This window comes from Gossypium arboreum, chromosome 7, assembly GCF_025698485.1.
Source record: "Gossypium arboreum isolate Shixiya-1 chromosome 7, ASM2569848v2, whole genome shotgun sequence".
NCBI classification, from domain to species: Eukaryota; Viridiplantae; Streptophyta; class Magnoliopsida; order Malvales; family Malvaceae; genus Gossypium; species Gossypium arboreum.
The window spans coordinates 104,818,384-104,932,091 of record NC_069076.1 but is presented as its reverse complement, the minus strand read 5'-3'; the positions used below and the strand labels follow the sequence as shown (position 1 = coordinate 104,932,091).

Genomic DNA, 113,708 nt, shown 5'->3' with positions numbered 1-113,708 from the left:
CAGTTTTCTTAGGCACAATTCGCCTGAGATTTGAGAAACAAGCATTCAGATAATCCGGTCCCCGAGGATTCGACCCTACTTCCCTTTCTTGTTCTTTTTCTATTTTTATTATTTTACAGGAATAGGTTATTTTTGTGCTCTCAATGACCGCATCAAATTTTGGCGCCAGTTCGGGACCTAACAACATACTAATCTTGTTTTTCTTTGTTTTCTATGACCAGATCTGCTCTAGGTACTCTTGCGTTCGACTCGAAATCGAAAAGATTGCAAAAGCTAATCGAAGGAAACAAAACTAAGGAAAAGCGATCGATGGTGGTTGGAACTCAAAGCAATCCACCGCCGAAATTAGAATCGACGACGAAGTAGAGTCTAGGGTTAACGAAAACCCTACTCAAACGTTAGAAAGTAAAGAAGAAGAAGTCGATTCCCCGAAGAAGTCTTTGAACACTAGGGTTGACGAAAACCCTAATTTAACACCTCAACCTATGGCTCGAGACAATTCGACAATGGCGGCGGTTAGCGACGAACAATCGCCACTATGCATCGCGTATCCTACTATAGATATTGATTTTGAATTAAAGTCGCTTGATTCACTATCGCCAACTTTCCATGGTTACAAAATGAAAACCCCACAAGCATTTAAAAGAATTCCATATGGTTTGTTTGAGTATGAAACCTCGGGGGTGGCGAGGATCAAATTAAATTTGCGCTTTCCTTTTTCCCTAGCAGATTCACCGTGGAATGATTATTTTATTTACCTCCGGATCCATTACAACTTGGGTGATCTATCTCGTTTATTCCTTAATGTGTTTTCCCGCATCACGAGCGGTGAGTTAAGAAGAGAAATCGTGGGCATAAGGCAAAAGATGCAGAGACTCTATCGACTATTGGGAGCGATTTAAGAAGTTGTGTGCAAGTTGCCCACAACACAAGATAAATGAATGATCTTTGCTCCAAGACTTTTATGAAGGCTTGAAACCCATGGAGATGAATATGGTGGATGCCGCGAGTGGAGGAGTATTAGTCAACATGACTCCACAACAAGCAAGAGACTTAATCTCCACAATGGTGCAAATTCCCAGCAATTTCGAGCCAATCCTGAACCCCCTAGAAAGGTTCACCAGCTAAGTAATTCTACCATTGAAGATAGACTTGATAGACTTACTAATATTGTGAATTCCCTTGTTACAGAAAAATCGAAACCAGCCCGAGCTTGTGGAATATGTGCTACACCTGAACATATGACTGATGCGTGCCCTAGTCTGTGTGACGATTCTATGGCCCATTTAGATCTTGTGGGAAATTTTCCGGCCACCACAAAGACGATCGACCCTTACGCCAATACCTACAACCCGAATGGAGGACCACCTAATTTTAGTTATGGGGCTAATCCACGATATAACCAGCCATACCAAAATCGGACCCCACAACAGTCGCAAGATTCAGGTAATTCTTTAGAAATTTTGGTCAATAAATTAGCAACTAATGTCCTTGATTTTCAACATCAAACTCTCAATTTCCAAAGAGAAATGAAGGGTTTTCAGCAGAAAACTGAAGCATCCATAAGGGAGTTAACCACATCAATTGAGAAATTAAACTCTTAAGGGAAACTGCCATCACAAACAGAACCAAACTCGAGGCAGAATGCGAATGCAGTAACGTTGCGAAGTGGAAAGGTGCTGGAACCAATTCCTGGCAAAAATCTTGGTCAAGAAATCGCCCAGGAAACTCCAGAAAATGACGAACAGATCCGAGCGAAACCCCCACTGCCGAAAATCCAACGTCCATTCCCAGGACGATTAAATCAGTGTCGAAAAAGTAAGGAAGACAAGGAGATCCTCGAAACATTCAGGAATGTTGAGATCAACTTACCACTGTTAGATGCCATTAGACAGATTCCGCGGTATACCAAGTTCCTTAAAGAACTTTGCACCAACAAACGAAAACTAACAGGTAATGAAAAGGTAAGTGTTAGTGAGAATGTTTCCGCAGTTCTACAGTGGAAAATGCCGGTTAAATGCAAAGATAGGGGTATGTTCGCTATTCCATGCAAAATTGGCTATTTGGGAATTAAGAAGGCTATGTGTAATCTAGGGGCCTTCATAAATGTAATACCTTATTCTATTTATGAATCACTTAATGCGAGTTTTTTGATAAAGACAGGTGTTACCATTCAGTTTGCAGACAGGTCTATTGTGCATCCCGAAGGGGTCCTCTCGAGGACGTATTAGTCAAAGTCAATGGGCTTATCTTCCCTACAGATTTTTATGTGATAAAAATAGAGGAGGATAACACTCCTGGGTCTTCAGACATCTTGTTGGGGCGATCTTTCCTTAGTACTGCGAATACTAAGATTGATGTACGAAGTGGAACCCTCACGATGGAGTTTGACGGGGAGATTGTGAAGTTTAACGTTTATGGCACTATTAGTCACCCAAGTGAAGTCTTGGACGTAAACCGTGTCGACATAATTGACTCATCAGTAGAAAAAACTTTTGAGTCATCTTATGGAGATAAACCAAAAATGATGTTTGATGATTTTGAATCTGTTAATAAATTATTGGCTCTCATGAATACTAAACTTCTACCTCCTGTTGTGCAGGCACCAGATCTGAAATTAAATCCACTTCCTGAACATCTCAAATGCACATTTTTGGAGAATGATGAGACCATTGCCAACTTAAAAGGGATCAGCCCCTTGGAGGAAAATACGGAAACAAAGAAAGAGGCACAAGAACAATTAAATCCAAATATGGTGGACGTGTTAAAAAATGAGAATTTCCAAGCTCATAAGAACAAAAGAATTCAGCTGGAACAGCCCCAATACTAGTTGAGGCGTCAAGCTAGTGACGTTAAACAAGCGCTTGTTGGGAGGCAACCCAATCTTTATTTTTATTTATTATTTTCTTTTCTTTTCTTTTATTTTATTATTTATTATTTATTATTTTATTTTATTTTATTTTAGTTAAATATTAATAAATTTCTCTTCTTCCATCTAGGTGAAATGGAGCGAAAATACGAAGAAAAAAAAAGACAGAAAGTGTGCACCAAAACAACCCTATCCATGGTACCAAACAGTTCTATTCCAGCCCAAAATGCCATATCCCTGCTGCCAAACAGTTCTATTCCAGCCCAGAATGTCATATCTCTGTAGCCAAACAATCCTATTTCAGCCTTAGAATCCCCAAAACCTGTAGCCAAACACCCCTTTTCAGCAAATAAAACCCCCAAACCTTACATTTTTTTTTCCCCAAATTTCTCCATAACCGCCGACTCCTTTCTCCTTCACCACCCACCGCCGATTTATTAGCCACCATGGTGAGAACCCGAAGCTGAACCGCCGTTGCCACGTCACCCATCCCGTCTCCACCTCTTGCCGTTTCGCCATCTTTTTCTCCACCGTGTGCGCCTACTGACGGTAACTACATGGGGAGTTTTTCTAAACTTTTTTTTTCTCCACCTATTTGTTTTCCTTTTACTTTCACATCGAGGACTATGTGTTTTAAGTGGGGGGAGGCATTCTTCGTTGTTATTATCTGCTATTTTTGCTGTCACATTGTTGTTGTTGCTGTTTTGTGCTCGTTTCTGCCCATTTATTTTAAGAATATCCTGCCACTTTTCATGCCCAAGATTTTACCAAGAATTGCCTACTGTTTGACCTACAAGCATGATTCTTACCTTCTAAGGAAGTTATGATTTTTCTCATAATTAATGCCATCTCCACTGTTTTATTTTTATTAGGCTAAAAATAATTGTGATTAATAGGGTTAATTCTATCTTGCTTTTCGTAAAATTGATCAAGTTTAATATAAAGTGAACACTTAAAATGATTGCATGCTTAATTATTGTTCATGGCTATTAGGTGATTATTGAAACTTATTTTTGACACTTACATTTTTTTCTTTCCTGAGTTCTCAATAATTTTAAATATCGTTTAATTTTTAATAAATGTTTTCCATGGTTATGAGTACAGCTTAGATCGTGACTGACTGAGTAACCGGGGTAGGGTGCTTGGGTTGTCATTCTACTTCGCGTCAAAAGGTTGTGTGACATGACAAGTAAAACTCCGTTAGCCGAGGTTATGAGTATGGCTCAAATCGTGGTGATCGAGTAACCGGGTAGGGTGCTTGGGTTGTCATTCTACTTTGCGTCAAAAGGTTGTGTGACGTGTTGGGTAAAATTCGCTAACCGAAATAAATAATTTTAGGAGTATGTTGAAATGAGTAAGGGGTGGGGTGCTTGGGTTGTCATCTCTCTTCGCGTCAAAAGGTTTAATATATTCCTAAGTAAATAAATAATAATAAAATTTAAAAAATCAAAAAAATCAAAAAAGGAAAAAAAAAGAAGAAAAAAAATAAGTACTAATAAAGTCGCACTTCAGGGACTAAAGGAGGAAATAATTAAGGTGTCTTAGTAGGTTTGGTAATTTACCTAAAAGGCATAACTCAAGTCGATCTTAATTTTTGTGTGAAATAATTGGAATACTTTTTCTGTTTTACTTAAAGCAAGCTTAGAGGTCTCTTTATTTTTCATATGCGTTTTTAACTAATTTTTATGAAACTTTGGAGTGGTATTTCTTTTATGGCAGAATCTAGCTTTCACAGTCGATAGAAACCATACTTGAGGGCAAGCATGGGCTAAGTAGGGGGGAATTTGATAATACTCTAAAATGACGTGTTTTTATATATTAATCATGTGTTTATTTTGAGCTTGAGCCTACTAATTTGAGCTTGAGCCTACCAATTTGAGCTATTTATGTCTTTTTATCTTTTAGGGACTAAATTGGAGGTGAAAAGTAAATTCAAGGGAAAAAGCGTCAATTTGGAGATTAAATGGGCCAATATGCAACGTGGGACAAATATGGTGCCAAAAGTGCGAACATGGAAGGCACAAGGACTTAAAAGCAAATAGAAGAGATTTTATTTTGGAAGACTCTATTTTCTTTTATTCTATTAGTATAATTAATATTAAGATAATTATTAGGATTATTCAAATTTAGGATTTTATTTTAATTATCTTTGTTTATCTTTAATTAAATGTATTTATCTTTTTAGAATTTAAGTTCAATTAGACTATCTCCCTAGCACTATAAATAGGGGGTGAAGTGACTTTATTTGGGAGGATCTTTTTCTCTAAACACTCTCCCCCAAAAGTCTTTTATTCTTTCATATTTCTTTTCAATAAAATTTCTTTTTCCATATTTTTATTTATTTGCTTTCCCTCCATTATCATGAGCCACTAAAAAACCCTTCTAGCCAAAAGTTGTCAATATTTCCCCAAAAAGGGTTCTTGAGGCCTAGAATCCGTACTTAGCCTTCTCGCCAAGTATTCATCGTTTCTCCGCACTACGGGCTGACGCTTCCGTCCATAGCCCTTAAAAAGTAAGCTTTTCAGCATATGCAAAGGCGGCCACTTTGTATGTTTTGGAAGGATTGCATAGTCGGTTTGTTAATTTACTGCGTCAGAGGTTGGCGAGCCAAAGAGACAAAATGGCATGGGATTCGCCATTGAGAAGCGTTGATCTAGCATAGATTACTGGCTAGAGTCAGGTTCCCTAAAAATCGTAAGTCTAATCTTTGGAGTTGGTGGTCGTAGGCGTCCTCCTCCACTATAACTGGCTTACTCGAGTCGAGAAGGATCATCCAAAAGCCAAGGATTGAGCCCAAGGCGGAATGAGACAACCGGAGGCTGGAACTTTCCCATAAGAATTTCTTTTCACTTAAAACTCTCTTTATTATTTTTATTATTTTCGTAATCATAATTTCAGTAAACTTTAAAATCTGTTTTTATTTTATTTTCGCTTCCAAAACCAATTCTTAAAATCTATTTTTTTTTATTTTTTCCAGGAACGCAGGTTTTCTTGGGCACAATTCTGCCCAGGATTTCGAGAAACAAGCATTCGTATAATCCGGTCCCTGAGGATTCGACCCTACTTCCCCTTTACTATTCTTTTTCTATTTTTATTATTTTACAGGGAATAGGTTATTTTTGGTGCTCTCAACGACCGCATTAGTCCCAGATGTGTATGCATCAAATATATTTCGATTTGTAAGTCTTAAAGATTGAAGACTATATTCTTTAAAATCACATGATTATCACATCTTGATGCAAGATTTACTGCCAGTTGCTTTACGTTGTTGTATATCAAAAAAGGTGACGTCTAATAGATCATCCCCAAGTACTTTCGAATAGGAAATACCGTATGCTGCTTTCTATTTTTGCAATGTCGAAGAAAGAGAAAAAAATGTTCTGCATGGTATTGAAGGATATAAAGGTCCCAGATATGTATGCATCAAATATATCTCAATTTGTAAGTCTTAAAGATTTAGGACTATATTCCTTAAAATCACATGATTATCACATCTTGATGCAAGATTTACTGCCAGTTGCTTTACAGTGTTGTATGTTAAAAAAGGTGACGTCTAATATAATTGAACTATCCAATATAATGAAAGCTATTTGTGGCAAAATTTTGAATGTTGAAGAACTTGAAAAAGTAGAAGATCGAGCAGCTTTTTGACTTTATGCAAATTGGAGAAGATCTTTCCACATTTCTTCTTCACTATTATGGTACACTTGCTAATCCATCTCACTCGTGAAGCAATATTTGGTGGACCGGTTTTCTATCAATGGATGTATCTTATAGAAAAGTGCTAATTTATTTGTAAAGTATTTATTCATTCAACTTTATACCTTTAGTTACAACTTTTGATAATATTGTATATAGTGTTTAGGTTCCTATGCAAATTGAAGTCTTATTGTCGTAAGAAGCGTTATCTAGAAGGATCAATTGCTAAAGGTTACTTGGCAGAGGAGTGTATGACTTTCTGTTCTCGATATTTAGAAGATGTTGAAATAAGACTGAATAGACCAAGTAAAAATGTTGGGCTCACTGATCATAACTTAACTGAAACTTATTTATTTCAAAGTTATAGAGAACCAATCGATAAAGTTGAAATTGCAGAATTAGATAATATGTTCTTAGGTACAAGTACATCGGTATGTTCTTTTTCACCATGATTCAATTGAACCATTACGCAGGTAAGTTCTAGAATTCGATAAATATTCATCTTTTTTTAATTTGTTTGTCTTCTAACCAATTAAACCTCTTTTTAACATAGTGAGTACAAACAAATCATGAAATCTCGTTCACGCTCCCGAAGATTACAACATCAAGAGATTAATAAGTTATTCACAGAATCTTTTCATGAATATTTAAGCCAAAAAGTATGCAATTGAAGCCTTCATTGAAAAATAATAATGTATTCTCATAACATGTATAATTACTCAATTTACTTTCGATTCAATAGGTTTGGAGTGGGAAGGACGTCAATAACGAAGTTAAATGGCTTTTCGAGAATTCGAATAGAGTAGTAAAAAGATATAGTGCCTTCCTTATCAATTAATTCAGATTTTATACAAAATATCGGGAGAGATTGAGGAGAACTCAAAATTGTGGAATTGTTGTTAATTCTTTAATTACAAGTTATGCTAGTGCTAGGGACAGTAATCCTGTTGAGGAAAATGTGGAGTATTACGAGCTTCTTACTGACATTATTTAGTTGGATTCCTATGGCAAATGGAAGGTTGTCTTATTTCGATGTGATTGGGCTGATGTTAATACTGCTCGCGAAATTAAAAAAGATTAATTTGGTTTTACATTGGACAACAATTGATAGATGAGCCGTATGTATTTTCTTCTTAAGTGAAACAAGTTTTTTATTCGAAAGATCCAACTGATGAGGGTTGGTACGTTGTACTCCGAAACACCCCTAAAGACTTGTTTGACATGGGCAATGAAAGTAGACATGACATCGTCGAAAGATTAGAAACTTTGTCTTTTCCAGAACAAAACTTAAACGAAAATATCCCTAGTACTAGTACACAATTTCAATGGGTTCACCAGGATGTGGATGAAGATGTTTACAAATTATGATGTAGTAAGATTTTACTATTTTTTAATTATATGTAATATTATAATTTAAATCTTAGTCTTGTTAAATATTTCAACTATTTTATATGTAATATTATTGTTGTAATTAGTTACTAAAATTTCAACTATTTTATATGTATTACAGAAAAAATGCCTAGAAGAAGATTACGAAATCTAAGTATTGTTCAGAATACTCCAAATTTGGAAGAAACAAATAGTGAACAACTGACTGCTATTGGATCTTCGAATGTTCCTGAAACACCTGACGAGCCTGCAGAAATTCAAAGTAATGTTAAATTTAATTTACATGCATGTTGACTTTTATTATTAATTTCTTTTTTCAATTTATATATTATAATATACCATTTTTCAACTGAAAGCGGTGGGTTGTGCAGAACTCGAGGACGTACGCTATTAAAAGATTTATACGAGTTAAATCATGTTGAGCGTGTCAAAGTATCTAGAAACAATCTTGGTCAACCTGTTAGATCAAAAGCTTAACTTTTAGCAGGATATTTGGGCATTATAGCACGAAATGCCAATATGTTGCCTATCAACTACGAATCATTGCATCAAATGCCTGAAAGTAACAAAAAAGCTTTCGGTAATATTAAGGTAACAAAATATTAATGCAATTTATAATACTTTGGTTTAAGTTTCATTTATATTTATTTTCTAAACTTGTGTTCTTTTAAGAGAGATTTGCTTTAGAGGTCTCGGATGCTTATACCAAGAAGGCATTGGGAAAAAAATAGAGAGATCATAAAAGCACTTTAAAAAAAGAATATTTTAAGAACAATATAAGCCTCGAAGAGAAATTGCGAAATGTCTCACCGGGAATGCTGAAGTACCAATGAGAAGATGCGGTTAGATTCCGGAATTCAAATAAATGAGAGGTATTACGTACTTCTAAACTCTTATAATTATTTCAGTTTATATTATTGACTATGTACATAATAATAATTTCATAATGTAAGACCGTGAGCAAGTTGGAACAAGCAGCAGACAAAAACAAAAATTCACGCATACAGCAGGGTCGAAAAGTTTTGCTTGTGTAGCTGAGGCCGAGGTATTTTAAATTTATTAATTGTATCGGATATTAATTTTTTCTATTAAATAATATTTTTACTACTATATTGTAAGAACTCTCGTCTAGTCAAAAAGTTGGACGCCTTCAGCTTTTTGACATTACACATAGGAAGAAAGATGAATCTCCAATGACTTCTGAAGCTGGAGAAATTATCCTATATTTAATAAAATTTGATTTATTTTAAATATTTATAATGTTTAATCATAATGGTTTAATTATAATGGTATATTCATCATTAGTAGTTTTAAATAATGTTAAGTTATGTTGCATTTTTTTTTATTATATATTTCGTTTCTAACTCTTTGATTGATTTATTAGGATAAACTAAAAATAAAAAGGCGGAGTATGTAGCAATTGCTTGAGTGATAGTTTTGTTAATCTTGAGAACATTGATAACAGAATTATTACTGAAGTTTTGGGTTCTGAAAGGTATATTGGGTTCAATTTCAAGGATCTGGTGTTAACCCAACCCAATATTTTGGATCCAGCTCGCAGCAATACATGCCTACGGGGAGTCAAGCTCAAGCTGAAGTTCAGAGGTTAAGAGACTAGATGGCTCAGATGCAAGTGAGCACAGTTGAGCAAATTGCTCAACTTAAAGCGGAGCCAGCAGCGAGGGAAGCAGAGCAAAACAGAAAATACAACGAACTCTAACTACAGCTTCAGAATATGATGAAGATGTTTCAGTAGTCGCAGAATCCACCATCTTATACGTTTATTTTCTTATTGTAAGAATGTTTTAATAATATAACTTTTAACATTACTGTAAAAACATTTTGTTATTTCATTTATTAATTTAGATAATATATTTTTCGTTGGATTTTTGAAGTATCATTTAAATTTGTTGTTATTGGCTGGATTTTATGTTACAGGAAGGGTTGTATATGAATGAAAATAGGATATTAGAAGTCTGCTAAAATTAGTGGCGTTTTTGAGAAAAGTACCGCTAAAAGTCACGTTCTTTAGCGGCATTTGTATGAAAAGCGCCGCTATAAGTTAAGTTCTTTAGCGGCGTTTTTGAGAAAAGCGCCACTAAAGGTCATTTTCTTTAGCGGCGTTTGTATGAAATGCGCCGTTAAAAGTCATATTCTTTAACGGCATTTTTGAGAAAAGCGTCGCTAAAGGTCACGTTCTTTAGCAGCGTTTGTGTGAACAGCGCCGCTAGAGGTCATGTTCTTTAGCTAGGGGTGAGTATTCAATCGAGCCGAGTCGAATCGAGTCAAAAATTTTTCAGTTAGTCGAGTTGAAAAATCCTATTTTAGCAACCGAACTCAACTTGAAATTTTTTCAAATCAAATCGAATCGAGTCAAAAAATTTCTAGTCAAATCGAGTCGAGTTAACGAACCCAATTATTTATATTTAATGTTGTGTTTAGATGGACCGATTATTTAACTAGTAGATGAAGTACAAGATTATTTAACTACATGAACAATATAATGATTTAATCTTTTAACTTAATGAGTAAACATTTATCAAAACGACGTAGTTTTTCCTTTTAACTTAATTATTTTGAATTTTAACTTTTAATAAAGTAAACATTTATTAAAACTACGTAGTTTTGTCTTTTCTTATTCGGATTTTCAGATAACTCGAATTGTGTAATTTATATTCAAGTTAAACCGAAAAACTTAATTTTTTATTCGAGTTGATCCGAATAACTTGATTAATTCAAATAACTCGAACTATTTAATTCAAATTTTGAATTTTTTATCGAGTTTTTCAAATCAAATCGGATTTTGCTCATCTCTATCTTTAGCGGCGTTTTTTTACATAAACGCGACAAATTTTAGCGGCGTTGTCTTTAGCGGCGCTTGCCCAAAAATCGCCGCTAAAAACTTGTTTGGCTAACCTTGCTAGCACGCCAATCTGTCTAATAACTAATTTTAATTGTTTTGGTTAATCTTGCTAACATGCTGATCTGTCTAATAATTAGTTTGTTGGTTCATGCTTGTTAATTGTTTGGTTAATCTTGCTGGCCTGCTAACCTGTCTAATAATTGATTTATTAGTTTATGCTTATTAATTTCTCGGTTAACCTTGTTAGCAAGCTAGCCTGTAGATAGTGCATTGATTTATGTTTATTAATTGTTTGGTTAATTTTATTGGCATGCTGGTTTGTTTATTGGTTTAAGCATTAACTTGATTGCCGTGCTGTGTCTAGTAACAAGTAATTGATTGTTATTAATAGATGATAATGTTATGCACTTGGACCCTTATGAGTTTAAGCTTTCTCAAAACTATAATATGCCTTAATATTAGGCTGTGACCTACCTATATATTGGTATAACATATTTCCTCTCTTTTTTTTCAGATTTTTAGATATCTTTATCTTGGCCCAATTAACTATAAATTCAAAACCATTTCTCATAGACATAGGTGGGCTTAACCCACTTTTATTTTCTCTTTTTGTCGATTATATAGTTGAGCCTTTCACAGCATGGACTCTAGTCCTTAAGCAACATCCAAAAGGGCCTAATCTTAGTTTGGTAATTTTTTGGCAATAATATTTATGCATACCCTCATACTCATCACCCAAAATAAAAGAGAAAATTTACCCAATGCTTTTAACCATGACATGATTAACAAAAAAACGAAATGTATAACATGGATCACAATAGATTAATTTATGGAGACATCAAATAAGATATTTTATTTATAACCTTAAAAATATAGACCCTACTACAAACCATGGTACTTGACGGTTGGTATTTCTTCAACCTAGTAGCTTTTAGAATGGAATCAATTCTCTATTTAGCATATAATTATCTATATATATATATGAAAAAAGGTTACATTTGATTTAAGAGACAATTGGCTCAACAAAAGGCAATCATTCCCTTGAGTCTTTGTAGCTTTAAAATAAAGAATTGTGTAGTAGGTTCTACCCACTTTGTCGCCTCAAATCTTTAGAAAGAAGGCAACTTCAGAAAGATTCACACACAATTGCAAGTAAGGAATTATGTGTATGTATACTTCATAACTTCACCTGCATTTGTTCAGTGCTGAAGCAATATATGGAGTCACCCATTATATATTTTGCATATTTTTCCCATTCACTATTTCTTACATTAAAAGAAACTTAATTCATAAATTGGTTCCTAAGTATACCTTTTCTACCACTTTAGTATTAAAATATTATAAAAATTGGAGATTTTTAAACCCTATACTTGGGTGGCCAATAATGGGTCTTAGGGCTAATAAATCATAGGGTTTTAAAGTGCTCAGTGAAGTAGCGAGAAGCTTAGTCAATGAATGCAGCCAAACCTTTAAGTAGGGTTAGCAGTATAACAAACCATAATCTTGCTAGGCTGCTACCATTAAATTTCAATCAAAACCACTAATTAACTCTCCTTCTTGCTAGATAAGTATGGTAAGATAATCCGAATTCTTCATATTTATTTTTTTATAGAGCAGGTTTTTAATTTTTAGAAATCGGGTTGGAAATAGATGGCCGAGTTTTGATCAACCCTGACTGCTTTAAATAAATAATAGTGTTTTTGTCTTAAGCTTTTAAATAAAATCGAGTTCCAGACAAGATTGAGATCGAAGTGAGAAAATTTTATCTCGCTTCACTTTGCCTCTTTACTATCGTTAATTGATAAGACGGTAAAAAACTTGAAAAGTCAAAATTTTATCATATTAATTTATACAATCATGTTATAAGTAATATATTTAGCATTCCAATTATGTAAATGAAGGATAAAACTCGAAAATGAAGGATCAAAATTCAGAAAAAAGTCATTTTATTCTATTATGGTAAAACAAAATCAAGCAAAGCCAAACCTAGGAGATTCCAAAATAATATTGTCCAACAAGAAACAATATATATGCTGTGGGTTGACTATGACATGCAATGGTGGCAGATTGTCCTAAAATTAAATTGAAAATTTTATACTTTATTGTTTATTATAAAAATTAAAATATATCATAGGTGTCCGTAATTTTCATAAATTTAAAATTTAATTAATGTATTTTTATTTTCAGGAATTTAATTTTAATACTTTTTCATATTTTAAAATCTATGTCAAATCATTAACGTTGTTAAATTTATCAAATTGACATTTTGAAATAAAAATAATAATCAGTAACAATGTAACTAAATAAATGATAATTGTAATGAATTTAAATTTTAAAATCTAAAAAGTACAATAACTAAATAATATATTTATAAAAAGTACAGTGACCTATAGTATATTTTAAACTAATATAAAAATAAATTTAATATTTTTATTATATATAAATTTATCATTTTAATTTAATATACTTAATAAAAATTTATATTTACTTTTAAATTTTAATATATATTTCACTGCTAATTTTAATCATACTACAAAAATAATTAATTTTAATCTCACCAAAATCAATATCTCCAAATGATTCAATGGAACACCCCACTATTGAAGCAGTTGGGTTTGTGATGGGAGGCATCCATCATGATTTTGGGATCAATATTCAATAATTTCTTTTTTGAGCTCAAGCTATTCTTAATTCTCTTTGGCACTTTACGTCATCCTCCATTTCGTATCCTTGAAAATTTTATATTGTAAATAAGAAGTAGTTGCAACTTGAAAAATGGTCATTTCGTATCCTTTTAATACGGTTTCTTAGGTTAATGGATAAGTGTCACAACTTGTAACTTTCACATGAAATATCATTTATTTTCATTCATCTTATAAAAATAAAAATTATTTTTATTGGAACTTTAAAAGTTGTTATTCTGATTTAATAAATAAATAAATTCCACAAAAGATAATATATTCCTAGATCTCTTGTCTCTAAAAATCTTTTCCATGATTATTTTTCACCATTGTTTTTATATTTTATAATTAAATTTAAATATTTTTTAATTTATTTGATTTTCCAATTTTCCTTCATGTAATTCATTTTATTTTCAATATTAAAGTAAGATGTTCATGTTAAGTTTGTGAAGTGATGTCGAATCAACATAGCTCCACTACAAGGCCAAGAACAGACAAAAATCACCTCCATGAATCACGTGTTCCAACTGAGGATAAGCTTTTTGATTTTTTTTCGACAACATTTTCTATATGTGTTTTTGTTTAGAGTTAATAGATTTTTCATCATATTTGATATATTTTGGTAAAGATTTTGTCTCTTAATTTTATTAAAAGTCAAGCATGAGTCATAAAAAAATTTATTGAATGTTTGATAAAATAAATAATATATGTAAAATTTAAATGCATACTTTTATACAATATTATAACAATAATTTAGATCGATAAATTTAATTATAAATAGATTGATTCAAAAATTCATCAAATATTAAATAATCAATTAAAACCTATGAAAAATCAGAAATATATTTTTTAAGCTCATTTGACGTGGAAAGCAAAGTTTGTATGCTTCTATGTATAAATTAATTCATGTGTCTTTTATCCATTGATGAATCTGTTGAGTAATATTAATAATTGATTTTTGTGCTTCTTTTGGCCAAGAAAATCGTATAGAGAAATGGGAATCCTCTAAACACACAAACCAGCCCCATATTTGGAAAACTTTTACAAAATCTCCCTTTTTTTTTTAAATAAAAGGAAAAATCTTGTTATATTAAATTTAAGATAAAATATATTTAAGGTCGTTTTGGTAATTGAATTATTTAAAAGTTTTATTTAAGTCATGTGATTGACAAGCTTTTTATTATTTAAAAATATTTACTTAGCAGGTTCTAAACGACGATTCGATGATTGATACAGTAGATCAATACTAATCGACAAATAGAAAAATATAGATCCAAGTCAATCTAACTGTTAATGTTGGAAATCGGAGAAAAAACTGTTTGGATTTTAGCTTGTAGATGGTGACGTTCAAAATTATTTTATGGAAAAAATTGAATTGTAGAAGAGAATAGAAGAATTTTGATTGGTGCAGGTGATGTGAACAGATAATGTCATACAACAATTATTTTAACAACACAATAATTTAAATATAAACTCTTGAATGGTTCAATGGCTATTTTGTAACTCTTTGAAACTGAGTAATCAAAATATAAACATTCTAATAGTCTAGTGAACTTAGGTGTAGTTTATCCTTAAATTTAGTCCGTATTTTATAATCATATTAAGTTTTGACAAAATTTAAAGTCAAATCTATCATACCCTTCTTTATTAACAAAAGATGTTGAATTTTTACCACTCGATTCGATTTAACATGTATTTATAATTAACTTAATATATTTTTATTTAAAGATAATATCTTTTCTCTTCTTTTAGGAGACAAAAGTGTCTTTTCGTAGGTTTAAAATTATAAATTAGTGTCAATGTCTAAATGATGTATAATGTTTTCTTTAAGACGTAATTTTTATTACCAAACTGATTAGTTTTTGATAAATAAATAAAAAAAGCAAAAGTGATAACTTAAAATAACATCCAAGTGATATCGTTGCCAAACAGTTAAAATATTTGATAATTATGCTGCTTTACGGGCATCCATGAAATGAAAGCAAGACAAGAAAATTGTATTAGTTACATTTTAGAATTTATATTTTTTATTAAATTAAATTCATAGTTGATGAAGTTTTTTTATATTTAATTGTTAAATTTAGATAATTATTTAATCTATTAACAATATTGTTTTTAATTTGTAGTTATGTTTGATGTATATATGAGATTTGTCAATGTAAAGTTGCTACCAGATTTATTAAGAACTATTCACGAAGTGCTTTATCATGATATATTATAATGATGATGACAGATCTAAGTTGATGAAGAGGAAGATATGACATATAAGATTTGACTTTTTGTACATCATTAATACAGTGAATCTCTTAAAACTTTTTATAATTATTTTATTAGTTTATCAATATTCATCAATCAAACTTAGTAGTGCTCGATTTGACTTGATGTGATTAGTTAGGGTAGAGTTTTGTTCTAGAGAGTTGGTATTAGTAACTGATGAAAAGACAAGTGTAATTTTCCCAAGAATTTTGTTTGAGATTCAATGGGTCCTCCCTCTTTTTAAGTCATTCTCTTTGGCATGGTGACTATGCTAGTGATGGACTTTTGACAAAGTATTTATATGGGTATAACAATTGCCCTCCTACACAGACAAGGATGAGGTTAGGAAGTAGCCTTCTTCGAGGCTACCTTTTGGCAAAGTAGTTGTGGCGATGTATGATATGGTGATAAGTAAATTGTACGTTGAGACTCAAAGAGGGTGTCAAACTAAGCAAAAAGATATTTAAATTGCTTGAGAATAAGCTCTTCAAGAGGGGTACATACATGGTTTCTTGCTATTTTCTCATGGATGGCACTAATTGTTGATGCAAAGAATATAAATAGAAATTTCTCAGGAGTTTAGATGCAGTTCACACAGTATTACCTGGAGTTGCTAAAGGACTTTTATAATAGAAGGTTTTTGGTCAAAGGACTTTTATAGAAGGTTTTTGAGTCTCTTGAATAAAGATTCTACTGTTTAGGCCCAAGAGTAGAGTAATAGTTGGTCCGATTGAGTAGTGTCCAAGTTGACTTGATGTGTCAAGTTAGGGTAGAGTTTTGTTTTGTTTTGTGGAGTTGATATTGAGAAGTCATAAAAGGGCATGTGCTCATCTTCGCAAGAAGTTTACTTTGAGATCTGATGATTCCTCCCTCATTAACTCATTCTCTTTGGGAAGGTTTTTATGTGGTAATAATATTATCAATGTTTTTAAAATCAAACCAATAATCAAACATGCTAAACTACTAAATTTTAGTCTAATCAATTCAAGCAATTATACTATTGATTCAACCGCTTGAAAATAAAAATAAAAATAAAAATTATAAACAAAAATAAATAAAAAGGAGGACATAAACACTAATTAAACAATTTAAATTTAATTAAAACATTTACATTACTATTGGAATATTGGAAATTTAAAAAACATTAAAAATATAAATTCAAATAAACAACATAATTAATCTTTAGACTCGAATTAAGATACATACTAAAACCCATATCCGAGTTAATTTAGTACCTTAAGTCAAAGTATATCAAATGGTTCGAGCGATCAGCACCAGCTTCAAGCCTTTAAACGACAACAGGAGATGGTCTGATGAGTGCACTGAGCTGCTTTCGGCAGTCAGCAACCCTCACTTCACAATATCAAGCAAACGACAATAGTAGACTCCCTTCTTGACGTTTTCTGCATGATGCCATGCTCACTTCCCCTTTCACTAGGTAATAGGTGATTTTAATATAAATATGCTATGTGGTTGTTTTTTACCTCAGCTTTGAAATTTGATTGCAAATATACTTTGGAACCATGTGTATAAACAAAAGAGTATATTTAACACAGTTGCTATTAGGATGTAAATTCAAGAGCATTTTTCCTTGGATCTGAGAATTTAAAGGTTATAAATAAAAGTAAGTATTGTATGATATATATAAAAAATGTAAATATAGGGAAAAGGTAGATTAATTAATCTCAGTTTTCAGCCATTTCACTTTCAAATCAACGTACCCACCAGATCCTCTAAATCCCAGAAACGTTGACAGCCCCTTTCTTCTGCAGTAAAAGAAAATGCAAATATTTTCTTCCTTTCTTTTCAAAATTACTTTATTTTTAGATTTTGGTGGTTCTGATTTAACTCGGGCCAAATTAATTTGCTCGTCGACCCGTGGCATCAATTAGGGTTTTCATTCGTAGCCTCGCTTTCAGTCACTGTTTTGAAAAGTCTTCCATGAATTATCACACCACTTCCACCATTTAAAGCCAGCCTGTTGGAATCTGTTCAAACATCATTTTGAGTGGCTTTCAATTAGCCTAGGGATCAATTTCCCACACATAATTTTTCTTTTTGCTTTTTAAATTGTTCTTCATCATGGAGTTAGAATATATGTGGGGAGAGATTCATTTTACTATATAAAATTAAAATAGTTTTATATTATTTTAATAATTCGCTCATCAATTTTCATATTTTATTCATATAAATTGTATATTGAGTAAATTTTATGTGTAATGATAAATTTAATAATTAAATTGCTAAAATATTAATTTTATAAAAATTGTGAAAAGTACGTAAAACTACTATATTAGCTATAAAATATCTCAAGTTTTGGGAATTTAATTTAGATTTAGTGACTATACATATTAATATATGTTTCTAATTCTAATTTGTTCCCTAAACTCTAAAATGTTTCAATTAAATCTTCGAACTATAGTGTTGTTTGAATTAGATCGATCAACGAATAGATTAACGAAAACATTTAATTGAAACGATATTTCAGTTTTAGGCTTCATTTAAATTGTTATGGAGTTCTAGAAAACAATTTAAAATTTGACCCATAGTTTGGGGACATACATTGAATTAACCCTTACTTTATATATGGATAACCAACAAATGTATTATTCTTTAAAGACATAATACTAAATTTAGCCCTTACTATTTATATTTTTGTCAATTTGGCCTTTTATTCTTTTTTTTTTTAAGTTAAAGTTTGCCATTAAACTTTCAACAAGAGACAAATCTCTTTTTCTAAATAGAAATGTTGACTAAAATATTCATTTTTAACGATGTAATTGGTGTGACAACCCATGTGTATTTCATGTTGACATGGCATATTTGTAATATATGTCACGTCAACAAGTAATTTAAAAATTATAAGTAAATAATTCTAAAATCTAAAAGATATATAAAAATTCAAAAAAAAAACATGAAGTACGTGTGGATTGTCATGCAAACTACTATGTTTAATAATTTAACGTTGTAGTCAGTATTTCCTATAAAAAGGTAAATGTATTTTTTATATGTGTTTTTCACATATATCCTGTTATTTTTAAGGGTAAACTACACCTAAGTCACTAAACAATTAGTAAATTTACATTTTGGTCACTGAACTTTAAAAAGTTACAAAATGGTCACTAAACTATCCAAAATTTTCATTTAAGTCACTAAACCATTTGAATTTTTTTCTTTGAGTCACTGGGTTGTTAAGTTTTATTTTCTTAAAAGTCCAGCTAGCGAGTTTCAAACTATGATTCAATGACCAGTATGATGGATTGTAATACCCCTACTCGTATTCATTGCCGGAATAGGGTACGAGGCATTACCGGAGTTTACGAATTAATTTTTTTTTTTTCAATTCAACATATTTTCATGATAGATTCATGCATTTATATAAGATAACTTCATCACATATCTATAACCAGGTTTGTTAACCATACTAATGGCTAACTTTACATTCATTTCACGTTAACATTTACTTTGTTAGCTTATACATGCCATTGTTAGCTCATACATGCCATTGATTTCCAAAATAAAGTTTCTTTATATACCGAAATCCTGAGGTTGACAGTGTGATGTGTCTCTGACCAAATCCGACCTCCGAGCTCTTAACACTACAAAACAGGGAAAAAGGAAACGGGGTAAGCACTTTGTGCTTAGTAAGCTCATGTAACAATAATTATACTTACCTAATATTTTCAATACAATATAATAAACATTCATATATCCATTCAATGCATTATTACCCTAACATGCACAAACTCAACATTCAAGTTAGTACAATAATTTCCATGTATCAATAATATATATATATACCATGATTGATGTACTCATCAATACCATGATTTTCATTCCCTTATTATTTTTCATATTTATCCCATTGAATTTATCGGAATTTCGATGGATTTTCAGAGGTACACTTTTAGTGTACAATTCCGGGTCCGTCAATTCGTATTCATGTGCGCACATTTCCATTTCAGAGAGCACACTCCCGCGAACCTCAACCTTGTAGCGGGATTACCAGTCCAGGCTAAATCCCCTGCAATATAAACTCGTAGAGTATTGTCGGGATTAAGAGTCCAGGCTAAATCCCCTGCAACGACAATTACTCTAATGAGCTTGGATCGAATTACAGTCAAAGCTAAATTGAGACCTAATTCGGATTACCCGTCCGGCTAAATCCATTTTACACATATTCTTCGGAGGGCTATATCAGATAGGATCACCCGTCCGGCTAGATCCTTTTACCGTCAATTCCTTTTCGAGATCCATCAATTTTCCTTTCATTCAAACGAGATTTCTTCCCATTTTATTAAATATATCAATGTTTCAGAATTTCCATATAATGAATATTCAAATCATATTCATATAAAAACATGCATTTCAAGCATTTAAGAATATAATTCAAGTTACGAACTTACCTTGATACTTGTTTGAAAACAGTAAAATCTATTAATCCCGAACTTTTTCCTTTCCTCGATCTAGCTTCGTATTTTAATCTTCTGGATCTAAATAAATAAATTTAATTATCAATTTAATACATTTCATGTTCATATGCAACATTCTCTATAATTCAACTATTATTTATAGTTCATTCAAAGCTGTCTACTTGAGTCATAGTCACTAAATTATTTATAACTTGAGCTACGGAACTCCAAATTAAGATCCGTTAATTTTCCCTGAAACTAGACTCATATATATTTTTACCATAAAATTTTCAGAATTTTTGGTTTAGCCAATCAGTACAGTTTATTCTTCAAATTCACCCCTGTTCTGTTGTCTAACAGTCCTGACTCTTCTTCACTAAAAATAAATTATCTCTTTATACAGAATTCAAATGATGTTCTTGTTTGTTTCTATTAAAAATAGACTCATTCAGAATTCTAGACATCTAAATTTAAGTCCCTAATTATTTTTATTCAATTTTTTATAACTTTTCAAAGTCAGAACAGGGGAACCCGAATTCATTCTGACCTTGTCTCACAAAATTCATTATATCTCAAAATTTACAAATCCATTGCTTACAATATTTCTTCTATGAGAAACTAGACTCAATAAGCTTTAATTCCATATTTTGTTCATCTTCTAATTCGATTCCTACAATTTTTGGTGATTTTTCAAAGTTAGTCTACTGCTGCTGTCCAAACTGTTTTAGTGCAAGCTGTTTATTACCATTTTTCCCCTAAGCTTTTAATAAATGATAATTTCGTCCCTACTCAATTAGCCTCTCAATTGAGCTGATTTTTCTCAATTAAAATTTTATTCTATCACCTTAAACTATTTTACAACCTTTAGGAATCAGAATTTCAGCAATAGACTTTAATTCCAAACATTTTTACAATTAGGTCCCAAAAATCAATTTCCATTGAAATTGCCTAATAAAATCATCTCATAAACAAATTAAAGCTTTAATTTCATTCTATTTCATCATAAACTTACAGCACTCAACCATGGTGACTTTAAATTTCATCCATGAAATCAAAAACTAATGAATTTAATAGTAGGATCTAGTTGTAAAAGTCTTAGAAACACAAAATTACAAGAAAAGGCAAGGATTAACTCACTTGGTGCAAAATTATGAAATACCAGCTTAGAGAACCCTCCTATGGCGTTTTTAGCTGCTGGAATTGAAGAGAAATGAAGAGAAATCTAGATATTTCCTATTTAGTCCTAGTTTTATTTAGTTAATTTTACAAAATTCCAATTTTAGCCTTAATTTATCAATTTTTCTGCTGATTTCATACCCTTGCCGTCCAGCCCAAATAACTTTTGGGTCTAATTCCTTTTATATCCTTTCTCATTAGACTAATAAGCTATTTAATCACTCTAGCAACTTTTACACCTATTACAATTCAGTCCTTTTCATTTAATTGACTACCCAAACATTAAAATTTCCTAACGAAATTTTAATACCACATTAATAACATTTCATAAATATTTATAAAATTATTTTTGACTCGGTTTTACGAGATAGAGGTTCCGATACCTTATTTTACCCAATTTCTTCAATAATTTCTTTTTCTAACTAATCACTAAATTGATAAAATTTTCCTATCAATATTTTCATACGATTTTCCTATCATATAAATTTTCAAGCAAAAATATTGAAATAAATTTCTCTTTAAATCGGATTTGTGGTTACGAAACCACTGTTCCGATAACATTGAATTTACGCCATTACATAGATCAATACTCTTCAATGAGTAGTAAAATATAGATCCAAGTTAATTTGATCGTCATTGCCAGTGATCAGAGACTTAAACTGTTTGAATTTTAGATCGCAAATTCATGATTTTCAAAGTTGTTTCATGAAAAAAAAAGCTGTAGAAGAGAAAGAGGAGAGCTTTTTATTGGTGCAAGTGGTGCGAACAAAGAAGGCCATACAATAACGATTTTAATAGTCTTATAACTTTAATCAAAACTTTCAAATAATTCAATGACCATTTTATAACTTTTTAAAATTGAGTAATTGAATCGTAAACTTACTGTAAATTTTATCTTATTTTTTTATATATATTTATGTTTATATGGTTTCCTCTTGTCTGAAGTTGTCCAGTCTATGTCACGGCCACATGCATGCATAGGGGTTTTGTTAGACGTGATTTCATAGCATATTTCAGGAGGAGAAAATCACGGCACAATTTAATAGACAAAAACATAGAGGATTTACTAATAAATATGGGATGTACTGAGAAAATAAATTACAATTTGAATTCGAATTTTAAAAATCATATTATTAATAAAAATAATTATGAATCTGGAGAAATTAATTTTTATAAACTTTAAAATCTAACATGAATGATCTTTTAATCGGAAGATTTTTATTTATGCAAAGACGGTGACCCTACGGCACCAAAAACATCACGGGAAAATGCAATGTTGAGAACCAAAACACTAACGAATGCATGCATTTGGTTAGGGTTCTTTATTAATTCACATGGGAATATAGCTAAATTCATTGTTTCCATCCATATATCGCTACTATCCAATCACGTGATGGTAGTTTGTATTACTTATGTTTTTTCATATCGAGTCTCAATTCGGTTAAAAATTATTTTTTTATAAATAAATATATGATTATATAGATTTTCTTAACTTTTACCTTTTATAAATTAATAAAAATTTATCCATAATATAACTTGAATCAGAGATATTATATACGAAAAAACTTTTATCATAACGTAATAAGTATATTTGTTATATAAAATTGTTATATATAATTCTATATCTATGTACTTTTATTTATAAAAAGTTGATATAACCCATCTGTTGAGTCCCAGTTTAATTAGAAAATCCCCAAATAAAAATGAATTTAAGGAGACGGGCAGGCTTTAAACCCTTAAAATATAAAATTACTATATTGGCCCTTAAATTTTTTAAAAAATTTTAAATTAGTAAAGATAAAATTTCGGTTTAGCCCACCCTAAAATTATAAAATTTTGATTTAATTATTTAAAAATTATAAAATACAAAATATAAAAATTAAAATTTCATTCAGCCCCTTTAAAAATTTGTTCTGGCTTCACCCCTGCCACTAAAGACACCCTTTTATTTGCCAAGTTAGTTATATGATTTTGTAAATATTTTAGATTTTTATATTTTATAAAAAATAAAAATTTGTCCATAAAAATTTAACTTAGAACACTGTGCTTTTTCTTTTCTTTTCTTTTGCGATTTGAACTAAAGCAGTTTTAGCTATATGAAAATTTTATTAGTATATCTGTGTTTTAAATTTTTTTATATATGTGTATTTATACTTACTATTTATTAAGTTTTTTTTTACCGAGTAGAGGTCATCCATTAATAAGAGTCTCAACTAAGTTGGGGAATTACTAAAAAGATCAATTTTAACAAAAATAAGTTAATCGAGACTCAACTAAGTTAAGGGAATTACTAAAAAATATCAAATTTTAACAAAAATAAGTTATATGATTATGTGGATTTTTTTTTCGTCTTTTTATATTCTTATAAATCACTAAAAATTGTCCATAATGAATTTTAAACCAGAACACCATGGATATAATTTTCTTTTTATTTACCATTTAAATTAAACTGATTTTTAATTTTATATGAAACTTTAATTAGTTTATAATGATAAACAAGTGTATTCATTTAGTATTTTTAATTTGTTTATTTTATGTTTAAATTTCATTTTAATCACAATTTAATCTATTTTTTCCATTTTAATATCGTCAAATTTCATGTATTATTATTAATTGGTTCAAATCATACATTTTATTTTTATTGTATGTTGTTTTCAAACACACCTTTGGGTTTAAAATATGTGATTTCCACATGCATACACTTGTGATAGAATTTCTAGTTATTTATAAAGTATTTGATTGAATCGGTGTCCTAAGTAAATTAAATATTAATATAACAAGTTAATCGGACACCAATTTACTTAAAAAAGGTTAAAGTTTACCGCAAAGTCCTCGTACCATGTCATAAAGTTCATTTTAGTCTCTCTATTATTAAAAGGAATATTTTAGTCCCTATACATTTCAAAAGCTAACATTTTAATCCTTGCCTGTTGAGTTTGTTGTTAAATGAATGACATGACTTAACTGTTGTTAACGTGACATTAAATCAAATTAAACACTTTAGTCCCTATACATTTGAAAAGCTGGCATTTTAATTCTTGCACATTAAGTTTGATGTTAATGGAATGACATGACTTAACAGTGACTGACATCGCATTAAATCAAATATTAAATTAAATTAAAAGGCTAAAAAATGTTTTTGAAGAATGAGTGGAGGTAAGAATTTGATTTTGCTTTTATCTCAATTTGTTTTTGATTTTATTTATTTATTATTTTTACATAATTATTATGTTTAATTTATTTGTAGTTTGGTCCACATTAGCCACGTTATTTTATTTGTTTCCAAGACCAATAAGCTTTTTAATTTGATTTAATGTCACGTTGACAACAATTAAGTTATGTCATTCCATTAACAAGAATTGAAACGTTTCTTTTAAGAGTAAAGAGACTACAATGAACTTTTTAATATGATACAGAGACTTATAGTAGACTTTAACCGTTGAAAAAAATATAAACAACAATTTTAAAACAAAAGTTCTATTTTAGTAAGGTTATAGACGTAATTTACTTTTTTAATAACTTCAACCTAATAACTAGAGAAATTGAGATTTTAATCTTACCAAATCAAAATTTCATTAATAAAATTATTTACATTTTCGTATTATCAATATATTTTTAAAATATGACTAAAATATTTTTTTATTGGTTTTAGTAGATGTAGTTTACCTTGCACGCAAGTAAAGTAATAGTTCCTAATTATTGTTGTTGTTATGGAGAAAGAGATTGCATTTATCCATCATTTTAGAGATTGTTACATGTTCTTATCACTAAATTAAAATTAATTAAAACAAAAAAATCTTGAATTTTATGATTTTATTTAAATTTAAATTTATACTTACTAAGAAAACCTTTGATTTGCACTATTAATTGTTAGACTCGATGTTAGAACACAAGTTGGAATATAACAATTTGGACGAAACAGTTTTAAGATTGAGTGAAGTAAGAAATAAAGTAAGAAAGAGAATTAATATACGGTATTTACTGATACAATTTGAATTTACCAATTTTACTCTACGAAATCGTAGCTAAGAGAATAATTTTACTCAACGATTTATATGGTACATATATTAAATTCAAAAGTTATTTTTACACAATAATATTTTAATTTTTGACATATAAATTTTACTAATCTTATTTAAATAATTTAAACATTTTATTAGCAACATGTATTTTAACTTACAAAATATTTAACTAAATTACATAATATTTCTTATAAATTATTTATACTAATTTCACCTAAATCGCATAGTATTTACTATTATTTATTTATAAGTATATATTAAATATTAGAGAGTGAATAACTCAATAAATATAAAATCTTGGAGTAATTAGATAAATTGCATATGTTATTTTTTTCCTGTTAATTTTATTAGTAATTGTGTTGTTGATACTTTCCTAGATTCACACATTGCATACGATAATTTGCTTTTATATATTGTTATTTGTTTAGAAAAGTTTCTCTCAAAATATTATTAATATTTTTCATATTAATTAATATTATTTTTAGAATTTAAAATTATATAATTGTGAAAATGCCAAACATGGTATAGGTAATTACGATGTAATTACACAATATCAACAAAACTAGTCTAGTGAATTAAAATACCTTGTAATTACATGAGAGTGTTGATAGTAATCACGTTTTCATTCAATTAGTCTTTGGTCTCCAAACAGATCCCAAATAGAAAATTTGAATAGATAAAGTTCGATAAATATTGAATTACATTTCTTATTATTTTAAATTACTTTTTGATATTATATAATTACTTAAACTATAATATTACAATATAAATATTATTCAAACTACTTTATTTATGATTTAAATTATTGTACAAATATAAATATTCTATACTTTACAATTACTTTAATTATGGTTTAATAAATATTTTATTTTATTCACCAAAAACAATTTCTTTATTTAAAATAATTACTTATATTAATTATAGAAAACAAATAATTAAACACATATATTTACGAATGTACCTAATTAAAATTTTAGTATAATTATTTTGAAAAATAAATCAATATTTCATTTAAAATAAAATGAATAAGAAATTTTGCTTCATATCACTATCACCAACTAATTTTGAAATTTTAAAGGAGAAAATTAACTGTCGGGAAAGCTTATGAAAATAACTAACGTTTGGAATTATATAGTTTGAACTTTGATGGCCGCATTATAGTATTACGTGGCACCTCATATTGCGGAAATATATAAATTATATATTTTGAGATTGATTGAATTAGTGTCATCTTTTAATTAAATTTCGACTTAATTATAAAGTAAATAAAAGTTTTTATTTTATAAATTCATAGATATTACATAATGAAAATCAAGTCAAAATATTATGATTTTTAATAAACAATTTTACCATTTTAATTAAAGTCGATTAATTATTTCATCAACTTTTAAAATTTTACGAGTATGTTGTAATCTAATATATATATATCATCTTCCTACTAATATTAATTGTATTTATTATAATTCATTCGGTAACCAACTTGGCTCAATCAATCAATTTTAATATTCTCATAGTTTGGAATTTTTTATTTCATTAACAGAATTTTTAAATGGTGTTTGGAGATTAATATGTAATATTATTTTGTATTAACTTATGATTTAATCACTTTTGAATTTTTTAAGGTAAATTGTAAAATTACCACATGATAATTTTAATTTTACTATTTGTTAGAGGACTAAAATATAACTTTTTTCATTTGAGGGGCCTTGCACCTCTAAATTCATCATTGTCTCTAGAGTTTGAATATGTATTCTATCCTTAAAAATATAATGTGTCTTGTCACTACACTCAACACATATTGATAAGTGTATTTGTTATTTAAACTAAGATATAGTACTAATAATAAATCAAATCATACAAAATTAAAATACAATGATTAAATCTTTAATTTAAATATAATATTAAAAAATCATAATTTAACTTGAGTTATATTATTCAATTAGACTGAACCCTTCATTTAAATTCATGAACTTGATGTATATATGTGTATACAATTATAAATTTGATCCCTACTTTATTAAAATTAAGATGTTAATCTTTTACTTTAATTCAGCAGAATTTGGTCATTTTATTTTTATAGAAATCAAGAAGTTAGTCCTTAGTTGACACTATTAAATCTTATTATTAAATTGCTTATTTAAAAATCAACAGTTTTAACATTTTCTATACAAGACAATTAAATTAATCATAAATTATAAGGATCAAATTCTGACAAATTAAAATAAAATATTAATTTTTCCATTTTAGTAAATAGAGTGAATTCAGAATTAAACTTATATATTAAAAAATATAATTATAAATACAACATAGTTATCCAAATATTCGACTTTCTATTAACACCCAACTATCTTATAATTTTGGTTGTTCCAATTTTTATATTGATAACCAAAAAATTTATTTTGAAGACAATATTAGATTTAAAAGTAAAACTAATGAAAACACATTTTACAATTATATGTATCTAGACTTGAACTTGAAATTTCGAAGTAGAGTGAAAATCCGACAAAACACGAATCTCAATATAAGAAACAGGGAAAAGAAGCGGAAGACAAGAAGATGATGCCACGAGTCGTTTCACACATGTCGGGGAGTTCGTTTTGTTCCCAATTCCCTTATTACAAAGAAAAAGACAAGCCAAGGCCACGCGTACGGTCATACTGTTTACAGAACACAACTAACAAAGGACACGTTGAGATCATCCGTACATATAAAAAGGAGTTTGTCCGTTTGCATTTCCATGCGAGATGGACAGGTCATTGTGGAAAAAACTGAGGTTGGGGTGTAATTGTAGTTCCCTTTATTATGTTAGTATTTGAGATTTAATTTTTACTCTTTCATATTTGTCTTTATCATTTATAAAGGTTAGTTTTTAAAGTTAATGGATATTTCTCTAAATAATATTATTCTCAAACTTACTTTTTTTAATAATGTAATATTATTATTTCACTCAATTTTAATACGGCGTTTTAAGAAAGTATAAAAAATATGAATTTGTTAATTTCACGTCATTGTATTAATGCCGGTGATTAATGACGTTATCATTAGAATTTATTAATAATATTAAAAAAAACTAAAAATAAAATTATGTAAAATTAAAATAGAGGGTTTAAATATAAAATTTTAACATAGTAGGAGGACTAAACTTAGAAGTATCCCGACGGTAAAGGGATTTTTCTCGTACCACGAGCTGAACATGGTGTTTTGTCCGAACGGGAGAGGATTCTCTAAAGATTTGCCACGTGTACTTTTTATAATTATTTATTTGTTGTTCCTTTTGGACCCTGTTTCTGATTCTGGCTTTAGATAACGTGACTTCACGTGACTGTCGTTGACTCTTTTTTATTTCTCCTTTGACTGTGTTCTCCTCCCGACAATGGCCCTTTAAAATAATTATATATAATAATCTAAATCCATTTTAATAAAATTTAAAAGATTAGTTAAATTTTATAATAACATCTATTTTACAAAATTTTAATATATTAAAATATAATAACATTTGTAGTGTATGCCGTTCTCAGATTCGACTCTTGTTCTCTGTAAATATCATGTGTGAATTCTTATCAATATTTATTACAATTTTGAATTTATCATGTTTTGAATTAAATTTATTCTAATTCAAGTAAATCAAGTATATATTATTTATGATTTTATTGTACTTACAATTGTATTTATATTTGTAAATTCTTTAATATTAATAAAATTACGAATGAAGTCTTAATAGCAAAGTTAAAATTCTTAGAACTTTGAAATCTCATGTTTAAGTCTCATTTTATGTTTATCGTGTATGGGTTATCTCCATATTTACTTTTTTAATCCATATAACGTTTGGATACTTTTCAAATTTATTTTATTTTAGGTATGAGTGTATTTTGATTTTCAATTAAACTTTTCTCTATAATTGATTAATTTTAATTATTTTTATTTGAATTGATTATTTATAATTGCAATGGTAATTATCTATAATTTTATATTGTTATTTAAAAGGTTAACTGAATCTATATCATCTATTTTTTATGTAATTTTATATTTTATGTAAATTGTAGTAAATTTAAATTTAAATTTTACTATTTTAATCAAAACTTTATTTATATAACAATTTTACGTATTTTTTCCACCTAATTTTATCCTTAAAAATATATTAATAAAATTCATAGGATTTGACACACAATATTTTTATAAAATCAAAATGGTTGATAAAAAATATCTATGCGAGCAATTTAATTGATTTTGATTAAAGTTTCCAATTTCATTTATTAAAATATGATTATTGGCTTATCTTAAATCATACATAAAGCTGATTGTCACTGTTTTCTAGGGTTTCGTTTCTTGGATTATATTTCACAATGGAATTTTGTAGGTGTCACTGTTTTCCAGGGTTGGAACCTTACGTAATACTTAATACTTCAAGAGATTTCTGCTTTTAGAAGCTTGAGATTCCAAATTTAGTAATGTTATAATATAATCCCTCAATTATTGTATATATCTAAGGTTGTCTTTAGTATAAAACATAGGTTAACATGCACGTTTACAAATTTCTATTTTTATTTTACTCATACCTATTGAGAACGGTAACAGAATGTGATGTCAAGATTTGGGATTAAATTTTAAAAAAAAATTAGGGATTTATTTTTCAGAAATTAGATCGATATCTATCTAGACTTATAGTAAAATAAATTTATACAAGGTCTACATGCAGTGGGACATTAATAAAAAATATATAGAGCGAGGACTCACGTTACACATAGTAAGACTCAAACCTAATATGTTAAAGTTCCCAAGGTATTAACTTTATCATTAAGCTAAGGCTTTGTTAAGGGAGGCTAACTTTATCAGGAAAAATCCATGAAGCAATAAACCCCTCAACGGGTGAGTATAGTCCTCAGTGGGGGAAGGTTGTCTCTCAATTCTAATGATAGCTTGAATGCCTAAAGAGATAACAAGTTCATAAAGTGTGAGTACCTTGTTAGGTGTCTTATAAAACGAACCATTTGAATGTACATGATCACTCATTATAGAAATCTCAATATATACTTTTGGTGGAATTTGAATATGTACCTAGAGGCGAAGTCAAAAATTTAGTATTAGAGAGGCAAAATAAAAATTTTAAAATTTTAATTCATCTTAATATTTATTTTATTTTTATTATTTTATAATAAAAATAGAAAAATAAATAATCAAAATAGGAAAAATTAGTTGAATAATAACACATGTATAATTAAATATTATTTATTTCAATGTGCTTAATAAATACATCTCGTTGAGATCACTATAGGAGTAAGTTAACTTGTTGGAGTAAATTAATATATATATTTGAATTGGGTAAAAATATTTTAAAGTTTAAAGTTTTTTTGAATAATCTCTTGATTATATCTGTATTTTTTTACACAACATCTAAAATTACCTATAGTTCATTCCTAACTCTTAAATAGGAGAATAATGTGTTTCAAAACACTCGAACTCACGTCTTCTTACATTGACAATAATGTCCATGTCGATCAAACTAAGATTCATCAATTTTAAAGTTAAAATTTATAATCTTATAGTCGGTCATATATATTAAATCAAATAAAACTATAAAAAATTTGAAAAAATCACCTTTTACGTGGAATTAAAAAGGAAAATTAATTTTAAATATAATTACGTTGTTGAGTAATAATAATAAATATTGATTTTGAAAATTACTCATTTCATAATTTTGATCACATTAATATAACATTTTATATTATTTTGGATAATTTTGATAAAATTTAAAATAATAATTTAAATATGTATATTTTAATAAAAGATAATTTATTTTGAACATATTTTTTAAATAAAATTAACTTAATATTTATGACTTTTTTTAAGTTTGATGTAAGTGAAATTTTATTAGAATTATCAAACACTTAAAAATTAGATCTTAAAATCAGACAAAAGTTGCCAATAAAAATGCGACACATGAGTGGATGTCGATAATTTTAAGTAAATTAAGAAGAAAATAAATAGTTTAGATATTAAAATCAGACAAAATTCTAAATACTAAAATAAAATAAAAATGAATATAATTCAACAACCAAAATAATAAATAAAGCTTGAAATTTAATAACTAGATCTTTTGACGTGGAAAGTTTTTCTTCTATTTTGGTCGTGGACATTAATTATTTCATAAACCACACAAAATTAATTCTCTAGACTCTGATCCAATTTAATTTTAATTAATTCGATTTAATTATTAAAAAATTAATAATTTTAATTTAAATTAACCCAAATTCATACAAACTCGATAAAATAACTTAAAATGATTAAAATATTCAACTCCAATAACTTAAATAAAAACAAACTTAGATTAACTTAAACTCGAAAATAATCTAAATAAAATTACTCAAAAATCAATGACAAATAAAAAGGACCTACTTGGCTGATCTAATCGAGGCAAAAAGAATAATGGTTTTAGATTTATACATTAAGTTATTAATTATTTTTATTTTTTCGGTATAGTTTGGATGAGCAATTATATCCGATACATTCAATTTATCTTCTATCTTATATTATAATATCTAGTTTTATCATTATTATTTTTATTATTTTTATACTAATTATAAATAAACACACTTTCTATTTAAGCTTGGCTTAAAAGCCTCAACAAAATTAGAGATTGAGATTTTATTTTTGTTTTTATTTTTGTGTCAGAGAAGTAGATGGACATTTATCATTATGTTCAGTTGTACTATAATTGTACTATTAAATAATAAGGAATAAGAACTTCAATAAAAAAAGGATTTTTTTTTTTCATCTTTATCCCTTTGGAAACCTAGGGGTCTACCATCTTATTTTTTCCTCTACACCTATGTCCCTGCACTAACGCCACGTTTCAGTAAAAATTACACTCGTCCATTTTATGATTTTTATTTTTAATTTGATTAAAATATGCTAAATAATTAACACATTTTTATAAATTTTATATAATTTATTTATTGTTTTTACAGAATAATTTATTTATTGTTGATGCTTATTCTTTGGGGTTATTTTATTTTTATATTTTATTATATTATTATAAAAGAATTTATTGAATTGGCATAATGCATTAATTATATATAATTTTATACTACGAGTTAATTATTTTCCAAAATTTTGTTCAGATAAAATTTAGTCACATTAATTAAATCCGAGATTGATAAAATATATATATATATATATATATAAATCTTTTACTTAATGAATAAAAATTTATAAATATATTATTTTTCTTATTAAATAAATATAATTTACCAAAAAATTTATATTTATTAAAATACATTTCTTACAGATATTACTTTTTATATTTTGAAAATATAAAATAATGACAGGTGTCAATTTTTAAAATCTATTCGTAGAGTTGAAAATTCCACTGTGATTGTACATGATAATTATCTATTTTTGTTTCAAAAGATTATTTATATTTCATTTCTTTTAAAAGATAAAAAAATATTTAATTTTTATAAATGAGGTGTTTTGTTGGAATGTAGCTTTTAGATAGAGTTGAGTTGATGTTGTTATTATTATTATAATAATAAAAAGAATGTGTATAAAAATAAATACTTTTATATATTATGTATTCTATAAAAAAAAGTTATATAGTTTTTGGTAAAAATATCATAGAGACATTTATATTAAAAGTTAGAATGTGTTTTGCATTATCTACTAAAAATATGAAAAATTGGTCTTTATAAGTTATATCAAAGAGAAAATTAGTCATTTTGTTAAATATTATATCTATTTTAACAATTAAAACTGATTTATATATGTTAAAATGAGGTATAAATAGCATGTTATGTGTAATTATCTAATTATTCTATCGTCACCAAATTTTAATGATAGAAGTGAATAAAACTTTTAGTAGAAGGAAATAATTTATTAATTTTAAATAAAAGAGACAAAATATAATTTGATTTTTAATAGAGTCTAATTTTACATATATTTTTCATTGGCAGCATTAAAATGAATCCAACACGTGGCTGTCAAACGAGTGAACATTCATGTCGGCTTAAATAACAAAGCAGTAACTCCAACATTACCCGCACCTAGATCATTTTTTACCGCAGTTGAAAGTGGACACTTTTTTAAAAACTTAATTTATAGTAGCTCCTAGATTTTTAACCAACCACGGTTAATATAAAACTAACCACAGTTAAACAACCATACTTTCCACTCCCAGCTTCTGCTTATAAGCATCCAAAACTTGCCGGTATTTCCCTATACAAATCTTACAATCCAAAAAAATGATGCTTGGAGAAACTCATCGTCCAAATCCAACCGTCCACGTACCACCTTGGCCTGATCTCGACGATGATCAGACGGATGTAGTTTACTCTCCTATCCATTACAATGCAACCGACAACAACTTGAACAGTAACGGCAACCCGTTTTACCTCCATGAAGCGTTATCGGCTTTACAACGTTATTTGCCATCGAACGGGCCAGATGTTGAGTTGGATTCCGAGTTTCCGGGTTTGGATAGTCCGGATTCACCGGTCGATGCTTATTCCTGTGACCATTTCAGGATGTACGAGTTCAAAATCCGGAGGTGTGCTCGTGGGCGGTCTCATGACTGGACCGAGTGTCCGTACGCCCATCCCGGTGAAAAAGCTCGTCGGAGGGATCCGAGGAAGTATCATTATTCGGGTACTGCATGCCCGGATTTTCGTAAAGGGAACTGCCGGAAAGGGGATTCATGTGAGTTCGCTCATGGGGTTTTTGAGTGTTGGCTTCACCCGGCTCGTTACCGGACTCAACCGTGTAAAGATGGGTCGGGTTGTCGTCGTCGGGTTTGTTTCTTTGCTCATACTCCTGACCAGCTCCGTCTCGTAAGCTCTACTGATACTTACGACGGTTCACCTTGTGGTAAATCGCTGACGTTTTGGTCTTCACCTGGTTCTGGCTCACCTCCGGTTAGTCCCCGTGCTGAGTCTTGCTCTTCCCCTCCGGTCTCGCCGATGGCTCAGTCGCTAAGCCGTTCTCTGGGTTCGGCTTCCATTAACGAGATGGTGACCTCTTTAAGGAACTTACAGCTAGGAAAAGTCAAGTCCTGGAAAACCCAAGTTGGCTGTTGCTCCCCTTCGTCACCTTCCAGTTTCGGATCCCCCAGAACAGCAATGATCCGACCCGGTTTCTGCAGCTTACCCAGTACTCCGACCCGAAACTTAACCCGTCCAGGTATCAGCTACCCGGATTCATGGGATAAAGTGTGTGAAGAAGAACCGGTAATGGAACGGGTCGAATCCGGACGTGACTTACGTGCAAAGATGTTCGAGAAACTGAGTAAAGAAAATTCATTGGAGCGGGTTAACCCGGATCAATCTTCCGGAGGTCCGGATTTGAATTGGGTTTCGGACTTGGTAAACTAAAAGTGAAACTAAAATCTTTTTTTTTTTTTATTTAATTAACTTTTAATCTATTATGAGATTTCTTCATTGTGAATATAGCCTCTAAAAAGGTTAAAAAGGAAGAAGAAGAAATCTGAAAATTCTAAAAAAAAAAAAAAGAAGCTTAAGCTCTTTTTTTTTTTTTTTTTGTATAGGGTAAGCAAGCAAGGGGGTTATTGTAATGGTTGATATTGTGCTTTTTATCAAGTATTTTGAATTATGATTATCCAAGTTGCTAATCTTTCTTATTTGTACTAAAAAATAGTAATTAAATATTGTAAAATTTTAGAGCTTATGTATGCTCTTTTATGGTCCTTGCAAGTTAATGCAATCTATATTTTGCCAAATATTAGTGTTATAAATATTTATTTTTATTGTTAGTGATGTAGTCTCCATAGACTTTGGTATTGAGTACGATAGAAGAAACCCTATTTTATAATTGATTGTTGAGTGATGTTTCATGCATAAATTTTTTTTGAGTGAGGACCAAATTTTAACAGCAACGTCATTCGGTGGTGTATAATTTGATTATCAGATTAATATATAGGATTCATGTTAGGTAGGTTGGAATTTTAGATTGATTGATTTATGAATCGAATTAAAAAAAATTAGTAATTAAAGATGGAATCATGTTCAATTAGGGTTCGATTTTTAAGCAAATTCGATTAGATTTTTTTATTTTATTTTTTAACCACTTAAAAACTTAATCCAAAGTCAAAACACTCACATTTTTAACAAAGATTTTTCCCAAGTACACTTCAGAGCTTAATCCAAAGTCAACATACTCAAAATCCTTGATGAAGATTTTTTTATGAAAATTCGCAATTTTATTTCTTTTCATACTAAAATCCAAAGTGTTTTATTCTTTTATTTTATTTATTTTGTAGTTCATAGTCAAGTGTGGGCCATAGTGAGAATTATCATGTATAGAAGGAAATAATAATAATCTATGAAAGCAAAAAAACAGGAACCAAAGCAAAGCAAGGAAAGATTTTTACTTTACTCATTTTTAATTTTATCGGTATTAATTTTAAAAATTATTAAATTGTTATTAAATTATTTAAAAATTTTATTTATATTATCGAGCTATTAAAATTATTATTGTATAACTTTGTGTTTACACTATTTATATCAGTAGAAAGTTTTTTTTCTTATTCTCTTTTATAGTTAAGCTTTTTTTTTTTCTATGCTTTTAACTTTATAAATTTGCGAATTAAAATTTAAATTTTTTTTTCCAATCTCCAACATAGGCTGTCAGATCAATTTGGATCTAAAAGTATGTTCTTCTACTTATCGATAGTTATTAACCTACCATATTGATCGTCGAATTATCACTTGAAACTCGTTAGGTGAACTTTTGAAAAATAAAAACCTAATAGTCCAATAACAAAAACTATTGAATAATTCAGTGACTAGAACGAAAATTTTTGAATAGTTCAATAATTATTTTTTAACTTTTTAAAATAAAATGATCAAAATATAAATATATTAATAATTAAGTGACAACAAATGTAATTTACTCAATTTTAATTTATATTTCCTTTCTTTTTAAAACACTTGTAACACGCAACCGTGGGGTCGTTTGATGATTTTGGACGTGCAAAAAAACTAGACCAAATCATGTTTCTAGTCTTTTGATGTGGTTTTGGAATAATTATGAAAAATTGAACTTTGATTTTAACCTTTCATCATTTCAATTGGGTTTAAATCATTTCGAATATAATAATTTCAAATTTTATTATCCGAATTATTATAAATTTAGATAATTCAGATTATATAGTTAAGTTAACTTAAATTTAGATTGAATAAATGATGGGATCGTATTTAAATTTAAATTGTTTGAAACTGAGTGTACTAAAAATTATTTAATATTATAATAAATAATATTAATAATAATAATAATAATAGAGTGTGAGGTGGGGTTAGATGGGGTCTATTTTTATGACCCCAAATAAATGCCCAACCTTTACTCTTAGGTTTCACTATTTAATGGTTTTGTTTTTATTCCACCAGTCGAATCTTATACTTTTTCCTTTTCCATATAAAATTTAACATTAACCCACTTTTACAATATGTCTTGCCATAAAGGAAATTTAGTCAATTTACATTAATTGAAAATACAAAAATTTATTTTTTTAAACACCATAAATTATATATATGTACTTGCATAAACAAAACCCGAAAATTATTTTAGAGGATTAAATATAAATAAATTCTTTTATAAAATTAAAGTGCAATTTTACAATCACACTAACTTATAATTTTATAAAAGTTAAAAAATATATAAATATTTAATTTTTAATTTTTAAGGCTAAAATTACTGTCAACCCCTGTCTTTGTCCTTGAAACTCGAATCCTCCTCTTAACTAAAAAGCTAAGGCTTAACACGATAAATTATATATTGAATATAAATATTTGAGATAAAATTCACTAATAACTCTGCCTTGATCAACAAGTAAAAACTATTGAAACAATAAATTATATATTAAATATAAATATTTGGGATAAAATTAAGTGGTCAATAATATGACTCACCATATAAATGTTTTTATGACAAAAAGAACAAATTACGTTACATTAACTTGTAGGTTAAGCAAAGCATTTTAAATTTGCAACATTAATTTAGTTATTTTGTCAAATTGTTCATCTTAATAAATTGTTTTTTTTGGTATTTTAAAAATACGTTAGTCATTTGATTTCATATACGTTGTAGGTAATTTTATGTATTTATATTTTAATTTATTAGATAATATTTTATTTCATTTAATTAACAAAGTAATATTATTAAAATAGTTAAATCTAATTAAAATAGTACAATGATAAAAAATTTAAATTATAATTAAAGTTGGAATGAAAATAATAATGAATTTTTTAAAAATACCTTTTAATTATTAATTGAATGAAAATGCGTAAATATTGCATGTTAATGTCTTTTATTTTATACGGAATATCTATTATTGATGTACATAACAAAGTTATATCATAAAAATATATATTTTAAAGCTTAAATTTTATTCATAAAATATAATCGCATCATACTAAAAATTATTAATTTTGAATCCTAAACTAAAAAAGAAAGGAATTTAAGAAAGAAGACACAATCATCTAAAATTAGTAAAGGTTAGTGAAGAATCAAATATTATTTAGATTAACATATTTTAACTATAATTCGGACTAGATTCATAGAGAGAAGGATTATTACTACTTGAATTTTAGATTTAAATTAGTATTTTTTGAATAATCTCATTATAAATACAAATTATATCTATTTTTTTATGTATTATTTAAAATTATCTATAATTTCTTCCTGACTCATAAAAATAAAAAATAATATATTTTAATATACTCAAATATATATTTTATTACATTAACAATAATATCCATATCAATTTAATTCTGAACATAGGATGTTTCATAATACAAATATTTAAACCCGAAGCCAAATGACGTAGCTATCATTATTGATGGTTAGTGGTAGGTCTGGTTCGCAGCCCCGATTTAAATACTGATGGTGATAAATAATGATGTCCCTTCAACCGACGACCTGCTTTTATAGTGAATGCTAATATATATAACACATGTAATGCTTTGTCTATATTCTTGATTATTATTTTATATTAAGATCAAAACCCTACCCTACAATCTAATGTTTGGACTCATTAAATTTATCACTTTCCAGCAAGACCCACTTTGACGTTTGCCCATTGTCATATTTGGCAATTAAAAAGAAAAAGGAAAACCTTAAAATAATTTGTTTAAATATTATAAAATATATTGATCCTTTTAGGTATATGAATGGATTATTATATTATAAAAGAGGCAAGTACAAAGTTTATGGTTTAATTTCCAGTTATGTAAAGTATTTTTTTTTGACAAATAAGATAATGTAATGTTTAAATATAGTCCAAAACGAAAAGAAAAAAGTTGAATTATACGAAGGGAAAAAATTGAAAGATTTCTTGGACATGTGATGATGATGACTTTTGCTGGTTTCTTGCATAAAAGTCTTCAAACATGATTTTAAAATGTCAATGCAAAATCTTAATCATGGTCATGACCCATGATCAATATTTCATCCAAATCTTGGTATATATAAATATAAATAATATACCATTTGCAGTTCTAATTCAAAAAAAATTATTTTGCAAAAATAGTAAAAAAATTTCAAAATATTTTTAAATATTAAATTTATTAAAATTTAAACCTATTTAATTTTAATAAAAAATTTAATTTGATTCGGTTCAGTTCCTATAATAAAATGTGTTGTTCTATTATATCCATATAATCTATATAACTATCCATAAAAGAAATGCCCACTTTTCCATTTTCTTCCTTTCTTCCTTTTCTGGACATGAGAACATTATCGGTAAATTTTAATTTCAATCTCTAAACATTTTAGATTATAAAATGGTTAAATTTTAATTTGATCCTTGTATTTTACTCAAATTTGAAATTTAATCTATATACCTTATTTTTATATAATTTGATACCTCAACTTTTATTATGCCATTAGTTAGTCTAACTCTAAATACTTTATTTTAATTAAAATGATGATGTGAATTCTTAAAATCGTTAGCACCTTTAAAATTATTTATTAAATTAAAGCTGTTACAATGTTTTTATTTTTATTTTATGTGGATACCAAGTTTTTTTTTTTCAAAATGCTAGACCAGCACAAAAGAGTTCTAACAATGTTAACAAATGAATCTAAATTTTTAAGTTTGAAATGTAGAGAGACTGAATTTCTAAAAATGAAAGTATAGAGATTAAATTCTAAATATACAGAACTTATAACAAATTGTAATATTTAAATTTTTACATTATAATTTAGTCAAAAATAAACAATTAACCTAAACTGAAAAGATCATATTACTTAAGTGAGTGAATTAAAGAATTGGCATATAGTCTGTTAATTATGATGTAAATGATTAAAATCATTTAAAAGAGGTTGTGGATGCTTTGGCTAAACATGCCCTTAAATGGGAGCTAAGTTTTTACAAATTCTTGCTACCAACTAATCATGTTTTGGAGTTGATTCATGATGATTTAGAGGGATTGATTATGACAAAATGACTTGTTTGTAATAGTTTCTACTACCTTTATTTATAAAAAAAAATAACAATTTAAAACATACTTAAAAAAAGGAAATTTTGAAAAGATAGTTGTTTGGTAATAAAGTTTTGGGTGATAATGGTTTGGTTTGATTCGGATCAGTATTATGATTTTTAAAATTAAATTGAAGAGAAAATTTTTTGTGTATTTTTAGTAGAAGTTTTATACCCTACAAGCAGATTAGGGGTTGACAAGTGTTTTAGAAAGTTATAGTAAAATATTTAAATATTTAAAAAAAGACATAACAAATTTTAAGATTGTTTGTTGTAATAAAAAATTTATATTGTCAATGTACCAAACACAAACCCTGAATTGATCTAAAATAATCAAATCAAACCAAATTCTATCAATTAGAATCAATTTAGTTCATCGGCTTCCAATTTTTAATAAATTTAAATTTTATATAGTATTTTAAAGTTATTTTCATCTTAAATATAAAATATTTTTATATTATTAAAATTTATAAATTAAATAAAAAATATCATTCCATTCAGATAATTGCAATCTTTTTAACTTCTACATTGAAAACTAAATACAATTAAGTAATAACTAAACTATGTGTAAATTTGGTTTAGATTTAATTTAAGTATTGTCATGAATGAGTCTTGTCCTAGTTTAGATTATATAGAAAGTGACAGACACAAACCTCGAAAAAAAATAAATCTTCATGAATTATAAAATTAATGGCGAAACCCGAGGATAAGGAGGGTCCAATCCCTTTGAGTTAAAATGGGAAAATTTTCATTTAACTCCTTTCAAAAATATAAACGAAAAGTTAAAAGGGAACTAAACCCAACACTAGGGTTAGACTTTGATTTTGGATTTTCTCAAATAATAAAATGAGAACAGGGTTTTGCTGTAGTGTGATCGCCAGGCAAATCTAGGTTACCGTCAAACAAAGCAAGTGATATTAAAACTCGGAGTTGGTTGTCACTTTCATGTGTTAATAATTTCATTAAGCAATTTTTATTTATTTTGGTCCACACACATAAAATAAATAAATAAAACCAAACTTATCCGATGGTTTAGGGTAGACTGTTAGGTTTTATTCAAACAGATTTGGCTTTTTTTTGTTTAATCTTAAAACAGTTCATTTATAGAAAAAAATAAAATTAAATAAAAAGGCTAATGGTGATGTTGAAAACCTTTGATAGAAACAGCTACACATTATCTTTTGGACTTTTTTTATGAAGTAGGTAATTATGATATTATATAATCCATAGAAAGAGGAGCTACGATGACGCATGCTTTTAATTTTGGGGTAATTTAGAATTTAGTCCATATATTTTTATGTTGAGGATTTTAGTTTTTTTTTTGTTTTTAGATTTTAAGAATTAGGTCCAATTGTTAAATATTATTGAAATTATTTTGTTAAAATCAGGTTCATTATAATTTTTTTTAAATTACATGGCTACCGAGTCTATTTTTTATTTCAAAATGTTAGACCACAAATTTAATGAAAAAATTTAACAATGTTAATAATTGGACATGTGTTTTGAAATCTGAAAATAAAAGCACAAGGATGGAATTCCAAAATTGGGAAAAGTACAGGGACTAATAGCATATTTTAACTATATATATGTATGGGTAATATTTTAATGATTTGACCATATTATTTACATTCTATTTATATAGATTATGTATGTCAAATATTGAGTAAATTAAAATTATCTTAATTTTTGTTTTATGTGAAAGAAAATAGATGATATGTACAATTATACTATATATTTCATGGTTGAATTGTTAAAATATTAATTATACAAAAAATTATGGAGGTTTGTAAAAGTATGTCAATCCATCACCCCTCAACACATATATGTGTGAGGTCACTCAACTATTAATACAATTCGGGATTGTGTCGTACCAAAATTTAAATTTATGAAATGTTCTTTCTCGACTCAATCAACAAACCATAGAAAGTTATAAAATGGACACTAATATTGCCGATTTATAAGTTTTAACATTTTGGTTAATTATTTGTTAACTTTCGTTAACCTCATACCAAAATGATAATAAGCTATGTCAATCAATATAATATAAGGTTAACACATAATGGGAAAATATTTGGTACACTGTCAGCGGAGTTTTTAGATTTCACGAATAAGGTCAAGTGGTTGACAAATGTGTTATTTTAGTATAGTAAAATATTAAAAAATAGATATTTAAAAAAAGAGGCACATTTCAATTTTGTAAGAATGCTTGTGAAATAAAAAAATATACTACTAAAATATCAAATACGATCTCATATCTAATTTGACCCTAGATTTATAACTAATAAATCGTTAATTCGATAGTTTTAGATTATTTTTTTCAAGATAGTTCCAAAAAGAATTTAAAAATCTAGAAAATTGAAAACTTATTGTTCTTAAATTTTAACTTGTTAAATTATATTTAGGAAAAAAATTAAAATTCATGAAAGTTCAATATACATATATATAATGTGACTAAGATTCCCAAAAGAAAACTTATTAATATTTTTATATGTCTTATGTTTATTGGTATTCTTTTGGAATTTTATTCATTTTTCATAAACTCTTTCAAAAAAACTTACGACTTTTTCTTTATTAGAATTATTTCGCATGATTATATTTGTTTTAAAAATAGTTTTTATAATTTAAGATAATAAATTATTAATTGTTTTTCTAAAATTCTAAGATATTTTATAATTCTATTAGATTGTTAAAAAAATATCTAAAAGTATCAAACATATATATTTTAATCCAAGAAATAAATTAAGTATAAAACTTGTATAATATTAAGTCAAAATGTCACATCATCATTCTATTAAGAGAAACATGATAAAAACATTTCAAATCAATAACATTAATAATTATCTTGTAATTTACGTGTTTATAAGAATTTATTAATAACTTAATAACCTTTAGTATAATTTACCATATATATGATGTTAAATTTGTTTCAAGGATTTATTATATGAACTAATACGTATTTATGTCTGTAATCTGTAAATTTATGTTTGTTATCCATAATAATAAAACAAATTTAAATAATAAATATTTGAAAGTTAATATCTATATTTATTCGAATTTTATAATTAGAATATATGAATCTAAAATCTTTCATATATCAAATATCCTAAAATATCCCAATCCCATTATTTATTGCTAGCCCAATTAATAAGGGGCCACTTGAAATAAAACTTTGTATTTTCTATTGGATCAGTTTTTGTCATTAGTTTATTCAAGGTATCCATGAGATAAGACCATGGACCATTGAGTTGGGCCCAACAATAATGTGGTTCTAGTATTAAATTTATATATATATATATATATATATTTTCAATTTTGATTATATTAATTAATAAACTTAGCATATCAATGAAACAATACATATAAAATTATTAAATTAAAAATTTTAAAAATATAGGTAGGCCTAAGATAGACTTGGATCAAGCATTTACAAATATGACTGGCTTGGATAACGTTTTCGGCTTATGTTTTAAGTTGGACTTGACTGAGACTAACATAAAGTGTGTCAATATTATACTTAAACCGGACTCAACTTATTAGCACCTCTATTTACAATTGTCTCTTATAATAGCCGTTTAGTCATCATTCTTTCTAATTAATAAATAAATAAATTCAAGTGTACAACAAATTTAATTGATGAAAATTTGGAAATTAATTTTTTAAAAGACAAGTACAATAGATGTAACCATTGTATAAACATTATCAAATAGGATTAAATTAATACAAACCACAAACTAATTAAAAATCGAAATAATCTTATATGGTGGCCTGAAACCTACATATAATAATTGTGCATGATGAAATCGACATAAAAAGTTAAAATATGTCATAAATATTTATACTTTTTGAAAATTTAAAATTATTCTTTGTAATTTTATTTTTAGCAATTTAATCCCTTTATATTTCATATTTCAAAATTCAGGTCTAACTATTAACACTATTATTAGTTTTTAAAAATTTAAGTTAATTACAACGTCACTTTTTAATTACATAGCTATCAAATAAATTTTTAATTTTAAAATGTCACATCAATAAATTTAACCAAAAGAAAATCAACAATATTAACAATAAAATTTGAATTTTAAAAATAAAATAAAAATTTATTAAAATAAAATATAAAGACAAAATTCTAAGTTTCAAAAAATACATAGAGTTATTACATATTTTAACCTAATATTTAGGTCCATTGACTTAATTTTGTTTTTCTATAAACAGAAATGGTTAACGGTTTGGGCAAAAATAATTTGTAAAAAATGGTCAAATATGAAAGGGTGAAGTAGAAACCGCGTGAAAACTGAATCAAAGCTAAAAAGTACTTCACATTTGTTTCAGTCATCTTCACTGTGCTTATGTATTAAGAAAATAATTTGCCATGAGTTTGCCAATTTTGACCCAATTCCAAATTTTCACTTCATTAATTTAAATTGAAAATCTAATTTTACCTTAAAAAAATTAAGAATTCAAATAAAAATGATCAAACATAAAATGACTCATGTATGAAATAACTTGAGTTTAAAAAATTTGATAGGTAAAATCTGAATAGCTTTGTTTAGGGAATGTCAATTTTACTCAAAGAGAGATCTTTTTGGAGTGTTGTTAAGGAAGTCGAGGAGTCCCTTAATAGTGAAAGTATTTTGCCTAAGGTGTTTATGCTCAGTTTTAGTTTTGGGTTTTGTCTCCCGACTCCGAGGAGAGCCAACAAGTTCATGGCATTTGGGGGAATGCCTTGCCACTAATGAAATGTTTAGCATTGGGTAATTATCAAGTTGAGCTTAAGCTATCAATTGAGCCGAATTTGAGCTTAATAATACATGAATTGAGCGACTTGCAAGTCTTATTGAACTTTTTCATATTTTTATATTATTAAATTATATTATTACCCTTAATATATATTATTAACCATAAATATTGCTAAAATCAGACTAATGCATGCATGTAAAGGCCATTCTCACCTCACTATTCATTAATGAATGAACTCACATATTTAATCCAACAGAGAGACTTGAGTACTTAACGGATACTAACAAATTAAAAGTAACTTACTAATAGTCTAACTAATCTAACTACTAACTCTTAACTCTATCAAATATAATAATCAAGCCAAACTCAAGTAGCTCGATTATATCTTGAGTCAAACTCTAATTTAAAAATAACTATTTAATTGAACTCAAGTGGAGTATCAAGCTCAAGCTCAAACTCAAGAGTATTAAAACTTGGCTCAGCTCGACTCAATTATACGTTTACCTAAGTACGGTTGACTTTTACTTGTAACCCTAAACAAGTAATAAATTTCTAGGAAAGACTCGGCCCCCAAAATTGAAGAAAATTATGTACTTGGTCCCTTTGCTTTTGTTTAATTGTCGTAAAAAGTCAACTTTCCCAATGGTTTTTTATATCCAGAGTCCATGTCTTAAAAACCCACAGCTAGCAAAGGCATTTCCTTTAACACCCCCCCCTTCATAATTTTATCATTTTGCTTTTTCTTTGAGTTTCTTGTTTATCAATGGTAAGAGCTCCTTGTTGTGATAAATCCAACGTTAAAAAAGGACCATGGTCCCCCGATGAAGATAACACCCTCATAAACTACATTCACAAACATGGCACTGGGGGCAATTGGATTACTCTTCCTCGTAAAGCAGGTTTCTTACCATACATACATATATAGATGCATGCATGCATACATACATGATGATGATCACGATGATATTACAGGCCTTAAGCGATGTGGGAAGAGCTGTCGTCTACGGTGGCTTAATTATCTAAGACCAGACATCAAGCATGGAGGGTTTTCCGAGGAAGAAGATAACATCATTTGCTCCCTTTATAGTACCCTAGGAAGCAGGTATGTTAATTCAAAAACCCTAAATTGTTTAGTTAGCTCGAATTTTGAAGATAATATTATTGAGAGGGTAGTCATGAAGTTAGAATATGAAGATTATCGTGAATAACTTTAGGTTAAAATTTGCTATGAGTCACTGTACTTTGCAAAAGCTATGAATTTAGTACCTATGCCTTAATTTGATCAATTATAGTCCCTATACTTTTTGAATTGGTCAATTTTAGTCCTGATCAAAACAATAAAAGTTAAATTCAATTACTAGTCATGTACTATATGTAGAGTTGTAGGTTTAGTTCATATTCTCTAATTAGATCATTTTAAGTCTTTATACTTTTCACAATTTGAAATTTTGGTCTTGACACAAAACGGTATTTGTTAATCCATTAATTGTTTTTTTAGTGAGTAATATATTGAAAAAAAAACTGACATGACATTGCACATATGATAATATATTTGCTATATTAGATTTTGAAAATAACAGAACCTAACTTAATGAATTTAATATTTATTGTTTGGTGATGACTAAATCCACAAATTTTATAAAGTAAAGGGACTAACAGCAGAATTTAACCATAATTTTATGTATTGCTGGTTGGTTTAGGTGGTCTATTATAGCTGCTCAACTGCCAGGAAGAACTGACAATGATATAAAGAACCATTGGAACACCAAGTTGAAGAAAAAACTATTGACCGCAAAGATCAAAGGCGGCAACAATGAAATAACAACAACCATGTCAGCAGCACCATTTTGTAAAGCTTTAGGTTCCAATGGAAGCAGCAGTACTACATCGTCTTCTTACATGACAGACTTGAAAACATACCAGCAAAAGTACTACGAGTATCCAGCACTGATTTTGGACCAAACTGATCAGTTTCCAATGCCATATCTTCCCTTTGAGAACAATTATGGAGCTGCTTGGTGTAGCAATAGAGTTGGTAATGAAGGTCAAGGGATGATGGATCATTTTGTTGATTTTGAGGTTGACCCACAGAATGTTTTGAGTGGTTCAAGCTTTCAAGAGGAAAATATCAATGGAGTTGGTGATGATCCATGGTTTGGGATCGTTTCTGCTACACATTACAACATCTTTGACTAACCGACTGTTATTAACCCTAATGTAGTCCATGATATATATATATAATAAACATTGTCAAAGGAAGCAAAACATGTTTTCTTAAAAGAGGGGAAACTATTAAATGTTTGATAAAGTGGAGAGTCAAATAAAAGTTATAATTAGATGTTTAGTAGGGTATGAAAATGGGAGTTCAATGTAACTGAAGATTTTAAAAGTAAACTAGTTGGAATGTATTATGAAATCAGCAGATCAATGTGAATAAATACTGATGTGGGTTGTACTCTCTCTCTCTCTATATATATTAGTAAATAAAAAATAAAAATAAAATATTTTTTTAATTTGAGCATTGGTATCGTTATTATTGCTACAATAAGGAGTATATGTGGCTGAGCGTACTTAAGAGTTTGAAGGTTATGAATAGATATAGGTATTATATAAAAATATTATGTATTTTTAAGGTTACTTTTTTTTTAAAGTTTTTATATAATATTAGATTATATCATACCTACTGTTACTTGTTTCATAACTTTAATTTGAGTTGCAGATCCTATTCTAGAGACATGAATGTCCACATTAATAGCATGTTTGATTCCAACATTGAATAGATCAACGAATAATAATATTTATCCATTTGTAATGGAAATCACATTAATAGGAATATATGTCAAAATGTCTCTCGACTTGGGTCTCAACTATTGGTAAAGCAGTCATACTTCCTTCACCTAATTGAGAATTTGATTTAGCAGCTTTTTGTAAAAGGTGTGAATGCAAATAAAAAATATCTCATGGATAAGTTTCATGACTCAACAGTTTTCGTATTAATGAAAAAGGCATTTGATGATAAGCCTGTGCTTGCTTGGAAAGATCGTCATAAATGATTAACATGTGTCGTTTGTACAAATATGTTTACAAAATAATAATATAACAAATAAATGAGGATTTAGTTAAAATGGTGAAGTTAATATATTAAATACTATGATGTTTTAAGTTCAAATTATATTATGCGTGACTTATTTTAGACTTTACATAAAATATAAAATAAAAAAATACTCGATGATAATTACTCATTATTTAATAAAAAATAAAATTATAATTTTACAATTAAATTAAGATTCTATTGATAAATGATACTAATTCACTCAACCATTTAAATAATAAAATAAATATTTAAATAAAACAACTAAAAACAACACCTTCACATAAAATTACCTCTCTTGAAAACATACCAATAATTTCTTCTTAGAAAATATAACAAAAAAAATTGTAACTGCAAAATATACAAAATTAATCTAAAATTGTAAAATTATAAAAATATGTATGCATTTTATCTTTTTAAGTTTTAATTCAATTGGTATGGGGATTGTTGTCAATACAAGAAGATATGAGTTCGAATGCGTTAAAACACATTATCCTCCTATTTATGAGTTGAGGAGGAACTATGTATAATTTTAAGCATTGTATCAAAAAACAAATATGATCAAAATCTACAATAAAATTTTCTTTTAAAAAATCTACCCAATTTCTTTTTAAGCACAATCAATAATTATATATAACTCTAGAAATTGTGGTGGAATGTTGAGAAACAATCATTCAAATTTTTGTGAGTATTAGCTTCTGACTGGTCAGCTATCACGAGAGTTGCATTGGTTGAGCGAATTCAAAGTTCAACAAAACGTTCCCAACGATCAAAACGTTTCAAAGGATGTAAATGTTTGGAACGTAAATCAGCCCATCCTTCGTTTATAAATACGTTGGTTTTATTCGTTTATTAAGTTAAATTAATGGATATAACAAGATTTTGAAGTTTTATTTATTAAATGAACCGAATATGAATTCTCTGTTCAGTTCATTTATAATTATAAACAAATTTATTTATGTTCATTTAGAGCTTGTTTATTGTTCCATTAGTATATATTAATAAAATTATTCTGAGTTTTTATTTATAATATAATTATTTATATTTATATTTGATTATTTTATATTTAAAAATATAATATATGTTTATTTATTGTTTGTTTGTTTATTATTCGTGAACATTGTTCGTGGACATATTTAATTATGTGTTCATGAATATATTTATTTAAGTTAATCGAATTCTTTGCTATTCTTTTTTTTTCTTAATAATGAATAAATAGCCATAATAATTGCAATGCACTTAATATAATTATAATCTATTAGATTAGATTGTATATATTATTTATAAAATTTTATATACTGAAATATAAAGTTACCGATTTTATAAATAATTAAATTTTATTATTTAAAACTGAAGAAATATAATTTTTATAGAAACATAATAATTTAAATATAAAATTTAAGTTATTTATTTGTTTGGACATGAGCTATACTATGTCCGTTTCTTTTTTGACACAATGTCTAGAACTATTTATAGTCTCTCCTCAACTCATAAAGAGGAAAATAATGCGCTTCGTCACATTCGAACCCATGTCCTCCTACATTGACAACAATTCCCATGCCAGTCAAATTAAAACTCAATCGACTACTATATCATTTTCTATTTTACTTGATCGAGAAAAATAAAATAAACTTAAAGTTATTTATTTGTATATATAACAAGTACTATAAATTCAAATATACATAATGGGGAAGCTTTAGTTTTCAACAAAAGTATCCCAAGTCTTACTAATCGGCTTCATTTTCTAGCATTGAAGATAGACTTCTACTAGGGTTTTAAGAATGTAGTTAATCTCTACACTTAAATATTTTAGTATAATTATCGACAATAGTAATTTTTTTGTTAATTTTTTTAACTATCAAATATATTTATCGGGTTGTGACCTATGAATCAAGTGTTCAGTTTCTCCAAAAATAATATGAGTTCGAATTACAATTATACAAAAAAAATATCGAATTCATAATGATTTACTCTTTAAACATATAGTTAGCCATTGTAGGACATACTTTGAGTAGATTCTAAAAGCCATTTAGAAATCTTTTGTCGTGGTTGTAAATAATCTTTTGTTACTCCTGTTTAAATAAAATAAGTATTCGATGTATTGGTAATATATATTATATTTTTAGAGATAAATTAGATTCGAGATTTAAAATTAATATTAGTTTAGTATTTGAGCTTGAATATAGCCCAGCAATTTGCTTTTGTTGTTCGTATAAAATTATAAAATCATACATTAATATCAATTAGAGAAATTTTGTTAAAACTTAGTGTATTATTTTATAGCACATAAAATAAAGTAGAAAAGTTGAAAATTCAATGTTTTGGATTTCCTTTAAATGCCTAGTGTTCGTGTTTTCAGTTTGAAACTACTATTAATGTATCATTGAATTTGAGAATAATGTAATGAAGAACATGAAAATTACAGTAATAGTTGACTAGTCACGAATCTAACTCATCACCAATTTAGTAAGAGTATTAAATTTTTTATGTCGAATTATTAACTTGAAACTCAACAATTCGATAATTTGTAGACAAAAATTAGTATAAATCAATATTTAAACAATTTATATGCAATAATTTAGTAAAAATCAATAGTTCAAATTCATTTGTTTATTAACAACAAAATTAGATTTTTCATTTTTTAAAGTGCTAACAAAGTAAAATAGAGAGATTAACTTCTTTTCAATTTTCATAGATAGATGGAATTCGTAATTAAATATTTACAATTATATGAAGGATTTAAATGTATGATGTAGTGGGACAACGTGCCATTAAAATTTGGGAGGCCTACAAAAAAATTCAAAAATTTTTGAGGCTTAATTAAAATTTTCATCAAATTTAGGAGTATAATAAGAACTTTTAAAAATCTTGGGGTATAACTAAAATTCAATAAAAAAAAGAGAAATAATGGTAATTTTTAATTTTTTTTAATTTTAAAGGGCATAATAAAAAATTTCCAAAATTTTAAGGGGCAAAGGCTCCTCTAGTGTTGGGAAGAAAACCGAACAACCGAAACAAAGCGAAAGCACAACCGGTGTTCTTTCTCTCCCTATAACTCCTGTCAAAAATTATGGCAAGCACAATAGCACAAGATATGTTCTCTAGCAACCTTAATCAACCACAAATCAACTAATGCAACCACAACAAAAATAAATAGAGACACCGGTATTTTTACGTGGAAAACCCCTTTAAATCAAGGGTAAAAACCACGGGACTTTAGAGTCCGATCAAGAGCTCCACTATCATCAAATGTTCAACTACAAGATCACAATATCAAGCCTACAACAAGCATTCAACTCCAACAAGGCTAACAATATATAATCTTTAGCAAAAGAGAGAAAAATGAGAGAATATCACCAAAAACACAACTGCTGAAAAATGGGTATTTTCGATGCTACAAGACTCGGATGAAAAATCCGACCGTACAAAATCAAGAACACCTTATCGCCTAGCTGCTGTCCAAAAATAAGCTCAATTGAACCACGGATGAACCTTCGATCGCAGAGTTGATCACTGCTGCACCAAACTTGAAAAATTGAAATTTTATTCTCTCTTTCTCTCTGTTTTAATTTGAGATTTTTTTTTTTTTGGCTCTCCAAAAATTTCTGCCCACATCACCCGTTAAAAGCCCCCCAAAAATGGCTTTTGACAAAACAAAAAAGAGACAATAAAATGTGGTAGAAATTATGGGTTTCCCACATAGTGGGACCCACACCTAACAAATCTCCCCCTCCAACTATGTGGGGAATGCCTCCATGCCGGAGGTCAAACAACATGCTTCAAACTTTCCTCTTGGTAAGGCCTTCGTCAACATATCAGCACCATTATCATTAGTGTGTATCTTCTCAAGCTCTAACAGCTTAGCTTCAAGAACATCTCGTATCCAATGGTACCTCACATCAATATGCTTAGATCTAGCATGAAAAGTTGAGTTCTTACCAAGATGAATAACACTGGCTATCACAAGACAGGACATACTTCTCCGAGTAAAACCAAGCTCATGCAAAACTTCTTCATTCAAAGCATCTCCTTACACGCCTTGGTTCTTGCAATGAACTCGATTCGGTGGTGGACAATGCAACACACTTTTGCGTCTCGATTGCCATGCCACAGCTCCCCTGCATAAATGATTAAGTAACTCAAGTAGATCTCCTCGAGTCAATGTCTCCGCCATGTCCGAATCAGATACCCAACAAGAACAGGTTTTCATTGCGAAACAAAGTTTCATGTTGGAAGTGCCACGAAGATATCTCATAATCCACTTCACCGCATTCCAATGCTCTCGCTGGATTAGAAAGAAACCAACTAAGCGTACTAACGGCATAAGCCAAGTCGGTCTCGTGCAAACCATTGCGTACATCAAACTACCCACGGTGAAGAGTAAGGAATTTTCTGCATCTCTTCCTTCTCCTTTTCTGTGGAAGGACTATGCTTAACACTCAATCTAAAGTGCATAGCAAAGGGAGTATTCACTGCTTTAGCTTTGTCCATACTAAACCTTTGAAGTACTTTCTCAATGTACCTCTCTTGTGATAACCATAATTTCTTGGCCTTTCTATCACGTGTCAGTCTTATGCCAAGAATTTGCTTTGCTAGCCCCAAATCCTTCATTGCAAAGGATTTACTCAACTCTTGTTTCAACTTCTCAATTCTAGAAGCATTCTGACTAACAATAAGCATATCATCAACATAGAGCAAAAGAATAATAAAATCATCACCAGAGAATCTCTTAACAAACACACAATGATCAGAAGTAGTCTTCTTGTAGCCTTGCTCCCCCATAACAGACTCAAACTTCTTGTACCATTGCCTTGGAGCTTGCTTCAAACCATACAAGCTCTTCTTCAATCTGCACACATAGTCCTCTTTCCCTTGTGCAACAAAACCCTCTGGCTGCTCCATGTAAAGCTTTTCTTCCAAGTCACCATGAAGAAAAGCAGTTTTCACATCCATTTGTTCAACCTCTAGGTCATAACAAGCTGCCAAACTCAGTATAGTTCTGATAGAGGACATCTTCACAACCGGAGAAAATATTTCTTCAAAATCAACCCCCTTTTTCTGAGTATAACCCTTGACGACCAATCTAGCTTTGTATCGTGGAGATGAAGACTTTCTTCTTGCTTCAACTCGTAAACCCACCGATTATTCAAAGCTCTTTTGCCCTTAGGCAGTTTCACCAATTCAAAAGTATGGTTCTCATGCAAGGATTGAAGTTCGTCTTTCATCGCTTCAACCCACTAATCTTTGCATTCACTCTCCATAGCCTCTTCATAACATTCAGGTTCTCCCCCGTCAGTCAAAAGAACATATTCATCAGGAGAATACTTGACAGAAGATCGTCGATCTCTGGAAGACCTTCGAAGTGGAACTGCTGGTGGAGCTATAGGTGCTTATTGTTGATCATTCACAACATCATCCATGGGAGTATCAAAGTCACCTATAGTCTGATGGTCACCACTAGCATCACCATGCACATCATCCTGGATAGGATCTGGTGAAGAGTCTAGAGGAACCGGATTCACATCGATCAAGTCACCACTACCTTGTGAATCCACTTTCTCCGTCTTATCAATGTCATCAATGGTCTGATCCTCAATGAAGACAACATCTCTGCTTCTTACGAGTTTCTTCTGAACTGGATCATAGAGTCTATAACCAAACTCACCATCTAGACCATAACCAATAAAAATGTATTGTCGAGCCTTGGCATCCAACTTGGATCTTTCATCCTTTGGAACATGAACAAATGCTTTACAACCGAACACACGTAGGTGATCATATGATACGTCTTTACCAAACCAAACTCTATCTGGCACATCACTTTTCAAAAGAACACTAGGAGACAGATTTATCACATGTGTCACTGTATTCAAAGCTTCAGCCCAAAACGATCTTGGTAACTTTGCATCTGACAACAAACATCTGACTCTCTCAATCAATGTTCGGTTCATTCTTTCAGCTAACCCATTTAACTGTGGAGTCTTTGGGTGGTGTTCTCTGATGTCTGATTCCCTGTTGCAGACAATACTCATGAAACGACCCTGTGGACTCGCCACTATTATCAGTATGAATGCACTTCAACTTCTTCCCAGTTTCCCTTTCAACTGATGCTTGAAACTGTTTAAACACCTCAAAGACTTGATTTTTAGACTTCAAAGTGTAAACCCATAGCTTTCTTGAACAATCATCAATGAAAGTCACAAAGTAAAGTGCACCACTATGTGATCTTACTTTTATCGGACCACAAACATCTGAATGGACCAACTCTAGCAACTCTGATTTCCTATGAGGAGGATGGCTTCTAAATGAAACTCTTCTCTACTTTCTTGCTAGACAATGAGCACAATTCTTCAGTGTAGCATTCTTTAAACTCGAAAGTTGATTCTTCTTCGCTAAACAGTTAAGCCCCTTCTCACTCATGTGACTGAGTCGTTTATACCACAACTCAGTTGAGCTGTCATTCAGTGTCACATTCACCGTCTCTCGAGAAGTCAAAGCTTGCATCAAGTACAAATTTGAGCTCTTCTTTCCTCGAGCCACAACCAAGGAGCCTTTAGTCGCCTTCCACCGCCTTCACCTGAAGGTGTTACGAATCCTCCTCATCAAGCTTTCTGCGAAATCAAATTCAAACGGACATCCGGTGCATGTCGACATCCTTGAGAGTTAACTTTGTTCCATTGTTACTCACCAAGCTAACATCTCCCATACCAATAACCAAACCAAACCATCATTACCCATCTTTAATACCCTAAAATCACCGGGAGTATAAGATGTGAAGAATTCCTTCCTCGACGTGACATGAAGTGATGCACCAAGATCAATCACCCAAGTAGTCTCGTCGCATGCTAGGTTGACCAAATTCTCATTACAAATAACTAACAGATCTTCACGAGTACAAGAGCAACACGCCGGATTTTTATCGTCATTCCGATCGTGTTTATCACCACCACCTTTGTTGTTTCTTCCACTTGAAGCAATATTTCTTGATATGACCTTTCTTACCACAATGATGACACTCAAGATTCTTGTATCTCGATCTTGACTTGCTTCGGCTTTTATCTCTACCCTTTCCATATTTGTCTCTGTTTCTCTCCCTGTTCTCGATAACCAACACCTCGGACTGTGATGTAGAACCCGAGGTCTTCTTCTAACCTCTTCATTCAACACACCACTCTTAGCCAAATCCAAAGTAATAATACCTGCAAGCGAATTAATGAGTGAGACTCGAAAGGTCTCCCAAGAGTCAGTAAAGTAGCAAGCAACCAAAGTCCTAAAATCTCGTCATCAAATTTGACACCCATACCAAGCAACCGATTCATCACACTCAAATTCACTAACATGGTCACTATAGACATTCCTTCTTTATATTTCATACCATCATTTTCTTCAAACAAAAATAACTTGTTATTGCCCGACCTCGAAGCATACAAGCTTTCAAGCTTCTCCCACAATGTGTGAGCATGTGTCTCCTGATCAATGTGGTTGTAAACATTTTCTTCAACAAATTGCCAAATAAAGCCACACACTTGTTGATGCTCAAATTCCCATTCTTCATCACTTTTCGAATCGGGTTTTTGAGTAGTAAAGACCAGAAGATGCAAAGCCTTCACAAATAACAAGTCCTTCATTTTATTCCGCCAAAGTTGATAATTTGTGCCATTCAACATAATCATCTTGCTCGTATTAATTTCCATAATTATCTGACACAATAACCAAGCTCTGGTACCAGTTTGTTGGGAAGAAAACCGAACAACCGAAACAAAGCGAAAGCACAACCGGTGTTCTTTCTCTCCCTATAACTCCTGTCAAAAATTATGGCAAGCACAATAGCACAAGATATGTTTTCTAGCAACCTTAATCAACCACAAATCAACTAATGCAACCACAACAAAAATAAATAGAGACACCGGTATTTTTACGTGGAAAACCCCTTTAAATCAAGGGTAAAAACCACGGGACTTTAGAGTCCGATCAAGAGCTCCACTCTCATCAAATGTTCAACTACAAGATCACAATATCAAGCCTACAACAAGCATTCAACTCCAACAAGGCTAACAATATACAATCTTTAGCAAAAGAGAGAAAAATGAGAGAATATCACCAAAAACGCAACTGCTGAAAAATGGGTAGTTTTGATGCTACAAGACTCGGATGAAAAATTCGACCGTACAAAGTCAAGAACACCTTATCGCCTAGCTGCTGTCCAAAAATCAGCTCAATCGAACCACGGATGAACCTTCGATCGAAGAGTTGATCACTGCTGCACCAAACTTGAAAAACTGAAATTTTCTTCTCTCTTTCTCTCTGTTTTAATTTGAGATTTTTTTATTTTTTTTATTTTTTTTTGGCTCTCCAAAAATTTCTGCCCACATCACCCGTTAAAAGCCCCCCAAAAATGGCCTTTGACAAAACCAAAAAGAGACAATAAATTGTGGCAGAAATTATGGGTTTCCCACATAGTGGGACCCACACCTAACACTCTAGCTCCAACAATGTTGAAATAAATTTTCTATTTTTCATTGGAATAAATCTCAAAACTACACAGACTTTTTATTTAATGTATAATGTTATATGCGAAATTTTAATTAGATTTAATTCTTGCAAACTATTAACAGAATTACTAATACAACATCATTTGATGCTTATATATTCATACACAAATAATTATATTTAAGGATAATGACATATTTGCCCCCTAAACTTTGGTCGATCTTCTAATGTGATACCTCTACTTTCAAAACGTCTATTTTGGTACCCATACTTGCACGTTGTTTATCAATGAGGTAACTCTGACTAATGGTGTTAATTTCTGTTCTGTCAGAACACGTGACACAATCACAAAATGCCACATGGCATGATTTGTCAGAAAAGAAATTAAATGATTAAGTCAAGGGACTTGAAAATAACTATACCATTGATATTTTAAATCTCAACTAAATATCTTTGACATAATGGGTTGGAGAACAACCCAAAACTAAAATATGGGCTACAAAACTCATCTTCAACCCAATATGGTTTCCACCCTCTATTTCTAGAAGTTGGGTTCGGCAACAAAGAATCGAGCTTGACATTGGTTGAGATTACAGCATTGGCGTTAATGGGTTGGAGAAAAACCCTAAACTTTGAAGAAAAATTTGGACTTTCGGTTACATTGTTTTGCTACTGTTATTGTGTTTTTTTGGGGTTGAAATTGGGCTACCCCCACAAACCCAATAATCTGAAAACCACTCACATCATCACCGTCTATCACCGGCAGCTTTTCACGCTTACCGTCTCTCAACTTGTTGTTTCATCACTAATTCACCACCATTATTAATCTTAAAAAAAACCCAAAACTAAAACCGATTTATTTCCCAATAAACCAAACAAGAAAATGTAGACTATTTTCTATTTTAATGGGGAAAAAAAGCGTGAAAATGGAGGATTTTGTTTTTGTATTTTCTTGGTCGAAGGAAGCTTTTAACACATTTCTAAAGAGTTAATTTGAGGGGGAGAAGAGTGGGGTTTTCACATGCACTTGAAATGAGGAGGCTGGAGGTTTTTCTTTCTATCATTTTCTGGGTTATTTATTATTTCGTACATCTTCTCCCCTACAAAGAAAGTGAAACGAAAGGAAATAAAGATAGAAGGGTTAATTAATATCAGGTCCCTCTCATTATAAGCAATACAAATACTTTTAGACAAAATTTGGCACATGAAACTTATAATTAGGACATCTGTCCTGACAGGTCAGAAATTAACACTGTTAATTTTAATTATAGATACCACGTTGATAAAACAGAAAGAAGATAATAGACATTTTGAAAGTAGAGATATCCATTAAAAGATTGACTAAAGTTTTTGAGGTAAATATGTCATTTTCTTATATCTATTCAATATAAAAATAGATTGATATGTTTATTTGAATTTATAAAAATACTGCTTATTACTTCTTTTGATTCATATACTATATTTAAATGATATTTATATAATTTTTTTACTTTTATTTTGTATACTTGTGGAGAAATTAAATTGTCCACATGTTGCCATGTGATAGGCTTTAAGTTTATCTTAACATAAATGAACAATGGGGTAACATGGTATACAAAATGATAGTAAAAAGATTGTATAGGTACCAAAAAGATAAATTTCACTATAGTACAGGGTCAAAATTGGAATAAGCCAATTTTGTATTTAAGCAGTCACTCCAAATGGGTGTTTTGCAATGGCGGCGTCGTTTTAGTCTTCTGCAGCCAAAGAAAACCTAAAAAAGATCATTTCTTTTGCTATCAGAACCAGATAGAAAAACCCAGAGCTGATTTGCTATGGATTCCTTTACATGTTAAAAGCCTCTGCTTTAAAAATCCAGGTAGAGTTTTTTTTCACTGAATTGCTGTTTCAAATTCTCAAAGTTCATCTCTTTACTAGTAAAGTGAGTTCTGGTTGTTGTAATTCAATCTATAAATGCACACTATGTACTCTAATTTGACAAAGAACCAAGCTTTTCCAATTGTTATTAGGTTTTCTTCACAAACCTCAAAAACCCAACTTTTGCCAATTGGGTATTCTCCAAAACCCTCCCTAAACCCTTCATTGATGTATAGCACCCATAAAGGTCTCCACTTTCACCATAAGTGTTTAAAACCTGAAAGTGTTTTAAGTGAGTTTAGGATTAGAAGTGCTATACGGTGTTGTTCTTTGGTTAGAGCTAGAAGTTTTTCGAGTTTGAATTCGAAAAGAGTTGGTGAAGATAGGGTTTTTAGTAAAGCTGGAAAGGCATTACCTTGGTTAGCCTCAGGGGAAGTGAATAGAGGTAAAGGGTCACATAAAGTGGCGATTCCAAAGACCGATAGTCGTTCTTCTTGGGAAGAATCATTGGATAGGTTGGAGAAAGAGAATAATAGTAGCTCCTCTTGGGAGGAATCAAATGAATCATTTTTAGGAAAAAGAGGTGGAAAGGATGTTAAAGAGAGCAGGCATAGGAAACTAGATATGATAAGGGATCGTCGTAATGGACTTAATGGTAGTCATAGCAAAAGAGATGAAAGCAATGAAGAAGAAGAAGAAGTGAGGGAAGAAGATGAGCTTGTCAATGATCCGAGATGGGACAAGATTAAGGGTAGGTTTAGAGGAATGGTGGACAGAGAATTTGGGTCCGAGAAACCAGAATTTCGAAGATGGAATAAGCAAGAGAGTTGGGGTAGAAAAACATGGAAAGAGGCCACCGAATCAACTTTACCTAAAATGGTTGGCGAAGGGGTTTATGGGGTAGGTCCTGTTTTGGCTGCATTGTCAGCTGGGAGAAGGGAGTTTTATGCTTTGTATGTCCAAGAAGGATTAGATTTGAGTAGTAATAATCGGAAAAAGAAGGATAAGAAAGGGTTCGAAAAAGTGTTTAAGTTGGCTGAAAAACTCGGGCTTAATGTAAAAGAAGTTTCAAAGCATGATCTTAATATGATCGCTGATAATCGCCCCCATCAAGGTTTGGTGCTCGATGCTTCTCCCCTTGAGATGGTCAAGATAAAGGAATTAGACCCTGTCCCAGATGAGGAGAAAGGTTCACTTTGGGTAGCTTTGGATGAGGTTACTGATCCTCAGAATTTAGGTGCCATAATTCGGTCAGCTTACTTCTTTGGAGCCTCAGGGGTGGTACTATGTGCTAAAAATTCTGCTCCATTAAGCGGTGTCGTCAGCAAGGCAAGTGCTGGCTCACTTGAATTAATGGAGCTTAGATATTGTAAGAATATGATGCAGTTCTTAGTTTCCTCGGCACAAAACGGTTGGCGGGTTCTCGGGGGTTCTGTTTCTCCAAGAGCTGTTCCCTTGAACAAGGTTTTGCCAGGCGTGCCAACCATTCTTGTTTTAGGCAGTGAAGGCACTGGCTTGAGGCCTCTAGTGGAGAGATCATGCACTCAGTTAGTTAGAATCCCGGGAAATATTCCTAGAGACATAACAACCGGAGATGTTGATGATATGGAAACTACGGAAGTAAATTCCGTTTGCTCAATCGAGGAATTCCGATCTTTTCTGGCTGTTGAGAGCTTGAATGTGAGTGTTGCAGCAGGTGTGCTTCTTCACCACTTAATTGGAAGTAGCCATGGTATTAGTTCTCCAATTGATAACAAGTTAACCGAAATGCATCAATGATATTCCATGGATGAGGCATTGAGCTTAGTATCTATGTTGTCATGGTGATTCTGACATTGTATTTGGTTTATATGCAGTGACATGGTGATTCTGTCATTAGTTAAATTCTTCATTCATTTCTCTTTGCTTGCAAATTGCAGGAAGGTTGCATGTAATTTAGAACCCTTTTATGAATGAGTTTGGACTAACGTATTTATATTGTTTATCACTGCTTTTGAGAAGATAAAATATTCATTTCAACTTTAATGGTAAACGGAGCCTTAAATTTTCAGGCATGCTGATGTAGGGGTTATTGCCATGGCCAAATAGAGTATGAAGCCAGAGGGGTTTTTATTATTTGGTCATGGCATTCAATGTTACTCAGACTTATGTATGATAGTTGGATATGTGTATCTATCCGACACAAGAATGATTAGATTTTTGTAAGGAGGTTTTTTAGAGGATTTTAGAGCTCATATGTTGGATTGGAGTACTTCAAGATAAATGATGAGTACAACCAATATAAATGCATTAACCCTTAGGGTTTTTTTTTTGTTTTTTGTTTTTTGTTTTTGTTTAAATAAATTAAAGAGAGCCCAATTGCTTTGCCATGGAGACCAAGTAACAAGCATATTAGAGACAAGAACCAATATCATCACTTGGAATATATAACATATAATTGAATTTTAATTCCAGTTTTTTCTATATTCTAGTAATATTAATTCTATTCTCCCTTTAGAACTTTCCTGTAAATAAAATAGTGAAAAATAAAATTAAAGAAAAATGTATGTTTGTAAAAGAAAATTGAAGGAAAATGACTGTTTTATGGAGAGGAATTCACTTGTATCAGTATAAATTTTGAAGTAATTTTAAATTTTCATATATTTTAGAATGATTAATATCTTAATAATTTAATCATCATATTTTATATTATATTTATATGTATCATGCATGTCAATTTTGGCGTAAATTAAAAAAAATTACTATTTATTTTATGTAAAAAATTAGTTATTCAATAAATATTAATATATACAAAATTTTCAAACCCTCAAGCTCGAACTTGAGCTCTATTCAATAATTAAGGTTAAGGTTAATAATATATATCAAGGGTAATAACGTAATTTGATAATATAAAAATATAAAAAGCTCTGTAAGGCTCGTAAAGTATTCCAATTAAGTATTATTAAGTTTGAATTTAGTTTAATCGATAGCTCGAACTTGACTCGATAATTATAGAATCAAATTTAAAATTTTTGAGTCGAATTCAATAGATTACGAATACTAATGTTCCATTTTCACCCTTACGTGACAATTTTTTAACCTAGATTACAAGGATACAATAGAAGAGACATGGGCTCTAAGTTTGAACACCATATTAAACCGTAAGTATGACAAATTTTATAGCTTTGGGCCTCTCTATAGCTTTCCTTAGGTTGTTAGCTTGCAACTGCAATTGGATTTTTAGAATTCATATATTTGTCATGAATGGGGTAGAGCTGAGTTTAGATTGAGTCAATTTATGATACTAATAGATATAATTAGTGGCGGAGCATGGCCCCTCAAAGTTTAAAATTTTCAATTTAGTCCTTTATAAATTTATATTATGGCCCTCTCAAAAATATAAGTAGGCCCTCCCAAGGTTAAAGATTTTTACAATTTTTCCTTTGTATATATATATATATAATAGGCCTCCTAAAAATATAAGTAGGCCCTGCAATATTTTTATAAGATTAAAAATAATATTAAAAAAATTTTGATAAAAGAAGAGAAAAGCTTCTTGGAGAAGCTAAATTACTTATGGTGACTTTTGAATGATATTTTTGTTAAATAATAATAAATTAATGTTTATTTAATAGTTTATTTAATATAATAATGTTTTATAAGTACTATAATAATATATATATATAAAAAGAAAAGAAAAGATGAAGAGACTTTTGTCGTCTTTCTTCTTCACATTGGTGCTTAGTAAGAAAAGAAGAAAAAAAAATTTCTTTATCATTATTCCTCGAAATTTGAAGTACAATGTATGTTTTTCTTCAAACTTTTTATAGATTTTGAATATTTGAAACTTGTTTTGCATATATGTACTAATAGTTTTTTTTGTTTTATCAAGTATATTAAAAGTTACCACCATTAAAGGATATTGATGGAACTTGAAAGCTTATAAAATTAAGTGAAATGTGTATGTGTTTGGATGAAAAATGATTAGGAGAAAACATTTGTCACTTTGTTTAAAATTATGTCAAATAATAACTCGTGAAGCAGTGAGCATTCCTGTGAAAACGGAATAAAAAATAGTTAACCGAGTTAAATGATAGCTATTTCATCTTAATTGTTGAAATATTGCATTTTTTTGAATCGATAGTTTATATGTTTAAATCTAATATTATATAGCACTTCTAATTTTAGCTTGCCCCTCAATATTAATATCCTGACTCCGCCACTGGATATAATTATTTAAATTCGGTTGAATTTGAGTCTTGAATTTATTTATATTTTATAAATTGTTAACTCCTACATTATTTTACACTTTTATAAAAATATGTTACATTTTATATATTTGTTGTATTAAACTTTAAACAAAAATCAATAATGTTGTTAGAATTGGATTATATTTACTGATGGATTGAAATTAGGAGCCAATTAATTTGGGGATTCAACCGACGCTATAAAATTAGAATAATTTTACCATTATAAATAGAGAAATGTATGAATTTACAATTTTTTTATATTGTTTTTGCATAATAACCATAATAATTTAATTTTATCGAATGTCTGTTTACAACAATTTATTTTTAAATTATGTATTTAAAATGATAATTTGTATGTTAACACAGATGTTAAAGATTTGACCAATTAAAAACTTTAAAACCAAAATTATTTAAATATATATTATATTGATTTTGAATCATATAGTTAAAGAGCTTTTTAAGTTTTTTAAATTTAAATAGGTAAATTACGTTAAATTTCTAATAAAATATTAAAAATATTTTTAAATTGATATTTTATATTTTTATAATTAAATTTAAAATTAAAAATATTTTTATTATTTAAATTGAATTCAGTTTAGATCGGATCGATGTACGAAACTCTTACCTTATCAAGTTATTCAATCCTTGGACAATTCTATTTTTATCCCGCTCCACTTTTGAGACAAAATTATTATTATTATTATTATTATTATTTGACTAACTGACTTTATTACATTTACTTATTGACTAATGAATTTTTAACTTTACATATTATGTTGGATGGTTTGAAATTTTATATATATATATATATATATATATATATAAAAGTATTAATTAAGTCTTAATTGATTGGTATCGATATTATTATCATTGAAGAAAGACGTGAGTTCGAGTCCGCTGAAGTGCATTATTCTCCTATTTAAGATTTGAGATTGGGCTGTGGGTAATTCTAAATATTGTATCAAAAAAAGTAGATATGATAAAAATCTACAATGAGATTAATGCTCAATATATATATTAAAAGTAAGGTCCAGATCATCTTTCTTTATTGACACATGGATCAACACACATCCTTTCCTTTTTCTATTTCTTTACATTTTGAAAATTAGTTAAATTGTAGATTTGATCCTTTTGTTTTTATAATATCATTAATAAGTCTACATAGTTCATAAAATTAAACTAGATTCAAGTTTTGAATATTGGATTTCAAGTATGACTCATATTTTAGTTGGAATATCTATTATTTGTATCTGAACACTTTAATTTAAACAAAATTTTATATTTGAGCAAATAACTTAAACAAATTTAAATGGTGTTTCATGGGTGGTACAACATGCACCATTGTTAAGAGAAATGTTATATGATTTATTCTCATTTTATATGGTAGACATGTTTATGGGTCAGGCCATCTGACCCGGTTCGAAGACTTACCTAAAATATGAGAAAATTTGGATAAAAAAATAGATCTAGAATATGGGTTGGATAAAAACGAGGCTTTTTTACAAATGAGTCGGGCTTCAGGTAAGCCTTTTTTGGCCTAGGCCCGACCCAACCCGGATACATGTCTACAAAATCAAAAGTATCGATACCCTTAACAAAGTATAGGTATCGATATCGTTTTAAAGTTCGATATTTTGAAAATTAAAAAAATTTTGATTGATTATCGATACCCATCCCCTAGGCATCAATACCTCATAGCAAGTATCGATACATTTTCTATGGTATTGATACTTTAGATTTTAATATGGGTCGAGTCGGTCTAGGCCCGGGTTTAACATTTATAATCTGGGTTAAGTTTAAGCAAAAATTTAAGTCCATTTTTCAGTTGAGCCTAAAATTTTATTAAGACCGACTTATAGACAACTTTAATCCCTACTCTTCATTTCTCTTAAAAACACTATATTAGATTTTTGTTCAACACATATTGAAATATAAATAGTAAGATTTTTCTATATATATTGAAGATTTGATGGTTAAGATTATAAATAAATCAAGTTTGAATTAATGGATCTTCGTTTATGTCCGATTATTTCTTTATTTTTAAAGTTGTTTGTGTTTGTTGAAAATTTTAAAATTATGTTTTGTTTTCATTCACTTACAATTATGTGTATCCATATTTATTTGTTTAAATTAAGTAAATTTATTCATCAACATTAAATAAATATATTTACAAATGATTAAAAAAATACACAAGTATACTATTATTAAACACATTTCTTACTTTTTCAATATAAATTGATAAAACATGAAAAATAATAAATATATTATTAATTATGTAACAATTAAAAAAATAAATGATTTATCAAATAAATTTATCCATGTCTTATTCATATTCATTTCGATTAATAAAAGAAGCTTAAAATTTTATTTTAGAATATGTTAATTTAATTTTTAAATTGATAAATGTATATATCATAATAAATAATACAATAAAGATTGTTTTCACAGCCTTGTAACAATTTACAGACTAAGCCTTTATTTATAAAAAATTTCACCAACGGCTGTTATTAATTGTATTTTCAACCATCAATTATTATTTTATTTCATATTATTAAGATTTTAATATATTATTTATGAAACTCAAATATAATAATTTAATTTTGAATAAATAAATTAAATAGTTGAATCGTTAAAATAATAATTATAAAAAATATATACAAAAGGATATAAGACTACACTAGTTTTAATCCGGTAAAACTGAATTAGTTAAAATTTAAGAATAAAATTATAATCAATTATAGAAAATGAAATGCGACTATCACCGTATAATGCTGCCCATTCCTGATTATAGGGCCACCAAATATTGTTGCAAAATCTCCGGCATGAGCATTAGTATTATACAATACACAACACCACCTGCATGTGTAGCAAAATAATTATATCCATAACTGATGTATCTCAACGAAAGTTTGGTGCATCATCATCAGCTATAGGTATTGTATTGTTTAGATGATTTTCCTTTCTGCCTTTGTGATGTCTGTCTTTCAAAGACTTGAATTGCTTCGAGAAATGTGTGTTTCTTATACTTGCTGATAAGTTAAGGAGTATGTGGGCTGACTTGATGTTGAGGCATTAGAATTGGTATGCTCCTTTTATTTGAGGAAGGGTGGTGTATCAACCAAGCATAGCGCAGTGCGAACCGTTTAATCCCGTAATCATCGGCCCAATGCTGTACATTCATCGTAAGTGGAGCTATCGACATGCAAAATATACCATATACCACGTAAAAAGCAGAAAGCAACAAAAAAGAAGAAGTTGCCACCCAAATCCTGGAAGTAAATAAATATATATATGGTATATTTTCCTCTTCATTACATCCATTTTAGTGTCCACTACTCCCCTCCCTAGATGGCACCTACACCTCCTAAGCTTCTTAACAAGGAAAAACGCCTTCATCTGGTTTGTCCCTTAATTTACAAAGTATTTCCATGCCATTTTTTTATTATCATTTAATAAAAAACATTGGTTTACAGATAAGGCGTGCACATGAACTTCACAATTCCAAGTAAGACACTAATCCTCAACTCTCCCCTCTGGGTTCGCAGAAGGTCATAGAAAAGCTTTGTCAATGAAAGCTTTTTCATTTTTTAGCTGGTTTTAACAGGTTCGTGAGGAACGGAAAAAATCTTTCTGCAAGTGGAAAGGATCCAACAATAAATTTTAATAGTTTATATTTTTATAATTTTTTAAAGAATAAATTAAATTTTTTCATTTTTGAGGTAGAGCTAAATTTTTTTTAGGGCAGAATTAAACAGTATATTTATATAATAATAAAAATATAATTTTATCATTTTAATAGTTTATATTTTTATAATTTTTAAAGGATTAAATTATTTTTTCTTATTTTTAGGATTAAAATGTAATTTTATAAATTATGAGACACAATTTTCAGGAGAGCTGGGGAACTCGAGCCACTTTTGAAGGTCAAAGTATCGCAGCCCCCTTATCCACCCCTAGTGACTGTGATATGATGTTGTTTCGTTCATCGACCTATCTTCCATCTACGATTCTAGGTTTTAGCCTACAAAGCAGGAAAAGCAGTCTAGAAAATACCAAGCAAAACCCCAAAGGCTCAATAAAAACCTAAAGCAAAAGAACTAGTACAGTCTTAAAAAATGATAAAAGACATCTTTGGTTCACCAAAAATCCCTGCACTCTTAAAATCCAGATTCTGTCTTCAACCGACAATGAGACACGAAGACAAATCACTAAGGAAACTTGTCTTCGACATCTTCGAATAAGAGAAAAAGATGAATTTCAAATAGGTAGTAAAAATAAATTAATTCATTTACACGGAGAAGGTGAATTTCAAATAGGTAGGATACACATGGATCAATAATAACACACGTAGGACCTTTTTAATCCCGTAATGATCGGGCCAAAGTAAAGCCGTATTTTTTGTGTATCCTGATGCCAACATGGAAAAGGTTGATATCAGCATGCATAATATACAATATTTATCGTAGAATCATAAAGCCAAAAAAGAAGATGTCTTGGGTGAACCTTGTCTACTGCCATCTTCATTCCACTACTGACTACTCCACTACCTAAATGGCATCTACATCTCGAGAGCTTAGTAACAACGAAAAACGCCTTCATCTGGTTGGTCCCTTAGTATTTGCATGTCATTTTTTTTATTTATCATTTAATAACAACATTGGTTTACAGATGAGGCATGCACATGAACTTCACAATTCCAAGGAAGAGACTAATCCTCAACTCTCACCTCTGGGTTCGCAGCAGGTGTTAGAAAAGCTTTGCCAATGGCATATTAAATTTTCATAATGAAAGCTTTTTGACATTTTAGCTGGTTTTAACAGGTTCGTGATGAACGGAAAAATCTTTCTGCAAGTGGAGTGCTGCAAAGTATTGAACTAATCGTCACCTCCCCTCTGACACGGTATCAATCATATGATGTTGTATTGTTCAAACACCCATTTTCTCATCTGGTTTTTTTCCTACAAGCGCCAACAACAGTCTCGAAAACACCAAACCAACCCTCAAAAGCTCAATAAAAACCTACAGCAAAAGCACAACTACGGTCTTAAAAAATGATAAGAGACATATTTTTGGTTCACCAAAATCCCTAAAATCCAAATTGAGTCCTTCCATTGAGCTCTATAACTTCTCCAACCGACAATGAAACTCGAAGACAAATAGCTAAGGAAACTTGTCCTCGACATCTTCAAAGCTTCATGTTAAATCTATTGTCTTCAATTTGCACTAGATTTTTGATAATTTCCTCTTCGTTTCTGATAACTCGTAGACGCAACTTTTTATCAAACTCATATATTCCATAATTCTTCTTCGTTTTTGTAATCTATTAATGGTCCTCACTTGTATCTCCTTAATCCCCTTTTTTAGTGTTTCAGACTTTGTTTCTCTCTTTCTATCATTGATAAAATGCTTGAGTAAGCAAAATAAAAAGGAAATTTTTAAGGCATCGATCTCTACAAAACAAAAAATAGTAAAAAGGTTTCTTCATTAGCTTCTTGATTTTATTTCTTTTTTTTTTTGTGGTTGAAATTACAGGACATTGCAGACTTCAGTTGGTGTTTTTCTTGGTAGTGAAGAACATGGAGATAATTGCAATAACCCAATAATCATAGCAACTGAACTTTGTCGTGTACGCATGGTATATATATACATATACGAAAGTTGGATCATGTTCCATTCCATTATTTTAATCCACTAAAGCTCATGTCTTTCAATTCAACGTAGAGGAAAGATCGCAGGAGAGAAAGCATCAGCCGGTGCAAGGCTCGTTTCCCACAAGTTGTTTTTTCATTGGCAAGTACACAAATAACTTGTTAGTTTCATTAAATAGAAGTTCAAATAATTAAACATATACCTGTTATTGTAGATTGAAAGTGAATATGACATTTCGTGGGAGGCTGAAGAACGTGAAACCGATGAAGCTGTTGCTGCTAGGGCAGTCGAGTTTATTGGGTGGTGTGTACTAAATACATACATACATATATATTTTTGTCCTTGAAGGAATTGAATGCTAAACTTGGGTTGGATTTTTGTATGGAATCAACTTCATCATTGCAGGTTGTTGGCACGGAAAGAAAAGGAGATAGCAGTGGTCAGCCATGGAGGTTTTTTGAAACAAACTCTACTTGCAATTGGGCATAAGTGTGACCCCTTAGTAACCTGTGATAATTTCACCCCGTAAGTGTATAATAATCATATATTCGGTAAAAGTACTAAGGAAAGTTGGATTGTATTTGGCTTTTTCTATTAAAGAAATTGAACAAATTAATCTCTACATGATAGATTAAAAAATAATTTAATTTTTCTGTGAAAATAGACACCAAGTGTTATTATTTGGTTAAAATTGATTTGATCTACATTTACTAATTTACTTATTTTTAATAGAAGAAACAAAATATAATATAACTTTTAATACCTTTCATAATTGGATTGTATATCTTTTAAATTATTTGAGTTTTCATTTTTCAAGTATTTGTACCTTAATATTTACATTTGGAACACAAAAAGGTATCTAAAACTAATGTTTGTGCAGGTTCGAAAATTGTAAAATTCGCTCTGTGATCATCTCTGGTGATTATTTCTAATGAAAGGTAAGAGGTTTGAAATATAAATTTGCAAAGAGATTACTAAAACTAGTCAATATACATGCTTGATCTATCTATAACCGTAAGTTCTGATTTCCTTTTTCTTTTGGTGATTTCGTTTTTTTTTTAACAAAAAAAAAATGTAGCTACGTACTGTGGAAGAATCCCTTAATAATAAACTCCTTAAAGATTCAACACTGTCAGTGGATGAAGTGACCAACTAATAGTTAAACCTCTGCTGTTGGATAATCTAGCTACTTTGTTACAAAAAATTAATCTTGGATATTAATATATTATATGGATGTACGTGTGTATGTGTATATGTTGGTCAATATAGACCAATAAACTCAATTTGTAGTTTTCATAAATTAAGGTTGCTTTCCAAGTTTAATCTATATCTTTATTTGTAAAGTGATTTTTTCCCTTGTGATTCTGTTTATAATTGCACACAATGTAGTCTAAGTTTACAAGGAATCAATCTTTTCAAATTGTTATTAGATTCTCTGACACAAACCTCAAAAACCCTATTTTTACTAATAGGGTATTTGTGCAAAACCCTAAACCCCGAAGGGAAGGACCTATCTGTAAAGCTCTCCACTTTCACCATATGGTATGGAAAAACCCAGAAGTGTTGTAAGTGGGTTAACAGTGTAGTTGTTTGGTGAAGATAGGGTTTTTACTTTTTACTAGAGCTAAAAAACCATTACCTTTGAGAGAAGAAGACGAGGTTTGTCCATGGAAGAATTGGTGTAGAAAAACGATACCAACTAAAATGCATCGAGATGAAATTTAGAGGAAGGAAAAAAAAAAAAGAATGGAAGACCAGAAAAAGATAAGAAGAGAAAGGGAGAAAAGAGATCATTTTGTTTCCATGTGATGGTGATACTTATGCACATAAATAGTGCCTCTAGCCAACTGTATCCGTGGCAATTGTCATAGAGTGTTATATATGTATATATAGTGAAACAGTGGATCCTGTGTTTTGGTGGTGCTTGATGCTTCTCCCCTTGAGATGGTGAAAACTTTCAGCTTCATTACGTTTTAGGAGCCCACCATTCTTTTTTTAGACCTTAGCTTTTTTGCCTCGATCGATTCCATGAACCTTTTTGTTCCCTCGATATTTAATCCATTTTTGTTATAAGGAGGCAAAGGTTTAAATTCTAAAAAGGAATATTACACGTGCTCATGTTTATAATAGTGGGTCCGGAAATTTAGTATCTATATGATTAACTAGGACATGAATAACAAGCCATCAAGTGATTTAGAGGTATCTTGCCAAAAGAAAAAAACAATGATTTGGGGGAAAGATATATCAGAGATGAATCTAGAGGCCTGGCAGTAAGTGGTCGAATCTCCTAAAATAAAAAATTTTCTATTTTAATTTTTTTAAAATTTTAAATTAAAGAAGATAAAATTATACTTTGGCATCTCTAAAAATGATAAAATTTTGATTTAATATTTTAAAAATTATATTTTTACTATCATAAAAATTACATTTTTGCTATTATAAAAATTACAATTTAATTTAGCTCCCTACAAAAAATTTCTCTCTTCACCCTTGACAGATATGCTTGACTTTAGGGGTGTTCAAACTTTGGTTAAAACCAAATTAACCGGTCGAACCGGTCTAATTCGGTAAATCGGTTAGTTAACCAATCTAGTTCGGTCGGAGGTCAGTTAAAGGTTTTTTGGAATTTCTGTTAACAATTAATTCAGTTTACAATCGGGTAATTAACTGAATTAACCGAATTTAATAAATAATATTATAGATTATATGTATTAGGCTATTACTAGTTCGGTTAATTTGGTCAAATGAACATTATAAATTTATTTATTTTTATATGTGTTATACTTGTTTTAACAAAAAAAACAAAACATATAAATTACGATTAATTGAGTTAATATTTTTTGAAAAAATTCAATTTGGTTAGAGGTTAAAGGACTAAAAAGTTCGATTAATTCAATTAATACTAGTTCGATTCCGTTAACTTTTGAACACCCCGGCTTTACTTCTCTTAAACCAACTTGACTCTTCTTGAAATGCATGTTTGTCTTAAATTATAATTTGGACATCAAAGTTTTTTTAAGCTTATGTCCTTTGTTATTAATTATCTTAAAAGTTGAATATTGTTATATATATATGAACTTTCATGGATAGTTAATATTTAACATTTTGATAGAATTTAATTATATATATTTTTATGCATATTATGTTTTATTTTAAATTCATATAATCATTATTTTTTCTTAGGTATTCATATTATTAAATTTAAATTTATAGTAATACATTATTGAATAAAATTAATATTTAGAGATGAAATGTGTCTATAAAGAATATTCATTTAGATACGAAAGGTCACTAAATATTTAACTTTTAAAAACAATTTTGGACGTATTTGTCCCCAAAGCTTTAGGTGTGAAATTCATCTTAATCATTTTTTTTTATGTTTTTATGAATTTGGGGATTATATTCCTCCTTAATTATGAGGACGACCTTCACAATTAATTTAACAAATTTTCAAAAACATTGTTTTAAATGGTGCATGTTGGGGATGACTTAAGTCATCTCTAAGCCTATCGAGGACCATTTTTAAACTTTTAGAAACGATTTTTAACCATCCCAAAGCCTTTTAATTTTGTAGTGAATAAAGGGTGGAAGCTTTTTGAGATACGCCTGATTTTATTTTTTACAAACAAACAAGTACGTTACAATGGAAGGAGGGAGAGAGTTTTGTTGAGTAATATTTGCTTATGCTGTATTAGGTGAAACACATGACGTATTTATATATATTTCTTATTGTTACTATTACAGCTTATAATAGGACTTATTGTTTTGTCTTGGCCTTTGAGTCGAGGGCATTAACATTCCTTGTCATGCAGACATTCTTTGTGCCTCCTCTGGCTTATTAGACGTTTGCTTATAGAGCACGCGACCCTTTCTGACCCTGGGACTGACTCTCCCAACGGACCTCGTACCTGTCAGTCATGAAGGAGGGGGTCCTCTTCGCAGATATAGCTTGCAACCTCGTCCCTGCGAGGTTCACGCAAGCTCCCTCTTGTAACCTTGTCTGTGCCAGGCTTACGTGAGCTCCCCAACGAGCTATCTTTGTGAGCATTTTGCATTCTTGTAAAGCCCTTAGCTGACTATGGCGAACATTCTTCTTCCAGGTCAGAGGTCCAGATCCTCTCGATCATTCGGACTATCAAATTCCTAAATCCTAACAGCGTTTATATATATAGTGGAGCAGTGGGTTCCGTGTTTTGGTGGTGCTTGATGCTTCTCCCTTTGAGATGGTGAAAGCTTCAGCTTTATTACTTCTTTGGAGTTTCAAGGGGTGGTGCTATGAGCTTAAAATTTCAGCCCCATCAAGTGGTGTTGTGAGCAAGGCAAAGTGCTGGCTCACTTGAATTAATGGAGCTTATAATTTTGTATGTGCTTAAAATTTAATTGCTCTATCTCCATTTTTTTACAAGGATGGAAAAGTTAGAAGAACTCTAAAAAAATAAAAAAAAGGAATAAGTGCTGAAGTTTTAAAACAGAAATGGTAAGATATAATTATTAGAGGCATTAAATTCTTATTTTATTTTTGTTTCTTTAGGGAATAGTGGGTGGGGAATTTAGAATATATATATGAGTAACTAGCACATGAATCTCTATTTTGCGTGATAACAAGAAGCCACGTGAAATGATTTGGGGGAATTTAGAATATATATATATATTTGGAGGACATGAATAGTCAATGAACATATAGTCAAGGAAAACATAAAACATACCCCATTCGATGTGACTTAGAAAAAGGATATTTTGTTTTTTGAAACTATATATTTCGAAATAATTACGAATATATTAATATATTTTAATTTTCAATAAAAAGGAATCCGAAATTCTTTATAATTGGAACTCGATCAAGTGGGATATTAATTTACTTCACTTTGATATTTATGCATTTACCAGGGGATTTGCTTTATATGATTATGTCTTATCCATGTCGGAGAGAAGACTGCACAGTCTTAGCCCTTAAGAAGCATCCGACAACCTTCCTTTTTTGTTTTGTGTATGGATCGGTTACCGCAATGGATAGAAGCATCTGTCAGGCGTAAGGTATGGACAGCGTGGTTGAAGCGTCTAGGAACCCTTTTCCTTTATCTCATTGATTTATTTCGGACTATCTTTTTTTGTTCTCAGTTGATCCGATGGAGATCATCAGCAATTGCCTTCAACAATTCTATTCAGGGGTGAGCATGAGTAGAAAGCTCATATTCACACAAGTAGACTTGTAGGTATTCCGTTAACGGATCATTTTTTTGAACTCTTTTTTGTGTGAATCTTATTAATGTAATGGTTGGATAGGGAAAAAGACCTAGAAGAGGAGGCTTAGATGTTTTCTTTCCTTGTTGACTTTGAGGGCCTTACCGGGGAAGTAGTCAAAGAAGTACAGCCGAGAAACCAGGCATTATTGAATTAACAGGACATACGGTAATTCTTCTTTATACTAACAGAAAAAAATACTAGGTAAAAGTGAGTTCACATTTGGATGGCTGTAGTCAACGTATGACTGAGTCATTTCATAAGTTCGAAGAAAGAACGCGCATAACAGTTAACCAACCCACCCTCGGGGAGGAGCATGCATCTCAAAGTATGGGGCAAAAGCGCTTTTTGTCTCTGGGGATCCACCACAGGTTAGGTTTGAGAGCCGTGTGATGGTTGACTATCCAGCACGGATCGGAGAGCACTTTTAGTCTTTGCTGGTGAATGGAAGCCCCCCCATCAAGCAAGAAAGCAACGGCTCTTCCCACAGCGGACTCACCGTTGAGTCTATTTGTTATTATGGTAAATCAGTATTTAGTTTTACCCGTAAATTATGACCTTGATAACATTCTAGTTGAATTGGTAGGGAACGTTTCCCTACAATTAATAAATTGTTCATTATCTTAATAAATTATATTAAGAGCTTGAATGTTAATGTTGCAGCAGGTGTGACATGGGACTCAAATGTGGTTGAGACTTCAAAATTCCTAATCCTCACTCTTATCATATAGCTAAAGACTTATTGGCTAATAGCATCATATTTGGTTTCATTATGCAAATATAAATAAGAATTGTTATTTGATAAATTGGTGGTGGATTAACCCCCCACCCCCCAAATGAGATTTTTTTTTTAATGTAAATCAAGGGTACTCTGATGATATTAATGTATTATATGGATGTATGTGTGTATGTATATATGTTGGTCAATATAGACCAATAAACTCAATTTGCAGTTTTCATAAATTAAGGTTGCTTTCCAAGTTTAATCTATATCTCTATTTGTAAAGTGATTTTTCCCCTTGTGATTCTGTTTGTAATTGCAAACAATGTAGTCCAACTTGACAAGGAACCAATCTTTTCAAGTTGTTATTAGATTCTCTTACCCAAGCCTCAAAAACCCTATTTTTACTAAATGGGTATTTGTCCAAAACCCTAAACCCTGAAGGGAAGGACCTATCTATAAACCTCTCCACTTTCACCATAAACTCAGTAGTGTGGAAAAACCCAGAAGTGTTTTAAAGTAGGTTAACAGTGTTGTTGTGTAGTGAAGGTAGGGTTTTTACTTTTTATTAGCTAGAAAACTATTATCTTTGGGAGAAGAAGACGAGGTTTGTCCTTGGAAAAGTAGAAGAATTGGTGTAGAAAAATGATACCGACTAAAATACTTTGGGATGAAATTTAGAGGAAAGAAAAAAAATATTGAAATTAGACCTCGGTTGGTGTCTTGTTCATGTATAAAAAAGTGAAATGATTTAGATAAAAATATAAATTCGAAAAATAAATTGGATAAAAAATAAAACTTGTATTTTAAACAAGTCAAACCTAGAGTAATTTAATTGCAGATGGAAAATGGCGTGGAAGCTTTTAATTTGGCATAATACAACTTTAACCCTTAATATTTATATATTGTGTCAATTTAAGTCTTGATTCTAAAAAAAATTAACCATCAGTGTTTACACACTGTGTAATTTGCTCTCTTTTTTCAATTTTTTTTTGTGACCCTTTCACGTAAAAAACAAAAAAAAGAACAAATTCATTTACTAAATTTGATCATAAATATATCAAAATAAAAACACCCAACCATTCAAGATAATAATTTTCATATTTTTCATTCTTTTAAAATTAACTTTCAATGTCACAAACAAAAATAGAACTACAAAAAAGGAGACCAAATTATAAATTGATACGATATATAAATGTTGAGGGTTATAGTTGCTATTATGCCAATTTTAAAAGTTATTAAGTTATTTCTTTTCATTAGTAATTTAACAATTGGTAATAATAAAAAAAGAATTTTTAATAGTTGGGTAAAAAAGTTAAATAATTAAATAATTATTTTATAACATTTTATAGTTGGATGACAAAAAAATTAATAGTTAATGATTGTCAATGTAATTTACTTTTTAATTTTTTATAGAGTTTTTCAATCTAAAATAAAAAGCCATTTGCTTAAGAAAAAGCCAAAAGAGTAAATACGTAAAAGATGCAGAGGATATTTTAGTAAAACTGGGCCGAATTCCCGCCAAAAGGAGCACATTCATATATGGCGTATATTATTTCAACACCCTTTCCACTGAGATTCCCAGATTCAATTTTGAATTTTCAAGTGAGCAGTGCCTTCGTTGAAAAAAAAAAAAAAGGATCATCGCCAATGGTAAAATCAATTTTTATAAACCCTATCTCATTTGCTTCTTCTATTTTCCTTCATTTTCTCAGTTCCCGAACATTAACTTAGTAGATTTAGTTGAATCTAACGTTATTTTTAATTACTGTCATGAATCTCCTTCAAATTTGTTGATGGTATTGTAAATTTACTGAGAATTTGTGTTGTATTTTGCAACTGTGATTTCAGTCGAAGAGACGAGGTCTTTCATTGGAAGAAAAGAGGGAGAAAATTCTTCAGATATTTTATGAATCTCAAGATTTCTTCCTCGTAAGTATATCATTTTTTTTTGGCAATAATTGTTTTTAGATATGTGGAAATTCTGAATTCTTATTAATTTCTTGATTTAATTTAATGAGTTTAGCTTAAGGAGCTTGAAAAATTGGGTCCTAAGAAAGGGGTAATCACTCAATCAGTTAAAGATGTTGTTCAAAGTTTGGTTGATGATGACCTTGTTTCAAAGGATAAAATTGGAACATCTGTAAGTAAAAATTTATTGTATTAGTATTTCCAACGTAATATGTTAATTTTCTCTCACTTATAGGTATAATTAATTGCTCTTATGATGAAATTAATTATAGGTATACTTTTGGAGCCTTCCTAGCTGTGCTGGAAATCAGGTGCTTGTATTTTCTAGCATACCTTTCTATCTTAACATAGCTATATCAATCTATGTTACTTGCTCTCGGGTGTAAGTGTCAATACTGGTATGTGCCCGAAACGGGTATGGTCGTGTATTTGTAGGGTCCTTTGATATCATATCTCGGTAAAAGTACTATGGAGGCCCTTGTACTAGGAGCTGGATTGCATTTTGTCCTTTCTACTCAAAAAGTGGGTAAATTAGTCCTTCAGTTAAAAAGTCTATCCATTTCTATTGTTAAAAACTAGTCTTTATACCTCAAAATGAGGTATATGTGACGTGTCACGTGTAACTATTTGGTTATTTTGTTAGCCATTAAAGTTTTTAACAGTAAAAATGGATTAATTTTTTAACAGAAAGATTAGTTTGGTATTTAATCTAACGTACAAGGATTAAGTTGTCAATTTTTTAATAAAGAGGTCAAAATGCAATTTGACTTTTAATACAAAGCCCTCCATGGACCTTTTACTGTCATATCTCATATTCATGTGTCGACATGGATTCTTTAATAAATTTAAGGAGTTGAAGGAACATAGATATCAATTTTAATGTAAATTTTGGAACAGTTGAGGAATGTGCAACGGAAACTCGAATCAGATCTTGAGAACAGTAAGAAGAAATTCGTGGAGCTTGTTGATAAGCGTAATGAATTAAAGAAGGGGCGTGAAGAATCTGTTAGTATCTTAAAGTTTGTTTAGTGATTTGGGATTTAGTTTTGCATTTCAATGATGATTGTTGGTTTTAACATTTATGCATTTACTAGGACGAAAGAGAGACGGCCTTGGCTGAATTAAAGGCCATAGAATTGAAACATAATGAGCTTAAGGTTTGATTACTTCATATCTTTTGTTTCCTACATAAATAAATTGTATAGAGCCCTATCTGAGTTTGTCCTATATGTTCTAAATTTTCAGGAGGAGATGGTACAGTATGCAGACAATGATCCAGCTGCATTTGAAGCATTGAGTTTAGTGTTTGTTTGGACAACATTTGTTTATGAGATTCAGCATGTTTGAGGGTTTTTTGTGGTTCAATAAACTCACACCTCACTGATCATTTTATTGAATCATTTTTGCAGAGAAAGCAATTGAGGTTGCTCATGGAGCAGCAAACAGATGGACAGGTACTTTGTTTTTACCTTTTAGCATAATATTGGTTTCCTATTCTTTTTCCCTTTTATGTGCCGCACATAGATGCCTACAGTTGTAGTTATGCTCAATATTGTTGGGTTGTTTTGATGAATTCCGGGTGATATTCTATACATTTTTCAACAATAATGGTCAAAACCTCCACAGACAACATTTTCACTCTGCGGCAGTGGTGCTCAAACAACTTTCCTGAAGCCAAAGAGCAGCTTGAACACATGTACAAGGAGGTATATGGCTTAGTTTCATTTGCATATATGCACGAACCCATCAATTATCATATGACTTGAAAATAACTCCAGCCACCTCTCTGCCATGGTATCCCTTGTGCCTTTAGGGTACCCAAAATTGCTATTTATTCCAAATCAAGTGAGAAATGCTCAAATCCGAAACCTTTCCAATGAGTTAATTCTGGTTGAAATTTGCTTGTGGGGAGCCTCATGACATAAACCTCTATCTATGGCTGCCATAATACATCATGTTCCTTGCATTTATGTGCATAGAATCGAAAAAAACTGAATGATTTTACTTAAAAGAAAAGGGATTTTCTCAGTAAAAGTACCATAGAAGCCCCTAAACTAGAAATTAGATTACATTTTACCCTTTCTACTCAAAAAATAGTAATTTAGTCCTCATACATTAGATTAAAAAGCAAATTGGTCTTTTTGTTAAAAATTTCATCCATTTCAACTGTTAAAAACTAGTCCATGTACATCAGCATGAGGTACACGTGTTATTGTTTGGTTATTTCCTTGATGAAATTTTTAACAGAACAGACTAATTTGCTTTTTGATCTAACATGTAAGACTAATTTGTCTATTTTTTTAGTATAGGAAGCAAAATACAATCCGACTCTAGGGGCTTCCATAGTACTTTTACCTGGTTTTCTCTGTTTTGTCCACTCACTATTCAGACAGAATTGTACTCCTTATTACAGGGCATACGTTTGTTTCGAAGCTAACCCCTTTGTTACACTTGTTTCTATTAGTAATTTATGCACTAAGACATTGCTTTTCAAATCTTAACAACAGATCGGAATTACAGACGATTTCGATTACGTGGAGTTCTCGCCTGCAGCCATTCAAATATGTGCAGTTGGCGATGAAGAAGGCAATCCTTAAGCGATATCATGTAGGTCATCTTTCTCTTTTTATGTAGACACACCTTGTGTGCAAAATATTATCTTTTCCCCAACCATAGAAAAGCTGCTTTCTTTATTAAATGTTCAAAGCTATAATAGTAACCAAGGTGAAAACTGGTTCATCTAAGGCTCTTAGCTGGTCAAATATAATATAGTAGTGTTTTGTGTTTGTTTAATTCCAGGTCAAGGCCAAGGTGGACATAGGTTCATCTAGATTCAGTTGCTTTGTATTTGCTATCTTGATTTCACTTTGTTTTATAGCTTCCTTTTCCTGTTAATTAACAGTAAAAATCATGAACATAAATAATAGAATATTAAGTACTTTTAGATAATCCTAGGATGGTAATAGATAATGAGGATTTGAATATTTGTAAATATTTCGTATTTAAATATTTATGAAATCTTATTAGTGTTTACTGAGTTCAAATAATATTTAGATATGAATATTTTAAATACTATTTAGAGGTAATTTCAAAGTGGATATATTAATATTCAGATTCATTTTACTTTTGTGGATAATGAATTTAAATATTTGGATCTATTATTTCATTTTATTTTTCTTTTACTTATCCGATTAAGGTCCCTAATAAATTTCAATAATTGAAAAATAGTTCATTTAAATTAGATTTGATGAATAATATTTAAATTTAAATATTTTAATTACATTCGAAGTGAATGGAAATATTACCTTTGAATATTTATTATTCATTTTATTTTTAATTATTTTTCACTTAAAAGACTCCAATATTCAAAAATAATTTTATTTAATTCAAATTTGAAGATGATACGAATAATGAATTTGCAGATTCCAATATTCATTTAACCCGTTGTGAGAACCCCCTAGTCGTCAGTGGCGTGTAATGAAACAAATGGTTGCATAGTAGCATATCATACAACATAATTAAAATAAAATAGAATAATTTTAACTTATGATTTAAAATATTTAATAGATATCGTTTGAAGTCAAAATGTTAATGCAATGAGTTAAATTTGCATATCATACAAAACTCATAAAGTAACATCTAGTGGAAGTGCTAAAAAACACCAAATGTCATTTTCCATACGATTTTGTCACCAAGTTGTTGACATTACAAGGCAAGTCAATATAGGTACAAGGACTTAGAATCAATGGTTTTCTTTTGAAGGAAGCAAAGTACAAATAATTTTTGTACATTGTCTGTCAAACCTTAAATGCACACATTCAGTAATACAAATATGGCGTCTCTTTTCCGTAGGCCACGCAAAAAAAAAAAAATCAGTTCTCTACTGTAAGCCTGCTGAGCAAATATTAAATAAATAAATAGTTTAAAAGAATGGTGAATTAGACATCTTCTGAAATCAGAATGAATTTACCTTAAAGAGCCATCTCAGCCTGCAATGCGGCGAGTTCATCTTCCTCAGCTGTGTGCTTTTGAGGAATAGGACGAGCCGGTTGCCTTCCAGCAGGCACATGAACTGGTGCTGCAGGAGCTGTTGTTGCAGGCTGGAGAAGCTGTTCTTCTAACTCAGCACCTTCAAGCTCTTCGAGTTCTGCCTCCAATTCATCCTACACCATAAAAAATGTTCTCGAGTCATTGTTATGTGTATAAAAATGATAGAAATGATGTTAGTAAATGCATAGATCAATAGCAGGAAACGACAAAAAAAAAAAAAGACGAGAGAATGCAGCAAAAAAGTAATAACCTCGTCAAAATCAGCTGCAGCTCCAATAGGAGTTGACAGTGCTTCTTGGATCTGTTTCATGTTTTCGGTTTGTTCATTGATCTCGTCCATTGTTTTGTCAACATCATCTATATTCCTGTAAAGAAAGCAAATTTCAGTAAAACGGTGAGAACACATCATCACGGCATATGGTGATACAATGGGTCAAAAACAACGATCAAAACAGTTAAAAGTATCATGGAGGTCCTTGTATTAGGAGTCGGATTGTGTTTTGCCCTCCCTACTAAAAAAATGTGCAAATTAGTCAATGTACGTTAGGTCAAAGAACAAACTAGTTTTTCTGTTAAAAAATTCATTTATTTTTACTGTCAAAAACTGGTTTGAGCATGAGATACACATGACAAATCATGTGTCACTGTTTGGTTATTTCGTCAACTACACTAGTTTTTAACAGTATAAATGGATAAATTTTTTAACAAAAAGGACCAATATGCTATTTGATCTAGCATACAGGGACTAATTAGCTAAAAGCAAACCCTAAAACCTATAAAGATATATAGATTACATACGTTGCTTTCTGCATTGCCTTCATTGCAGCAGCTCCGGTTCTCAAAGCATCTACGGTTTCGGTTGTGGCTTTAGCACCTTCTAACATTATCATCTGCAGACATTGATATGAACAAATAATTATAGCATCATTACAAACAGAAAGAATTCGAAAAGTTCTTTTAGGATTCGGTTAAAACACTAAAATAACAGTCCAAGCTCACTTGATCATGAACACGAAGCTGGAAGTTGCCAAGCTGCTCTATTTGTTGTTCATATAGTCTCTTCCTCTTCAAGCACTGTATAGCCGCTGCATAAAAGTAGTATCAATGAATACTAAGAGTAAACAATATAAATTTCACAATAAATGTAACCAACATTGCTAAACTAAACTATCAAATCTTTGTTCTACACAAGGACAAGATCTTTGAACGTCAAAAGTTCATATGACATGAAGAATCATATCTTAGCATGTTGATGTTAATCTTGCATTAGAACATGACTCAATCACCAAAGAACATTAAGAACTCACATTAATGGAAAACAAAATTTCAGCCATTTCTACTGTTAAAAACTGGGGGACTCTCGGAATAACCAGAGGATTACACGTGGCGCCACGTGTAACTCATGTTAAGGTATAGGGATCAGTTTTTAATCATAGAAATGGATGGAATTTTTAACAAAAGAATCAATTTGCTCTTTGACCAAATGTACAAAGACTAGTTTTGACCATTTTTTGAATAGAGGGGTCAAAATGTAATCTGACTTCTAGTACAAGAACAACCATGGTACTTCTACTGCGAACTACTATATTTACTGATCAAAAGTCAGCCAATTCCCCCAAAACTTTATATGTACTTTTTCAACAGAAAAATCATGTGAAACTAGGATAACAATGATACTTGCACAGAACATATACATATTGCAACCATACCTCTCTTGTTTCTCGCTTTGGCGAATTCCTTGGCCTTTTCAACCTCTGCAGCAGCCTTTTTGAGAAGTACCTTCTCCTTCTTCTCTAGCATTTCAAGGGTCTGCATGATGGAGATGAATGCAAGGTTCCATTTTTAAGCATTATGTAGAAGAAAAACAATGTAATCTACTCGGTGGAAACAAATGAAGTTTGAATTTTGCATTTGCAGCACCTTATGATTAGGGTTAATATAACTTTTAATCGTTGAACTTGGCAATTACGTCTATTTTGATACTTGTACTTTTCTTTTCCACTTTGATAACTAAACTTAGCAACTAGGTCCATTTTGATCCCTGAACTTGGCAAATGTATAAGTTGGATAACATGGCACTCTGAGATTGTGCTTCATCATCAAATGATTGAAATTCAATGACCACAATGGACATAGTTGTTAAGTTCAGGTACCAAATTGAACCTCATTGCCAAGTTTATGGACTAGAAGCTATATTAACCCTTATGATTAAGATTCTACAACTTGAAAACCCCCAATACTCTTAGCATTCATTGATATTAATGTCAAATCCAATCACAATAAAAGAAATGAAAAGAAAAAAAGAAGTTATCACGTATGAGGTTTGCACTTTGCACTTTGCATTCATTGATATATATGTAGAATTGGCATTATGATAAGGGTTAATATAACCTTTAGTTCCCAGAACTTTGATAACTCAACTTAGCAAGTAGGTCCATTTAGGCCCCTGAACTTGGCAAATGTATAAGTCTGATAATATGGCAGTCTAAGATTGTGTAATATCATCAAATTGTGATGGAAGTTCGACCAAAATAAACTTACTAGCCAACATGTACCAAAGTAGATTTAAAAAAAGTACTAGTACCAAAGTGGACTTAATTGCCAAGTTTAGCGACTAAAGCTATATTAATCCTTATGATTAAGATTCTACAACTTGAAAACATCCCCCATACTAATGTCAAATTCAATCACAATAAAAGAAATGAAAAAAAGAAGTGTTTATTACATTGTTCTTCCAATAACCTATCAGCCAACAAATCAGTTCTTTTAAATCAAATCCCACAGTCCCAATCAATTAAGATAGCTAAATTCAATCACACCCAAATTCAACAAAATAAGTTTCGGATTCTGCACAAATTAGCTGAACCAAAGCAAATAATTTCCCTATTAAAGAAAGAAGGCACAAAATCGAAGCAAATACCTCATTTAATTTGTCTAACGTGGTTAGAGCATTGATTTCTTGCTTGGGTTTTCCAAAAAGCCGGTTGAACATGGTTAAATTCTCCGATCAAACCGCCCGATCTTATATACAGAAACAATCAATAAGACGATCAGATCCAACGAAGCACAATAAATCAATCAAAAATAGAATAAAAATTGGAAATCTCAATCAAATAAATATTAAAGAGTCAAAATTGGGGAAAAAAAGCACTGACCTGAAAAAAAAAAAAATAGGTTTTTGCCTCTTCTTCACGACGTTGAACTTGAAGTCTTGGGCTTTTCACGTGGCGTACACTTGATTGGTTTTATAGAGATTTGACCCCATTAATTACAGCATATTTGCAAAACTGGCCTTCAAATTATACTGTTCTTTTCATTTTACCCGAAACATGATACTGGCCAATAATAACATAACACGTGGCATATTTTTTATTGGAAGTTATACTCTTTTTGGGTAAAATGAGACGAATTAAGAATTTATGTTCCATTTTATAAATAAAAAAACTTCAGGTACTTAAACGGGAAAAACGGTATAGTTTGGGGTCAATTTTGCAATTAACTCTATTTAGGCATAATACTTATTTAGCCCTCCAGCTTTACAAAAATATCATTTTAGTCCTCTATTTAATTTTTCGCTTCTTTTAATTCTTAAACTTGCGTTGTTCTTCAAATCACCCAAAATAGATGAAAAGTCAATGTTGGTACGTCAACAATTAATTTTTTAATTTAAAATATATAAAATTCAAAATTATAAAAATTATTTAAAAACTATAAAAATATTTTTAAATATTGAAAATACTATAACTTTATCAAAAACCAATTAATATAAAAAAAATATTGTTCTTGTTTTTTAGCCAAATCCCAATTCAATGGCTGCTTTGAGAGCCGATTCTATGATTGTTTCTGGACTAGTACATCTGTCGATTCTCAATTCAATCAATTGATCTAGTCCGATTGCAAGATTATTGATATTACCAATTCCAATAAGAATCAATCATCACAAAGCACTAAATTGAATTATTTAAAATAACTAACTATTTACTTTTTACATAACTTCCATAGGTTTGCACTCTACCTTGAGCGCTAAATCCTTGTGGTATCAGAACTTTAATTTTTATTAACAATGTTAAAATTTTATTGACTAAAAGAACAAAATAAAAATTGTCTTTACAGATAACACTCACGAATATGTTTAGCTTTAAAAGAACAAAGTTTACGCAAATTTTAATATTTAGACTCAAAATTACTAAATAGATTGAATAAAGTAACCAAATTGAGCTTAATTTTATATTATACTCTTTATTAGTCAAAATGTCAATATTGTAAAATTGAATCACTGATCAAATCAACCAAACCACAATTGATTAGTTGATTCAACACCAATAAAATAAAAATTCATAAACCAATTCAATTGAATAAACAATTATTTTTATCTTAATTTACTTTTTTTTTCTTTTCGTATCACAACGGTTTGCATTATATTACATTTTATTCTACCGATTGAATCCATCCAACCATTAACATAAAAAAATAAAAATAAAAATAAAAACATAGGGAATACAGTCTAATAAGAATTATAGTTGTCAAAAAGAAACAAAACATGGAAACACAATTAATGAGACAAAAATTTAGTGAAAAATAAAGCCAAGTTTAGTAAATCAGCAAATCAATAAATGGTAACGTCCAAATTTATAGACTATAAACGTGTAAATCTGCAATATTTCCAAAAATATTAATAAACATCATTTAATTTTTTGCATTAATCTTCAAAAACAACCTTAGAAAAAAGACACACAGCATATATATTATTACCCCATGAAGAAAGTCCACATTGTCTTCCATTGATATAAAGCCATTGGCAACAACCTTAAAACAACATATTATACCGTCTTGTCTGTTGTTTTCACCATTATCCCACTGTTCTAGTTATGTCTGTCACTCATTTAGAGTCTAAGAGAAGTGAGCATTGGAGTATATGGAAGAGTATGAAACTGGCTTGCAGATGTTTCGCCCCCCTAAGAATGTCGAGCTCGAGAAGCAAGGAGAATTCGGCTGCTGCGACAGCGACAGCGACAGCATCAAAGGTGGTGTCTATTAACTCGCCGAGGGGTTTGCCTTCCCCGGATCATTCATATAGTGCCATGAATGCTGAAGAGCGTGACGAGAATTTGAAGGAGGTCATTACTTATTGCAACAAATCAATGAAAACGGTATCGTAGGAATTTTTTTTTGTTTTGTTCATTAGGGACTCCTTTACTTGAAAAATTGTCTAAAAATAGATTTTATTTTTAATCTTTTATTGACATGATATATTTGTTCTTACTTTTGTATTTTAAAAACAAAAATATGTAAAAATCTAGAATGTTATTTTCTATTTCACTGTTTGGATGAGTTGTACTTGTCGGGTCATTTTGGATTTTCTCATTCGGATTTTAACACTCAAAATTTAGATAAAATTGACTCATTTTCGAGCTGAGTTGTTGATTTTTTATATAAAATTGGGTTAAATCAAATTTGTGCCAAATAGTTACTGCTGAATATAATAGACCACTAGCTTACTAAACAAAAGTATAATCATATAACAATAATGCCTAACCTGTAAAATTTTGCATGCTCCAATCTCATCAAGAACTATGTGAGGATTGATTAACAAGACACATCCAAATGCACGGGTTAAGAGCTTTTCATGATTCAGATATAAATAGTCCGTTCTCAGCATCTCCTTTCGGTGCCTTTAAATATTATGCTGACACTCATCAGCCTCGTTAGGCTTTCGGCATCACCGTGCGAACCTCCGCATCTCCCCTTCCACCAATCTTTGTATCAATAGGCTCATATATTATTTCTTAACTTTTCGACCATGGAGATTGATCAAAAAGGTCCACAGAAAATCAAAAGTGTATCAACAATCCATACATTGAGCGATGAGTAGCATCTGCAATCCATACAAGACCAATGAAACACATTCGACAAAAAAAACGAAGAATCTTTTTTCAGTCTTCATTCTCCAAAAGAACAGTTTTAATGCATTACAGCAAGTTCCAAATCGAAGAAGCTTCTGAGAAACAATCGATAAACAAATAATATTTTCGACTCTAGTTCGACAGGTTATATTATAACCTCAAAAAAGGACCTGTATGAACATATGCACAACACAAATAACAGTTAAAAAAGCAACACATTGTGTAAGAACTCGAAAGAACCTATATTCATTGGCGATTCTGTCTGAGAGAATTGAAGTGTGCAGTCAAGATATCGATATCGGGAAGCTTTGGATGAACATGACTAGCATTTTGTTTAGATTGGCTCTCGCCGATGGAAGTTTGGGACTTCAAACTTTTGGCACTAGCTGATGATATAATCTTTGGAACAGAAGCAGATGACTTCAAAGTTATATCAGATGAAGACCTTTTGGTCTCTGAAACTGGCCTTGAAGTCCCTTGTGATGCCAACTCAGGATTCTGAAAACTTCCCGAGTGACCCAAATTCGTTTTTTGAGGCTGTGTCTTTGGTAAAGACTCGTTAGCATTTGAGCTCCTTGAGGAGTAGTCAGAAACTATTTTTGGCTCAGAAGAACCAGTAGATTGAAGATTGGAGCTTCTTTGTGAGTTCGAAGGAGAGGCCTTCGTTCTTCGAGAAAAACCCGTGTTTGAATGAGCCTTTAAACTTGTTTTAGGAAGGTCTTCATCAGAATCACTATTTCTTGAACCAAAATATGGGAGAGAGACTCTTAAGCTTGATCTTTTGTTGTATTGGTCTCGAGTGCTACTAAAAGGCTGTATTGGTCGCTCTTCCTCATTGTCATCATCGCTAGAATCATCATGAGTGCCTGATGCCGTCATGCTAAGTTTTCTGTTCACTTCATCACTCCCTTTCTTACCATATGGCTCTGAAGCCTCCACAGCTGCACGAGGGGACGACTGGTTAATTCTAGTAGACGCATCATCAGCTACCTCTACAGAGGATATAGCACTGCTGATTGGAAATGGTGGACGCCTATAGCCCTTATTTCGAAGACCACCTGTCAATTTTCCAAAGTTCAATCCTGTACTTTCTTCCAGACTAGAATCATTACTACCTATACTAGGATTGGTGCTCCTAACAACCTTAGATTTGTCCTTCTCTTCGTCACTTTCCGAACTAGGTCCATTATCATCAAAAGTAGCAGGCAAGTCATCTTCATATGAAGGAACTGAAGGGCTCATTGAACTTTCAAAGAAGATAGGAGTTGCCCGCTGCCCTGAGAAAACATGTGATTCTGGAACGGTCTTTGTTCTTAATGGACGAGTAGGTGATCTTTGAACAGGAGATACGAATTCATGTACCCCATGCTCTTCCTCCAAATTGAAATGATCTTCTTTATTATCTGATCCATAATTGTCAAAAACTGCTGAGACATTGTCATAAGAATCTGTTGTTTTTTTCATGCTCCTTTGATGACTTCCTTTATCATGGCGAATAAAAGAATCATCATGACTGTTTAAGTTCGGTCCGACATCATTATCATCAGAAAAAGTACTTGAAGAAGAATGACTTGATTGCTTCCTGATCTTTACTTCTTGATAATCAGCAAAATCGGAGTTTTTTGTATCATGCAGTTCATTCACAAATGGCATCCTGCTTGCACCAGAGTTTCTCTTATAATTTTCCGAATTCAACCAGTTTGAATCAGAGACAACATCATGATCATCAGTAAAACTGTTTGATTGAGAACGAGAAGAAGAAAATCTTGATTGTTCCCTGACCCTAACATTATGAGGATCTCCATTTTCACTCGAATTTCTCTTAGTATCAGCAAAATGCTCCATCTGCCTGCCTTCAAACGAGTCTCTTCGAGAATATGCATCTGCGGTTTGGTTTTTCGGTGATGTTTCTTCATTGTAGGAAGATGCAGTTGACTTGAAGGAACTGTTGGTAGATTTATCACCGTTTCCTGCTCGGGCATATTGTTCATTGCTGTCAACTCGTTCGTAATTCCTAGAATTCCTTCCGTGAAGGGAAACATTAACTGGATCCCTGCCAACATGTTCATGTTGAGATGCCGAGCCAGTATATTTCCATGGCTCCTCATCTCTCATACGATGGGAAGGTGACATTGAATACCGTGGGGAGAAATTTCCACGGCTTGAAAGTTCAGCAGCAGCTCGGGCAGCCATACTAGCTAGCTCTGCAGATTCTGCAGCTGCCTGAGCAGCAGTAGTAGCATCCTTGAATTCCATATTCCAATGCTGCCTTGGTGAAGTGTAGGCACTCTCGTTTCCCGAATATGAATGCATGAACCCTTGATTTCCAGTACCAGAAGACATCGAATAACCAAAATTCTTAGGATTAGGCGATGATCTTGAGCCGTACTCAGAAAAGCTTGTAGGCACGTCATTTTTCTCCATGTATTTTGAATCTTGAACATCAGGAGGCCCCTTATCATAATTTGGAACTTGAACACTAGGAGGTCTCTGCTCATTATGACTTGGAGGGACTTGGATATTAGGAGAACATGCTGAAACTTTGGCGGCCTCTGTAAAAGTATTTGGTCCATTCTGCAGAAGCAAATTCATATGGAAAGAACATAACTTGTTCAGCAAATCACTCGATCTCTGACAAACCATAACAACATACAATCACTTCGGAATTAAATATTTCTCTAAGGAGGACACTCAGCATGATTATATGTCGGCTTACCAACTTGTCATCGTAAATCTTTGATTCTTTTGCTCCAAATGATGCAGGATCCCAGTCAATGTTATGTTCCTTAGCAATTGCAGTCAAAATGTTGAGCTTGGTTGGACCGTCAGGTGCATTGGCCGATAGTTTCTCAGTCAACTAAACGAAACAACACATGGATCAATCAATACTATCACTATCAAATGTCAGTTTACATTTCAACTATTGTTTGTTCATCACTAGATGTTCTATATAAACTTACCATACGAGCAACACCACAGTTAGGACGCAGTTCAAGTGCCGCAGAAGTAAATTCTTTCCCGTATTTTGCCGTAAAATGTTTGGTGGCATCTTTGAGCTCCGGTATCTCTTCACACCTTTTAGATGCAAATACAACACTCGAAATTGCTTCCTTCAAGTCGATAGGACAGGTTCTGCATAATTCAGGTCAGTTAAAACACACTTATCAGAAATCGCCATCTCCCAAGCGATTATCGAATTGGTACACACGATTCCAATCAAGGAACACAAGCAATCCAATTCAGTAAAACAAACAATTCTCGAAATTCTAGCAGGACTCAATCTACTTAGTCGAAAATCGTAGTTTTCGACCGTTGGATCGAATATCACTTTCCTCGATGATTACCGGAACTTAGAAAAGAGTTCTAAACACCAAGTCTAATTGATTCAAACAATGAAGGTCTACTCTACTATATATGTGTCAAAACATTTGCAATATATATCCAATAAAATCGAAATATGAAATACTTAAAAAAACAAAGTAGTTTTACACACTTCTGTGATTCGATCATCGGCATACGTGCAACGATAAGTTCACAATATATTTCAAGAAGATTATAAGCTTCTACAGTCTTCTCTTCCCTAACAACATGCTCCACCTAAACCAAAAAAAAAAAAAAAAACCAGAAAAAGTCGATTTTGTATTAGCTCTCTTGACACTGTTACATTACAAACAAAAAATTCATGATTATGAAACTTTAGTTAAACAACTTAATAACGATACCCGAATTCTAGCCGTCTGATCTTGATCTGATTCCAATAATTGAGCTAATTCTCTCTTTATTTGCTTAACTTGAGCTTCCCTTTTGTTCTTCATCAGCTTTATTCGTGGTATAGCTAATTTCAAAGCTGTTTTGCTGGAAAAAAAAAACAAAAACCCAATCTTAAATTCAATCAAAAAACTGTAACAAAAATGAAAATTACGAAAAAGAATCTACCATTTGGCTGCTTTGAAGCTCCTGTGAAGCATTTTCTGCATTTTTTTTTTTTTTTTTGAGGTGAGGGTATTCTGATAATTCAATGATAAGGGAGAATGGAAGAGATTGAAAAGATTCTCTTTTCTTTATCGAAAAAGAAAAAGACTTGGAAAGGGAAATGTGATTTTAATTTGATTTTGATCGACAAATTATTATCTGAAATTAATTTTATAAAGGTGAAGAATTTTATAGGAACCTACTTGGACTTTCCCGGAAGATTGAACAGCCGTTTTTTTTTTCTTTTCTCATTGTCCTTTTTCTTTCATCTTTTTGTTAATATCTCTTACCGAGACAAAGTCGACCTTTGCAATTTATGGTCAAATTTCATTAATAAGTCCCTATACTATTTACTTTTTAGTAAACTACCCATTTCGCCACCTAACTTTTAGGATGTTTTCATTTTAGGACCAAAACAAAATCATTGCAATTTTGTCACTCAACTTTTAAGGCCCTTTCATTTTTGCTAGGGGTGAAGCCAAAAATTTCTTTTGGGGGACCAAGATTAAGTTATATATTGTAATGGGAGTTAAAATGTAATTTTATTCTTGTATTCAATTATATCTTTATGGTTTTCAAAAGGACTAAATTGAAATTTTTGCATTTTTTGAAGGTCTAAACTATAATTTTAGATGTAACCTTAGGATTTTATGAATTTCGGGATCTAAAGCGCAATTTTATCAAATTGTACTAGTTTACTCAATTTTATTTTTCAATATTGAAAATTTAAATTCCAAAACATCATAATTGATTAAATAAATTAGTAATTTTTTATCTCTTGATTATGTCGATCGATTTGTTACTATAATATTAAATTAATTAATTCTAACACGTTTAAGCATGTAATACTATATAATTTAATTAGTTTGGAGTTTGAAGGGTTTATTTTAATTTAAGAAACATATCAAAAAGATAATAGCAAAAGGGCTAAATTCATCAAAAAGTAATATTATAAGGACCTTTTACAAAATTTAACATTTTTCTTCCCAACAACCTTCACTGGTATGCCACGTTGACATTAATTTCCGTGTACTTTTTTATTCAAACAAAAAAGTGTCCAATCAGCTTCTTAGAACCTTTTCTCAATGTATATACTAAAATTCAATTCTCCAATAGGAATTAAACAAATAAATTTCCACCATTTTTTTTTTAATTTGCTTTAGAAAAATAATTAAAATACTCATAAGTCATAACCCAAAACTTAGTTTGCAAAAAATTTATTTCAATTTACAATGTGTAGTGAAGACTTTAAATTTAATTTAAAAAATCAGTTGACCAGAAGATTTTTAAAATTATTAAAAAAGTCTTTTAATGTCACTTCTAAAATTATAATTTCCTACAAAATATCAACATTTTTATATATATCTATCTATATATTATATAGTTAAAATATAGACTGATTTCACATCACTCATCAATAAGATTTCAATTTAATAGAATAATTATCGAAAACTCTTTTTTATAAAATAATAAATAATATTATGAAAATACTTTTATTATTTAAAATCAAATAAAATTTAAAAGATACAATCATTTAAATTCAATCTAAAGCATCATAATTTTAATACTTTAATACTTTTACATTTGCTTTTAACATTACATCGTGAATGAATCATAATTTAATTGTTATTTATGTATTTAAGTGAGTTGGTGTTAATCAAAAATTTTAACTCAGTTATAAAATTATTAAAATTATAATTATGTCACAATTTATTAATAAGAATAAGAATAAAGTGGCCAGCTCCATTTATAGGTAAAAGGGGGGGCACATGAGCTGGCCGTATGGAACATGTAAACAAAGCAGGGGGCGACGACTTTAGGCGTGCCATTACCAAATACCACCCAACAAATTGCGGCCCATAAAATAAAAGCTGTTTTAATAAAATAAAAAACCCTACTAGGTGGTTACACTAATTAATCATTCCGTTACTGGTTCAATTCAACCCTACATTTCCGGTTTAATTGATTATGGGTCAGATTAATATTATTTTTTAAAAACATTTTTGAGTAAAAATTAAAATTTTCGATTTTATTTTTGGTTAAAAAATATTTTTACCAAGCATTTTTTGTCCCAAAAAGTATTTTTATAAAACTCAAAAGCATATTGCTTATTAAAAAGTGCTTTATATCCACTTTATTTGCTTTACTTCAATTTCTGTTATTCGTTTTTCTACTAGGCGTAATTTTTTTTGTCATTTGTTCATCGGTTAAAGTAGAATTTGATTACAAATTGAATTGTTAATGTCAATTTTGATAATTGAATTAGTGAATGAACAAATCAAATCATTGATTCCAGTTTGATAACCAAATCAATAATTAATTAATTAATTAAAATTTCATAAAAATCTAAAATATTTATAAAATAACAAATAATATTAAATCGATTTAATTATCAATTTTGTTTTCGTTTTAAATTTTATCAATTTTAAGCAAATTTCGAGTCAATCGATTAAACCCTTTTATGCAAACATTATATTGATCAATTTTCAATCCATCCGGTCTACAATACTATTTCAGTAACACCGACCACATCACCAAATATGATGCTCTGAGATAGCACCATATCATCATTTGAAATTTATGCCGCATCATCATACTTTTATATTTTTCAAGTTTAGTGATAAAAATAAACCTAGTTTTTAAATTCAAATGTTAAAGTGGATTAAAAATATATATATCAAAGTATACCTTGCCAAGTTCAGGCCAAAAATTATATTATTCTACGTGAAATATTGAACCATTGGACCAATTCTCGATTGAATCGTCATGGCTGGGCAACAGGTGCGATAGAAACAATATGAAAGGTTAGTGGAGATGAGTAATTTGCACCGTTATCAACCTTCGGGGTGCATTAAATTCTGTAAAGATAATGAGACAATAGCAAGGGCTTATTATCAACCTAAGCCGTTTCAACTTTCAACTATAACAACTTATTCAGGCTATACCGAGTGTTAATTCACTGATTTCTCAGCTTCAAAAATCTCTGAAAACAACAAAAATGCACACCCAGTGTGGCCGTAATTCAATCGTGCAATGGCGAAAAAACATCCAAACTCCCCTTAAACATAGTAACCGGTGAAAGTAAAACCCCTTCCCACTATCTCACCTGCGCAATACCATGCAAAGCACTCCATTCCAAACAAAGCGGCAATACCGGCATCTTCGACCTTCAGCTCTTTCCTGTTCTTCCATAGTTGCTTGACATAATCGAGCTCCTTCCAGAATGACTCTGTACGACCTGGGATACTGCAAAAAATTGTATCAAAGGGGTTATTTAGATACACACTTGTAATTCCGATTTTTAGACAATATTACTGCCTCCAAATTTGAGGCAGCGTGTAACAAGGAAATTGCAAATAATCACAGTTATCATCGACCCAGAAAGCAACCCAACCACATTGTAACAAAATGACATTTATCTTGAGAATCTCTAGAAAATGGTTCATTCATTTTTCTTTTCCTCATAGGTATTCATCCAACACGGGTATGGTCAAATTTTTACAAGTTTTTCTATTTATTTAGAGGGTTCTTGGAGGCCATATCACAATACCTACGTATAAGACACAAGTGTCGGACATGGCTGCTTCGAGAATTTCAACAGCAAGAATTTCACTTCCTTACAATAAATCTAAGTAAATGTTCTCTTACAATGGCCTACAAAACCTTCCTATTAGCATGCAAATGAAACTCATCTTTACCAGAGACCAGTATCCTAATCCCGGGCACTTTGTAACTCAAACAAAACCGGGAATAACAGTGTACTAAACTGTATAATTCATTAATAATGCAAGATAAATATGGAAATGCGATAAAATCATTAACACATTACAATAGATGCAAGTAATTGGGCAGCCGCAATAAGAAACAATGGCAAAGCACAAGGGATCATCATTGACATGCCCCAAGTAACATCTAAAAAGAAGCAAGCTCTATCAGTTTGTCCAATTCTTCTAAAATCAACCAGATGTGTGAGTGTATATATTTTAGGTAGCAGTGAACATGTTACAATAGTATGGCCAAAAATATTACCGCTGCAAGATTTCACTTGTCACAAATGAAGTTAGTAAGAACTTCATTCACTTTGAATCAACTTGACTGATGATTTGGACTAATTATAAAATATTTCCTTCACTATATTTGACAGCTGATATTCTAGTCTGCTAGATAAAGCATACTTCAATCCTTTTGTTATGGGAGCTTTACAAACAAAACATTTGACATTTAAATACATGATACCCTTGCTCGAAAAGTTGCTTTATATGATTAATTTAAGTACAAAACATAAATAACATACTAAACTACATATATTAGTCAATTTCGATGCATGGAAATCCACTAACTAGACAATGCAAGCAAAAAGTATCAACACGTTTCAACAACACAGAAAAATAAGAATCAGACACAGCAACATAGCAGTCAAAGAGGAGCAAATGACTAAAAGCAAGTAGCAAACACCTAGCAAGGCGAGTGTAAAAGAGTTGCTTAGCCAACTCGTTGCACTTCTCCACTGTCGGCGGCTCTTGAATGTATTGCTTGTTCTGCTCCAACAACTGCTTGTAGTAAGCAGTTCCGTGCTTCGCCACAAACTTTGAAGCTTGGCACGCCTGAGATTGCAACTGCTGCAATTTTGACGCCATCAAAATCTGCACCATATATGAAAGTTCAACAATTAAACAATAAATCATCTCCCTCTGAATTCAGAAAACCATAAAGAAAAAGTCAAATTATGCCATCGATCCTGTGTTTGAATGAAATTTGAGATTTAGTTATCTACTTAAAAAGTAAGTATTTTCTATCAAAATTTGCTATTAACATACCATGCAATCATTCATACCATCTTCAGAAGCAAATTTTAATCAATAAACACTATCTTAATCAATAACTGGACTAGAATTTTTAATTTGAAAAAAGTAAGAGGACCTCATAGTAAGCAAATTTTGATCCAAAAAAAAAATACTAGCAGTATCAACAATTTAACCGGTTTTTAATTAGCAAATGCAGGAGGATTTAAATTAGATCTCAAACTTCGCCTAAAATAGGGATTACAGGCGTATTTTGACTAATTTATTTAAAAAAAAAAAGAAGAAGAAGAAGTCGTGCAATTATATCGAACATGAAATAAGCTAATTGAAACCCTAAAAATAAACATACGAACCAATAAAAAGCGGAAATAAAGAGATGGAACAGTGATCAGCCATGAAAATCAATGGATCTGAGAATAACATGATAAAAGTACTGAGATGGTTTGAAAGTCAAATGAATTGCAGATCTAAGCAAACGAATTGAATCTTACCTTTGATGAAAGAAGAAGTGAAACATGAAAGATAGATTGTTATCGATGGAAGGCAGAGACGAGAGATCCGAGGTGGACTGGCCTTAGCTTCTTGCCGGCGCCGCTTACACAAGGAAGAAGAGCGTGCTTTTTGGGATCGATGGATTCGTTAGCTAATGGCCTGTTTTTGGGCTTTTATTGGAGGTTCCGTTTTTTATTTTATGTAATTTTTAGGGGTCATTTTGCAATTTTTTTGATTTCTAGGGTAAATTATATTATTAGTCACCTAAACATTAGTGTATTTCTGTTTTGGTTACCGAACTATAAAAACTTTCAATTTCGTCAATAAGGTTTTCAATTGGTCAACTTCTATTAAATTGTTAACAGTGTCCTTTTTAATTGGTGTGATAGTATATTTAGTCATATATACTTAGATATTCTATCAAATTGGTCTCAATTCTAAATAATTCAACAAATTAAACGTTTCATATTTATCAATTTAGTTCTCAAACACATTCTCATTGTAAATCGGAATTATAAATACATTAAAATTGTTAATCGGAGATTACTAATCATTCACTCAAGAATTATAAAGTGAGGGTTTTGCCTATAATAAACCCTAAAATTAGCTAGAGACAATGAAGGAATTGTCTTCGGAGGGAAACCTTTTTATGTTGTGGACGGTGGGAAATGCTAGTGATAATGAACAATTTCTTTTAAATTGATAGAATTTTAAAATTTGAAGAGTTAAATTTATTAAATTATTTAGAATTACAGTTAAGTTGATGGAATATGTAAGTGTTGAAAACTAAATGTGTTATTATATTAATTAAAAAGGTAAGGACCAAAACTGAATCAATCGAAAACATTAGTAATTTGAGGTATAGTAATCGAGACAACTCGAAAATCTAGTAAAAGTGGAAAACACAGCAACACATAAGGCTAAGCAAGGAAATTGAAAAAACAGTTTGAATCAGTGCATTTGGTTCGATTTCAAGTTGTTGTTATCACTCGAACCTTATAATTCGATTTTGAATTTAATTTTCTCACATGTAACCCATTTTATCCAAATCAAATTGAATAAAAAAACATATTGATAGGAATCATTCTAATAGAATAATAAATTGAATAACTCGTTTGACTCAATTATTATATTATTTAAAAACCAAAATATAATAATTATAAGTATAATTTTAATTTTAGAAATGTTTATTTATAAAAGAAATAATTATTCACAAATAGTCTATTAAATATATTTGATAGTTTACGGATTTAACTGATTATATGGCATATTACAATCACTCTATTATAACTAATTAAAATTAGTGATTAGTAAAAGAAACAACATAATAAAACATTATGTGTATGAATGATTTATGTTTATATTTTTATGTAACAATTTTGAAATATTTATCAACTTAATAACTAAAATGATTTTCTTTAAAAATATCTTTTGAATTATTATAATATTAATTTAATTATTTAATTCACTTGATAAATGTATAAATGAAATTAGATTATGTATTATGATTGTTGTGAAAAATAAATTAAGTTAATATTGTTTTTTACCCAAAATAAGGTAATATTATTTTTGACAAACAAAGTCCAAATTGAATCAAAAAGTAATTATCGATTTGGATATTTTATTTTTACAATTTGATTTCAAAAAAAATCGAAAGGAAAGATTCAATTCAATTTTTATCCAAAACGAAATCAAATACACCCTAGACAACCCCTGAAAAATGTTAAATTATTTTTACACTAAAACAGGATGGATTTTAATTACCTTTCTTAGAGACTTCTTATTAATAAATATAGAAAATTTAAAAATTTTAATATATTATTTTTAAAATGATTAAAACTTAACATATTTATTCTCAAACAAATACCATGTTTATTTTTTAAAATTAAAATTTTATGTAGTATTTATACATATTTATAATAATTATAAATTTTAAATATTCTGTCCAAAATTCAATTCAATTCAGTGGGTCCCAATAGATGGCTCTTGCAAAAGGATGTTGGGCATAAAATTGGGCTTTATTATTCATAAGACCGGTCTCCTTCCCTATTGAACAAAAGCCTTTTGACGGCCCATAGTTCAAGGTTGTAAGCTGTAGTGACAAAAGAAAGGCCCATTTTTTGGGGGTCTTAAACTATTTTTTAGGGTCACTAATTTAATAGTAGATTTGTGAATTATGATCAAAACTCCAAAATTCGAACCGAAAACCTGATTTTGATCATAAAGGTCCAAACTCAAATTTGGCTTGAGCTAAAAAGGATCTTTTTTTTAAATCCAATTGGTGGTGGAATTGATTACGTCATTAGTTTGATTGGTTCAACCGATTCGATTAAAAAATTATTAAAAATTTAAAAACTTGGTTTAACCGTTGGTTCCTATTGGATCCCGATCTAATCAGTTCAAAAACACCTTCCGGACTGGTACCCAACCAATTCTCAATCCAATTTGCCAATTTCGTCCAAATAATATTGGCTAAAAGTTATCAAACCTCAAAATAATTCAAACCTGAAATGACTTGAATTTGAGATAACTCAACTCAAAAAATCAGATTGAAAACTTAAATAATTGATAAGTGTCACGACCCAAAACCAAGGCAATTCATCCAATTGATAGGTGTCAGAATTGTGTCTTTTTTGGATATCCATAGATCCCACAAGGTTTTTACAACCCTCGGGTGCACCTCTAGATATTATGACCCACATTTTTCTACAGAGTTCACTTATTTGTATTAGAGGATATGAATTTTAATCACTAGAAACATATTTGTGGGTGATAAAAAAGGACAATTTCAAATTATGTACTCATAATTCAATATATTGAATCAAATTTTACAAAGTGCACTTAAATTCAAATATCTAAAAAAATGTACTTATTAATATCCAATAAACACAATTTCAAATTATATTCTCATAGTAACTCAATAAACTGAATTGAATCGTATCAATGGAAATACTTAATAGTTACCATGAACAAAATACGTAACCTTGTTGATACAAAGTGACACTTTTCCAATATGTTTAACTAACAAACTCAAATAATATATTCTCGCGAATACTATAGACAATAAATATAATCAAGTAAAAGGATAATAATAAACACATCAAGAAAATTATCCGATCTTAATGTCTATAAATTTTGATATAAAAAAAAATGAATTCTTATTTTTCAACCTAGGGGTCTTTTTCCACGTCACAATGATGGCAAAAAGGTACCATTATTGCAAAATAGTTGAATGATTGGATTTGATGCTATATTGTTGGGGATAATGTGTTTGGACTTTGGAAAGTAATATCAAATATCAATTTCAATTGTACCATGTAATTGCAACACATCTTTGACATGACACCCTCATGAATAATATGGCTTACAATATGAATATAATACCAAAAACCAAGCAGTAAATGGCTTACAATATAAATTAGGATAAATCATATTAATAGTCGTTCAATTATAATTTTTTATTATTTAATTATGAAAAGTTACAAAATAATTTTTAACTATTTAATTTTATCTTTTTGTCACCTAACTATCTTGAATTTTTAAGTGTTTCTATTTTTATACTAGCCAATTAGTTGGTAACTAAAAAAATAAAGTTTGAATAATTAAGTAACTGTTTTATAATTTTTCATAATTGGGTAAAAAAAAATTTGAACGACTTGTAATATAATTTACCCTATAAATTATTAACTATTCTAAGTTTATTTAAATACAAAATATTAACTTAATAAAAATACATAGACAATAACTAAATAAGCAATTTTGTTACCTAAAATCATCATTATTATAAGGGTGAAGATAGAATTTTTGTTTAGAGGTTTGGATTATAAAATTTTAGAATAAAATATATTTTTATCATTATATTAATTTATAATTTTGTAATTTTATAGATATTAATCTTTACCCCGAAACTCCATATTTTTTTGGAGAGCCAAAGCCCTACCTATCTCTTGATGTTGTTCATAGTTATTATTTTGCTTAAGCCCAAAAATAATATCTTCTGATGTTGTCAATTAGGTTTTAATTTATTGGCATCGATATTATTATTAATTTAGGAAAATATGAGTTAGAACACGTCAAAACATATTTATCTTATTATTTAAAGATTAAGAATTTGTAGGTAATTCTAAAAATTTTATAAGAAAAACTCATAATTCTCTAAAAAAATTATAATAATAACAATATCAATTCTAACTTATCTTCCCATTTTTCTTAAAAAAGAAAAATTGTCAAAATTTCTACACAATAACTAAAATAGAAAAGGTGATGGGATTGCGATCAAATGTGGACCATTGGGTCCATGGAAGCGCAGATTACGCAATCAAAATGCCTGCTTTTTCAACCTTCTTATGGAGATCTCGAGTAGGAGATCGAAAAGAAATATAATTATTATGGTTAAAATGTGTTTGAAGTCTTTCGACTTTTCACATATTTAAATTTAATCCTTTCACTTTTATTTTTAAAAATTTAGCCTTTCTATTATTCAAAATTTAAGTCAAATTGTTAAACATTCAAAGATTTTCAGGTAAATTTGCATGTGTGACTTAATAAAAAAAATACTCAGTAGATGACATTGGCTTCCTAGAATGAGAAAATTGCTACATTACCCTTTTAGATTTTGTAATATTGTAATTAGTATAAAGGTAAATTCACATTTTACCCCCAAATTATTCTTTATTTCTAGCCCCCAAGAAAATTTCCTAGCTTCCTCTTTACTTGGTAGTCATATAACAAAAAAACAACAACATTATAATTAACTTAAATTTAATAAAAGAATTTTAATAATATTATAATTAAACTTACATTTTTAAATTTAAAAAATAGAGTTAAATTCCTTAAAATAAATACCAGGGACTAAATTCCAAATCTCCAAAGAGTATTAATACTTGGAGCTTATATAAACCAGATATTATTTTATTCCATCATGAATCATGATACTACCGTGGCAATATCGCATGGCAATGATCGTCTTACTCTGCCATGCGGGCTGATCACGGCGGGTTTGAGCAAATCAGGTGTTTCATGCTTAGCCAGCTGGTATACTTTTTGACCAAGGGAAATCCTGGGATTTTTTGTCAATCCACGGATATGCTCTTTTTTCTTTTTTCTTTTTTCATTTTAATTTTGTAAGTAGTTTTAGACTTTTCGCCATTTTTGGAATTTTAATTTTCTTAACATGTTTTTAAAAATTAAAAATATATTTTAGGAAAAACAAAATAAAAATAAAAACTTAAAAATATATTTTAATATACGTAATAAAAATTTAAGGTATTTTAAAGAACTTATCCAACCAATGAAAAGGTTTTTTAAAATTGAAATTTTAGAAAGCATGTAGCATTCTCATTAGATAACTTAGATTTTTTAATAATCTTATTATAAGTTTTAATTATATTTTGTTTTTTAATATAATATCTAGAATTATTCATAAATCCTTTTCAACCCATAAAATAGAAGAATAATGCACTTCAGCGCACTTGAACCCATGTCCTCCTACATTGAAAACAATACCTATGTCAATTGAGCTAAGACTTAATCGTTAACTTAGATTATCTTATTTTAAGAAATTATGGACTTAAATAATTTAAATAAATAACAATAGGTTTTATAATACATGTAAGGGTAAATTATAGTAGTAGTCATCCAACTATTAGTAAATTTCTTTTTTGTCACCTAACTATGAAAGGTTTCAAAAAGACCACCCAATTATTTAAATTTTGTCTTTTTTTGGTCACCAGTTGGTTAATAATGGTAGCTTTTAAAATTGACACAATAACAACTTTAACCCTCAACATTTATGCATTGTGTAATTTAGTCTTTCTGTCTCTTTAATCTAAAAAGCTAAAAAAAAAAAATTATCAACTAAATTTGATTGACCATCTATATAAAAAAATATGGAAACACCAAAAGATGATAAATTTTATCTTTTCTTATTATTCTAAAATTAACTCTCAGTATTTCAAAAAAGTAAAACTGCGAAAAACAAGGCTAAGGGTGAATTTGGATGGGCGGTGCGTTTACCTGCGGTTAGTGTAAAAATAGCGATGGCGGTGAGATTAGATACTGTAGCGATACTGTAGCGTGAGACAAAAAGTAAGCTAAACGCACCGCACCCTACCCAATCGTCCATCCAAACCCACCTTAAATCACACAATATTATAAATATTAAAAGTTAATTTAAAAAAATATAATTCAAATTAAACCTCTAATACTCAATTTAAGCTTGACTCTACTCGATTTCATCCATAAACGTCTACTATTAAAGTTGATAAAATTGATGCTTAATTTGTGCAAACAATCCTATCAATAATAATAACACTTAGCCTTTTTAATTTATCTAATCAAACTATAGCTTTAGAATATAACACATTGAAGCGTTGGTTATGGATAAGATGTTTGATATGAATACATTAATAACAAAAACAAGGTCTAATCACTCATAATAATAGATAGATTAGATATATAATCATACCAATAATCTCGGTAGTTTTTCCCTAAATACTAATTTTTATTGGTGTGATTAAGTCTATTAATGGATCGTTTTGTTAGGTGTTTAGTTTAATTAATATTAATTTGAATAGAATATAATATCTTATCAATCTAATAATTATATATCATTGTACATGCATGCCATGCAATTGGATTTATAATAAATTATCTATTTTAATTAGTAATTAGTACGACTTAATCAAGCTTAGTGTTAATTTGAGTATGACATTATACTAAAATATCTGTTGGCCCCATGGAAGGAAATAAAATTACAAAAGTTTTTTTTTATTATATAATTTTAGATATTAGTATTTTTATTATTTCAATTAAAAAACAAATCTAAGCTAAATTATTTTATATAATTTTAGAAATTAGCATTTATTATTATTTTTATTAGTTTTAGGCGATTCACTCGAAGTCAACTCAATTTTTTATTTGAATCAATCGATTCTCGATTCAACTAAATTGATCAACTAATTAAATTCAATTCCAGCAATTCTAATATTATCTTCTTCGTTCATAATACTCAAACTCGAATTTTTATTTAAATTTATTTACTTTATTCATTATGATATTTCAAGCTACCATAAAAAATAGTAAAATACAAAAAATATATTTGAAGAGAATGTGGAGAACGATAAGCCAACTGATAAATCTGATAATTTATGGATTTGCTCAAGTGAAATGCTTAATAGATTAGACAGCCTAAAAGCATAATATATACAATTAAAATAAAACCAGAGTTAATAAACACGAAAAAGTGGATAATAACAATGATTAATGATTATAATTTGTTAGAAAAAAGGGTAAAAGCACTTTAAAATTCTCATTAAATGACATCAGGTTGTATTTTATTTTTCTGTTAAATTTTTATTTATTTTTACTGTTGAAAGTTGATATTTATTTGTCAACATGACGTATATGTATCACATCATGTGTCATTGTTTAATTATTTTGTTGAACACGTCAATTTTAATAATATAAATAGATAATTTTTTTAAAAATAACTAATTTATTTTAATCAAATATACATTAAGTAATTTTTATTTTAATAAAAACAATAAAATATAATATAATTATTAATATAAATCTCTCCATAATACCTAAAAAAAAGCTTGTTAGAATCAATGATATTTTGGATGGTCATGTTCTAAAAAGATTAGCTGTAAAACCCATGCAATTTCCTCGTGATTTTGACAAATTTTAGAAGTAAAATACTTTATTGAATTAATGTTTACATTTATGAAATTATGAAAGATGTCACCTCATACACGTACGTATGTATAAATATGCATATTTGCATGGGGTTGAAATGTGTGCCACAAATAATTTCCATATCATCACTTTAATTTTTTTTTTAAAAAATCCTAATAATTTTGACTGAAATTAATACCAAAAACTCGAATTATGTCAAATTAAAGTATATGATATTATATTTCGTGAATATTTTATGTAATTTTTTTCATTAGAACTTTTTTAATATCGAGATATTTCGTGGAATCAACCCTTTAATTGACGGGTAGATACCTCACTTAATGAATTCATACAATCTGTCTATGTCAACCATCACCACACCAAGTGAGCTTCGCTCACTAACCATCTTATCCAATTCGAAGAGTCTTTATACACATCATAACGTCATATCTAGACTAATTAGATCATGTTACTTGTTTGTTAATGACTCAATCATAGAACATACATGGCACCTTAAAATAAGGAACAGTCCCACATATATAATATATAAATCGAGACTTCGATAAAACAACCCAATTACAAAATAGCAACGGAAAAGATCATAATTTGACATATGAATATTCTTTATTTGCTTATTAAAATTTAAATTTTATGTTAGATTGAACAAAATTTAAAAATAGGGTTTGATAGATATAAAAGTAAGAAAAGACTTTTGATAGATTTCCCAACACCAATTATTAAAATGAAGTGAGAAATTTTATGTGAACGGATCGAGATAAAATTATAAAATTTTGGGAGATTCAAAATTTTAAAAATATTTTAAAAGGGCTTAAATTAAATAGTTAATTTTATAAAGGGTCAAAATTTAATTTTCCTCTTTATTCAAAAGACTGAAAAACTTAATTTGAATTATTAGTATTGAGGATGTGTTTGATAAATTAAAAATTAAGTATTGAGTTTGTAGGATTGAATTTTATTGAGAACTGATTTATATTACAAAATTGTTTGATATATTTATAATATATATATATATATATATATATATATATATATATATATATATAAAAGCAAGGTTTAGAAGAATATATTTTATTGTTAATTATATTACTAAATTGACATTAAAATAATAATTTATTAGTATTATTATGTGATAATAAAATAATATTAATTAATATTTAATTAATATGATAGTTTATTAATATGAAATTAATTAATTTGGCGTATGTTTTAAAATTTTATTTATAAAATAACATAACATATTAATAATTAATAAAATTATAAATTTGTGAAATCATTTAATATAATTGAATAAATTAAAAATAATAAAAATTCAATTTTTAATAAATAAACATAATTTATAAATAAATATGATTTTATTTTAAATATGATAGTAATTAATAATGTTAAAATGATTTTTATAATTAATAAAAATTAATGTGTGAGATTAGCATTGTATTTATGAAAAGATAACATCAATATATTGAATAAATATATTTTATAATGAACTTAAATATTATTTTTATAAATACTAAATGTATTCAATCAAATTGGTTTGATTCAACATAAATCTCAATCCGACAAGTAGTATGACTTCTATCTATTTCAGAAATTAAGATAAAAGAATTTCGATCATTTAAGAATCAATATTTTGTATTATCTATGTTTCTCATAATTTGTAAATTTATAAAATAAATAATATAATTATAATTATCATTATTTTATTAATAATGTTTTCATTATCAATGTGATAATTATTATGACTTAATTAGACTATGGATCCATATTAAATTACACTTATTATTTTAGATTAATTATCACTTAATTACAATTATAAAACAGTTAAAACTAATATTTAACACTATAAATATATGCTTTAGTAAGACATTTTCATTAGAAAAATGATATCTAAAGAATTACGGAAAAAAATCATATTTTAGCATTATTAATTAGGTTTTGTTTTCATCACTGAACCATACTCTTTCCCAACCCAGAAATAGGAGAATAATGCGCTTCAGTAGATTCAAACCTATGTTCTCCTGCATTGGCAACAATGTTTATACCAATCGAGTTAAGACTTAATCGGCAAATCTTGAATTTTAAAATTTATTATTTCATAATTTTAACCATATTAATACGGTATTATTTATTTTATTTTAAATAATTTTATATAAAAGTTAGAGATAATAATTTAAATAATTTATTTTTAATAAAATGAGGAAATAATTTGTTTCAATAATAAGATTTTGAAAAGTGATAAATAGTTTTTGGGTGAAAATTTTATATTAATTAAAAGTTAATAGGTTTATTAAACATAATTAAAAGATTAAATATTAAAATTTTTATTTTCAATGAAATAAAAAATTAATGATGTATCAAAGACATCTTAAAATTAAAATTTATTTTTAATTACCAACTATTTTCTTTGAATTATTTGACCTTCCACCATTTTTGCATTATCATAATTTCATGACAACGTGAAGCCTTATGAATTGACTTCTTTTGTTGGTTGGTAATTGTATCCAATTTTATTAAAGAAAAATAATAATTCTTGCGTTTAGCTAAGGATTCAAAACTAAGCACATTTCTTGCTTGAATTAAATAACAACAGTCAAATAAATCATAAATTAATGGTCTAGTTCAAGTTTTACTCCCTTTACTATGTTGAAATTTACAAGTTAATCTCACTTACTTTAATTTTATCGGTAGTGCCAAATTTATATAACACGGTTAGCTGATAATGACAGAGATATTTTTTTAAAATATGTACATTGATTATTGGTTGAATATGGGCTAATTGAATTTTTACATGGCATTGATAGTATGATTGAATAACAGTAAATATTTACATTTATTATTGTTAAATATAGTTGAATATTAGATTTTCTTATGATCTTGCATTGTGTAACTGAGTAACACTAAATAATGGTGTGTTATCAATTTGGATTGATAAATAACATTATAAAAGTAGAGGATTAAATTTTAACATAATAGAGGACTAAAATCAGATATAGACCTAAAGTAATCAAAGACAATATAATAATATATAACTTAATAAAACCAGTTTAGGTGAAAAGAGAAAACAACAGCAGAAAGTTCTTCCAAATAAAAAATAAATGGAAGAATTTCTAAGAACTTGCTTATAAACCTATAAGCAAGAAAACAAAGGATATAACCACTTACACCTAAACATAAAACATTAACAACATACATACATACACACGCATATATATATGTATGAAACTTTACATTTTTTAACGACCCAAAACCCCAATTCTTCAAACGAATTCAATTTCGTCCAAAGAATCTCAAAAAAGAAGCTACTGATTCACTGAACAAACCTTCCTTTGTTCCATGAATTTATGTATTCTTTGTAATGCAACCCTTAATGTTTGTTCACTCATATTAGCAAAACAAACCCTGAACCACCCTGGTTCACTACAATGGCATGAGGATCCTGGTGAGATATTAAGCTTCACTTGGTTTAATATAATGTTCCAAAGCTCCAATTCACCTTGTCTTGTTGGTTCATTCAATAATGGACTCAAATTCATCCAACAAAATAACCCAGCATTGCCTTTCAAGCATTCGATCCCAGCTTTTTTAAGCCCTTGAATGATCATGTCGTAACGTTTGTTGAGCCTTTCACGGTTTGTTTTTATGTAGTTTTGGGTGAATTCATGGTTGGATAACATGCAAGCTAAGAGGTGTTGTGTTTGAGATGAAATCAAGGTGAAACTCGACATCCGTCGGGCGGTTGTAACAACGTCGTCGTTGTAGGAATATATCGTACCGACTCGAAAACCGGGGAGGCCGAGGTCTTTAGATAGGCTGTAAACGATGTGAACACGTTCAGCGTCTTTGTAATTACGGTTACGGAGGATTTCGGCGATGCTAACGAATTCTGACGGTGAGAATGTTGAGCCGGAATAGATTTCGTCAGAGACTAAGTGGATGTTTTTGTGTACGGCGAAATCTAGGATGTCATTGAGGACCGAGGATTGGATGGTCGAACCTAAAGGGTTCGAGGGGTTTGTTATGAGAACTCCCCTTACTTTTAAGTCCATGGATTCTGCACTTTGGTATGCAGCTTCCAGAGCTTCGGGTGTAATTTGGAAATTGTTTGAACTATTGCAATGAATTGGGACAATTTTCACACCGGTCCTCCACCTCAAATCTCTGTCAAATCTGAAAAAGAAACCGAAATAATGTTGGGGTCAAAGCTCTATTTATATAATTTTATGAAAGTTAAAATGTAATTTTATTGTCATATTCACTTATATATTTATAATTTTTAAAAGGATTAGATCAAAATTTTAACATTTTTGAAAGTGCCAAATTATAAATCATAATTTTATCATATATTAATTGTTTTGGGTGATTGAAAGTGGTTAAAGCCCCTCCCTGTCCCTTTCCTTTTACCCCTAAGGTGATGGGATTGATTCCAATCATGCGTAAACTCATTACTTTTAAGGTTTTACTTGTTTGAACACATTCAAAGGCTTTTATGAATCATAATTCTCGATAGGATTGAGAGACAAAACTCGAGCTCATACCCTGGATAGTATGGAGTTGGAACCAGCAAAACATCACCAGGATCAGCCAAAATGAATGTCAATAGCTCATTAGCTGCAGTTGCACCAGCAGTTAACACTATTCTATCAGGGTCAAATTTAGCTTTTCCCCCTCTAATTTGCTCCATGAAATTTGCCATTGCCTATATGCAAAAAACCAAACATGATTTAGTACCATACATAAACACACGTGTTGAAACAACAATGCTGGGTTTCAGTTCAACAAAAGACGATACCTGTCTGAAAGATTTAAGACCATGATAGTCTTGAAACAAAGCATTTTCTCTAAAACCAGGTGCTCCTTTACCCCAACTAGATACTTCATGATGCTCTTCCAAGTACTTTTCCAATAAATCAAATGAAACCTGGTTTTGAACAACAAAGAAAAGAATGTTAGTACCACTCATGCGAGCAATAACCAGGTAACAGACTCGAACTCGAAACCTTACTTGATTTTCAGCCAGTCCCATTTGTATGACACCGGACTGGTTATGGATTTCATCGTAAGGGTTTTCATCGTAAGCTTTCCAACCCGCAAAATATGGAGAATCTTCCCCATGTGTTTTCGAAATTGCAACTTTTGATAATCGAACTGATGATGGTTTCTCAATCTCTATAGCCATTCTTGTAATAATGTATGAAAACTTCAGGATTTATGTATGTGTATGTGTGAGAGAGAAAGAGAGAATATTAAGGCTTGAATGTGAATATGAAACCTTTGTGTAAGGGTAGGGGGTTTATATATAGGGATCATAGAAGAAAAAAAATATGCCTTACAACTTGGCTGGGTTTTTTTTCTGATTGAAAATAAAAATGAAAAATATAAAAATATGTAGATCAATGATTGATTCTGTAATGTAAGCAAAATCAAAGGTCACCTTTTACAGATAGTATATTTATCTTTTGAGTGACAACTGTTAGTTTCTGTCATCTTGTCAAATCTTTCTCTATCTCCAATCTCCATGAGATCCCATTGCCAAATATGGTGGTTGATATAGGAGAAAAGGGGTTGTTATTTTAGCCTTTAATTCTCAATATCCCTTTTGTTGGAATCTAGGTTATCATTGTGATAGCCGTTCGGTTTGGTTAAGTTTTTTAAAATAATTTGTACCGTTTATTATAATTTGATTTGGATTTTAATTTGATTTGGATTTTAGTTTTTATATTATTTTTTAAATTGTTTAGATTTTATTTTAATAAAATGAACCTTATTTTATAATTTTTAATATTTTTAAAAAATCATAAATATTTTTAAATAATAATTTTTAAGAATTTTAAATTATTTTAAATAACAATATTTATTTTATATCTCAAAATTAAAATTAATTATATATTAAATGAAAATATAATTTGATTCGATTTGGATAGCATGATTTTTAAATTTATATTTCATAAACCATCCAAATACCTTAGTTCTGATCGTTTTTCGATTTTCTTTTGCTCAACCTTAAGTATTGGTGGATGTATCATTTTTATTCTATGTCAGATTAGTTTCAAACAGAGACAATTTAAATAAGATTAATATGAGTTTTAAAAATTTTTACTTTTTCTTGTTTTATATCAATTTTAGATTTGGGTAATTTTAAATTTACGCCATTCGAGTTTTTAAGGCCATTAGAAATTTGATTCATTAGGAATTATAATTTCGGAAATTGAATTTGGAGAATTCAAACTGTTGAATTTTACAATTAAATTTAAAAAAAAAATAAAACTCACATTAATAAAATTTGGTTTTTAGATAAAAATTCACACACCACTCAAGCCTACAATGTGAATAGAGAATGAACTAAACACTGTTTTAAAATAAGCTTATGTTATATCTATCTTTTATCATACTAAAGTAATTAATATAATGATTTATAAAAAATAATTTGTGATTGAATTTCTCTATAAAGTCCCCACTTCCCCCAACCTATGACAAATCAAATCCCTGTTTACAAAAACAAAAGAAAACCTAATAATATTATTACATATTACAACACACAATTATATGGTAGAAATAATCTAAGAGTAGTTAAGTTGCAATGACCTGACAAAGATCCCAATTTACTCAAAGATTAAGATTCTGATTTTGCAAACAAAATTGGGACAAAACAGAAGCTCCAAGAAGATCTTATGGGTCCCCCCCCAATCATATTATTAGGTTTTTTTCCCGAGCAACAAAATTTATTATTACACACTAACTCCTTAATGTGTATAATCATTAATCTAATCTTAGGGGTTTAATTTAATTAATTAAAAACAATCATGGGGGCTTTTAGGGTGTTTTAATCATTTAAATGACAATGATACACTAATAATGAATCATTAGATCATGAAACACTGATTTTGCTAATTAAAGTCAACTAGTTTATTATTCTGACCTTTGGCTTTGTCCTTCCCTAAAGTACATAAAAAAAATGGATTGGATTGTAATTCCAACCTAATTAACTTTTAAATGACTGTCAACACTGAACCAACCTATTAAATTGTTGTAGGCCAATTTTGGCCCGTTTACAAAATACCCAGGCCCATTAAACCATTTAACCCATCCTCAAACCCAAAACCTAAAATTAATCTAGCCCAACATCCAAGCCCAATCCCAAAACCCTAGACTCCCACTTGCCTCTTCCCACTCTCCCATCTTTATGCTCGCCACCAAGACCATTCCCATTCTCCCATGCCGCGCCACCAACACCATCACACTCCCACCGCTTTTGCAAAAGACAGAGGAAGGAAGCAAACATGCAACAATAGTAAAAATAGTAAAAATAGTTTGTAAATAAGGCTATAAAAGCCGAATGAAAAAGATGGTAAAGGGGGGGGAACTCTTCTTATTATTTTTTTTTTCTTTCATTTTTGCGAGAGAAATGAGCACAAAAACAAGAAAGTGAAACATTCAATCTCAGATTCAATATAGTGATTCAATTAGCGTTTAAATCTGAAATAGCATTCAAGCATAAAAAATACCAAGATCAAAGGATTGAAAGCTTAAAAAAAAAAAACCTAAGGTGATTTCTTTTCTTTCTATTTTAAATTCGGTTTTAAGTTTTTTAACCTATATATATATTAAAACATAAAAAAATATACAAAAGATATACAAAAAAATATAAATTTTTTTTTTTTTTTTACCTTTTAAAACCATGCATGGTGCCAGTGAGCCTCCGGTGATGGCCCCTGGCAATTCCTCCCTTCTCTCTCCTCTCTCTTCCTCTCTCTTTTTTTTTCTTTCCCTCTCCCCAAATGATTTTTTGGTTATTTTAGGCCTTATATAGCCCTCCAAAACAGCGTCATTTTGGGGATACACTAAGCCCCAAAACGACGCCGTTTTGCCATGTCCGACCCATCCGACCCGACCCGCTAGGAGGATCCACGTGTTTTGTTTGAATGGGTTATTTATGCGCGCGGTCCTTCCGCTTTTTCAAGGTTTTACAATTAAGTCATTTTTTTATTTTCAATTTGGCCCCATAATTTTTTGCGCTTTTCGATTTAGTCCCGCTAATGTGCTGCATTTTAATGAGAGGAATAATTACTGTTCGGTCCCCTTTGTTTTTATGCGTTCAAATAAGCCCTTTTCTCTTTATTTCCTTTCACATTTGCCCCGAACTTTATTATTAGTTCAATTTTAGTCCTTTTTATTTGTTTTGTTTCTTTATTAAATATTACATTTTTGCATTTCAATATTATTATTATTATTATTATTATTATTGAAATACATTAGTGTATATCTTCATGTATGTATATATATATATGTAGTAATGTTTCTATTACTTTATTTTAATATTTTTATTATAATGGTTTTGTGTTTCAATATTATTATTATTATTATTATTATTATTATTATTATTATTATTATATATCCTTGTTAGATGTATACATATGTATATTACTGTTTTAATACCTTTATTTTAATATCATTTTATTATATTTACCTTTTGGTATTGTATTACATGGTTTTATTATTATATTTATTAGTGTATGCCGCTTACCCCGTATATATTTTTAGTATGTATTAATAGTCAATTTTTAATATATATTATATGAATAATTCATATATAATATTATGTATATATTTTAATATTATCGTTATATATACTATATGATTTCTAATACTATTATTTATATATATATATATATTTTCTTAGTACCACATTATGTATATATCATGTATATATTTATTTTACCCATATTGTATTTATTATTAATTTTAATACATTTATTTTATAGTCCGTATGCATATACCTTTCTTATTTGTATTATTTGTGTATGTTGCATTATTGATTTTGTATTTATTATTTTCCTATTGCTACTTATTATATTATTATTTGGTGTATATATATCTTTTACTATTATTAGTATAAATGTATTTTCCTTGTCCATAGTATTCTAATATTATTGTATATGTTGAATTATACTATGTGTATTTGTATCTAATACGTATATATTTAGTAATATTGCATATATATGTCTATTAGGCATTATATTTTCATACATCATGTATATATATCATATATTATATTTTTGCATATTATCTTATGTATATATTACCTTATATTATTATTGCTAAATGTACTTTATATTTGTTTATGTTTGGTTTTATTTATCTTTTAAATATTATTATTGTTTTGCTCTTGCTCTAGTATTATGTTAATATTTTCATTTGAAAATGTCATTGTTTGCATATTTGATTTATTTCAAATTCTTATTTCATGAATAATTTTTATGTTTTAATTACTAGTTGAGGCAATACACGGTTTAACGTTAAGTCGTAAATTTCATCGCTATGTTGGATGGAATTGGTCGGCTCGTGTTAAAAGCGGTATATCCTTCTCAAAAATCAAAATTGAAAGTTCTTGTCTTTTAAATTGGATCACGATTGGAATTTAAATTGAACTAGCATTTTGAAAATTAAGACAACACATGTTTAAAAGATACCAATTTTGGGCGTCACGAGGGTGCTCATACCTTCCTCAGCGAATCGACTCCGAACCCTACTTTTCTCCGATTTAACGTGAGACCTAAACTCGTCCTTCTTTTTAAAGAAAATAAATTTATTAGGTGTCCGATCATACCTATAAAAAAGATCGGTGGCGACTCCCATCTTTTTTTTTTTTTTTTTTCAGTTTATGTTTCAAAAAAAAAAATCAAACTTCAGTTTTAAAGTTCTCAATAAATTGCCACAATTAGCGACCCCAAACCAAAATTTTTTTTACGTCGCGACATAAATCAAAAGAGGATTAAATCAGTACAAAAGCCAGTTAAATATTGTTTGAAATGAATTTAATTTTGTAACGATTGAACTGACAGTTTAATCGATTCAATCTAAAATTGATTTTATGATTAGTTCAATCATCAATTTAATTCTTATAACATTAGATAACTAAACTAATGGTGTAAACAACAAACAACTTTTGTTAAAATATAAGTTAGATTTACAAAGCATCTCGAGTTCTATCCTAAACAGTTCCTTTTCTTTAAAAAAAAAAACATTACAAGTATATGTAGGTATATGCCTTCATATAAGAGTTAAGATATTTGTCAAGATTATGTTGGTATTTTGTTTTTTTTGGGGGTGGGGGAGGTGGGGGGTTTGAAAAAAAACACGGAGTTTTAACGAACTAGCGTTGAGAATAACAATAAACAACAATCCTCATAACAAAAATCAAAGAGAAAAAACATGTCTTTTTTCCTTCTTTGTATATAAGATCATCGACGTGAGGTTCAAGATCATGGTGCCGGAATCCAACATCATGAGATTCGCATTAAATAGATTGCCTATATAATTATATATATACATATATTTGTATATAGATTACAAAATTAGATGAACATATGAAAAGGAGTGGTAGATGGCGACTGTTCTACGACTTCGGGTTCTATGAGAGGGACAAGTATCAAGCCATGGTCTTTACAAGATCATGGGAATTTCAACTTTCTTTTTATATTATAATACTTTATTAACAAGTGGTTCGTTAAAACGATAAGATATATTACATTCTTATTGGAAGAATATAAGTTCAAACTTTGGAAATAGTATTGTTGACAAGGATAATCACGAACCTTAAACATGAACTATAAAACGGACATAAAAAATATATTGAAAAAATTGTTTATACAATATTAGAATGAGGATATGATAACAATGTTTGAATCTGTGCCAAAAGAATGTTTGACAAAAATTTTAATTATCGCTTGAATAAGTTAAGATTGAATAATAATAAAATTAAACATTTTCTTTTGGGTATAATGGAATTAATATGGTCGGTCTTATTTTATTTATCTATATATAATAGTTTGATTGAGTTATTATTACCCATCAATGGGGTCTCAATTTTATTGTAAAATTATGAAAAGCTTATTTCTTTTACAAAATAACAAATATTATTTTGAGTATATATATGTTCTTTTTATATATTGATTAAAA

The 113,708-nt window shown here is 29.7% G+C and overlaps 9 protein-coding genes and 1 long non-coding RNA gene across 13 annotated transcripts; 5 read left to right on the top strand and 5 right to left on the bottom strand.

Moving 5' to 3' along the window:
* Positions 1-19,109: 19,109 nt before the first annotated feature.
* Positions 19,110-20,222, bottom strand: LOC128295159 (uncharacterized). Its single transcript, XR_008285483.1, has 2 exons — positions 20,164-20,222; positions 19,110-19,356 (listed from the first exon to the last, which is right to left on the bottom strand). It is a non-coding gene; the product is annotated as an uncharacterized LOC128295159 (long non-coding RNA).
* Positions 20,223-33,288: 13,066 nt separating this feature from the next.
* LOC108459542 (zinc finger CCCH domain-containing protein 49) lies at positions 33,289-35,094 on the top strand. Its single transcript, XM_053031209.1, has one exon. The coding sequence runs from the start codon at positions 33,605-33,607 to the stop codon at positions 34,727-34,729; it is 1,125 nt and encodes a 374-aa protein (XP_052887169.1). The 5' UTR covers positions 33,289-33,604; the 3' UTR covers positions 34,730-35,094.
* A 10,180-nt stretch (positions 35,095-45,274) lies between these two features.
* Positions 45,275-47,044, top strand: LOC108488315 (transcription factor MYB36-like). The gene is made up of 3 exons (XM_017792600.2): positions 45,275-45,488; positions 45,562-45,691; positions 46,290-47,044. The coding sequence occupies exons 1-3, from the start codon at positions 45,353-45,355 to the stop codon at positions 46,783-46,785; spliced, it is 762 nt and encodes a 253-aa protein (XP_017648089.1). The 5' UTR covers positions 45,275-45,352; the 3' UTR covers positions 46,786-47,044.
* A 10,825-nt stretch (positions 47,045-57,869) lies between these two features.
* Positions 57,870-60,475, top strand: LOC108485826 (uncharacterized). Its single transcript, XM_017789707.2, has one exon. It carries the CDS (start codon positions 58,124-58,126, stop codon positions 59,804-59,806), a length of 1,683 nt encoding a protein of 560 aa, XP_017645196.1. The 5' UTR covers positions 57,870-58,123; the 3' UTR covers positions 59,807-60,475.
* Positions 60,476-66,807: 6,332 nt separating this feature from the next.
* On the top strand, positions 66,808-68,434 carry LOC108472545 (phosphoglycerate mutase-like protein). Its single transcript, XM_017774088.1, has 6 exons — positions 66,808-66,858; positions 66,925-66,999; positions 67,077-67,156; positions 67,789-67,891; positions 68,120-68,208; positions 68,311-68,434. The coding sequence occupies exons 1-6, from the start codon at positions 66,808-66,810 to the stop codon at positions 68,432-68,434; spliced, it is 522 nt and encodes a 173-aa protein (XP_017629577.1).
* Positions 68,435-75,400: 6,966 nt separating this feature from the next.
* LOC108484471 (meiotic nuclear division protein 1 homolog) lies at positions 75,401-78,787 on the top strand. Of its 2 annotated transcripts, XM_017788278.2 has the most exons (11): positions 75,401-75,520; positions 75,719-75,799; positions 75,894-76,010; positions 76,111-76,149; positions 76,736-76,843; positions 76,933-76,995; positions 77,084-77,135; positions 77,248-77,292; positions 77,465-77,544; positions 78,346-78,445; positions 78,638-78,787. In XM_017788278.2, exons 1-10 carry the CDS (start codon positions 75,410-75,412, stop codon positions 78,433-78,435), a joined length of 786 nt encoding a protein of 261 aa, XP_017643767.2. In that variant the 5' UTR covers positions 75,401-75,409; the 3' UTR covers positions 78,436-78,445; positions 78,638-78,787. The 2 variants fall into 2 exon arrangements, with proteins under 2 accessions (XP_017643767.2, XP_017643759.2); XM_017788270.2 differs by having other exon boundaries at positions 78,346-78,787.
* A 700-nt stretch (positions 78,788-79,487) lies between these two features.
* LOC108468390 (vacuolar protein sorting-associated protein 32 homolog 2-like) lies at positions 79,488-83,190 on the bottom strand. 2 transcript variants are annotated; one of them, XM_017769279.2, is made up of 8 exons: positions 83,044-83,190; positions 82,809-82,909; positions 81,598-81,697; positions 80,888-80,973; positions 80,687-80,778; positions 80,139-80,253; positions 79,809-80,001; positions 79,488-79,729 (listed from the first exon to the last, which is right to left on the bottom strand). In XM_017769279.2, exons 2-7 carry the CDS (start codon positions 82,878-82,880, stop codon positions 79,810-79,812), a joined length of 657 nt encoding a protein of 218 aa, XP_017624768.1. In that variant the 5' UTR covers positions 82,881-82,909; positions 83,044-83,190; the 3' UTR covers positions 79,488-79,729; position 79,809. The 2 variants fall into 2 exon arrangements, with proteins under 2 accessions (XP_017624768.1, XP_017624776.1); XM_017769287.2 differs by having other exon boundaries at positions 79,488-79,679.
* A 2,165-nt stretch (positions 83,191-85,355) lies between these two features.
* Positions 85,356-90,059, bottom strand: LOC108470832 (uncharacterized). Of its 2 annotated transcripts, XM_053030406.1 has the most exons (7): positions 89,728-90,059; positions 89,514-89,646; positions 89,285-89,388; positions 88,752-88,923; positions 88,508-88,648; positions 86,032-88,365; positions 85,356-85,763 (listed from the first exon to the last, which is right to left on the bottom strand). In XM_053030406.1, the coding sequence occupies exons 1-6, from the start codon at positions 89,766-89,768 to the stop codon at positions 86,038-86,040; spliced, it is 2,919 nt and encodes a 972-aa protein (XP_052886366.1). In that variant the 5' UTR covers positions 89,769-90,059; the 3' UTR covers positions 85,356-85,763; positions 86,032-86,037. The 2 variants fall into 2 exon arrangements, with proteins under 2 accessions (XP_052886366.1, XP_017627812.1); XM_017772323.2 differs by having other exon boundaries at positions 85,356-88,365.
* Positions 90,060-92,651: 2,592 nt separating this feature from the next.
* Positions 92,652-95,236, bottom strand: LOC108462903 (uncharacterized). Its single transcript, XM_017762851.2, has 3 exons — positions 95,057-95,236; positions 94,219-94,406; positions 92,652-93,009 (listed from the first exon to the last, which is right to left on the bottom strand). The coding sequence occupies exons 2-3, from the start codon at positions 94,398-94,400 to the stop codon at positions 92,823-92,825; spliced, it is 369 nt and encodes a 122-aa protein (XP_017618340.1). The 5' UTR covers positions 94,401-94,406; positions 95,057-95,236; the 3' UTR covers positions 92,652-92,822.
* A 10,815-nt stretch (positions 95,237-106,051) lies between these two features.
* Positions 106,052-108,008, bottom strand: LOC108472553 (1-aminocyclopropane-1-carboxylate synthase 7-like). The gene is made up of 4 exons (XM_017774099.2): positions 107,755-108,008; positions 107,542-107,670; positions 107,288-107,448; positions 106,052-106,919 (listed from the first exon to the last, which is right to left on the bottom strand). Exons 1-4 carry the CDS (start codon positions 107,926-107,928, stop codon positions 106,052-106,054), a joined length of 1,332 nt encoding a protein of 443 aa, XP_017629588.1. The 5' UTR covers positions 107,929-108,008.
* Between the last annotated feature and the right edge of the window lie 5,700 nt (positions 108,009-113,708).

Coding starts and splice junctions, on each gene's coding strand:
- LOC108459542 (XM_053031209.1), top strand. CDS start 33,605: ATGATGCTTGGAGAAACTCATCGTCCAAATCCAACCGTCCACGTACCA.
- LOC108488315 (XM_017792600.2), top strand. CDS start 45,353: ATGGTAAGAGCTCCTTGTTGTGATAAATCCAACGTTAAAAAAGGACCA. Junction 45,489..45,561: donor TACTCTTCCTCGTAAAGCAG/GTTTCTTACCAT, acceptor ATGATATTACAG/GCCTTAAGCGATGTGGGAAG. Junction 45,692..46,289: donor TATAGTACCCTAGGAAGCAG/GTATGTTAATTC, acceptor TGGTTGGTTTAG/GTGGTCTATTATAGCTGCTC.
- LOC108485826 (XM_017789707.2), top strand. CDS start 58,124: ATGCACACTATGTACTCTAATTTGACAAAGAACCAAGCTTTTCCAATT.
- LOC108472545 (XM_017774088.1), top strand. CDS start 66,808: ATGGCATCTACATCTCGAGAGCTTAGTAACAACGAAAAACGCCTTCAT. Junction 66,859..66,924: donor ACGAAAAACGCCTTCATCTG/GTTGGTCCCTTA, acceptor ATTGGTTTACAG/ATGAGGCATGCACATGAACT. Junction 67,892..68,119: donor AACTTTGTCGTGTACGCATG/GTATATATATAC, acceptor CTGTTATTGTAG/ATTGAAAGTGAATATGACAT.
- LOC108484471 (XM_017788278.2), top strand. CDS start 75,410: ATGGCGTATATTATTTCAACACCCTTTCCACTGAGATTCCCAGATTCA. Junction 76,011..76,110: donor AGGATAAAATTGGAACATCT/GTAAGTAAAAAT, acceptor AATTAATTATAG/GTATACTTTTGGAGCCTTCC. Junction 77,293..77,464: donor AGCAGCAAACAGATGGACAG/GTACTTTGTTTT, acceptor AAACCTCCACAG/ACAACATTTTCACTCTGCGG.
- LOC108468390 (XM_017769279.2), bottom strand. CDS start 82,880: ATGTTCAACCGGCTTTTTGGAAAACCCAAGCAAGAAATCAATGCTCTA. Junction 81,698..82,808: donor CGTTAGACAAATTAAATGAG/GTATTTGCTTCG, acceptor TCCATCATGCAG/ACCCTTGAAATGCTAGAGAA. Junction 80,254..80,686: donor AAGGCAATGCAGAAAGCAAC/GTATGTAATCTA, acceptor CTTTCTTTACAG/GAATATAGATGATGTTGACA.
- LOC108470832 (XM_017772323.2), bottom strand. CDS start 89,768: ATGCAGAAAATGCTTCACAGGAGCTTCAAAGCAGCCAAATG. Junction 89,389..89,513: donor ATCAGACGGCTAGAATTCGG/GTATCGTTATTA, acceptor TTTTTGGTTTAG/GTGGAGCATGTTGTTAGGGA. Junction 88,924..89,284: donor CCGATGATCGAATCACAGAA/GTGTGTAAAACT, acceptor TGAATTATGCAG/AACCTGTCCTATCGACTTGA.
- LOC108462903 (XM_017762851.2), bottom strand. CDS start 94,400: ATGGCGTCAAAATTGCAGCAGTTGCAATCTCAGGCGTGCCAAGCTTCA. Junction 93,010..94,218: donor TTTTACACTCGCCTTGCTAG/GTGTTTGCTACT, acceptor AATTTTTTGCAG/TATCCCAGGTCGTACAGAGT.
- LOC108472553 (XM_017774099.2), bottom strand. CDS start 107,928: ATGGCTATAGAGATTGAGAAACCATCATCAGTTCGATTATCAAAAGTT. Junction 107,449..107,541: donor GTCTTAAATCTTTCAGACAG/GTATCGTCTTTT, acceptor TTTTGCATATAG/GCAATGGCAAATTTCATGGA. Junction 106,920..107,287: donor CCAACTCCATACTATCCAGG/GTATGAGCTCGA, acceptor TTTCTTTTTCAG/ATTTGACAGAGATTTGAGGT.